This window comes from Anastrepha obliqua, chromosome 3 (genome assembly GCF_027943255.1).
Source record: "Anastrepha obliqua isolate idAnaObli1 chromosome 3, idAnaObli1_1.0, whole genome shotgun sequence".
NCBI lineage: Eukaryota > Metazoa > Arthropoda > Insecta > Diptera > Tephritidae > Anastrepha > Anastrepha obliqua.
In genome coordinates this window covers 49,811,108-49,930,715 of record NC_072894.1, presented here as the reverse complement: position 1 = coordinate 49,930,715, position 119,608 = coordinate 49,811,108, and the positions used below count along the sequence as shown (strand labels likewise).

The 119,608-nt window shown below is 35.9% G+C and overlaps 9 protein-coding genes and 1 long non-coding RNA gene across 17 annotated transcripts; 6 read left to right on the top strand and 4 right to left on the bottom strand.

Annotated features, from left to right (window-relative positions):
* The first annotated feature begins 4,167 nt into the window (after positions 1–4,167).
* Positions 4,168–7,417, top strand: LOC129242454 (BTB/POZ domain-containing protein 10-like). 2 transcript variants are annotated; one of them, XM_054879099.1, is made up of 5 exons: positions 4,168–4,746; positions 4,822–5,318; positions 6,424–6,618; positions 6,693–7,010; positions 7,083–7,417. In XM_054879099.1, the coding sequence occupies exons 1-5, from the start codon at positions 4,577–4,579 to the stop codon at positions 7,280–7,282; spliced, it is 1,380 nt and encodes a 459-aa protein (XP_054735074.1). In that variant the 5' UTR covers positions 4,168–4,576; the 3' UTR covers positions 7,283–7,417. The 2 variants fall into 2 exon arrangements, with proteins under 2 accessions (XP_054735074.1, XP_054735072.1); XM_054879097.1 differs by having other exon boundaries at positions 4,170–4,746; positions 6,421–6,618.
* Positions 7,418–7,470: 53 nt separating this feature from the next.
* LOC129241206 (glycerol kinase-like) lies at positions 7,471–13,411 on the bottom strand. Of its 4 annotated transcripts, none has more exons than XM_054877425.1 (6): positions 13,323–13,411; positions 12,671–12,888; positions 12,512–12,613; positions 8,094–8,986; positions 7,793–8,030; positions 7,471–7,735 (listed from the first exon to the last, which is right to left on the bottom strand). In XM_054877425.1, the coding sequence occupies exons 2-6, from the start codon at positions 12,797–12,799 to the stop codon at positions 7,541–7,543; spliced, it is 1,557 nt and encodes a 518-aa protein (XP_054733400.1). In that variant the 5' UTR covers positions 12,800–12,888; positions 13,323–13,411; the 3' UTR covers positions 7,471–7,540. The 4 variants fall into 4 exon arrangements, with proteins under 4 accessions (XP_054733400.1, XP_054733401.1, XP_054733399.1 ...); XM_054877426.1 differs by lacking the exon at positions 13,323–13,411 and adding an exon at positions 13,077–13,127; XM_054877424.1 differs by lacking the exon at positions 13,323–13,411 and adding an exon at positions 12,991–13,077.
* Positions 10,869–12,455, top strand: LOC129241207 (nitrilase and fragile histidine triad fusion protein NitFhit-like). The gene has a single exon (XM_054877427.1). It carries the CDS (start codon positions 10,924–10,926, stop codon positions 12,334–12,336), a length of 1,413 nt encoding a protein of 470 aa, XP_054733402.1. The 5' UTR covers positions 10,869–10,923; the 3' UTR covers positions 12,337–12,455.
* A 1,160-nt stretch (positions 13,412–14,571) lies between the features above and the next one.
* Positions 14,572–18,709, top strand: LOC129240485 (serine/threonine-protein kinase PRP4 homolog). Its single transcript, XM_054876313.1, has 9 exons — positions 14,572–14,696; positions 14,797–15,219; positions 15,274–16,381; positions 16,437–16,694; positions 16,778–17,010; positions 17,061–17,169; positions 17,233–17,665; positions 17,777–17,880; positions 17,940–18,709. The coding sequence occupies exons 1-9, from the start codon at positions 14,677–14,679 to the stop codon at positions 18,141–18,143; spliced, it is 2,892 nt and encodes a 963-aa protein (XP_054732288.1). The 5' UTR covers positions 14,572–14,676; the 3' UTR covers positions 18,144–18,709.
* Positions 18,710–19,410: 701 nt separating this feature from the next.
* LOC129240487 (uncharacterized) lies at positions 19,411–25,424 on the top strand. 3 transcript variants are annotated; one of them, XM_054876318.1, is made up of 5 exons: positions 19,411–19,504; positions 19,713–19,785; positions 19,856–19,941; positions 24,509–24,850; positions 24,912–25,424. In XM_054876318.1, the coding sequence occupies exons 3-5, from the start codon at positions 19,867–19,869 to the stop codon at positions 25,221–25,223; spliced, it is 729 nt and encodes a 242-aa protein (XP_054732293.1). In that variant the 5' UTR covers positions 19,411–19,504; positions 19,713–19,785; positions 19,856–19,866; the 3' UTR covers positions 25,224–25,424. The 3 variants fall into 3 exon arrangements, with proteins under 3 accessions (XP_054732293.1, XP_054732292.1, XP_054732294.1); XM_054876317.1 differs by having other exon boundaries at positions 19,856–19,956; XM_054876319.1 differs by lacking the exons at positions 19,411–19,504; positions 19,713–19,785; positions 19,856–19,941 and adding an exon at positions 21,430–21,595.
* On the bottom strand, positions 21,998–23,216 carry LOC129240486 (uncharacterized protein C3orf38 homolog). 2 transcript variants are annotated; one of them, XM_054876316.1, is made up of 3 exons: positions 22,993–23,216; positions 22,702–22,911; positions 21,998–22,641 (listed from the first exon to the last, which is right to left on the bottom strand). In XM_054876316.1, the coding sequence occupies exons 1-3, from the start codon at positions 23,120–23,122 to the stop codon at positions 22,097–22,099; spliced, it is 885 nt and encodes a 294-aa protein (XP_054732291.1). In that variant the 5' UTR covers positions 23,123–23,216; the 3' UTR covers positions 21,998–22,096. The 2 variants fall into 2 exon arrangements, with proteins under 2 accessions (XP_054732291.1, XP_054732289.1); XM_054876314.1 differs by having other exon boundaries at positions 21,998–22,911.
* Positions 25,245–25,826, bottom strand: LOC129240488 (U6 snRNA-associated Sm-like protein LSm5). The gene is made up of 3 exons (XM_054876320.1): positions 25,691–25,826; positions 25,429–25,625; positions 25,245–25,364 (listed from the first exon to the last, which is right to left on the bottom strand). The coding sequence occupies exons 1-3, from the start codon at positions 25,737–25,739 to the stop codon at positions 25,335–25,337; spliced, it is 276 nt and encodes a 91-aa protein (XP_054732295.1). The 5' UTR covers positions 25,740–25,826; the 3' UTR covers positions 25,245–25,334.
* A 4,910-nt stretch (positions 25,827–30,736) lies between these two features.
* On the top strand, positions 30,737–49,270 carry LOC129242367 (alpha-protein kinase 1-like). The gene is made up of 3 exons (XM_054878972.1): positions 30,737–30,961; positions 46,741–47,103; positions 47,177–49,270. Exons 1-3 carry the CDS (start codon positions 30,737–30,739, stop codon positions 49,268–49,270), a joined length of 2,682 nt encoding a protein of 893 aa, XP_054734947.1.
* A 15,961-nt stretch (positions 49,271–65,231) lies between these two features.
* LOC129241059 (protein SCAI-like) lies at positions 65,232–113,029 on the top strand. Its single transcript, XM_054877206.1, has 10 exons — positions 65,232–65,933; positions 102,503–102,642; positions 102,710–102,892; positions 106,327–106,557; positions 106,650–106,772; positions 107,633–107,776; positions 108,077–108,390; positions 112,037–112,291; positions 112,356–112,559; positions 112,641–113,029. Exons 2-10 carry the CDS (start codon positions 102,545–102,547, stop codon positions 112,883–112,885), a joined length of 1,797 nt encoding a protein of 598 aa, XP_054733181.1. The 5' UTR covers positions 65,232–65,933; positions 102,503–102,544; the 3' UTR covers positions 112,886–113,029.
* On the bottom strand, positions 106,196–107,878 carry LOC129241060 (uncharacterized). Its single transcript, XR_008582122.1, has 3 exons — positions 107,371–107,878; positions 106,658–106,836; positions 106,196–106,525 (listed from the first exon to the last, which is right to left on the bottom strand). It is a non-coding gene; the product is annotated as an uncharacterized LOC129241060 (long non-coding RNA).
* Positions 113,030–119,608: the final 6,579 nt, after the last annotated feature.

Here is a 119,608-nt window from a genome sequence, read left to right as displayed (position 1 = left end):
ACTAGAAGGATAAAAAGTCTGACCGGCACTGAACATAATGATCCACTGTCACTCTATCTGTCAGATACAAGTGTATGTCGCTTTTTCTAACTAGACAATAGTACACGTTACCGCCAATTTGTATCAAATATACATCCCAGGGGCAGCCAGTTCTACGTAGCGGAATTACTCGGGGTTTTCCCCCGACCAAGAGCTGCCACCAAAGTAAACTAACCCCAATTTAGGGCAATTGATTTTACCACTCGTCTTTCATCACTGGAGAATCTATATGCGATTATATTGCACCAAACACTCCCGGTTTGGGTTGGGATCGAGCCTTACCCCAGTCCCGAAGTTTATCTCTGTTGTGTCCAGTCTGAATAGTTTTAGCTCTAGTCTGATGAATAGTATAACATGGCTACCCATGCTATCCCTATATATGTATGTATACATAATTGACTTTATGCTCTTTATTGGATGTTTGGCCGAGCTCCTCTCTTATTTGTGGTGTACGTCTTAATGTTGTTCTACAAAAGATCTACAAGAACCTACAGTTTTAAGTCGACTTTGAACAACAAATGATGTTTTATGTGAAGTTTTTATGGTAGAAATACACTCAGAGGTCTTCCATTGTCTGCTGAGGGACGACCGCTATTAGAGAAAACATTTTCTTTTAATATGTGTTTCGTTCCCGTGGCTTCGAACTGTCTAAGAATAAGGCTGAAGTTGGTCCACAAATGATAGATCGAGATAGGCGTGAGAGTATTTCTGGATGCGACGTAAAAATGGGAGAAACTAGAAAGAAAACGATGTAGTCCTAAAAATGCCCTCGGTAATAATAAGCAATAAAATGCAAACAGATGCCCTATTATTACGACAGCAAATGAGCTGATTCTATCAAATTCCCTACTATTCTGGGTGTAAGGACATAGTAAAATCAAAGGTAACTTTAAGGCAGATAAGCTAGATTGGACTCCTCGCTCCAAATTAATCAGGGATATGCCAACAAGCAAGGACAACCACTGCACCTAAATTAACCTAGCACCTCATTTCTTGCTTCCGTATGATTTGCGTTCCACCAGCCGGAATTCTAAATATTGTACTTAAAAACAAAATACCTTCATAGACGCAAAAGCAGAAGCACGCGTAGCCCAATAGAAGCTTTGCTACCAAACATATTAAAATGTTCTACACGAAACAAAAACTATTTCATACATAAACGAAAGCGCATATTTCACAAAGTAAAGCTCATTCCTCCCTCATGCACCTGAGCTTTTATCTAACCAATTTTTCTCAACAATTCAAAACAAGACAAAAATTTTCAACATCGCAATATTTCTAATTATTTGCCAGATTGGCAGCTCCGTATATATGTATACAACCATATACATATGTACTCGTATGTGTTTATAAAGAGTTTTCGAATAATAGGTGTTATTTTGGAATGGATTGCGCTATCGAAAGATGATTAACGATTTTTTATGACCGGTGCTGTGTATGCAGAAAGGTACATTCAGCGTTCCGTGCATTTGTAGGCACCCTGCCGGCCATGAATAACTACTTTTCCTAAAAATTCCAATAAAATCATTTTCTCTCTCTAAATACCAATACAAACGCAAACTTTATAGCGTTACCTAATCCTTCTTCTTGATTGGCGCGATAACCGCTTACTCGATTTTGGCTGAGTTTAGCAAAACACACCAGGAAACACCAAGTGAAGACAAATCCTTCTCCACTTGATCTTTTCAACCCCTTCCTCTGCTACCACCAGCTGGTACCACATCGAATACTTTCAAAGGCGGAAAGTTCCTATCCATTCGGACGACATGATCCAACCAACGTGGTTGCTAGATCTTTATTCGCTACACTATGTCTATGTCGTCGTAAAGCTCATCGCCTGCGATACTCGCCAAAAATCTTCCGCACAATCTTTCTCTCAAATATTCCAAGGAACACTTCATCGAATGTTGTCTTCTTCCAAGCTTCTGCGCTATAAAATACGACAGACATGATGAATGCCTTATAAGGTGTTAGTTTTGTTCGTCTGGAGAGGACTTTACTACTCAATTGCCTACTTAGTCTAAAGTGATTGTACGTTGGATTTCAAGGTTGACATTATTATCGGTGTTAATGCAGGCGGCCGTCATAGCCGAATGGGTTGGTGCGTGACTACTATTCGGGATTCACAGAGAGGACGTAGGTACGAATCTCGGTGAAACACCAAAATTAAGAAAAACATTTTTCTAACAGCGGTCGCCCCTCGGCAGGTAATGGCAAACCTCCGAGTGTATTTCTGCCATGATAAAAAGCTCCTCATAAAAATATTGCCGAGCTCGGCCAAACACCCAAAAAGAGTGTACGCGTCAACTATATATGTATATATATACATATATATTAAATATAATCCCGCTTTAATTGGCACTGATTGCATTATCACCCTTCTTGTGGATTAAGCTGAGCACACTTAAATTTCAATGTTGTTGTTGTTGTTGTTGTTGTAGCAGCATAAGCATTCCTCGTGCATATACGAGGAATGCTGCTGAAGTGACAGTCCTTGGCCGGATATAAATCCGGGTCGTTCCGGTTACGTAGAACCGACTGTCAATCGGCAGCCATGCTTTCATCCGATCACATTTTTCACAGGAGCTGGTAAGGTGCTTGTATCAGCTATGTTTAAATAGCTCAGCCCGCAGTCCGTCAGCTCCCACGGGTTTTTTCTTCGTCATAGTCGGAACGACAGTCTCGTCGTCAATAACTCTGTGACATGCGCATTTGTCACTATTTAGCAGGTTTAATTTAATTTAAGTACGCTCTAGATGTCAGTTACCAGGTCCCTTCTTTGTTCTTACAGGAAATCGCCCCGATCGTGGATCCTTTTTAAGCCGTCGAACTTTCTGGTGGAATTTTCGGCGATTTTTTACTTTTGGCCAGTATCTCAAGCACCTCGCACTCACATATTTCGTTTCTTCATTCTGATAATATGTCTCTCTTCCTTTTTCAACTCCCGGTAGCGATCCAACATGGCTCGAGTTGCGCCCGATCGCAGCGTGGTTCTATAGGCAGCATGACTTTCCTTGTCTTACCAATTGTTTTTTCAGGCTCGCCGAAATCTAATTTATTCTTCGGCGACAGTATGTAAAGAACGAAAAACACTGCTGCATTGCTCCTGCATGCCGAATTTGTGGGCAGTACTCCCAGATAGCAGCATTGAGGTACTAGTGGCGAATCTTCTGGTTGTCTATTGCCATTTCCAGATGCATACTCTCTTATCATAATCCTTAGTCCGTTTGAAGGGGTCGTTATCAGATTAAGCAGTATTCATCTGAGGCTCCCAAACTCAGCGCACAACCAGATATTCTGGGTTGCTTCGACATCGCACATTAACTCACTTTCGAACAGATGTTCGGGAACAACGCAGAGGATACTTGAGCGAAACCTGGAAGTTGTGAGCTCCTAAGCGAATGGCAATCAGGGAATTTTCCTACTTGCATAGACTTCTACACATGGAACCAACGTCCACTTACTGTACTAGAGACTAAACTCGTAAACCAAATTTGTTCTTTCATAGCTTTAATATTTTGGATGAAATTAAGACAAAAAGAAGGGCAAAATAGTTTTTCTGAAGCGTGCCAGGAATACCAAATACGTCTAATTGTGATTTTTTCCAGCTTGAAAAACATTGTGCGACGCAGTGAAGCAAATGTCGTGTTGATTCCTCGAATAAGTTGTATTCGTATATTGTTTTGGTGTATCACCAACACAGTTTTTTTTTAAACAAACCGTTTTCATGTCCTGGTTACATCCAGGAATGATAAAGACATAGATTGCATCTTCCGAATTCGCTGTGTCGTAAGAGTCCATGAATAAACAAACAAAAGAAAGGGGAGTTACTTGTGTGTGAAGAAGAATAGGCGAAAGCAATGAAAACAACCAAACACGAGAAACTATACGCACACATACATACTTTCTTGTTACGGTACCTTCAGCATATAACGCAAACTACATTTGAATGCTTCATATTAATTTGTGCGGTTTGCTATTGGCCGCACCTCCTCAGTTCTTTTCACCATGATATATACCATCTATTCTTAAAAGTCCAATTGCACCTCTACATATAAAGTGGTGTATACCATGTAATGACATTTCAGCTAAGGGGATTAGAACTAAAATCATGGTGAACTACTACGTGAAAATTTTTAACGTTTTAGAGTTTGCGTGATTACTTTAGTTAAACTGGTGAAATCTATATAGATTTCAACATTTCTGCCAAATTTGCTCGTGCATTTTTTACTTTAATGGTGTTCAAAACACACCTGAAACGAACAAAATTAACAAATCTGTTGGTCATCTAAAATAATACACAGGGAAAATTGAAACAAATCACTAGGATTAAGGGACGTGGTTGGGGTGTAGGGTTGAATGGCTCATGTGTTAAATTCGTTAAAAACAAAGGCATTGTTCGAAGAGTTCTCTATAAGTCAAAGAAGTGGGCGCGAAGGCAGCGACGGACGCAGGGACTTTAAACCGAACCACGTCAATTGCAAAAGAGGGTTGGAATTTAAGAAGCCGTTCCAGCTTCGTCCATCCAACGGAAACGATGTCAACAACTTCTCCGAATTCTGGAAATAGTAGTAGTAGCAACAACTCTACAAAACCAACAAAACAAAACCAACTTAACGGTGAGGATTCGTACAGTGACAGCAGTAGTATTGAAGAGAATCTTGAAGCCGAGGAGCGACGTCGAAGAATTTTAAAAAACAGAAATAGGTAAATACAAGTACTAAAAGGTTGTAGGTTTTGTAACATATATCTTTTACTTGTATATTACTACAATTTCTGTAGGAGCAGTTGTTATTTGCAGCGCAACATCGGAGGTAAATCACAGCCGCCTCATCACCTTACTCAGCATAGGGCCAATATGAGTGCAGCTAGTGGTGCTATACCGAAACACGACAAATCAAACACGACAGGCTCTAATGTATCTAATAATAATGCAAACCAAAATGTTGGAGGAGGTATTGTGATGCGCCCGGGAGATCGTATTGCACTATTGGTGGACAATGTGCGGTTTGTTATTGAACAGGCATTAGTTACAGCGCAACCGAACACCATGCTGGGTACAATGTTTAGTTCAGGCTTTCAATTTGTTCATCCCAATGAGCGTGGTGAATACGAAGTAGCTGAAGGAATTTCTCATACTGTTTTCCGCGCAATACTCGAGTATTACAAAACCGGCATAATTCGCTGCCCTCCAACGGTATCTGTTCCCGAACTTAAAGAAGCGTGTGATTATCTCCTTATACCATTCGATGCGACTACGGTTCGGTGCCAGAATTTACGTGAGTTTTTTTGAACAAATCCCTGGTGAACCAGTGCGGGCCGAACTTTATATAATACCCGCGCACATTTTAGTAAAATATAATTAGACTCATATGTAGACAATGAGAGATATAGCTTGTAACATCAGACGAGCGAAGAGAAATTTAATCTTAACATGTAAAAAGTGAACGTGCCCGATCTCAATAGTATTATATTTATATCGCAATCGGTTATTGGCCGATATTGTCCATTTTCAATATCAATCTTTCCTGGTCAAAAAGTAATATGCGTAACAAATTTCATTGAAATATGTGACCTGGTCTACGAAAAGGTACCTTACGTGCGAAAACAAGTTTTCGAGAAAACTGCAGTTAAAGTTTTAACTTCTAAAAACCCTTGTAACTTTTTTAAATATTAATATTTTTCAATCCGGTTTGGCTTATTTTCTTCAGCATAGATCACAGTATCAATAAAATCACAGAACCAGTGAAAAACATTTTTTTTATATATAAATAAATAAGAAAAAGTTAATGCAAATCGCAGAAATCGCTTTAAAAAATAAGTTAGCTTTTGTATTTTCGTAGTTGTACTTTTCTTTTTTTTACTTTTAACAAACTTTTAAACAAATTATGACTTCCTGGTTTTCACCATTTTAAAGAGCCTTCCACAAACTATTCGAATCAACAAAAAAGTGAAAAATGATTTTTTGACACGTAAGGTACCTTTTCATAGACCAGGTCACATAAATTATTTTTTACTAAAGTTACCGTACGCAAGGACGGGCGGACGGACAGCCAGAGTTTAATCGATTCCTCACATCATTCTCAGTATTTTTGAATATTCATATATTTATTTATCTATCTCAAATCCTTTAAGCTGTTACATACAACAGCAAAAGTGGTCACAAGTGTGCGCGGGTATAAAAAATGCAATATATAATATATATTTTTTTTAAGTTTTGAACAGAGATACATGCAGGGAATTATAAAAAAGTCATTTGTCATTTAGTAGCAATTTTCTCTCTCTTCCCTCTTTCTTTTGTTGTTGTTGTTGATTTTTTAATACGTACTCATTCCCCTTCCCCAATGTACGCTTATGTGTTTGTATGCGTATATCTCAAAGGAGGTTTACTACATGAACTCAGCAACGAAGGTGCTCGACAGCAATTTGAAGTTTTCCTTGAGGATCTTATACTGCCCCTAATGGTTGCATCAGCACAACGCGGTGATCGTGAGTGTCACGTTGTAGTTTTATTGGACGATGATGTTGTAGACTGGGATGAAGAATTTCCTCCTCAAATGGGTGAAGAATACTGCCAAAGTATGTGTTTGATTTAAAAAATATGTTTACCTAGAATTAAGTTAATGTTCTAATATGTAAAATAATAATTTTAGCTGTTCATAGTACCGCTATGCATCGATTTTTTAAATACATCGAGAATCGTGACGTAGCTAAACAAGTGATGAAAGATCGCGGCTTAAAGAAAATACGTTGTGGCATTGAAGGTTACCCAACGCACAAAGAAAAGATACGTCGAAGGCCTGGTGGCCGCGCTGAAGTAATTTACAGTTACGTGCAACGCCCGTTTATACACATGTCTTGGGAGAAAGAAGAAGCGAAAAGCCGTCACGTTGATTTTCAATGCGTCAAATCCAAGTCAGTGACAAATTTGGCTGAAGCTAATGCAGATCCGCCCTTGGAACTAGACGCAAGTAATATATATATATATATATGCATATATTTACATATTTTGAAGTACAATATATATAAATAATTTCATCTAGGTGGTAATCCAATACGACCTCCTGAAGTAAATATAAATGCTGAGGTGCGTGCACCGTTTGTGGCTGATGCTGAAGGGGTGGGTGGTGGTGAAGCAATTGGAGCACCTGTTGCAGTTGCAGTTGATGAAGCTGCTGGTGGTGTTATCATGCTGAACGATCTTGAACAAGCCTCTGGTGGTGGCGTTGAAGAATCAATTTGAATGCACAGGTCCTAACACAAAAAACTTAGCATTTGTGAGAATACATTTAAATTTGTAGGCGTTTGTACTATTTTTCCTCCTCCATACAACTAAACACAATTATGATATTAATATACGTTTTCTATTTACATAAAATTCGTATTTATTTATATAATATTTAAAGCATTATATCATTCATATTAAAAAAAACCTACATGTATACATATGTAGGGAGTTTTTTTCATGGTTCGTTTGCAAACAACATTATTATTATATCTTTTAAGATTCCATCAGTGTAGAAGATTCCCAATTCATGCAACGTTCTATAGCCATCTTCCACTTTTTGTAACGTATATTCCTTTCATGATTGCCAATGGCTGGCTTAAAAACGCTCAGTTGACCGGAACTGCCAGCGAGGGGTGCTGCAATGTCAAAACTGGATTCTACTACCATATACGCGGCCAGCGCAGCACCCTGGATTCGAGACAAATGTTTCAGTAAAAGGTGTAATTTAAAATATACCGTATTTACCAATGCTGTTGTCTCCTGCATCTTAGCACGAATTACGTTAATGCCCACCAGGTCGGCTTGTAGCTGTAGGAATAGATTATTTGCGGTCATACCTCCATCAACCATTAATTTCGTCAGTGGAATACCACAGTCTTTGCGCATTGATTCTAAAATATCTCTGACTTGGAAACAGATGGCTTCCAGAGTTGCGCGCACGATATGCTCGCTCGTTGTTTCTTCGCTGAGTCCACAAATTGCCCTAAATTTTAAATTATATATTTATATTTTACTCCTGCTTTATTTTGCAAATTACTATATCTACCCGCGAGCTTCTTGGTTCCAATATGGAGCATAAAGTCCACTGAATGCAGGAACAAAGTAAACATCCAGAGAATTATCAACTTTTCCAGCCATCTCCTCTACTTGACTGACGGAATCAAATAATTCCAAATTGTTTTTCATCCAATTTATAGCTGCACCAGCAATCGCTACACTACCTTCTAAAGCATACATTACAGGTGAACGTGGACCTAATTGATAACCGACTGTTGTAAGTAAGCCGTGTTTAGATTGCACCATTGACGATCCCGTATTGTAGAGCAGAAAACAACCTGTGCCATATGTAGACTTAGCAAGTCCATGATTCAAACATTGCTGTCCTACAAGTGCCGCCTGCTGGTCTCCCAAGCACGAAGTAATTGGAACATTTTTTAAAACTCCCACAACCACATCACCATAATTCTCAGCACTTGACCGAATTTGTGGTAACATAGAGACTGGCAGTCCAAAGAAACGTAGCAGATGTGGGTCCCACCTTAACGTCTCGATATTCATAAGCATAGTTCGAGATGCATTTGTTACATCAGTTAAGTGAACTCCACCATTAGGTCCCCCCGTCAATTTATAGATTAACCATGTATCTATGGTCCCAGCTTGGCAAGTATTTGCCTCCATGGCTTTTTGAACTTCGCCTACATGATCGCGCATCCAACGCATTTTTAATGCTGAGAAATAAGGCGAGATAGGGAGTCCACATAGTGGTTTTAAGTAATTGATATTCCGAGATTTGTTGGGTATTGTCTCGACGAGTTCATCAACAGTACTTGAGGTGCGATTATCCAACCAAATTATAGCATTATGTAACGGTTTACCGGTTTCACGGTCCCATATTATGGTTGATTCCCTTTGGTTTGTTATGCCAATAGCAACAATATCCTTGAATAAAAAGATAATTGAATTTTAAATGACTTGACTTACAACATTTTAGTCTAAGCTTCAATTACCGTAAAAATGTAGTCGTAATTAGAAATAAAAGTACTCAATACTAATAAGGTCAGTTTTCCAATGCCCCGTACATATTGCCTTTAACTGGAAACCTAACCTAACTATAGTTTGAAATTAGTCGGCAGTCGGTTCTACGTTACCGAAACGACCAGGATTTATATCCTGCCAAGGATAGCCACTCCACCAGCAGCATTCCCCGTATGTCAGAATGGGGAATGTTCATGCTGCTACAGCAATGGTTTGAAATTATAATTATATTTTCACAAAGATTTGGTTAGCTTATCTCAGATTAGTTTCAAGGCAAATCTCTTCAAGTTGGTGGCATTCGAGTAACAACCTTTTTTAAATTAGAACTGTCAAGGGAAGAATAGAATCAATGACAAATAGATAAAATTAGTTTGTCGCGCATACACAACACAACTTCCGTCATTCCGTTTTACTGGCATTTCTAATTAAAGACAAGTGGAAGAAGAAGAAATTAACTACTCTAATCCAAGGTGGATTTATTTAATAATTTATTATAATAAATCCACCTTGCTCTAATCCAAATTAACTATTCTAAATTCGCCTTGCTCTAATCACACCACCTTTTATAGATACTATGTTCGATAACAAACACCGATTGTAAATGCACTGAAATTCTACATCAGTTTTGTTTACAACAGGGATTTCCACATCGTACTCATTTAAGTTGTATTCCCTAGCTCGGTAAACTTTTCTAAGTGTGAACAACCTTTTGCTCTTCTATCTCGTTAAAACGATACTAGGGGTACTCACACTAATTTCGTTACCTCGGGAGTTTGTTTGTAGGTAAGGGGTATTTCCAAAGACGCGCTTAGATTTTGTTTCAAAATAAATCATGTACAAACATATAATACGTTCACATATGCATTAATCACCTATAAATTCACCAAACTAATCTACCCGTGCATATATGGCAGATTATCTGCAAAATTGACAATCAGCTGTCAAGACTGCTTTGAGAGGTTTTTCTTCATGGAAATTATTTTGATGGAATATTTCGGTGTTTTTGGTTTCTTTAATTATTATTAACGATATGACGAAAATACAAGGAGAAGGAATAACTAATTTAATTGTCTGCTAATAATAAACAGTAGGAGGAAAGCGTATGCGATGTTTACTGAGGTTGCAAAAAATTGTGGCAGCAATGCGCATGGGATATTCTATATTTCATTTTATAATAAGTAATAAGAGGACAAAACTTTCATGGACACACACTTTTTTCTGTAAAATGAATCTATAGTTAATAATATTTAACAAAAATTTTAACGCGCTTTTTAATTAGGGATTTTGAGTTAAGGGCGAAAAAATAGATCATCTACTTATATGTGAACGTATTATTATTTCGGTTCTTAAAAATTGCATGTGCAAAATGGCCATGATCATGGCTACTGGTAAAATCCTCAAAACAGTCACGAATTGTTTAGACCGTCGACATATCGATGTTGAAAGTTGTTAAGTAACACTTTGCGCTACAGCAACAATATTCTCAACAGAACGTCTCCCAGTCCTCTTTTTATCCTCGGCAGAACCATTTTCTTAAATTTTATTCCCCAATCTTTCAATTGCCGTCAAAGTAGCACGAATTTTGCTACATATTATTCTTAAAGATCGCCCATTTTCATAATAAGTTTCATTAATTTGTTCTATGGTGTAAAACAACTCTCTATTCGATAAATTTCAATGACAACATAAAAAGGTACCGTCTAATATTAGCGAAATAAATCGATTTAACAACCCTGACGAGGTGAATATTTTCGCAAAAAACTGACATTTCATAACAAATTACAAAAGGTGAAAACTGATAAAAAACTAAAGGACGTACGTGAGAAGCAGTGGCCCAATCTATGTCTTGCCATCGACAATTGTTTGAATTTATGGTTGGAAAAGTAACCAAACACCATTTTCTTTGGAACAACCTTTCGATAAGAATGTCTTCAAATCAATCATCCAAGGTTATCGCTATTGGGCAGATGTGTGCCACAAATAACAAAGCGGACAATATGCGGCAAGTTGAAGAATTATTTGCAAAAGCAAAAATGCAGTGTGCAACATTCTTATTCTTGCCGGAATGCTGCGACTTTGTCGGTGAGCATCGTAAGCAAACACTGGAGTTGTCAGAACCTTTGGACGGTGCTACTATGAATAAATATAAAGAGTTGGCTAAAACTCATAGAATGTGGTTATCCTTGGGTGGTATACATGAATCCATACTCGATGAAAATAAATGTAAAACGGAAAAAATATACAACACGCATGTGTTGCTTAACGATATTGGTGAGGTGGTAAGCTTCTATCGCAAACTGCATCTCTTTGATGTTGAAACAGAAGAAATGCGTTTTCGGGAATCTGATGTAGTTAATCCAGGCACGCATATGGTCCCCCCTGTAAACACACCCATCGGCTTGTTGGGAATGCAAATATGTTACGATTTACGGTTTGGTGAGGCTAGTTCTATTTTACGAAAGTCTGGAGCGCAAGTACTTACTTATCCCTCAGCATTCGCGTACTCAACAGGCAAAGCACATTGGGAAATTCTTTTACGCGCACGAGCTATTGAAAATCAATGTTATGTCATCGCTGCCGCTCAAATTGGTGCACACAACTCTAAACGCACTAGTTGGGGCCACGGTTTAATAGTAGATCCTTGGGGCAAAGTGCTGGCCAATTGCGAAAATGAAAACTTGGCTGTAGCAACGGCGGAAATTGATCTGAACAAAAACGCTTCTGTTCGAAGAAATATGCCAGTACTTCACCATAAGCGCAATGATGTGTACTCATTAACAGCCTTTGGCATGGGAATTATAGATATTACTCAGGATTGGAAATTTGCCAACAATACCATACGAAAAGAAACCATTTTCTACGAAACAGAACACTGCTTCGCATTTACTAATTTGCGTTGTGTAGTGAAGGGTCATGTTTTGGTTTCCACAAAGCGAGAGATGAAACGCCTAGACAATTTGTTGTGCCACGAAATGTGTGATCTGTTTTGTACGGTTTGTAAAATACAGCGTATGCTAGAAGATTTCTATGGAACAACCTCAGCAACAGTAACAGTTCAAGATGGACCGGATGCCGGTCAAACAGTGCCGCATGTGCATTTCCACATAATGCCTCGACGACCAGGTGATTTCAGTGAAAATGATCATATTTATACACGTATGGATGATCGATGCTTGGACCAACCAGACCGTTCGATAGAGGATCGTATAGCAGAGGCTCAGAAGTACCGTGATTTTATTAAAAGACAATATTGATGTATATTAGGAATTGAAGTTATGTACTACAAGTGTGCTGTAGATATTTTTGCAATTGATTTGTTGTATATATGTATATGGTTTTAAATATAATGTTGGAATTTTGAATAGATTATAAATTGTTTAGATAAATATTATTTCAATAGTAAAGCTATTCGTGCTCTTAAAAATTTACCTTAACCGATCCACCTAACTTTTCCAGTTTGTTTACTGCTTCTTCAATACACTTCACAACCACATCATATATGACCATAGGATCTTGTTCCACCCAGCCTTCCTAAAAACGAGAAATAAAAGTGTAACTAGCGCTAAGACGATAATTGCTAATTCCAACCTGTGGATAAATAGATGGCACATCAATTTGATGGTAACATACGACATTGTTTGTACCAGCTCGAAAAATCATGAAACGGGCAGACGTAGTGCCCTCATCAATTGCTCCGACTAATTTTCCAAAAGACATCCTTGCTCTAATTTATATTCTTACTGGCGGAATGTTATATACACAAGAATTATTATATTACGTATAGCGCGGTTTTTCACACCCTTGACCTTTGATATGCCATATAATTGTTGCGAGATATGAGAAGTATAGAAGTCAAATTGAGTGCATGAAATAAAAATAAACCAGTGTTGTTATAATTTGAATATTACGTTTGTATATACTTTTATGAACTCGACTCCCTATATCAAAATATTTCTTATGAATTTTCGTATTCACTACTGTTATCGTTGTTTACATTTTTCTGGGACGAAAATAAAAACTGTTGGTTGCATTTTAATCATTGTACAAATAGATAACTTAAAACACACTCAGCTGGTGGTCAAAAAATGCTCTCAGCTGAGATCAACTGATTCCAAAACGGTCTTTTATATAACATGGTTGCAAAAAGAGTTTAAAAAAATCTACAAAATTTCGTACAAATTTAAATATTTCCCGATAGAAAAGCATTATTATTATTATTTATAGGAGATATATACAATACCTATAACCCTAACTTAATTAGCGTTATTATAGCTAAGAAATATATTAAATATATTTGTCATTGTAAAATTTTCAAGTCACAGATATTATTTTGTATTTTTTTTTGCGATTTGTGTTGTTTTTAATGTTCCCATAAATAATCGAATTTGGCATAGCATGGCCATTACGCTCTAGCAAAAAGATCAAGCACTCACACTATTACACATCTAGGTGTCTGTCAAACTCTCACCTGGTGCTTGTCAAAAAAATAGTAGGAAAAAAAAGTGTTTTTTCTAGCATTTTCGTACCTTTTGATGCATGGTATAAAGAATTCAGAAAGCGTGGCCAATATCAGACAGTTCATTGACACTCAAGGATTTCGCGTGAATCAATTGATTTGCTAACGTAAAAGGGGATGTGGCGGCGGTTTGTTTACGACCAAGGATGATATATTACCAGGTTTGCTATTTAGCTATGATGAAAACGAAAACTGTGAGAGTAACTTTGGTTGTCACGTTACTTGGGAGTTTCAGTCGAATTCTAAACGATGATGATAAAATACAAGACTGTGCCTTCCGAATTCGCTGTGTTGTTGTTGTTGTTGTAGCAGCATAAACATTCCCCATACTTACATACGGGGAATGCTGCTGAAGTGACAGTCCTTGGCCGGATATAAATCCGGATCGTTTCGGTAACGTAGAACCGACTGTCGTGGAAGTGTCGCTGTGTCGTTAGAGTCCATGAATATACAAACAAAAGGAAGGGGAATTACTTGTTTGTGACGAGGAAGGGTAGGCGGAAGCAATGAAAACCACCAAACACAAGATGTTATACACACGCATACACACAGCTTCTTGCGCCGGCGTCTTCTGCATAGAAACGCAAAAAAACTGCATTTGGAGGCATTATATTAATTTATGCTTTAATTTCGCCATTCACTGAATTTTCACAAACATGTAATTTCTCCTGCTTTTGTTTGGCTTTCTCGTTTGTTTTGTATTGGCAAGAAATTGCGAAAAGTAAAGCCACTATTTTGGGAACACGCCACCATCTGTACTCAATTCGCTTTGGGCATGACGATACAGCGAACTCTGAAGATGCAACCATGTATTCTATCATCATTGCCACCTATGTAATGTGCCGTGGTCAGAACTTTTATTAATAATTATACACAACCCTGTATTTTTGTAGAGTCTACCACAGCTAAGTTTATTACGAACAAATGTTAAATTTTATTGGCTGATTTAGATTTAACTGCATTAATTTATAAAAGAAATTTTATAATACCCAAGAAAATTTTGGTATAAATTAATTATTCTGACAAAGTTCGACTGGCTAGCTAAATTTCGTGTGCCTGCATAAAATAAATACCAAAAATGTCTAGCGATGAAAATAGGTGAGTAGCTTCAGAACAATATGAATGAGGTTATGAGAGTCATTTTTAATATTCTTATGTGTATGCCTATGTGTTGAAAATTTTGATAATTTATCCGTAGCTATGACTCCAACGAGTCCACGGAGGAAAAACGTTTTAAACATTCTCTAAGCTCACATAAAAAGGCCAAAAAACAAAAGACACATAAAAAATCAACCAAAAGTGAGAAATCTCATAGGAAGCATAAAAAGTCGAAGAAACGTCACCATAAGCATAGTGAATCCTCAGTTTCGGAAGATACTGGTGATAAACGGCGCAGTGGGGCTCTAAATGAAAAGTTTACAGAAATAATGCATTTGCATGTCAGTAAAGATGCCACTACATTGATCTCTGGCAACCAGACCTCAAATGGAGGTAGATTCACTATAACAAAATCCAATGTTCAAACAGATCCTTGTAGCTTGGTGGAGGAGATTACTAAAACTATAAAAAATAATATTTTGCCTACTATGGAAGTTGCATCATCGGGCAGCGAAAGTGAAGTGTAAGTAGAAGTGTTGTTAAAGTTTTAAATTTGTTGCATTTTCCTTATTTGTAGCCCTATTGATGTCGCTAGCCCAGATGTTGCTATCATAGAGGATGAGCTCAACCTCGAGGAATTGATGAAACAAAAGGCTTTACTTCAGGCCCGATTAGGAGCTTATTTATCAGAATCTGATGGTGAAGATAGCGCTTATAAAGTACCAATTGTAAACCGCAGTCTTCATAACGAAACGGCAAACACAACTGAATTTGACAACAGAGCTGAAATCACCCACTCAGCTAAAAAGCGGTCGTTATCATCTTCTTCGTCAACCAGTAAAAATATTAGTAAACTAAGTAAAAAACATATATCAAATGAACCCGATGTTATATTATTGGATGATTCCAGCGGTGGGCACCGAACACCTGAATTTAAGCGCAAATTTTCGCGCACTTCTTTTGGTGTAGTACAAGAAGAGCGTCTACCGTCGCCACAGAAGAAGTCAACTGCTGAACATTACCACCACCATCATCGCCATCAACAACAGGATGCACACTACTCACGCAGACAAAGTTCGCGAGACAGACACACAAATCTTAAGCGTAGCTCCAGCCGTAGTCGGTCGCAACGTCGAGAGTCAGAGACCAACACTCATCGACGTCGAGACGATAGTCACAGCTGTGGCCGTCAGCGGCGGGGCTTGCATGATCAAAACAGAAACAAAGAAGACCTTCGCCTGGAAATAAATCGTGATAAGCAACGGGAGCGAGAAAATAGTCGCGATCGTGACCGACGCGCTCGAGAGGATCGAATAAGGCAACAGGAACGCAGTGGTGGAGGCTCCTTCGGCAACTCTCGAGGACGGGAGCGTGAACGTGAACGTGACCGTGATCGTCGAATGAGATCTCATAGCCGAAGTAAAGTCGAGTCGGATCGGCGTCGGATAGAACGAGAACGTCAGCGTACTGGAAAAAACGATCGAGATGGTTGGCGAGGTGAGGAGCGTGGTCGTGATAGGGAAAAGGATCGTTATCGTGATTCGCTAAGTGAGGGGCAAAAAGCTGAAGTGAAAGATTCAAGCAGCGAGGATGAGGGTAATTTGGATATTGATATCAATGAGGACGAAGACGAAGAAGAAAAAATTATTGAAATGCGACGAAAACAGCGTGAGGAGTTATTGAAAGTATATATATTGTGAAATGATTGAATTATTTTAAATAACTTAATTATAATTGTAGAAACTAGGAGGGAAAGACGAATCCTCTCCTCCAAGTAATTCTTCACATCATCGAAGAGAACGAAACGCCTCCCCAGTTGAAGAGAACACTCAATACACCGCCAATTCACCAAATAAACCTTCAAAACAACCGCCAGATGAGATTAAGCGCGAGGATTTCAATGACGTAGACGATGATAGAAAAACTAAAAGTAGTGCTAAGGAAAAGCGACCCGAATGGGATATGTTTGCTGATCAAGATGTAGACTCGAATTTTGATGTGAGTCGCTTGCTCGTAACTGTCAATGCTCTTGCAATACAAAATCTATTGAAAACTTTTCAAATATACTTTATTTTTTACAGTCTCCTAATGCTATTGTGTTGAATAAAACCCAAAATGAAAACCCGGCATTGACAGACAACTGGGATGATGCTGAGGGCTATTATCGTGTCCGTATTGGGGAAATACTAGACAACCGTTACGTTGTGAGCGGTTATACTGGACAGGGTGTTTTCAGTAACGTAGTGAGAGCTCGTGATCAAGCACGTGGAAATGCAAATGTGGCAGTGAAAATTATCCGTAATAACGAAATAATGTAAGACAAATATATATATATAGGTTCGTTATATATCTTTAAATTTTAAGGCATAAAACGGGTCTGCGTGAATTGGAGATTCTTAAAAAGTTAAACGATGCCGATCCAGAAGATAGATTCCACTGCTTACGGCTGTTCCGGCATTTTTTCCATAAACAGGTATGATTACAATAAAGTGAAAATAAATAAATTTTTGAATACTGATTTATTATTTAAATTTAGCATCTTTGCATGGTGTTTGAACCATTATCGATGAACCTTCGCGAAGTTCTTAAGAAATATGGCAAAAATGTTGGTTTACATATCAAAGCAGTGCGTAGCTATACCCAGCAACTGTTTCTGGCCCTTAAGCTACTTAAAAAAACAGGAATACTTCATGCGGATATTAAGCCCGATAACATTCTTGTCAATGAAAATAATTTGTGTCTAAAACTTTGTGATTTCGGTTCGGCATCAACAATCAATGACAACGAGATAACGCCATATTTAATATCGCGTTTTTATCGGGCACCGGAAATAATATTGGGTATTACTTATGATTACGGAATTGACATGTGGTCTGCTGGGTGTACAATCTATGAACTATATACCGGCAAAATACTCTTCAGTGGAAAGAGTAACAACCAGATGTTGAAATTTTTCATGGACTTAAAAGGTAAAGTCAAAAGTTTTCTTTGAAATTGCTCAAAATATTGAATATCAAGCAACAATTTGTGTTCTTAGTCGATATTTCGAAAATTTCTTACATTTTTTTTTTCGTTTGCAGGAAAAATACCAAATCGTATCATTCGCAAAGGTCAATTCAAGGACCAACACTTTGATCAGAGCTGCAGCTTCCTTTATCATGAAATAGATAAAATTACAGAGAGGGTAAATATTTCATCGCTATATGAGTTGCATGCTAAAAATTTCAAACGGTTTTTGTTTAGGAGAAGATCGTGGTTATGCCTGTCGTAAAACCCACACGGAATCTGCAGCAGGAACTTATTGCTGATCAGAATTTACCAGATGACCAGCATCGTAAAGTAACCCAACTCAAGGATCTGTTGGATAATATCTTTGCACTTGATCCATCGAAAAGAATTTCTTTGAATCAAGCACTCACACATCCTTTTATTCAGGAAAAGATGTAAGCGACGACTTAAGGAATGTGTCTCCGCAATTTATAATGAAATGAAAATGAATAATGGACGCCTCGACACCAGGCATACACACAATGTAATTCTTTCCTAAAATGCTGCTAGTATTGTATTATCTGTTACATTCTGACAGTGTATAGTGTTTATAAATGAAGCATTATACAATTATTTATACGCGATAAAAACATTTTTTCATAGATGTATCTTTTACGAGTATTTTGAGTACCAGTGTGGGCATCGGGAAAATAGTAGAAATGCAACAGAGATATTTGAACTGAACACATTTTTATTTGAACTTTAAGTTTTACCTTTACAAATCTCGACTGGTTTGAAAAATTAATATAAATTATATTTGCCAAAGTACAAAACCAATAGTCCAATCCTAGGTTGAAGCGTATATGCGCGGGGAAACTTAAAATATTTGTTACTTCGTCTAGCACTTAAAATTGGAATGTAACGTAATTGAATCCAGTAATTTATTGATTGTGTTTCAAAATCACGATTACATCAAAATCAAGAAGTTGTATCATATTAAACGAACTTAGTTAATATGCAAAATATTGAAGTATCTTTTCATTTGACATTTCAATTAGTTATACGTATACATATTGTACATAGCTTTAGTGGGTTATGTGATCTATTTTAGGTTCCTTACCTAAATTTAATACGGGTATTTAATTTTGCTCAATGAGTATATAGTAAAGCAAACAGTTTGCTTTTAACACATGTGTATGGGTCCTTTCCTTATACATGCAGATATATATGAATCAATTTTTTTCCTAATTTGATAGACATATATATGTATGCATATTTTGAAGCTTTTGAAAAAATTGTGTGTTGGGTGGGGAAGGGGCGGGAGTTTGGGGGGAGAAATATATAAGATGAGGAAATCTGTGCAATGAAATTCTATATGGTGCATTTGTCTAAAGGCATTATATAAATAGTATAAACAATCGACATCGGGATACATTCGAAATTCGTCTTAAACATGGAAAATTCCGTTTTTAGTAACTAAATTTAACTTATATTTTAAATTAATTTGATATTTAGAAAAGTTTCCGGATTTTTAAGATTAAAACATTTGTAGATTATTTGAAAGCAATTAACTGGATTAAATCCGGTTTCGAAAAGTACCTTTTCAGACTTTTTTTAAAACATTATTTTTTCCAAACGAAAAAAAGTACAACCAAAAAATGTATATTCCTCCCCCCTGCATGTTCTTATGCCAATACATTTCTATATTATTTGATTTTATTTCAGAATGTCGCTGTGCACCAAATAGAGCGCAGACGTGCTGATGCCTACCTCCATCTGCGTCGAACGTGAGAACATCATGTTTTTTGTTTATAGCTCTGGTAATAATAATTTGGGATTTAAGTGAATTATTTAGTACAAATCTCCATTTCGGAACGGCGTGAGAATCGATTTGCTGTAACGGATAGCGACGCAAATCATTTTCTACGCCATGTGCTTCCAATGGAACAATTCACGAAATTATGAACTTAAAAAATTAAGGCTAAATTTTTATCTAAAGTGTATATTGTTTTTCTTTTAAATTTTCAGGGGGCTGTTGCACAGCGACGCTAAGTACAATACAAAAAATTAAATCTGTAAAATTTGTAATTATTTGATGGCAGTAAGTGAATAATTTTTAGCTGCAAGCGCTTTTATACAGTAATACAAAACATTTGTTTGAATTTTTTAAGGTAAACCGAGGATGCGCTGCGATGACAAAGAAACAATCGTTCGTACACTTGGTCAAATCATCGCGTCGAAGTGGGAAAAGACCAAGGTTAATCCTCTATTGGTAAAGTACTTAATTTAAGTTAAGTTTTGTTGGCCGAAAAAAGTGACAATGGAGAAGTTTTCATTAAAATACTTATTAAGTATTAATTAACCAATAACCAAGGGGAAATCGTTAGACATTTAAATGTAAATCAATCAAACGTAAATCGTTTATGGGATACAGATAAGAATTTTCAGTCCAAACGTACTTCTATTTGGTTGCAATAGATTTCATTAAGCCCGCATTATTCATTCAATTGTAGTTACGTAGCTTTCGAATTTGCAAAATTACATATTTTCTACACCATTAATGCACTCGCATATTGCAAATGTGGCCACCATAGCCAAATGGATTTGTGCGTGACTACCATTCGGGAGTGCGCATGTTCGACACACCGGGCACGAAACTCCAATTGATAGAAAAATAATTTTCTAATAGCGGTCGCTCCTCGGTAGACAATGAATTTCTGCCATAAAAAATCATTTGCCGTTTGGAGAGGGCATAAAACTAGGTGCCTCCATTTGTGAAAAAATGCCTGTTAGCGTGTTGTGAGACAGGGGTGTAACTCGCGCTGCACTCGCACAATTTCGTTCTGGATATTGTAGTATACTCATAAACCCACTGATCCAAACCTCTATCCCTCTGGTTCCACCCTGTCGAAACAGCCTATTCTTGGGCTTACCGATGGATGAGATAGATGATGACGACCGCTGACTTCATTGCGCTTATCAGGAAGAAATTTTTGCATTTGTATTTTTTCTTACTAATAAAAGGCTGATAGTCTGTCTAATGGAAGCGTATCCGGCAGAATTCAATTCCATTTTTCAGTTTTGTAAGATATTTAGCAAGCGTACGTTGTATTTATAAAAGAATTGAGTTCCGCATATGAAAATCGATTTGAAGCAGTGTTCCTATGTGCACATCCTAAAGCTCCAAAAATTGCACATGCATTTGCAGCAAAATAGTTGTAGAATTCGAAGCTGTTCATAAATGAATGGGTGCAATGATATTCCGAAGTTAAAAGCGTTGACGACTTCCACGAACGATGCCCAAAAAAATACTTCTCCCAAGCAAGATTAGAAGGTCATGTATTTCTTTGTTACAAAGCCAAACTTATCGTTGTGTAAAATGAAACAGTTGTAAGGAAAAGTTGCTGATAGCTACAAAATGAAAAAATACTTGCATGAGCTAAAACAAATTCAGAACGGAATTGGGCAAACATAATATTTACGATTGAATCTTCCTTTTATGTGAATAGTTGCATATGTCGGTCCTGGTGCACTGCTGATAATCGTCAACTTCAACGAACTGTTACACATCCAGTTAAGGTTCACGTTTGGGGCTGCTTTTCCGAAAAAGAATGTGGCCGTTGCAAGTTTTAATGAATAAAATTTACTAAAGCGCATTATTACTATCAGCTGCGAAGATATTTAGAATTTTACAAGAAAGTATAGATTCCAAGCATCGAAGTCGAAAGTGTATCGAGTGGAAACACCAACAAGGGACTAAAATGTTGAATTTGCCTTCATAGACGCCTAATGCCAACCCTATTGAAAATATTTGCAAAAACTCAAAGGAAAACAAATGTGGATGGTCAAAGGGTTAGCAAGGCAAATTTGGAACCGATTACCTTCACAACTTGTGCAGAAATTAACAAAATGTATGACCCGAAGATGTGAAGCCTTTATAGCTAATGGTGGTAACCATGCATTTTATTGAATATGTTGCGTATAACAAATATGTTAATCTCATACAATGCAGTTTGCTAGAGCATATAGTTATGGCGGTCATGCATCTATTAGAAATCCTGTATTACTCTTAAAATAAAAATTCTGGTACGTACACTAAACAGGGCTAGTTTACTGGGAAGACAACCCTTGGTCGGGAAAACCCGAGTCATTCCGGTAACGTAGAACCGGCTGCTCTTTCTAGTCAAATAGATAGAGGTAGTTTTGTCAGAACTTCATTATACATTGATCACTTTTTTTCCGTCGACAACTCTACGTATTTTCCCGTTAGTTTTTCATCAATATAATCTTTTTGAAAATTAAATAAATACAACTTGAAGAAGAAATAATAATAATTTATTACATATGGTACTAAGAACAAATAAAATAATGCCCATATTACTCAGCATGGACATTTGGTATATCTACTACGGCTACGTAATTTCTCCTTCCGGTATCGGTAAGCCAAGTGATTCTACAAGAGTTTCACTGTCACACAAACTGGGCATCATTGCTGCTGCCTGACTACGTAATACACACTGCATTGTTTTCACCTTCCAGTTGTTTTCGGAAAATGGGTCTCGTAGGAGGCCAAATGTACACTCAAATACGCCAACGCAATTCTGCTCCGTATGAAGGGTACCACATGCCAATACCAACACTAGCCCGTGCACATTCATTCGTCCTTGAACGCCAGCATGAGTGAGGTTCGGATTGAAATAGAAGCCAAATTGCTCTTTCGATCGTAAAATATTCACTATCACTTCATTTGCACCGGCACACTCATAATCGTTGATTTGATCTGTGGCAGCGATTCTCAATTGCAGTTGAGAATCTGACCAAAAATCCTCAACTTTTAAGCCTTCTTTATTAAGATTGTTGAAAAACCATTCAGTAAATTTTCGTGCCAATAAATGGATGGGATACCGAGGTTCATTGTCGTTCGCTTCGTTTGAGCCAGATATACTATCGCTGATGGCTGTGTTGAACGTATTTTCATTTACTTTATGTAAAAATTGTTTGCTAGTGGTGGTATTACTGTCATTAAGTAATGCGAAATCATTGTTAGACTCGGATTTGGAATTCCAATATTCTAAAATTTTGCTAATTAAAGCGCCCTTGGTAAAATCTGCATTCACTTGAATTTTCCGCTGATGTAAGTATTTAAATATCATTTCCCGAGTTATAAGCCGCTTATTTAACAAAGTAAGTGTATCGCCAACCTGTACATACACGTAGTCCAGTGCTTCTGCAAGTAATATAAGATATAAGAAAAGAAGTTTATTAATCTGCGCTACCTGTATAAGATTGGACCTATACAAGCATTTACCATGCGTTGTCGCCACATCGCAAATGTTCTTTGTCACACTTCTGGCCACTTGTAATAATACCGGTACATTTTGCTCTTCCTTTACCAAAAAATCAACAATACCAAGTTTCTCACGATCAGTGATTGGCATGTTTTCTTAAAATTAGTATAAAACGATTTCCGTGAAAGATTTGTAAATTGTTTACATGCCTACTAAAATTGATCAGCTGACTATTTGCTGTGTTTCATACGTAGTAGGTGTGCTCGCGATGCAAATAATTGGTACAAATCTTCACAAATTTTGTCAAATCGCATTCGTGCTGTTTGAAAAACTACAAGGAAGAGAAAATTCGGAGAGCAAACTGACGATTAATTTTGAAGGAAGTTGCAATGCTGGACAAATTAGTCTGTTTGAATAAATCGCCAGAGAAAAAAATCCAGTAGTAGTAGCAAGAGAAAAATATAAAAAAAAGAGTACGCGAACGCCAAATTCCCAAATGCTTGCAACAGCTGATTTGCGTTAACAGCTGATTTGCGTCTTATTATCAATTTCACAAAGCTATAATTTTTTGCCGGCACTTTATCTGAATGGTTAATTTTTAATGTACAAACCTTAATATTCCAGTATTCACTACTGAATTCCTTGTATTTTAATTGGTGCTTTGAAATCACCTTGTCCCTTTGTTTGATGTGTTTAAATTGCAACTGATGTTTATCAGCTGTTTTCTTGCTTGAGAATTCTCGACAACTCCCTTCAAATCAATTGCCATTTATTTTTACATTTACTTCCATTTTTTGTAATAAGTAAATATTTTGCTACATACGTAAACAAAAATCAGCTCAACAGCTCTCACTGTCACGATGTAGAGAAGACAGAAGGTGGCGCCTTCCGAAAACCGGTACATTATTATTTTGGTAAATTTGGCAAATGAGTGATGCCAGTACAGGAAATAAACAAACAAAAGTACATTAAAGTACGCAATATATACGCGTGCAGCTAAGAAGACGCAATTTTGTATTCAATCACCCTTGCTTTTTGCCACTTATTGGCCTGATATGAGTGCAACAATAGTAAAAAAATGACTGATAATTTCACATCATACTATTTGTATAGATATATATTCAGATTTAAGGAGCTATAAAACTAAGGAAACTCATTTACCTTGCTTTTTATGACTATATCGTGGGTTATCACAAACAACTTTATGTTTCTCATGAATCTTTTATTGATTTTCCACTACACTATAGAGAATAATTTAACACTGCATATAATGCATCAATTTTTTATAATGTCTTCCCTTTATATGAGAATAATTATAAATACACATTTTTAACGTCTCTGCAAATACGATTACATAAATAATACATCACCTTAGGTTTTGTGCTAATCGGTAACTTTTCACTCAAACAAGTATCTGTACATCACTAGTGTAGCATTTTTAGATGACAATTGCTGGTGTCAATTTAATTGAACAAGCTTCAATCCAGCTTTGGATTGGGGTAATAATTGTGCAATAAATTTAAATTTTTTCCATAGTTTGTTGGAGTAAATATGGGCCTCATTGACAAAAAGGAGGAGCGCGCTTTTATTATCGATTGCCTTAAAGTATACAAGTCTCTGCCGGCACTGTGGGACTCGAAGTCGCCAGAATACCGCAAAAAAGAAAAAAAGAATGAAGCTTATGAAATTTTAGTTGGTAAATTTCGTGAGAAATATGCAAATGTTGATCGCAAAGATGTAACAAAGAAAATAAATACGTTGAGAACAAATTTCCGCAAAGAGCTAAAGCGTCTGTCACAAGAAGGGCGGAAGGACTCCAATTTGTGGTATTTTGATCAAATGAAATTTTTACAAGATCATATGACTACAAAGAAGGAGGTAAGCTACGAATGTAATGTGCCTAATTAACAAACCTAACATGCATACATTTCATTACAAGAATTTTCAAATCCTGGATGATCATAATGAACGAATAAACATAGAAATTATTGATGAGAGCTCGTCCACCACAACTGAGGATAACATTAACATAAAGCGGGATGAGTTCGTCTCTTTACCAGACGCTGCAAACATGACCAGTACGAAGCCATTCGGGGAATATGAACTTAAATTGGCTGAAACATGGGCTATGGAATTACAAAAAATGACACCCGAGCAACAAATTTACGCAAAGAAAGCCATAAACGATATAATTTATGAAGGTCAATTAGGGAACTTACATCGAGATAGTGTGCACATTTATGCACAATAAGAAATAAGATACACAAATGTATATACTTAGTGATTAAATTTAAATTTATTATATTTTTGCCTGCTCTCAGTAAATCCTAAGGGAAGAGTTGATTCATTTATTTCAAACCTCTCACTCCGGTATATCGCCGCCAGGGACTAACTGTAAGACAAAACATATTTTCTTAAATGATTATAAATAATACACATATGCTGCCGCTAATCACCATTGTTATATTATTGCCATTGAGAAGTATTTGATCGAGTTTGGTTATACGACGACCTTCCGGCGTATTTTCATATTCCGTTACATCATTTAATAACATATTCACGAAATCGTCAAACCCCAACAAGGTACCAACCATCTCTTTATCATTCTTCATGATAATGTGTATGCGAGAGCCTATGCATTTGTCCACCAATTCTGCGCGTGCAAAAAACGTTAATGTAGTTGACAAATATTCCTTTTACATACTATGGTATACATACCGAGTGGTAACAATGTGGATACATTCGAAGGCGGAGGCACTGCAGTCATTTCCTATTTTAAAATAGTTGCTTTAAGGGATTTCGTTAAATGATTGAAAATAATGCAAAATGATCAACAAAATGTGGAGTTTGTTTTCAGCTGTGCCGGTTATACAGGGTTGAACCACGGCGAATTGAGTACTGAAGGTGACGGCTTCTCAAAACAGTTACTCATTGCAAGATCCATTTTCTACAATGCAGTTACTTTATTTTTGGCGATTTTCTACATCCTTGGGGTTGAAGTAAAGCAAACCCATACAAAGTAATTTCGCTATAGCAGTTGATTTGTGTTTTTTTTCTTGCGATTCGGTGTTTGAATGCTAATTTACTCTTCTTTCTTGTTACCTTAATTGATTTTTTCTACATTCTCATAGATATTTTGACAATCAAACCACCAAATTGCAGAAAAAGAATACATGTATTGTTCCGTTACTAAAGCCATCTTCTATGAATTCGCCTTAGTAGCAAGCAGCTTATAGTGATGCCATCAAATGGAGAAAAAAATACTTTAAAAAGATACGCATTTTGCTATTTTTTACCTATTACATCAACTGAGATTTAATTTTTTTTTTTATGCAGTTTCAAATGATTTTTCGATGAGTCAAAATGAATACAATTGATATTGTAGTTTGATTAATTTAAATCTCACAAATCACAATTTACCAATTCATTCACTGAATTTTCATAAACATGTAATTTCTCCTCCTTTGGTTTGTTTTGTATTGCGAAGTGAGCTGACGTCAGACTTGTCAAAATCGCGAAAATAAATTAACTGTTTTTAATGATACTACCTTAGATATTTAAATCGCCTTGGGTGTTAGCAGTATACCGTCTGGTTTGTTTTTTTCTTTTACCATGTACATTCGGATTCCAGAACAAAATTAAATAACGAAAAACCGTTCCATTCGCGTTATCGTTAAATGGATTTCGGCTGTTCAATGCAGTTCGTCCTTTTCTTTTCTATTTTCTTCTCCAATGGTTACGGTTTAGTCAATATGTGAAAATTGTAGTTTAACCATCTAACAGGCAAAGTTAAGATCCTAAAGGAAAAAACCCAGCAATTTTTTTAGTGTCAGAGGACCGGGTTTGACCTTTGTATGCTTGCTTGGTGGCCGTCGTAACCGAATGGGTGATTACCATTCGGAATTCATAGAGAGAACGTTGGTTCGAATCTCGGTGAAACCAAAATTAATACAAACATTTTTCTAACAGCGGTCGCCCCTCGGCAGGCAATGGCAAACCTCCGAGTGTATTTATGCCATGAAAAAGCTCCTCATAAAAATATCTGCCGTTCGGAGTCGGCTTGAAACTGTAGGTGCCTCCATTTGTGGAACAACATCAAGACGTAGACCACAAATAGGAGGAGGAGCTCGGCCAAACACCCAAAAAGGGTGTACGCGCCAATATATATATATATATATATATATATATGCTTGCTTGGTTGGCTGAAGTGGTGATTCAACATTTTGTTGCCATATCCTCGCTATCTACAAGTTATTCGAGTTATTCCTTCACGACTATATCCAGTCTGTGGGATTGACAAACCTTATAAGGTTGTTAACGTCTATACCAGCCAGCTATTAGAGGTTTTCCAGAAGCGGTTTGCCAAGAGTTAACATCCTCGCCTTACATAGGGCGGGGCATTCGCAGAAAAAGTGGAAGAAAGTTTCTTTTTTTCTCCGTTTAATTACAACTATGACAGTTATATTGTAAGAGATATACATTTTGCCTGCTTGCTCCCCTAAAGACCAGAAGCCGTGAATCTGTAGGCAACCCTTAGTTTCATATTTATTAATGTTTGTTTGTTTACATATCGTTTTTGCAGGTATTAGATATATGCAGGTTTGTAGGTATTCATTGAACCCAGTGGTGTGAATACAGATTCTGCAGTAATGTTATTCATGGCAGGTCCCCCTCTTGCCAGTTTGTCTGCTTTTTTGTCAATGTTCCGATGTCCTGGGACCCAGATTAAGGTAACGTTATGGTTTTCGCTCCTGTCACCATTAGGACGATGTAATCAGTCCTCCTTAAAGTGTACTGCAATGTCAAAATTTCTTTTCGACGTAGTGTGTTGGAAAACTCGCTTGAATTTTTCAAGCTAGCTTCGAGATCTTATATGTAAAGAAAATTGTTTCGTTTTAGTGAAAAATACATATGACACTAACTCCTGTATATTTACCAGAAGAAGGGACGTCAGATAAGCCAGCAATTTAAAGAGACGGTTTAAATCAGCGGTTGGAATAAATGACTCAGACCTTTAATTCATTTCTCGCAGACATGCTGATATATTCTTTTCGTCACCTGGAGAGATTTCTTCTGGCTTATAATTCGGGTCGTCCAATGCTTCATCACTAAAATCTTCATCATCTTCTTCTAACACGACTGATTCCATTCACTACAGTAATTATTCTTCACTATTTCTACACTCAATTGCTTCAAAATTAAAAGAAATTAACCATCAGTAAAATGTAGTACCACACAAAAGTAGTTTTAACTTGCAACGACTCCAGTCGAAGTTAACGTATATGTTTCTAAAACTCCAATTAACTTAAATGAAATGAATGAAAAGTCCGCATCACAATAAACACTTTAAACACTAATAATTCTCACCTTTAAAAACTTAAAAAATCACTCGCTATTAAGAGTTCTTTTTGGGCTTTCACGTTGACTTTTTATACTCTACTGGTAGTAAAAACAAAACGAAACTTCGAGGTACACTTCTGCCGAAATAAATGTTGATATAAATTCTAACGGTTCTTCGAAAATAAAGTCGAGTATGTAAAAGTAGGCTCAGGGCGGACTTGCCTGCTTGATGTGCAATGATAATATTCCTTAGGAAGCTATATATTGTTTTCTGCAGGGCAGGATTTCGATTTCGATTAGATTCGATCGTTACCTTCAAAGAACTTGGTGAGCATGGATGAGGGATATTGACAATGTAGCAGGATGTGGCGAATACAGAATGCGTAAGTACTTCTAGGATGATTGGTAGCTTCTAAAAAGTGTTCATTTGCTAGCAGAGTTTGATCGAACCGGAGGCGTATGGACTGATCATTTGATTTTTTTAATGTAGCTAGTTACGAGGGTAGCCTTTTATATGAAAACATAGGAAAATATTTCATTATAATTTTTTTAATGCATTATTTTTTTATTTTTGAAATCTTCTTGAAAGTCAATACACTTCTGCTTTCGTTTGAACCAACTTTCAAAGCTCTTTCGTTCACACTTTTTATGTTTGTCTCGAAAAAAAGCTATGTAATCCGTTTCTCTAGCGAAAAACGTTGACCTCACATTTTATTTTTGTTGTTCAGGATCAAAAAGAAATCATTCGGTGCCAAATCAAGGCCATAAGGCGGATAATCCACTAATTCGATCTTTTGAGTACAAAAAAAACTCCCTTGTGGGAGTCAATACGTGAGAACTCTCATTGTTTAGTGCAGGATGATGGTTTGTCTTCGGCGGTTTGTTTTCTTTAACTCTCCATAAACTTCTGACTAAAAAATGGTTATGTACTAGTTATAATTGACTTTTTTAAGTTTCTCTAGAGGTACAGTGGCGATATGAACAGATTTTCCGAAAAAAAGGCGACTATTTGCTTTGAGTTGTTTCTTCCCCGAACAACTTTTGTTGGATTAAGCTCGTCTTGGAACACCCATACTTTTGATAGCTGTTTTGTTTCCGACTCATGCATCGGTCCAAGATTCGTCACCTGTTACGATGCCATAGATGTACCTTCAACCATCGTAATAAATCATCGCACGAAATTTCCATTTTTCAGCAAGTTGAATTTTCCAAATCACTGAAAACAGAACAAATAAAGCTCATAAGTGAAAACGTTGTATATAGTGTATGCTCAAAACTATCAAACTTTTCGAAAAAAATATCGAATCATAGAATTATCAATAGCTAATTTAGCTTATCGATAGCTTCGGTATGCCCATATCTGGCGTTTGTATAAACGCCTGCGCATAGGCTACAGCTTTCCGATTGCAACATGTGCGCCATAAAGTCAGTTGTTCTAAATATATTTATAAGTATGCATACTTACATATACGTAATCATTTATGTGGATATGCACGTAAGTATGTACAACCGCTCCAGATGAGAGAACTTCCGCTTATGGCTTGAAAGCATTGAGTGAGACATTGACGGTATGGAAATGTTGCGATAATATTAACAAAAACAAAAGGACGTTAAATGTAAAGGTGGTTGGTTTAAACAAAACACAATATGACACATACATATATACTTATTTTCAAATGAACATAAATGTGAGCTTAACTACAAACATTATGTGTTATATGTATCTATATACTTATGTATATTTACAAGCATAATTGTAGGTGGTATTTGGGTATGCCAATACCTACAAATGTATTTTGCCTTTTTTGTGGCTACGTATATGACAGTATCGCCTATGACTTTGGCCTGCGCAGAACAACGAACGGAAAATACGAAAGTTGCAATAAGTTCATATGTACACATTATCAAACAGGAAAGAGTTGATTAAAAATATAAGTAAAATATTTTTAAAGGGGAAACCGGGAAATATTATCATTCTCATGTTGAATAAAAAACCCTGTGAAGCGTGAAAAATGTTAAAATCCGTCGTTGTTAATGTAATTTTCGCTTGTGCATGCATATAGGAATATATATATGTGTACGTGTACATCCATTAGTTTTTATATAATAATCATATAATTTTAATGAAGTGAATTGCTTAACAAAAGTGAAGAAAAAAAATTAATTTCCAGTAATTATACAAAAAGCGAAACAGCAAAAGAAATTTTTATCATACAAAACCAAATAGAAATCAATAGAATACACGGATTGTCTATCATAGAATATACATATTCAGCTACGTTAATATGCCGACTGCATTTGCGATCTTTGCCACAGTCAAATACTCATATGGAGAGTGCATAATTATGAAGATTAAATAGAGAAATATTGGACAAATTGCAATTAAACAATTTTTAAAACTCAATTACTATACTTCAATTCACAATGGCCGCGGTCAGCGCCAATCCCATCAGCACAAGTTGCCAAAGCATCGTTTCGGCTAGCGGCCCGAGTGCAGGTAGTTTGGGTACGGTTGTCATTGGCGGCGCAACACCGGGCCAACGCTCGACAACACACTATGTCAATGGCACTGGAAGTTTGGGCCGTCTCAAGTACCATCACAAACATAAGAGTCTGGATGCAAGCGATGAGGAGCTCGATTATTCTCAGGTAATATTATTTGGTAATTGACATTTACAATATGCGATTATATTTTGCACAAGCACAATAATTATGTATGTCGTAGATGAATAAATAGACTCGTACATACATATTAATAATGTGCATAAACGGCGGAGAGTTGGTGCATGGTTACTTTTCGGTTGATACCGGATTTAATGTTCACTGTGGATGTGAAAAATCAAACGATGGACATTTCTTTTCCAATAGGACTATACTTCAGCAAGTAATGGCGAACTGCTGTGAATAGGGTTCTCTTAAAATCACCGGCCGTTTGAAGCCGGCTTAAAACTGGAATGTTCCTCCAAACATCTAACTCGGGATAAATGTGGCAATTGTACTTATGTACACTACATTAAAGTACTCTGCAGATAAAAGTTCCCACTCCACAAAAGACAGAATAAGTATATTTTGAACAGATTTCAATTCTTACACTATTTTCTGCGTCTTTTTTTTGCTGGCAATCATTTTTTATGAACATTAGTAGTAGTACTCTTTGCCGATCTTGTTATTTTGTTACGAAATTTGAAATTAATTTTAACGTTGAGGAATGAAAAATATTTGAGTTATATTGAGAAAATTAAAATTTATTAATACTAGAGAAATAGCAGGACGAGTAGAATGCAGCCAAGTTATTGTTGTGCCAGAATGAAATGAAATTTATACAGTGTGCCACTTAAGTCACCGTACTCTTGTTATATTTGCACAAATCACCCTATAACTTGGCCAAATTTTTGTTAAATTTATAAAACTGTGATGTAGGCTAATAAAACAATATGTTTTCTTCTAAGCTACAAAAGAAAAACAATTACTTTTAATTTTAGTCTTATATTATTGGAGCGAATGTAAACATACTCACATATTTGCGTCAACAAAAGTCTACACTTATTTTTTTGTGCTGTCCGGCGCCAGCGTTCTTCTTAGAAATAACGGGGTGTGCAGTAATGAGTCAATTCATAATAGTTGGCGTGTTTTGCTTGAGCTGGACAAAATATTCGGTTTTTATAGACAAAATGCCTCGAAAAGAGTTACCACTTGATGATCGTGGAAAGATCCTGCATCTCCACACAAATGAGCAAAAATCTTATGCAGAGATAGCTAAGATTATGGGTAGTAGCAAATCCACTATTCAGACTGTCATTGGGCCCCCTGCACTTTCCGATCGTGACAGGCGCACAATAAAGCCTCTGGTGGACAAGGATCCGTCGCAACATTGACAAGGAGATGCACCCGGAAACAGTTAGTAGAACGATAAAAACATATAACTTTAGGTCCTACACTCCTCGCAAGAAGCCGCACGTAAATTTAATTAATTGGAGAAAGCGTATGTGGACAAACCAATTGACTTCTGTCGGAAGGTCATCTTCTCAGATGAGTCGAAGTACAATATTTTTGGCTCAGACGAGCGTCTCCGCGTATGGAGGAGACTAGGAGAAGCCCGAAATCCAAAGAATACCATAAAAACCGTAAAACACGGCGGCGGAGGTATTATGGTTTGGGGCTGCATGGCTGCAGCAGGAGTCGGAAATTTGGAATATATTGACGGAGTGATGGATTGATATTTAAAAAAAAAAAAATATGAAGCGCCGAGAGATTGGAAATATGTTCCGATTTCTATTTTCAGCAAGACAACGACCCTAAACATAAATCAATGAACACCAGGCTGTACCTCGCGTACAACACTCCACGCCTTTTTTAGACGCCACCACAGAGCCCGGATATCAATCCGATTTAATGCGTGTGGAATATGCTGGAAAAAAATAAGGAGGCACCACATAAGCAATAAAAACCTCCTGCGAGAGGCATTGTACCAAGAGTGGTCCGCAATGAATCCCAATTACATTGAAAAACTGGTGATGTCAATGCCAAATCGCCTCAGAGAGGTGATTAAGATAAAGGGTTATCCCACTAAATACTAAGTTATATTAGTTTGTAAGAGTACGTGGACTTTTGTTGATGCATATATTGAAGTTCCTTTTGTTTTTTAATTAATAATATTACATTAAGTTTGAAAGCTTACTATTTTTATTTCATGATTTAAAAGAAAATATATTGTTTTGTAAGCCTGAATCAAAGTTTTTTAAATTTAATAAAAATTTGGCCAAGTTACAGACTGATTTGTGCAAATATAACAAGGGTACGGTGATTTAAGCGACACACTGTAAAAACTTATGCCCACGATCTCGCTTTTTGTCTTCAGCAGAGCTGAGCTCCAAGATGAAGGAGCGGTGGTACGGGGTCGATAATAGTGCTTTTACGGTACGCAGGCTTACCAGAACGAAAGCTTAGAAAAAAGTCAATTCTAGTTTTTCGGACTCAGTGACCGATTTTGTAATCATAATTTAAATTGCACTGCTAAGCTTACTAATGAATGGTGGAACAATGCTTCTTGCGTGACAACCATTCGGTAGGTGCCGAATTTAACAATTTTTTTTATTCCTAATAACTTCCAATTATGGAGAACTAACCGACATTGAAACCTTTCAGCATCGCAAATGTAGGAAGAATTTATTTATTTTATTTATTTATTTATTCAATTAATAGTCTACAAAATACAGTATTTCTTAGAGACTATGAAAAAAGATTAATGCTAAATAAATTAATCAAAGTGAAATTAAACTTACAATTCACTAGTTTCAATGGTAATGAGTGAAAGAAAAAGAGGAGGATTATAAGATAATACTAATAATTTAGTTCAACAATTCATTTAGTACCAATTTGAAGTGGTCCTTTGTTGAAGAAATCCAGGCTAGTATGATTTGAAAGCGCATTAAATTCTCTCAGAGTTCGGAACATTGGAACTATAATTAGTTCTTACCATCCCTAACCAGAAAAAAATGATTCCGTAAACTTCGAGGAATATTAAAAGTAATGGAGAGAATAGTCCTTCTAATATTTAGTGATTTTGGATTAATGGGCAAGCACCGACTTTTATAAGATGGAATTGGATAAGTGAAATTTAAATTAATCGCAGTGTATGGAGAAGATGTGTTGACAATACGCCAGTGCCAGAACTGGGTTGCAAAATTGTGATCCGCAATTTTGATGACGAAGATGCACCACGTTCTGGAAGGCCGGTTTTAGCTGATAAAGACGTGATAAAGGCGCTAGTTTATGCAAACCGGTGAATAACAACATGTGAGATTGGTGAGAGGTTAAATTTATCGAATTCAACTGTTTATGCCCACCTGAAAGGCCTGGGATAACCTCGAGGCTCGATATATCCACAAAAAATTACTTTCCGAATAACCCAATAGTAGTACTTTCGAACACTTCCCAATGCCGCCAACATAAGCCGTAATAATGCAAATACTTTTCGCCCCAAACTTTCTTTCAATATCCACTGCGGAAATAATTTTGTATATTTTGAAATGTTATTCAAGCGACGATGATGTCGATGATCGCGAGCTATTATTCCAACAGTACCCATCTTCTGAATTTTCTGAGAAGAATTAGGGTTCCGCGAATTTTGCAGATACTAATATAATAATTTAAGCGCCTTTGTCTCAACTAATCCTTATCTACCTCGCTTTTAGTCAGTTTTAAGTCTTTTAGCCTGTTTGGAGTCCCTTACGAAATCACGAAATCCTGTAAATTTAAAGGCTAATATTTATTTAAGATTAATTATAAATACATATTTATTTATTTTACGCTAAAGTAGTTCTGAGACTATCTTTCCACAAATTCATTAAATGCTTTAAAAAATTTTATACCTTCATGTAAAATTTTTTATTGCTACAAGCCAGTGTACAAGTGTTACGCTTTATTAGAGCAATTCACAGCAGAATGGCAATACCAAAACCTTTCACGGCTGTGTATCGATGTTATTAAGTCATAAAGCAGAAATCACATTTTCCATCAAAAGTATTTGTACGAGTATTTGCCCAAGATGAAAAGGAATATTTTATATATGTATGTGACTAAATAATATTAGTTATGCAAGGGTTTAACAAAGGGGTAACACAGCTTTAAACTAAGAATATAGGTACATATGTTGTATGAGCCACCGTCATTATACATAAATTTCATATAAATATAGTATACATATGTAACATATTTGTAATTTGCAAGATTTTTTCTGCGCTGATGCTCCAACCAACATTAGAAAGGCCTTGCAGGAAAGGGCATCATAACTATTGACATTTGTTTGAATTGGGAATAAGAGCCAGCTGCACTCGGCCATACAATCAATCGATAAAATGTATTTCACATACTATATTGAACTATGGGTGGTCTCACGCTGCAGCTGTTTTCAATAATTTAGTCAAATTTCGATAATTATTTATTGCATAGAGTATTTTCATAGAACCTGAAAACAAATTGATGTTATAGAATAATTGGAGGAGATTTTGGAAAAAAAATTGTATCTTGGTTAATATTATATTTTAGAACTTTTTAAAGAAAACCTATTTGATCATGGATCGACAGATGTGGTGTTCGATTGTAACGATTTATTCAAAATCATTTTGGAAGTAGAGGTGAAGGACAGCAAACAAAGCAATTTTGTCTAGGAGTGTATGAGTATCACCGCTAAATATAATTTGGTTAGAAAAGTTTCTATGCATTTTTTCACGAGTTAAATCCGATTTTGATGATAGAACAAGTTTTTTCTAACAGCGGTCGCCCCGGCAGGCAATGACAAACCTCGGAGTGCATTTCTGCAATGAAAAAGCTCCTCATAAAAAACCATTTGCCGTTCGGAGTCGGCTTAAAACTGTAAGTATCTCAATTTGTGGAGCAACATCTAAAAGCACACAAAAGATAGGAGGAGGAACTCGGCCAAACACTTATTTCTAAGGTAATATTGTATATTTTGTTGAGTCGAAAGTCTTTTTAGGATTAATAATGAATCATCGAAAGATATTTAAATGAATGTTTGAATTGGGATGCATAATGACGTATTGCAAATAGAGGGACTTACAGTTTTATGCCCCTTCCGAACCATAGAAAGCTTTCATGGCAATGATTTTGAAAAGGGTTCCTTTACCTTGTTGGGCACATAGTTGCATAGTTGGGCACAGTGCATTAAGTTTTAAGTGCACTGAACATTTCATTTACTGGTATTCGAAATTGAAATTTGGAACGCATTACCATTAAAGGTGTAGTGAAAGCCACTTACAGCTAGACAAAATTGGTTATATTGGTTTTGGTTACCAAATACCCACGGCACGTAATTTGCTATGTAATTCCCGAATTACCTTGTTTCCACGGCGCATTCATAATTCACTTTGACAACTCTTATTTTTGTTCTTGTTCTTTGTTTATTATTATCATTAATTAGAGAAAGAAAGATTTTATTTTATTTTTTAGCGAAGATTGTGTTGATTTATTCCCTCCATTTTCCAGTAATAAGGAAAGTGCCAGCAAATGGGAACAGGATGGCGGAAGGCACTTATATAAAGAAACGAGTTGCGTGGCTGCAGGAAAAATAGCCACAAACTTTTAAAAATGATGCAGTAGTTGCAGAGCCTAGGATTTGTGACCTCGGTGGTACAGGCAAATACGAAAATGCACAACTTGAGTGCATGGTAACTCTGAGGCCAATTTACTTCCATTATGGGGGCGTCCATAAATTACGTGAGGTGTTTTTTTTTTTATTTTCTGACCCTCCCTCCCCCCTGGTGAGATGTCGTGAGATTTTATTCAACCCCCTCCCCCATCCCCCAATCTCACGTGAGATTTTTCAAAATGTGGGTTTCTTATGTAAACGCGTTGCATTGTTATTGTAAAAAGAAAAAAAATGCTTCGTGCTTTTATTTACGACTAGTTACGACTAGCAATCAATATTGCTGAGAATTATAAGTGTAATAAAAATTTAACAATCGTAACTACTGCGATTAAAAAAAGAATATCTACTCTAATTCAGTCCATGGAGAATCATGTGCGGCCATAAGATTTTAAGTAAAATCATCTGCTCCTTCAACTTCGTTCTGATCTAGCCACTCTAAGGCGTTGACGCTTGCGCACAGTAACTCATTAGCTCGTCTTGTGACAATCCGTGAGTGTCACACTTTGTGGAACATACGCGCTTGCTTAGCTGGTGCAATGTGAGCTGCTCGCCTGTGCTCTGCAGCTCTTGTGATAGATGCGAAGTAAATACCGCGTGTACTGCAGCATCTTTTCTCTAAATCATCACGTATACTTGGGCAATAGAGATCATAAGGCGTGCTGATGGAGGCATTCAGCGGTTGAATCGGTAGGCGTATTAGAAATGGAGCAAATGACTTTGCGTCATGCTCTTTAAAGTTCGGAATTGTCAAACGTCCATCAACCTGAGTGAGGAGGAGGCAGAAAACGGCCGTGAAGAATCATATGCAGATCCGGGTGTCGCTGCCACTCAGCTCGTACTCTCTTGTTCATCGAGTCGCGCGTTCGGCTGATAGTGGCGCGAAAACAAACGACGGGCTACACTGTACAGTAAATTCAGATTAAATTGAGCTATTTGGTATAAAACAAATATGGTGGTTTGACAGTAGTAATGTATAACGTTGAAGTATGAATGAAATTATTTTCTTTCGAACGAATTAGTGAATGATCTTAATCATACTACGATTACGCTTAAGATTAAATCTTAAGCATGTACAATCTGGATAATGGACCAAAATAGTATAATTTTTTTTGTTTCAATCAGAAAAAAAATGCGTGATATTTGCCGAGACCCCCCTCTCTCCAACGTAAGATTAGATGAGATTTGACTCGACCCCCTTCCCCCTTAAACATCTCACGTAATTTATGGACGCCCCCTATTTTGTTTTGTTACTTTGAGTGCTATTAAAATTTAACTTTTTCTGGTTATCTTCAACGTTTGTTAGTTTTGTCTTGTTTTACCCTTTGGTTCTGGTTTGATAGCAATAATAATATTGTAGATCAATAATAATTGATAGGCTTTCATAATTGTCCGATAAAGTATAGAACGACTTGTAAGGTAATTAAGACTGATTTACTTACAAATGCACCAATTCGTTTTAAAAATTTTGTATGGTGAATTACGTAATTCGAAGGGTAGTTGAGACGTGAATTAGGAATTAGAGAGTGAATTAGGTGCCACGGAAACATCGCATAATAAAATTTGGATTGCCAAAACTTACAAAACTCGTTATGGAATGTCGTATTTTTTCCTGACAGGGAAGCAAGGAAGCATGTTAATACGTAAGCATGTTAATACGTGTATGTACATACATTGGCGAATTGGCTGAAAAGTGATAAAGGGATTATGAGCGTTAAAGTGTGGGGGCATGTGTGGTCAAGTGTATTAGCACAAATCAATCAAGTGTTAACAAATTGTGCACGGGACACGTACTAGTACAATTTCTGACGATTGATACTTGAGCGCGAGACATGTACTAGTACGGCATAATATTATATTTCAATATAAAATAAAGTTTAGGTAAAAAATTAAATAATTTTCGATTTATTGAGATTTAACTGAATAACTAAATTTGCGAGCAAAATCCCTGCGCCTGGCACGATTCTCTGTTTATATACCTATGTATGTAAGTAATAATAGTATTTGTGTACGTTTGTTTTGATTCATATTAAAACAAGCATACGAGTGTAATATAACTAATATAATAATAATTAGATGTGACATCAGTGTTCAAGTTCGCCTAACTCTAATCGTGACAGCCCGCAGATTTAAAATGAGAAAGTATATACCTACAGTAAAACTCAATGCTTGCACACCTCGTTACTTGCAACACAAATTTTATTTTTCATTGTGTACTCAGTACTTGCGACATTAGAAGATTTTTAGCTCGATACTTCACTTACGGTACTTGGCTCAGGGAAGTACCGCCGATGTTACTCTACCAGAGTGACATTTTTTGGATTGAATCAGGTCAATGAATTTAGAGGAAGCACCGTTTAATTCCTTTGCTGACGGAATGACAGTTTTGCGTTAACTTTTGCATGGTGTGGTCTCATAATGGCAAAGGGAAAATTAACGCTGCTTCCAACAAAAGAAAAAGCAGACATTCTAAACAAATTATGCCGGAATTTCAGCTAAGAAGTTTCACGTACATAGAGCAACAAAATAACACGTATTACACAAAATGAATAGTCCAAAAATTTTTTTTTTCTTTTGTCGGGACAACTAGCAAGTGCAGCACTCAGACATTAATTAAGGAAATTGTACTACACTTGGATTCTCTTTTAATTTTCTTTAAATCTACCTGATCTCCGAAGAAATCTGAGTAGATCTTGTGGTACCAAGGAGCCCAGGTGGTCGCTTCTTAACACGTCAGTGCCAAAGACCGCAAACCTGATTCGAGCGAAGGCAGGCAGACGCACAGGAAGTGACCCGCCAACTCATCCTTCTCTTCACAAACTGGGCAAAGTGCACTGTCTGAGATGCCTACCTTTCCCATGTGCTTCGCCCATAGAAAGTGGTCCGTCATCAGTCCAACCAGCTGTCTGCACTCCCTTATGCTTAATGACAGGAGGATTTGCGACAGTCGATCGGACATGACAGGTAACATCAGTTTAGTCCATCTGCAGCTTCTCTCTGCCTTCCCAGCTCGCTTGTGGGTCGTAGTAACCCATTTGCTAACCGTGGCTTTGATGGCTGCAGAGGGGAGTGGCAAAACGGGCTCTGGGCCACAGAAGTTGGCCTCAGAGCCCATCCTAGCTAAGGAGTCAGAGGTCTCATTACCCACGATACCCACGTGTCCCGGGACCCATGTTAGCATCAGGCTATTATGTCTACCGACATATTTCAGCCTGGATTTACAGGACTCGACTACTCCTGATGTGGTTGGGGGGCTGTCTAAGGCCATGAGCGCAGCTTGGCTGTCGCTGCAGATACATATACATCTGCCTCTCCATCTGTTTTCCAGAACAAAGTTCAACGCTTCTTGAACAGCAAACACCTCCGCATTCCAATACCAAAGTGCTTAGTCTATAAAGTAGTTTGTTACACGATCTGAAGCCGATCCAGCTAAAAGGAAGACGCTTAAGATTTCTGAGTTTCCAAAAATAAAAAAGGCATGTTCAAATGGTTTACCGATCAAAGGGCCAACAACTTACCAATTACAAGTGATGTGCTAAAAGAGAAGGGCAAGTTAGTAGATGCCAAAATTCAGGAAACCCACTGTGGGCTTTCGGCAGGCAATTTCCTAATGCATTTCTGCCGGAAATTGAAGACATGAACTTGAACGATGTTTAATTTCAGTACGATGGCGCGTCATGCCACACAGCCTATGCCACAATAAATATTTTGCCCGCCAAATTCGGTAGTCGGCTATCTCGAAGCTGTGATTAATCACGTTAGATTTTTGAGGTGCCTTGAAGGGCCGATGTTATGCAAGAAAATCCATTAAGAATTCAGTCGGTTAAGGCGAATATTGAAAAAGCCATGCTTGAATTGGACCCAGAAATCGTAACTAAGGTCTTGGAAAAATGGGTTAACTGAATGCGCTATTGTGAAGCCAGCCGAGGCAGTCACATGATTACAGCCGTGATCCGTAAATAATGAGAATGTTTTCTCTTTCAAATAAGCCAGTAATATACCGAAAAAATGAATATTTGTAAATTTGTTTAACTAAAAAAACATTGTATTAACTATTCTGTATATACTACTATGTTTTTACAGCCACTTTATGTATGCTACATACATACAAGTACATATATATGTAAGTATTTAAGTGTTCACTTCGTATTGTACTCGGGGGCTTGTTCACCTTTGTGCGTTTTTAACATTTTCCACATTTCATATTCGTATATTATTTACTCGTAGAATGTGTCACAATGTAGCGTGAAATACAATAATTTGCCGGCCGCCACCACTGCAACGGTGTACTCGTAATTACTAAAAGACCGCACCTCAACATTTCTACAATACAAACTATTTTTTATGTGATCAAAATACAATACATTTAATCTACACCCTCTATTAAGCACAAATGTACTATACATAAAAAGAATTTATGGTTCCCTTTTGTGAGAACATTTTAATTATTTCGTTATTTGTCATTATATTTTGAGTAGGGCCGGAAAATGAGTTCAATCAAAGAGTTGCGATTGATGTTTGTGTTAAACTTAGTAAATTTTGTATCGAAACGCAGCTGTAAGCAAATTTAAAAAGTGAAAATGAAAAACAAGAACGGAGGGTTGACAACGCAATAAAAGTACAATAACAAAGTACAGTTTTTATCCAAGCCTGATAATTTTTAATTTAAATGGCCATAACTTTAGTTATACTTTATTTGCGGCAAAAGATTGATTTAGTTGGTAACATCGATAAAAATAGCTCTTTGTAGATACATGAAACTAAATTTTTGATCAACATTAAAAAATTAACTTCGTTTCACTCCTTTATTTTTAAATTCATGGGTGTATTAAGATGAAATCTTTTATTGCTCAACAATACTAGCACTAGATACATTTTAGGTCGATGGTTTTAAATAATTAAATAAAAGTATAGCAGTTTGTTTTTGATGGCGCCATCTTTTTAATGAGCTAGTGCGTTGGAAATTACATTCCTAGCTGACTTCCAGTGAAAGTTTGGTGATATTCGGTTCAGTGGAAGCGAAGTTGTTGCGTCTAAAGTGTCAGTATGTTTGTGTCATCGGTACAAAAATGAGTTTCGAACAAAGAACTAATATCAAATTTTGTTTTAAAATCGGTTAAACGTTTACCGAAGCATTTGAATTGATGAAAAACGTTTATGGCGATGATTGTCTATCTCGTGCCAGAGTTCATGAGTGACTTACACGTTTCAGAGATTGTTGTGAGGACATAAATGACAATGAACATACGGGCCGCCCAAAATCAGTAATCACCGAAAACTCCATGGAAATTGTTTGTAAATTTACCAATACTGAAACCGAAATCATCGTTGAAATTCACGAAATCGGAGTGGAATATCTCCAAAACATCGATTTATCGCATTTTAACTGATCATTTGGGCTTACGAAAGGTTTGTGTACGTTTCATTGTGCCCATTTACACACGGAGACATCTGGAAGGGAAACATTTTGTTCATGGGCGAAGGACGGTCGGGGAAGAGGGAAGGGATTTTGTCTCCCGTACTCGGCGACACGCTTTGCTCTTCTTATTCGTATTTCTTATCTTAAAGCAATTTTTAACAGTTGCTTCATTCGTTTTCTTCTTTTGTGGAAGAAAGTTTTAAGTTATGTGTTGGTTTTCAATCAAACGGAAGATAACAACGATGACAAACATCTGAACGCTGCTTGGGAAATGCACGATTATTTTTGCTAGTAAAGTAGGTATAATTTAAAATAGTTATGGGACATGTTTATGTTGATTTCTAATTTTTCCCTGCATTTCTAGATACTCAAGTTAATTTTAAGTGAATTATTTACATATGAAATATTTTTAATTTAATTTTTTTTATTCAAGTATAAGAATTTATAAATATATTTCAATAAAAAAAACAACAAATTATTTATTATTTAACCAGTTTGCATTTTTCATTCATATATTTAAGAAACTGTTGTCGAACGCTCACTGCTTTACATGTAAGCGCGTGCTAGAATACATCCGAACCAGACGATGCTAAAGTATTAAATGTCAAAATGTTGCCGAAAACCTTTTTGCCCGTGTGTACGCGAATGAAACATCAAAAGAGAATTTCCAGTGTCTCCCTTCCAGATGTCTCCTCGTGTCAATCGGGACATTCCGCACAAGTTAACTGAGGATCAAAAATTGCTCAGAATTCAACATTCGAAAGACCTCATTAAAGAGACGAGAAAAGACTTGCTTTACAATATTGTAACTGGTGATAAAACGTGGTGCTTCCAACATGAATCTGAAACTAACTGGAAACTGGAAAACTCAAAAATCAAGTCGATGCTCATTTGTTTTTACGATTACAAGGGAATTTTCCACAAGGAGTTTGTGTCAACGGGCCAAACCGTCAAGCGCGTGACTACTCTCAAACTAAATACATACTTTTTTCGACCGAAATCTTCAAAATCTTGGTGTTTACGATTGGTGTTTACTGCGCAGCTGCGGCCAACATTTGAAAGGGATTATTTTTAAAAATACCATAAATGTCATGAATGGTTCTACACAAAAATAATAAAGAGTGTTCAATCAATTTGAATTTTCGTTGTTTTATTTCAATTTAAAATCCGATACCTCTAAATTGATCACCCTTTAGATATAAGAAAGTTTTGATTGCGTATGTGACCTGTGTTGTTTCACAAAAATGTCTTTCTAGCAACACTGTGTTGACATTTCTTTCACTTACTACAAAAAATAGAGAAAGGAGGTGCATATTTGTAAACAAGGACTTTACATTAAAATATAGGAGATGCACAAGTGAAAGGGTGTGTGAGAAAGATCTTTCCTATACACATATACAATCTTTATAAGAGAAAAATGCATGTGGAGGTTTTTCCGTGACATTTACGACTTTCTTATATGCAGTAAGTACTGTACGAATACATAATCAAAAACTCGCATAAAAGGTAAGGGCCAGTAGTCATAGTCCATACATTTTAGTAAAAACTAAATCACTGCTAAATTTTACATGCCGACACACAAGCAGGTATCTATTGTTCTTCTCTGAATAGCTTATACGATAGTACGGAACTAACAGTGAATTCCCTTTTCAATAGTGTTTAAGTTATAGTATCTTCTTATATGTATAAGTATGGGAAAGCAAATTATTGTTTTGCTTGCGTTTCTGAGCTATCGAAATATTCGGTACTATTCCGGATAGATATATGCATCTACTCTCGACATGAGTACAGAAATGGTTTGCAATTGGCAAATTCGAAATTAGAAATTTGTTTAACTATGTATTTAGTTCAGATTTTCCCTATAGGGAATATGTAAACTAGCATGTGTGAGTACCCGCTCTTGTTTGTAAGGATGTACTAACAAACATAGATCACAAGGGATTGCTTGAAAAAGTTGTCATTAACTAACGAGAATTTTATGCGCTTAGAAATGATGAGCAATGCCTTTGGGTGCAGCAGCAACTACAAAGACATTTCAATGCGTGTATGAGCAAATGCAGACTAAGGGTAGCAGCAAAACGAAATGAGTGAAAAAGGAAGTGAATGCAACAATTTTTATTATAATATAGCTGTTTATTTATTATACTTTTTTATGAGCTTGTAACATGAAAGCGCTCAAAAATATGTTTTCTTATATCTACTTATAGTTGGGAGTGTATAGGTTAAAAAGGACCAAATACCCCATTTATTTTTAACTGAGATGCTTTTAAACCTTTTTCGGGGTATTATATCAGAAGTTATGACATTAATTTTTTTTGCCCATCGAAATAGCGTCCCCATAGAGAAAATAGAGAACATAAGTTCTTAGTCAGGAATATGGGAACCAATAGAAAGGTGGTGCCTGGCTAATACCTGCAGGGTCTCCAAAGCGCTCTTGCCAAAACTGAATCTTAGACAAAATGTTTACTTGGACTCAACAGATCAATTACCAACGTCCTCATAGCTGTTATAACGGGCACCCTAGCCAGTAGAATGGGTGTACCTCGCAATGACTTCTGCAGGAGCTGTAGAAATGAAGAAGAAATTGAGTCGGTACAACATCTCCTCTGTGAATGCCCTGCACTTCAAAGAAGCCGTGCCAAATATATGTGTGATTATATGACATAGATATATACATGCATAGATTTCGATACACATCAAATCATTGACCGATTTCGCTTATTTTCATTACCAAACTACCTTGGGCAAGGTATCATATACGAGGTTTGTTAAAGAAATAAGGTGAATTTTCAAATTTCGTGGGGAATGTACATTCGACTTTCTATTATTATGTTTTTTTTTTAATTGATACACTCGACTCGAATATATGTGAACGGTTTTGTTTATGAGAGGCATAAATAAGACAAGGGTTTTGCGTGTTCGGCGACTTTTGGCTCTCCTGAACTCAGTCAGTGGCATGATTGGGCTTTAGTTTCGATGTCATAATCATATACTCATGATTCGTCACCAGTTATGACCCTTTTAAGCAAATCTGGATCATCGTTGACATCATTAAACAATTCCTGAGCGATGCTCAAGCGTCGTTGATTTTGGTAAAAGTGCAGCAATTTAGCAATGAGCTGCCACACGCTTCATGAACAACATTTTCGATTGCATGGCATGAGCCAACCTATATGCTGACATCATCAACTTTCTCAACATTTTCATCGGATGTTGATGTACTGGGGTGTCCAGAACGAGCGTTATTATTCAGACCAGATAAAACCCTGTCAACTCTTTATACCTAAATTTCGTTTGCATTATTTACTGAAGGACTATCCTCTATGTAGTTCATGTGAATAATCCAAAACAATTGAAACTTTGAAAGGTAGTACAAAGAGCGAAATATTGTCCCAATTATGCCTATGTTAAGTATAATCAAAATTTTCACCAAACTAATGGAATCTGTAAGAGTGTACGCAGGAAACTTTTCAAAAATATTATTCATCATTCATAAATTGTATTCTCTATACTACATATCTAAGTATAGTCTGTGTAATAGAAGCATGACCGCCATAACTATTTCACGAAATCTAAAAACTGCATTATACAGGCTTATAATATTTATTAAACGCAATATATTCAATAAAATATATATAACCTAACATGGCTTCACATCTTCGAGTCATACATTTTGTTAATTTCTGCGTAACTCGTGGAGATAATCGGCGACAAATCAGCCAAATTTGCCTTGCTAACTGTTTGACCCTCCATATTTGATTTTCTTTGAGTTTTTACTTAACGTAAATTCAACGTTTTAATCCAAATTTGGTGCTTCCAAGCTGTACACCTTCGGATTCGATGCTTTTCGTTGTCTTCTTCTAAAATCCAAGGTTGACTAGTTCTTCCAAATATTTTGTTAAATTTTATTAATCAAAATTGCATTCAAATTGGCGGTAAACACAAAGAAACGGCCAAAATCTTTTTAGGAAAAGCAGTCTTAAACATGAACCTTAACTGTTAAGTATCCAGTTAGGGTTCATGTTTGGGACTGCTTTTTCTTAAAAGATTTCGTTAAGGTTGTCGATTATCAGTAGCACACCAGGATGGACGTATGCAACTATTGGAAGAATCATCTTCGAATATTAAGTTTGCACTATTCCGATCTGAGTTTGCCTTAGCCCATGCAAGACTTTTTCAATGTGTGGGAGTTGCGGAATATGCTCCGGAATTTGAGGTCTTCCGTACGTAAAGTCCTCACGAATGATGTCTTTGGATACATTAACACCACTGTTTTTAGGGGTTGCGTATTTGTGGATTGATACGCCTACTTAGAGGAGAGGAATTTTTTTTGGGCCTCGTCCGGGAAAGTCGTCAACGATTTAATTTTCGGAACCTATTGCACCCGTGTATTTAGGAACTTTTTTGACTTCTTCAAAATTTTGATGCAGATACCCGTGCCATTTTTGGACCTTAAGAGTGTGTACATAGCAACACTGCTTCCAATCGTTTTTCATATGCGGAACTGATTTTGCAAAAAAAACGTGCGATTTCTAAATTTTTCACAAAACTAACAAATTGCATAACACGTTTTACAAAAGGATACACCTACTTAGCAGCATTTAAATTTAGAACGGAAAATTAATTAATGGATTGGATAATGAATTTTTCCAATCACGCTTCTATTAGACAGACTGCATGCCAATAAAAAGACATTGAATAAAAAATATGTGTTTTATTTAATTAAAAAATAACATAAGGTAGAACATGAATACCATTAGCTGGAACCCATTCACCCTTGACCGAACTCAAAATGTTGCACAGTGCTATGGGTAATCTTAATATTAATATTATACCTTTTTTCAGTTGTCCCAGTCTACACATATCATTGGACGAGTCAGGTCGGAACGTTTCCTCGCTTCGAAGCCCGATGAAGATCGTCGTAGGCGTACTATCATAATTGAAAAGAAGGACGACTCGTACGGTTTCACACTGCAGAGTTATGGTATACACTATAAAAAAGATCAGGAAGTTGAGATGATCACCTACGTCGATTACGTGGAATATGATGGGCCGGCATATAAAGCAGGCATGCGTGAAGGCGATGTTATACTCTCCATTAATGGCACTGACATGGAAAAAGCTGATCATAAGACAATTGTGGATTTTATAAAAAGCTCTGATACGCGCATGCGTATGGTGGTACTTTTTGAAGATTGTGTGCGAAAGGTATGCTAATTGTATTTGCCAGAATGAATTTTTATATTAATTTTGCTTGTAACCGCTCTTTTGCTACTCATAGGTCGACCTTCATATGCGCTACATACATTTGCAAAACCTTCTACATAGCAAAATGAATGAATTGGAACGTATTTGCCTTCGTGAACGCGAACTACTTGAGGGCAAATGGAAGACACATAGTTTGCCCGCACGCAAAAAAGCCACCACATCACCCACGGACGCTGAAAGCGGCATTTCACCTACAGATGGAGAAACGCAAAATTTGCCATACTATCGACCGGCACTTTCCACCGAAGATGTTCCTAGCATGGCCAGGCTTCAGTCGCAACAAGCTATTATACCGCCGCCTGCACAATTTATGCTTACCTACCATTATTTAGATCCGACTTATCGCTATGTAATGAAGCCATCTATTTCCAATAGCAGCGGGGAGTATATTGTTGGCTCTACGAGTGGCCCTGACGGCATACAACGTAGCCCAAGTGAGCAACATTTTATTTTGCGGCACACAGAATCGTTTGATAAGGCAACGGGTATGGCGAATCTTTCTCATCGAAGTGGTTTAAGCCAGCAAAGGAACGGTGCTGGATCTCAAGCACCTATACCCCCACCAAGAACTTGCGAAAAGCACAAACAACCAAACAAACAGCACTCAGTGGATCAGCAACAGTATCAACAACAGCAACAACAACAACAGCCATATCAATTAAAATCAACAAGTACCACACAGAAGCCACACAAGTCTGGCAAACATTGCTATGGGCATTCCTGCAATCCTTGCATTGGCCATTTTAAATGGAAGTCGGCAGAAAAGGCAGCCGCTACAGCGAGCGCTGCAGTGAGCGGTGCGGGTGGCGCTGGTGTCGCCAGTGGTAATGGTAATAATGGCAATTTTGACAATGTCAGCTTAGATGCATACGACTTGGCTAGTCCTTGCTGTGACGCACATTGTGTGCCAACGCGCCGCCGAACACGTCACAAAGAACACACGCACAAGCATAAACATCGTGATCGTGAACGTGATTCAAAAGATCGTCAGCAGAGGCCCAAATCACAGACATCGCACACCTCTCCCAGTACCACGAGGCATCATATGCATCATCATCACCATCACACAACACAAGATATGTTGCAACAGCAGCAGCAGCAGCAGCAGCAACAGCAACAGCAACAGCAACAGCAGCTGCCACATCATCATCACCATCATTTACCGCCACAACAGCAGCAGCAGCAGCAGCAACAAACTCACGGTGCTTGTGATTCACATAATGGCAGTATACGTTCGCGTTATTTCGATTTGACAACAGGTCTAATGAGCCATTGTAGCTTACACTCGTGCACCTCTAGTGAGTTTCCGCCAGCTGATTCTACTTCTTACACTACATCGCTTAGTACGGACACTTTGTATTGGGATCCAAACAGCGAGCACACTGCATCTCGCCAGCATTCCACCAAATCCCGACAGTCTTATCAACCACAAACGCAACAACATGCACAACAATCACAAAGGCCGCAACATCAACAGCATTCACATCATCAACAACAGCCGGCAGCGCATGTGCACGGCGTCTATCAGCAACGATATCATATAACCGCTACACAGGTTCAACCTTCACAGATTTATCCACAAGCAAGTTACGTGCAAAAACCGAAATCCTGGGATAATCTAACAACGAAAGCAGTGAGCGGTTATGGTTTTGGGTATGGCTACTTGGATACGGTAACTGTGAAACCGACAATGAAATTGCAAATCGCGCAACAACGCCATTCCATACCACGCAAGAATCCTTACGGCCGATATTCAACTTACACTGATGTAGAAAATTATGCGCCACCACCTTCACAGTTTGTTGAAGAACTGATTACTACCACAACAACAACGAAAATTATGGCTAAATCAACGGAGGAGTTGATTGCAGCTCCTGTACAACAGACACCATGCGATTGTATGACGAAACAGCAGCAACAGGCGCTCAAGGCAGCCCAATATCAATTGAATCAGGCAGCAAAGGTATCGCATCACAATAGTTGTCAAATGGGATACTATTCACATCTGCCGCGACCAACTCAAGATGCAGGCACTTCGACTGTGCAGACTACGACAACTGGTGCTTCCGGAGATGTTGCGACAGTATCCGAAGTGACAAGATTGTAGGCAACGCTCGTTTAGGCCAATAAACTAGGAAAGCGGCAATTGGTCTAAATGATAATGGAAAATGTTGGTGACAAATAGCCAAGAGAGAATACAAAAATGAAATGGTATACTGGTTATGCAAGTATGTGTAAACATACAAATATACAGGTCATTAACGCACACACCCTTTGTTAGAAGTGTCGTCATGCTTCTATTCCAATTTGTTGTACGAGTGAGTTAACGTTGCGCTATAAATGAAGTGTTCCACAATTTTCCCACTCGACCGAACGGTAAGAAGTTTTGTGGCGCGATCAACAGTAGATATTTTAACAAAAATCATATGATGTTGCACGTCCCCAGTGAACATCGAAAAATAGTGTATCAAATAGAAGTCATGCACGTAACAACACCGCTATTGGCTCCAGGCTTTTTAAAACCGCTTTCAGCGAAGAACTATTCGCCAAATTTTAAAATTGCGAACTCAAGGATTCTTTAGCATTATTATTTGCATCATGAAATATACATGCCTCCCATTTGTAGAACAACACCAAGACGCACGCCACAAAATAGGAGGAGGAGCTCGGCCAAACACCCAAAAAAAGGGTGGACTACATACATATATGTATATATATATATACGCCTTACAAAACTATGGAAAGCACAATAAAAAACAGAAACCTTTGATGGACGACTAGATTAAAAAAATATCGCCGAAGCCAACCTTAAGGTCTACTCAAAAAACAATCTGATATGTCGGTAAATTGCTGTATCCACTAATTAGGTGAATCTGGAGATTTTCATCAAACTTCCGACTCCGACGAAGAGAGAGGCAACTGCATAGAAAAGAAAAAGTAGCTGTAATTATCAATTACTCTTTCACTGCTTACTTCCGTACGGAGGATCATTCATTTTAGTTCTGTTCTGTCCACAAGCAACCAATCACAACCTGCTCACATGACAGCTTACATAAAACACACCGATCCTAAAAATAATGTTGTTTAGATAGAGAACATGAGGATACATACATATACATATACAGAATAGGTATATGGTTCTATGGGAAAAATAGCCTTGCCACGTTTTGATCGCATTTGCTACTAAATAGCGAACTTTTTACAAAGCTCTTCATAGTGATTCATAGAAATTGCTTTGATGGCATTGATAATCTGATGGAAAGCATGCAAGTTGCAACGGGTTAAAAATGGTCACGGAACTATTTTAAGAGACTTCAAATTTTAATCTGGAAATAGCTATCAACGAACGCTTACAAACCATGCCTCGGGGGAATCTTTAAATTGCCTTCGTATTTTGCAACAATTGATTTAAAGAGCCAATATATGGTAAAACAAATTTGATCTGATGACAAGCAGAAATAGAACTTTGGAGCAATCGACTAAGCAAAACATGGCAGGAAGAGAACCCCGTTCTAGCAAGCAGCAATATCGGAATGAGTATCGTCAAGTGAGCTACTATAATCACCATAATCAGGACAGTTATAGGCATGCCACGGGAATTAGAAGTATTGGACATACTACCAAGATGCATTTAGAGATGTGAAAATGCATTGGAAAATTGTATTACAAAGTATCACTCTAACTCTGTTTGATAATAAACAAGGTCAGAGAGGTCGAAAAAAATACCCTGGTTCACTACCGATTAGTAATTTATTAAAAAGCCTAGGGTTAGAGAGCGGGATTCTTTTGAAAAAGTTTTTAAGGAGACTAGAAGTAGGCATCTATTATTATTATTTTGTGGTTACTCCACATATTTAATTGGGCTTATATTTAATTAAAAAAATTCGTCTTACCTCAATTAACGTCCATGAGTTGTAGCTAGCAGGAAAGAGTGAGACATGCGGAGAATAGAATAATAACGGATGATTGTTAAGCGTCCCAGTTTAGGTTATGTAGAAGGTGCACATACTCGTATAAATCTTCAGAAATTATTCGATGTGCAGTTGATTAAAAAAAAATTGTAAAGAAATATGAAAAAATAAATTTTATAAGTAGCCATCTTTATATGTATAAATCGGCTTTCTATACATATAAAGACTTTGAAAATAGTGGACAGGTATTGAGAAACAAGTTTTTATGTCTACAGAAATTATATATGCATAGAGAAATAATCATTTATTGGAAATAGATATTGGTAGAAAGTAGTGGTGGAAAACTATCGTATTGACTATCAATATTTGCCGTCAGTATTCACACCCTCCATCGATATATCGATACTATCGACCAAATTTAAATCAACATATTAAGGTTTTTATGGCTTTATATTAATTTTTTTTATGCTTTGGCGATGTACATATGTATGTATTTACAAAACAGTATTTTTTTGTGAAAAATCAGCTTGTCGACTGTTGTTACCTCACGTTTGGGACGCCTATCATTGATAATTAACCGGGTCTTGCTGAATATCCTCTTTCTTCGACAGATGAAACTGGCACGCTAAGGTGTCAATTTCCTTGTAGAATATGGTAATGGTTCAAACAGCAAATCATTGTTATGCTATAAGAGAGCAGATATTTAATAATCTGTTTTGAAAATTTGCCTTCATTATGTTAGCCTCCAAAACATTAATGGATCAGAATTATATTTGTAGTTGAGCTGCTGCAAATATTGTTTTTTTTTGTGTCAATTGCCGTCAATGTTAGTGTTCTAATATTTTAGTTGGTTACTCGTTGCCATAGAAACCTAATACTATAAAGGACTGGACTCAGGACTAACTGATTATGTTTCTGTACTTTTGTTATTTGCTAGCTTCAAAAAAGCAGATATTAACATTTCGGATTCCAACGCCTTCGATGCTTGTTCAGCATTTTCTTCAATTTAAAGCCTTTTTTTGAAGTATGGGTACAATAGGTATTGTACGTATCCAGGGCAGAGTTCGTTCTTCACAGAGAAAAAATCGTTTTACTACTGGTTTTAAAATATTGTATTGATATCCTTAGAAAGCTGTTGAAGCTGTAATGTAGTCCACGTATGAGTGGGATTATAAGAGATGAATCCACTTTCTTTGAACTAGAAAATTGTTGTTATTTGAAAATCAAATCAAATGTAAATCGCAGCGCATCCGATAGCTAGGATACGTTTGCAGAATGCCAGATGAAAGAATATATACCTCGCAAAGTTTTGAATGCACGCATGTGTGACGAAAAGCGAAGATGGCGCCCGAGAAAAAAATGGCAAGATGCCGTTGAGGACGGTCTAAGAACCATAGAAGCGCCGAACTACCGTAGTATGGCTATGGACAGAGATGCGTTGCGAAAAATTGGGTAGGAAGCTAATACGATTAATAATTCAAACAAACATTGCATAGCAACTATTCCACCTGGTTGAAACTTCTTGAATATCTTTTAAAGGTTTGTCAATGGATTGCTTTGCGAAAAGTTCTGCATTTGAAGTGGTGCTTGATTTAAAAAATCTTACAATATCTTAAACTTTTTTTAAAACTAAGAAAACTTTTTGTATTTTTAAACAATCTTGCACAACTAAGTTAACTGATTGTGCAGCACTTGGCAGATGCCGCTTTTTCAGAAGATGACAAGCCTTAAGCATTAAAGGTGCATTAGCTGTGACAATACAAATGACTTTTTCGCTCAAACCCCCTATCTACGAATATTTCAAACAGTGATGCCTCAATATTTTCAGCAGAATGGTTTGTTTGGTCAAGCCGGACTTTGGTTGACAAGATTTTGCATTTTACACTAAATTCGCTGTCAATAAAATGACAAATAGCAGACATATAGAACTCCATAGCCTGCGAGCTCCATAAATCGAAACTAACTGCAACGTATTCCACTGATTTAAGTTTATTTTTTAATTCTAATTTTGTGTTTCATCGATTAAATGTTTCATTCGATGAAATGCTTTTAAAAGTTGTTTTAGATGGAAGATGATATCAAGGATCTAAAACATCAATTAAACGAGTGAAACCTCTATCATTCACTATACTGAATGGTTGCAGCCGTTTGCTCACTCGTAATAGAACCTGCTGCGGCTTGCCTTTTTTCTTTTGAAGGCATACAAACTAAGCACCCCTGCAAGTAATCTCATTAATTCCTAGTATTTCCACTCGATTTGAAAGTATTCTTGCAGAATGAACAAATTTCTATGGATTTATTTTCCTAAGCCTTTGTAAAGTAATTCCAAACAGTGGATATTTTATTTTGTTTTTTGTTTGGTGGAGAATCACATTTTAATCTTACGAAGGAAAAAAACGCGCTCAATTGTTGCAGTCTACTCAAGTTAATCTGTCTTCGCACATATATACCCGTTATCTTTCCAAATTAAGTGTTTAAATCAACCTCTTTAGGCTGTGTTCATACGGGCCAACTTTTTATTGATGTCTGATAGTTATTTACATAGGTGGTTCCGATAGTATCGATAGTCCTAAGTCATAGAAAGTATTTTTTAAAACAACAAGCCATTGATATATCGATAGCATCATCGATATTTTTCCACCTCTATTAGGAAGTGCCAATCAGTTTTAACGCTTAATCTATATATGTTGCATACATGCTTATATATACAAGTACATACGCAGGCACATATAAATATATATATTTTTATTATCTAGAAGATCTGTGTGGCGTGAAACGTATTGAAACTATATATTAGGATGGGTAAAAAAAAAATGGCCAAAAAATGAGACACCTGTTTAATAATTTTTTGTATTTTACTATATAACAAAAATGCACTTTTCCGTAAATTTGGTATTAAATGCTTGCAGATCGATATTATTTCATCTCTTCTCTTAGTTTCTCACCAAAATAAGATGAAACAACAAGATAAATATTCTTGTTTCTTCAATTTTTTTATTTTGGGAGTTTTCACGTCCGATTTATTTTTTTTTAATGAGTAGTAGAGTATCTTTTTTTGATTTTTCTAACCATCCTACTATATAAGTATGCATTGCACGCACACATGACTATTAAGCTTTTATTCATCCATTATATACATCGATATGCAGAAACGAAACATTATACGAGCCAAGCTTTGAGTATTTTTTAAACATTTTAGTAGAGGAAAGAAGACTCAAAAGTGTAATTAACGCAATAAAGGAGTGGTGTGAGTTTATATTAAGTGCAAGCGTGGCATATTTGAATAGTGTAAAACAGTACTAATTAATAAAAAAAACGAATAACCCAACAAAAAACAATTTCAAATTAATAGTTCCAATGCAACAACTAAGAAGTTCAAACAGCCAAATTAAGAATAAATTTGCCATGTAAAAGTGTTCTGTTTGCGAGTATGTAGTGAAGGGACGAAAATTTTATATATATTTTTTTTAGTGTCATTAAAGTAAACTTGCATTTGCAATATTTTATATATATTGCTCACAATTAACCAAAGAAATAAATAAGTTTTAATGGAACTTCCTTTATTACTGTTAATATTAAATGAAGAAAATTATGTGACACTCAAATGCAATCCATACGAATTTAATTACTAAAACATGGTATAAACTAAAATGCGTACAGTATTGTGCAAGACATAGGTAACTTTTTCTCCTAAGCTGGCAACTTTTTCTAAAATATAAGATACTCATAGTGATAAGATACTTATAAATGTCAGCGCAACACATTTGAGTAATTTCTTCCCCTATTCTTGCATATAAATAAAGTTCAGTACTTTTGAAATGGTTAAAGCGAGAGTCACTATAGAATACAACCTTAGTCTTAATTATAATATGTAGTATCTTACACTACCTGTTGTATTTATACAAACACATTTTTTCTATAGATGTAATATTTCTATTACATAAAAATCTAATATTTTTTCAAAATAACAAGAGATAAGAGAGAGTAGAAGAGACAAAATAAAAAAATGTATGTGTATGGCTGACGTGGAAGTTTACATCTGAACTTGACTTTAGAAGTAAGCAAAGTTTTAGCCCTTTTTGCACATTCCTAAAAGGGTTTATCTTGTAACATCGACAGAGTTGTCAAAGTCAAGATAGTCGCCAGAATCGCATCTAGTTATTTGCCTATATACAATATAATAGGCCTCTTCTTTTCACCAAGCTTTAGCAAGTCGCTAATAGATGAAGCTACTAGTACAAATGAACATATCTTGGCAACGCGGGAATAGAACGGTCTTAAATTACATGTGTGTGAACGATCAGCATATGACCACCATGGGAATCATTGAGGACCTAATGGGCATGTCGTGCTTGGAGGAGGCGGATAGCACTGAGCACTTTCTCTGTGACTGTCCTGCCTTTGCTAAAGCACGGCTATGAGTTTTGGGTTCCGATGTCGTGAGAATGAGTAATATTCGTTCTCTAAAACTGGAGGATATTTACAGATTTGCCAAAGAATCTGGAAAATTCTCACAGGACTAACTATCTCTATCTCTGTCTCTATTCTTTCCTATCTCTTTCTCTGATACTTTTCTCCTTCCCTCCTTGCCTATCTACCCTCTTTCCAGAATTTTAAATACGATGGGCTTTTTAGCCTGAGTGTTTTAGGAGCTACCAAATCTCCTGCTGCTCCTTGGCTCGCCCTTTTCAAATTTCAATTTCGCGACAGTGCTTAAACCAGTCTAACGAGGTATGACCATACTCGCTAGCGGCGAAGCTTGCTCGATAACTTTGTTATTGCTTTCGCATGCAAATTTTTCGTTAAGTTAATCGAGCTTAAAGATAGTGAGCGGGAAAATTACGCGAAAGGAACTCGATTATATTAAATCTCAGTGCATGAATACATAACGGACAATATGCGGTTAGGATACTCACCACCAACGAGAGGCACGACTTTTTTAGTTTTAGAAGTTTGTTCGATCCGTACATGAACAGAAGCATATCTCTCAAAAGTTCTTAAAAATTCTCAACTGTTTCTACAATAAAATTACTAGGATTTGATCGATTTTCCATGGATTTAATGTTGATGAAGGGTAAATCAGTAAGGTAACAGTAGTAGAGTAAGAACATTATATTTTGTTGGTGCCTGAATTCCCCAGAAAGCAATAAAGTAAAGCATAAGCAAAATTTAGCAATTTAGAAAACGCATAAAATTAAGAAAGTCAAATCAGCTGCTTCAGTACTGCTATGCACCTTATTGGTGTGCCTATTTTGATTCTATGACGACTGAGGTGGTAAGCGATGAATAGTCGAGACATTAATGTGGGCAGAATTCCTACATAAATATTATGTGTGTATCAATACGGATAATAGCAAAAAATATCACCCGAAAAAATATTGTAGTTTTTCTAAAGTTCTAAAAGTTTTTCAAAATGAATAATAAACTCGACTATTAACGATATTTCCATGATTTTCTATCAAAATAGAAGTACTATTTTATTTGGTCTAAAACTCTAGCTTTGCTAACCTTAAAAATAGTAAAAAGTTGTATGCGCTATGCACAATACTGGGCGCAGTGAGTTTATTAATTATTTACCTAGACATTAATTAATAAATTATTTCGTGTGTTTTTCATAGAAGACTGAATTGCATACCAAATTTTAGGTAACTACACAAATTTCTTTAAGTAGTTAGTAACAACAATTTTCTTATTACTACAATTAAAAGGAAAATATAAGTACTTAATTTTATTTAAATAAAGCATTGTGATATAAATCAGCACATACTTAAATATTACTTTTATATCCTTATAAGCATTCTATGATTACGTGAGTTAAGTTTCACAATATATAATATTACGCACATATGTACGGGTATATGTATGTGTAAATGCGTGTATCGTCACATCAGTGTAATCAGTAATTTCGCATTTATTAGTTAAAAAATAATTTTAAGCACGTAAAAATGCCACATATGTTTTTCAAAGAGTACACAACTAAACCAAATATATACATACATACATACATATATAGCACCTATACATATATTTAACCATACCCTTTTTTATAAAACTGGCGCCAAAGGTGTGAAATATAAATACGGATACATGTTTAATATGAAATAATTACAATCAATAAAATTGTGTTAAATAAAATAAAAGTAGTAAACATTTTTTATCAACTTTTTGGATTATTTTTTTAAATATATTTTTGTCATACATAGGTCGTGAAGGGGTACTAAATGTTAATAATATGTAATTTCATCTACTGTATGAATCCATCTATTGGAGGAGCATCTTACGCAAACTGGGTAATATTTTACTCATATTTATTTATATTTTATTCATATTTTGAGCGGTCAACTTTACGTAAGGTTGAGATGTTACAAAGAAATGCGTTCTATAGAGCTGACCCTAAAGCTGTCAGAAAAATAAAATTGTTAATTAATTTACACCTTTCAAGTAAGGAAAGGATATATGTATGTATGTTCCTTCTTGCAGGTAGGTAGGTAGGTGAAATGGTTGAAGTGATAGACTGGCTCTCCTCAAGTAGCATTAAAGCGCCGTTTTGGTACCATTATGAGACCTCCAATAGACAGATATCATCAGCCAGCCAGAGCTGTTGATATAATGGATTGATGGGATTTAGGTTGGCGCACTGCCCCAGGCTGTCGAAGAAAGGAGCACCCAGTGACCTTAATCGTCTAGTTGTCCAACCCAGACATTTAGAGAGAAAGTGCTCAACAGTCTCCTTCTCTGAAAGGTCTCCATAGCTTCTGCAATAGGGGTTAAATGGTAACCTCCATTGCATTTTGCATGCCTGCAGGATCGCAAAGACTTCTGCTTGAAAACACTAGCAGTATTCGGCAGTTTAAAGGAGATAGATAAATTTGGGCTGATTTAGAGAAAACCCCTGCTCCGACTCCCGATTCCATATTGGAACCATCTGTGAAGCCAGAGGTGCAAGCTTCGGTGCAGACTTTCCCCTTGATCCATATTTTTTCATGTACCGTGGGTATATTTCAAATACATACTTGTACATGTATACTTTCACCAAATATTCTAGCCCAACTACCGTTTGCCCAAAAACCGTTTTCCACGCATGACCTTTTTAACAATTCGAGCCATCAGATTTCCTAACAGACCCCAGTTTTGCAGTTGGGTCCCTTTTCAGGATCCTAACTAATTTCGCCGTGTCACTCAGAGATTCAATACCGCTGCAGAATTCCCTAAATGAGGCTCTTTTCGATTCCCGAATAAGTCTCTTGTAGTTCTTCTGAACATCAGGGTATCGCTCCCAGTCCTCTGCAAGGTTAGTCTTGAGGGCCCGGTTTAGAAGTTTTCTCGACTCACGCCTCAACATCTGGAGCTCTCGATTCCACCGAAGAACGGGAGTCCGGCTAGGGAGAGGTCGAATTGGACAGGCTGACTCAAAACATTCGGTTAGAGCAGCGTTGAGTTTCTCAACAGCCGCCTCAATGGCCTGTTCTTTTCGAAGTCTTGGTGGCGTAACGTCAAGGTCCCGCAACGCCTCCCTAAACGTCTGTTTTTCTTGGGTTTCTAGAGGGAAATGGCATTTGTGCCTCCTTGCCACACTGAAAATCAATGTACCTGTGGTCCGAGCACGAATCTTCGGCAAGGACTCTCCAGTTCTTGATTGACCACCCAAGTTTTGAGTTTGATAGGGTTAGATCAATCACCTCCTGCCTTCTAGCCGTTACAAACGTTGGCTGTGAGCCCTTGTTATGTATATCTAGGCAGGAGGACGCGATAAATTCGAATAAATTCGATTATCGGTTACATCATTATCTAGTTTGGTTTATAACAATTTTATGAGGGATCTGTAGAGATGATGAGAAAATCTTCGAAGATTGCTACTGGGACGCCCTGATTAGGCTCCCCAAGATCTAAATATGTACTTAGGCTATTTTGGCTGGCTTCAGAAGCCATAACAACCTGTATCCATCTATAGGTTGTAAGATTCTCCTATTCCAGCACAGCCACCCAGTAGAACCTCAAAACTGCTCCTTGTTTAGATAAACAATATCGAGACTACCCTGCCTTTCAAGTAATTTGCACTTGTAATTACCTGGAATATCGGATTAAGGGGTTATATACCTTGTGTTTTTCAAAAAAATCAAAATAAATTTTATTTCTTTATCGTAAAGTACAATCCCTTGAGAACATTTTCCAAAAATTTCATAGAGATCTGAGCAATAGATCGAAAGTTACAGCGTTTTAAATTGTGCGTCGTCACGTCCTCAGCGTACGGCCTCATGCGCCGCTTGAAACTTTAAACGCGATTATCTCAAAAACGTGTTTTTCCAAAAATGCTTTTGCGGTGGACGCGATTGCAAAAAAAGTATTCATCCGATTTTTATAATTTTTTTTTTAAATTGTTCGTAATTGATGTCGCCTCTTAGTGAACGATCAACTTTTTATGTATAAATTTTTATTTTGCAGATATGAATTTTTTAATGCCAATTTTAGGACTGTAGAAGTGGAGTTTTTTAAAAACATGTTCCTATTTTCACAAAAATCAAAATATTTAATATATTGATCGTTCACTAAGAAGATATAACCCTATACTAATGAAATCTTTTCGATTTTTTGATTTCAGTTGACTTGGTGGACTTGAATCGCGTCCACCGCAAGCCTCTTCCAAAAAAAGGGTCTTGGGGGAAAACGCCATAACTCCGCCATTTTTAAATATTTTTACACAAACAAAGCCTTTTTTTTTTCTCTAAACATTATAATATCCAATAATAAAAACTTTTATACAATAAAATTATTGCTACATATCTTTAAAAAAAACCCAACTTTCGCTAATTTCACCGGACCACAAGGTATATAACCCCTTAAGTCTCAAGCCGCTTAACTAACCGCACATGGGGTTTTTTTTTTGTAAGGAGACTGAAACTAAAATGTCAGAAACATTATTAAATGTGCCGTCACACAATTGGTATGTGGGGAAATTTTATTGACATAATTTCATAGTTTCATAACAGGTTCCACACCTGTGGACGTATGGAGACTTTACTTCATCGATAGTATCCACTCCTCCCACTATGTTTAAAAGCGGTTGTGGAGGAAATGAAACATCGGGGAATGCCCTATACTTACAAACTATTGCTTTGTCATCTGTTTGATGCTCTGGTGGGTGTTTGTCTCAAGCTACTAGCAAACGTGATTATTAAGCTTAAAAAACAAAAGAAATATATCATATCGAAATTAAGACATAGCTGAATTAAGTACTAACGTATCAAAGAAATACATATGTTGAGAAGAACTTCAGTAAAAGTAATTTACAAAATTAAATTAAATATTATTATACTTATTACTTAATTAATACTTATTATATTGTAATATTTATTATTTAAATATAATAATAATATTGAATACTAAAAACTGCTGCGAAATTTGCTGCATTAGCCGCACTAGTAACCGCCAGGCTACTTAACCTTATCAAAGGAAGTTTTACTGGTGAAAGGTCATTTGACTGTTCCCTTCATTACGGCTGCGTTTGACTGAAAAAATTAACATTGGTCGAGAATTAAGCGCTTTGTACTCTGTCCAGAGTGAACCATTTCCCTGGTTAAAGAAGAATCGGCTCGAAGGTGCGGATTGGTCCATTTTGCCTGAGATAAATGGATACTTTTTGCAATTTCTGATTCGGAAATTCTTGACTTTTGCTCAAATATCCTTCCTAGTCTGGTCTAGAAAGGTTAATTTTGACATCCTACAAGTAATTTTTTAGGGTCGTTGCTCCTTTAGTAAGAGCAAGGACTAAAAAGATCAATTTGCTGAATACTCTCACTATGATGACGATTGTGATGAGACGTTCTTACAAGAATGTGAACACTGTGATTTGACAGAGAGTTCGACCTCTAAATACAGGGTGGGCTATACAGCGTTTTTTTGAACCACCTATTTTTTTGAGAATGGTAACACAAATGACATGTCAAATGTGTTTATAATTTATTTAATGGTTTGACATCTGCGAAATGGGACGCTATACGCTTGAACAAAATTGGGAAATATTGAAAACCTATTTCCAAATTGGTGAGTCTTCTTCATCTTCCGCGGTTACAGTAAATGGCGAGCGTTACCGTGACATGCTCAACGAGTTTTTGTTTCCAAAAATTGAAGAGGATGATATGGACGACATTTGGTTTCAACAGGACGGTGCAACTTGTCACATTGCCAAAGTTACACTCGAACTTTTGGCTACCGTTTTTGAAAACCAAATAATCCGCCGAAATTCCGATATCAATTGGCCGCCTCGGAGCTGTGATTTAAGCCCGTTAGACTATTTTTTGTGGGGAACCGTTAAGGACAAATGCTATGCGAACCATCCAGAGACGATTGATGCTTTAAAACAAAAAATCGAAGTTGCCATTCATGAAATTGGAGCCCAAACAATCTAAAATGTGCTTAAAAATTGGGTTGATCGTGGCAATGACTGTACGTTGTCCACGCATCACTACGAATCGACAACACCAAATGACGTAAACATTTTTATACATTCATATTTTCACCCAATGAAGGTTATAGGCATGTTTTTATGATGGAACTCCCTTCCCACAGCCCCCAGGCCGCGCCACCACTCTCTTTTGCCACTAATAATCGAATAATTGCTTAAATTTAATCGAAAACATCTTAGTTTTTACTATTTCCCACTATTTATAGCACACTCTAGGCTTCATAATCCGCATAAGCTGTTCAACTATGACCCAAATGCAAAGTTCAAAAACGGTTTGATATAGAAAATTAATAAAAATAATTTAGCTTGATATTTTTCTGATTGGTTGTTTTGATTTTATTCAACGAGACATAGCAACGGTCCGGGTATTGATTGAAATTATTTTGTAGGAAATTATTGTTTGTAATTTTTTTATATATGTAAATACATATCGTAATATCCCTCAAAACTACTCCTACGCGAGCGGGGCTGCGGGTTAAAGCTAGTCTAAACATAAATTATAGTTTTAAACGTTTACGCCTTTTAATAAGCATTAGGAAAGTAATATCTTGTTCGTAACTCTGTCACAATTTTTACTGCACAAGTCCCAATGCGAATGTATTTGTACAAGTATTTAGGGCCAACTTTTCAGTACTAGTTGAACTGTGTTGAAATTTGGTTTTTTTAATTTATTTTAATAGGAAAGCATAGTTAAATTAGCACTGAGAACTGGCCCTTAATATAACTTTATACATATCAAATTGTTACATTTTACCGCTGAATCAGTTATCGTTAAGCGCTGAAATGGCAAACACAAAAACCATACATTAATTTCAACTGAATTATAACAGACGAAAGCGCTCATATTTAAGGGTCGTTCCCATACAGCTTTAGATTGCAATTGGGTTCGCTTCAGCTTAATTTCAACAGGGTGGGGGCGAACACATATGTACATTTATATGAAGCTGTTCGCATGGACAATGCTGATGCTAATGCAATGCAGATGATTGTGTAACTCTCCACTTTTAATATTTCATTATGTTATTAGTTTTATTCATTTTGTTTAATACAACGTCGATGTTATGCACATAGTTGGCCCCTAAAGCGTTAAATAATTAATAAAGATATTTTCTTTAAGTAGAGCAATGAGATTGAGTATTTTTATGTAAATATATCCTTGGTTGTGATAAACATCTCATTGAATCGCCACAAGTGCTGCCAGGGCATTAAGGAACCGCAATTTTCGGAACCGGATGAACGCCATATAACAAGAAAAATAAATAGAACAGTTCGCAGGGCCTTGAAACGTACCGGGTATAGCTCGCGAATGGCTCCAAGGAAACCACTCATCAGCAAAGTTAATAAAAATAAGAGGATAGAGTTCGTAAAACAATATAAAAATAAGCCACTTGATTTCTGGGGCAACGTTATTTTTAGCGACGAGAGTAAGTTCAACATTTTTCAATCGGATGGAAGGATTCGAGTCTGGAGAAAACCCGATACCGAATTCGAAAAAAGAAATACATTGAGTATGTACAGTGAAACATTGTGGAGTAGGTGTGGGGATACGTGTCAACGGCAGGCGTGGGTAGTATTGTATTTATTGAGGCTATTACGGATAAATGTGACTAAAAAATTAGTTAACTGTATGCCAAATATACTTCATGAATGACTTAAACAGGCAAAAAGAAATGCCTACTAAATATTAAAATTTCATTAAACTTAATATTTTATTTGGTAAAATCTGAAAAAGAGGGAACCTCAATTTTGCTCTTAAACGCACTATCGTTTCTAGATTTTTGCATACGGAGATCCGTCAAATAAAGTTTGGTAAAATCTAGTAAAATCTGATAAGTTCGGATTCATATGGTATAAAAGGCATATATTCACTTATTTTAAAAACAATTTCAATTCAAAATCTGTAAAATAATTTCATTTGGTTCACCCTGCCGTTATTGTAAATCAGTGAGTTGCGGTTATGTGAGTACATATTTTATTTTCCAAAATGCTTAAGGCTCGTCTTTACGCAATTTTGGTGTCGCCTTGGCATTCGCTGCGCTTTGACAGCTGAATACTTGTTTTTTTATGGAGACGCTCACATAGCCAGAGTCAATTAAATAGATAGATAATATTTTCGTTTCATTTTAATTATGTCGTTGAGCTATGTTAATGCAATTAAGCCACTGAAAAAAATATAAAATCTTATTGAGGAGGAGGAGCATGTAAAGCTGATTCTTTCGGACTACCCGTTCGTAGAGTTATGGAAACAACCGTCTAAAGGCAAATTTAATGAAAGATATCTCATGAGAAAGTGGAGGTGATTTTTAAATTTTAATAGATTCTTGCTTTGGTAATATTATTTTATTATTTATTATTATTATTATTATATCTTTTCTTCCACTATGTCTCTTCGTTGACTTCTAAGCAAATTTGACAAAGTAGCTGTCGCATCCTGAATTTGACAGTTCGTAGGAAAGCGATCACAAGTATACGATATCTTTACTTGATATCAAATACTTTTGCGGGGAATGGCGTAGTTAAGGCGTTAGCATTGACTTGCTTTACTGGCTCTGCTTTAATTTGAAAGCGTTTATGACCAATTGTAGCTAACGAAGTGACGCATTAAAATGTAGTGAGGAAAACTGAAAAAGCGCTGTCAAATATAACTTTGCGTTATTTGACAATTTAAAGAGAGAGATTTGAAGAGCGTGAGACAATGCTGCCATTTACCAAGTAGTGTATGAACTTTACATTTCTATTCTGTTTTGACAGTTGTAAAAGCAAAACCAACAAAGCAAGCGTGTATTGAGCTACCACCTTTATTTGCTCTCCTATTCGAAGAGACATCACTTAACTTATTACAACAAATACATAAAGGATGAAAATAACAATGTAACACTGTGAGCACATTCGCTAAGAATCACCCACACAAAGTACTTGGAAATCACCCTAATCCAAAGCATTGAGGCAATAGACTCTGCATGCCTTTGCGAGCAACTGAGAATATTGTACTCACAGCGCATGCACGCAATTGTAGGTCGTTGTGGCGTGTGCGTGTAAAAAATCAATAAACCACCCTTCGTTAAAAATGTAAATCCGAAAAAGTTCAATATCGAAACAATACGTAGACGTAAGTGAGCACAATTTTAAATAGGAAAAAATCGTAAAATTATTGCTAGTAAACTAGTTTTAAATTAATGAAAACTAAATAATCGTGTAGTGTAAACGTGTAGTCATTGAAAACGATAGAAATTTCATTCAAAATAATGATGAAAAGTTGATAAATTGTTGAGCAAAAAAATTTTTACTCCAAGTAGCTAGTCAGTAAAATAGTGAGCTACCCAAAAAGCGAACACCGAACGAAAGAACACCGCAGAACCGGCGAATCCGCACATACGAACATATGTCAGGAGTTGGACGGCAGCAGTACAAGCAAAGGCAGAGACAGAAAAGGCACACATTTCGCGTCCGAGTTCGAGGACGAGTCCGACTGCCAGGCGCAGCATCTAGATACTGGACAGAGGAACGCGTGTACAGTGGCTGCAGGCGCAAGGGGAGCCTTAGTAAATCGACCAACTGTAAGCGCTATTCAACATTGCTAATGGAGCTACAACTACCGCGAATGCAGTTTTTGTGTTGATTTTCTTTAAGGCCGTGGAGGGTTTCCAGTTTTCAGTAAAATCCCGCAAACTCGCATATTTATGTACGTATGTGTGTATAATATGTACGTTTATCAGCCGGAAGCAAGTAAATGCTGAATTTTATTAAATGACGCAGAGTGTGGTCCCATTAATGGAATAGAGCCAACAACAGGCCAGACTAACAGCATTTTTCATTAGCAAAAGCTAAAACGAGTGGGTGTTAAGTATCATTAACTACACATATATAAACGTACCAGGGTACATATGAGACCAGTGACCAATGCGAAAAACGCCTAAAAACACACTGCAGATTTGTAAAGCGAACATGTGACTGAGTGCCGTACACGGCAAGAAATTACTTCAAACAAAGAAGGGGCAAACAAGCGCGGCAAAGTACTAATACATATGTACGTATGTACATATGAAATAGCGAAGTCACGTTGAATCAAAGCAAGCAAACCTTTAAAGGAGCACTAAAACGAGCGAAAAGGACGAAAGAAGCACAGAAGTGCAGAAAACGAATTCGATTCAAAAGAGAAAAATAAGAAAGCAGTAGCGGCAACAAAAGCCAACAAAGAAAAGCTAGTTAATAGTAAAGTCAGAGTGAGCTCGCGCGGATAGTTGTTGTGGATGTTGGAGTAGTGGAATAGTGGGAGTAGCAGCAAATGTTTTTGCGCTAGCAACACACAGTGCGGCGGACAACAACGGCGGCGACGACGTGGACAATGGCAAAAAGCAAAAGCACGAGAAAACAATGAGCTGCGGTTTCACAAAAAGGTACAAACGAGTGTTGCACTGCTTCCGTATTTATTGTGCTACGCGCAGGACTTGCAGGCGCTAGTAGTGAAATGACGACTGTGGGTTAGGTTAATAGTCGAATTGTGTGGCTGTGGTCAAAGAAGCGCCAAAAACGATGCATCATTATTTTATTTATTAGTGTTTTGAAATGATTAAATTAGATCAAAAGTGAAACTTTTAAATGCATGTAATCAAAGTGCCACGAAGTATGTGCAAATTATTTGTATTTCCTTTTTACTAGCAATGTTCATTGCAATTTTTCGGGTTAACCATGCATTGTATGTGTTTGGGTGTTCTTGTTTGTGTTGTGTTTGAAGATTCGTTGAATGAAGTTTTGTGTATAGTCTGTGAAAAATTGCTCCCATTACAAAAGCACATTTCCACTACGATGGGTCCACGAGCCCGAATCGTAAACGCAGTCAATGTTCTACTTATACTGTAGTAGATTGTCCACTACAATCTATGTTGATGCAAAATGTAGATGCGGGAATGAAAATTCGCATACTTGTAGTTGTAGTGTACACTAGGAGAGTTGTGTGCGTAGCAAAGGAGGCCCTTGAGTGGCATGGCATATGTAAATTTTGGCTGTCAAATCTTGCCAACAGTTTTTAAAAATGCAAATCGAATTAAACTAGGTCGATAATGGTAAGTAATGTATGGATATTTACATGTATATGTACCTATATATATGTATGTGCATATATAAAATGCCGTAATAGTGAATGAAGGTAAAAGTTTGAATGTGTATATATGTGTATGAAATCTGCATGTGAATATAAAATGACTAAGCAAATAAAGATTAAAAAAAACTTAAATGAAGAAAATATAAAAAAAACTGATTATCGAGCAAATATATGCAAGGAAATACAGTGTGGCAATAAAAAGAAGTAAACAGATAAAATTTAATAAAATAATGAAGATTTCATGGAAAATATCTGGAATATAAAACGTATTCTAATTTATTGGAAATATTAATGAAAAAATAATTTAACTTAAAAGAGTACTGAAAAAATGTACGCGAACGATAAACTATAAAAACGCAAATATTTAATATTGAAAATTTGTAAAAACCAACTACTTTATAATTTCAATACCAAAAAAAAAAACAAAAATAAAAAATATTAAAAAGAATATATATATAATATAAATTAAAAGAAAATATTAATATATTAAGCGAGAATTATAAAATAAACCTGATTAAAAGACATGAATTAATAATGAGACAAATATTTACCAACATTTTCTTAAACTAAAATATAATTAACCTATTGAAGCCCCACAAACAGTATTTATTTTGAAACTAAAAAAATAAAATAAATAAATAACGCTGTGCAACACTAAAAAGGTAAGCGCAATGAGAGTAAATTCATAAATGACCGAAATAAGTGGAATACCAAGAATAAAAATTAAGGAATGAAATTTCTCTAAGTTGTATTAAACTCCAGTGCTAAAATCACATACTTCATGGACCACAATTATTATTGAGAAAAAATATTAGTTGTTTTCAAGGAATAATTTTATTGTTTTATTTTAAGGTTTTTCATATTGGAAAGTCTGTTTAAACTCGACAAAAATAATTAAATATTTTTTAAATAAATTTTGTCGCAAATAAAGCGCGGCAAAACTATGCCATTATGAAGCCAACGTTTTTTCGTGCCACCACAGCATCGTATTAGATTCTACTTAGTATTGTTATGCAGCCGACAGTGTCATATTGGCTTAAGATATTTCGCATAAGTGACTTTTAACTCAGAAATGAGTCACGCAGTCGCCCAGCATCACAGGCCAATAATAATAAATTAAATTTCATTTGTGTATATAGTCCATATCATTGTGGAATAAGCGAACAATATTAACTCATTTAGTTCAAATCCTCTATTCCTTGCCAATCTGATATTTATCAGATACATTCTTTAAAATATATTAACTCTCTTATGATTTATTAACCAAAAATATCATTTATAGAAAAAAGAGGAAGAAAAGTTCTATAAGGAGGAGTACTCATGAGATTGCATAATATACTTATATTTAACAAAAATATTCTGCGCAAAATTTTGCAATTTGTCGTGCCGAATAATCTATTTGAGAGTTGAATGAATAAAATTGTAGCTATCACAATTTGTACTCTCGAAGTACTCATTATGTAGGCAAATCTAAAAACTAAATATAAATGCGTATGAATTTCCTTTCGAAATATATACATACATGTGCTTAAATATATATGTATATATTATGCATATATACAAAGAGTACTGCTCATAGTGAACACATGCATATCCTCTCAATTTACATGCCCAAAAGTCCGTCATCTCAAACAAAAAAGTAACGCCTTGGCATCCTAAAAGTAGGCCATTACACTCGTATTTCCGCATACATAATTTAAGGCATATATTCGTACAACTATGCAATTAATATGATATTTATATAAATACATAAGTGTTTGCGTGGAAGTGTGAAAGCTTATTTACTCATTTATGCTTGCATCGTTTTTTATGTACAATCATACAAAATTTGACAATCATATAGTATTCTCTGAGGAAACGAAATATATTTGCACAATGTATGTATGTATGCATGTATATAAAATTTCTCCCAACTACCTAAATAAAGTGTGCAACATACTTAACGATCTGTTATGCTCAAAGATTTACATCATTAAAAGTGATTTTGAAATATTCTGCACAAAATACATAAATTGTAAAATTTCACAATTTTAATTATGTTTACTCTGTGATTTCCACTTATTTATATCGTTCGCGTTTTGCTTCAATTGAGTTCAGGTAAGATCGTTGTGGGCTATTTCGTCATGCAGGCTGCCTCGCCAGGATCCTCTTGGTCTACCCCTGCGTCTATACCTTGTGGTTTCCACTGCAAAGCTATCATTGGTGTGTCTTGGGCTAGTTTTCTGAGGGTATGTCTGATCCACGCCCACTTCTTCTTACTAATTGAAAAAAATGAGACTGTTTACTTAATTCAAAAGAACGTAAAATTCTCCTAAATAATTCAAATAATCTAGAACCCGTCATGGTCTAAAATTCTATCAATAACAGTGTTTATTAGGCTAGTTTTTTTCGTTTTATCTTTGTCTCAGTCCCTCTCTCTCTATGCTGTTCTTAAAATTTAAATTTAACTTCATCTTTGTTCTTATGTTCCATAGCTTTGCTTTTATTTTTGTAAATGCCTTTATTCTTTTCATCATCTAATATTCACATATTTTTTTATGAGGAGCTTTTTCATGGCAGAAATACTAGGAAATACACTTTTTCTTTCTTTTTTGGTGCTTCATGCACGGAGATTCGAACTTACGCACTTCCGAAGGTAGCCACACACCAACCATTCATATACGGCGGCATGTTCACCTTTCGCTTTATCCTTGCATTGATCCGAATCTAAATTTTATTCTCAAAGCGCTGCTTAAAACGTTTCTATAATTCAGTATCAATAATAAAGCATACATTTAGGGGGCATAGCTACATGCCCTGGCATTTGTGTTACTATCATTTGTGAATTGGGTCTTTCGTGAATTGGTTTGTGAATTGGGTTTTATATTAAACTAATTTGAAATTTGATTATTTCCTTCTTTTTCTCATCAAAATATCTTTCGAATGGTGTACAATTCTTTATAGCTTAGAGCTATTGTATGGCAGTAAAAGGGATGTAAAAAACATGTTTCCCTATTTACGTATATAATATATGTATAGGTATTTTTAAAATTACCCGATTTCAAGAGACTCGTCTCCCGATCACGACGGGCGGGCAAATGTATGTAATTTTGAAACTAAATACAATGTCTTATTAATGTTTACCAATAATTGTTTAATACGAATATATTATGCAATAACTGACACGTAATGCCATCGAAAGGCGTTTTAACTGGAAACTTCGGGTGCTCTAAAGACGTATGGGAATGTGCTGCAATTAATTTTCGCATAAATTAATTAGCGAAAACGAGCTGACATGTGCTGAATTTCAGTGTTCCGTTTCCGTTTTCGAACATTAATCCTTTGCGTACATTTGACGTATCAGAACGTCATACATTTATTTGGCGAAATCAGCATATGACGGCCTGACACATCATTGAAATGGAGGCAATATTTTTTGTATCATTTTGTTTGTTTATTTTATTTGTTATATTATTATATCTGCAATCATTTTGACTCTTGTTTATTGAAGAGTAATTTGTATCAGTTGCAACAGAACAAATAATTTCAGTACTGTTGTGAACTTTATTTGTTTGAACCTTAATGTCAGAAATAGAAAATATATTTTATTAAAGTGATATTGACAGTTTTGAAGAAAGTAATGATTTTGATCAATGTGATGAGGAGCTTTTTAGTAATCCTTTAATTATTTTGAAAAATATCAAAATTATTAATAATTTGCTTTTTGTTATGAATTGGGTTTATTTGTTTTAATTTTTTTTTTGCAATATTAATTGCCTCAATTTACCTAAATACAGTCTGTGTCATAAAATGTATATATTTAAAACTTTGTTTACATGAAAGTATGTACAAAACTACCAGTCGCAATTACTCAATAACCGTACCTAGGTGTAGTCTTCATCGTTGTCGAGTATAACCTGGCATCTTCTTCATGCTTTGAACCAGCTTTTTTGCGTAGCTCATCGACAAACAGGACTAAATTTTGCGAACTGGAAAGGCCAGTCCAATACTGCGACGCCATTTGCTTGTTTTGTTGTTTGTCAATGTGCTTTTCTGAAAACAGTGGTTTTGCTGATGTGAAACGTAGGATATGTTCGCCTCCTTCAGTCGACGTCCGATGGTGTTGATACTTACATCTATTCCCTTTTTAGCAAGTACTGATCGTGGGTCTGCATAAAAAGTTGGATGATCACTTTATTCTGCTTTTTTGCCGTCACTCGCTCAAGCTGCGCTCGGAAAAGTCATCAACATTTTTGTGCACTTTTTCGTTTATTATAAGTCTAAAACATAATTATTGTTTTTACAGACCACTTAGATCTCATATGAGCTTAAATTACGAATATATTACTATAATTATTAAATAAATTAGAAAAAAGAGTTTAGAAATTTATAAAATTCGTTCTTTGAAACCGAAAAGTCAAGCGGAATAGAAATCGACATCTCATTGAATTTTCTTAAAGCGCGGGCAATAGGAGCTTTACGCGCATAATTCGTGTTAAGAAATTTAAGATGAAATGGATAAGTATGCACAGTCCACTTCTTCTTTAATTACAAGGAGCCCTTGGGTGTGACTATTATGCAGTAAAAAGCAGAACGCAATATATCGGGAAATTAGTAAATAATTGGAGAAAACACTAGAAACGTAATCGCCCTTATATTTCTCGCTGCTATTTGAAAACTGGCATTAGTTTTAACGGTCGTAGCATCGATTTCTTCTTCGAAATATGCATCCATGGTATCATCACCAATATGAAATCGGTAAATATATATATATATGCATACTGTGAAAAGCACAGCATACTCTAATGATTTTACAAATTTCTTTGGGGTAAGGTTAGGTTATGATGGTAGTCGGTCCGTACGACCAACTCACTTGGACCTTACAGGTCCGTTGTGATACCACTGTGTGACACGGGAAACTTATTTACTATATTTGTCCTCATGAAACCATTTTGAGGCTCTTCTGAAGCGCAGGATTGATCTAATCCCCACGCCAGACAGTTCTGTAAGGGACAACATGCTCTGAGTGGATAACCTGCACTTGCTAGGGTGGACAATTGCAAAAGAAGTGCTCAACTGTTTCTTCCTCTTCCTCATCTACACAATATTCGTGGGAGAAAACTCCAAGTCTCAAGGAATGCCTGTCAAATAGCCAATGACCGGTTATACCAGGCACGTCCTTCGAGGTATCCTCTCTTGAGAGACTAAGCAATTCCTTTGTCTTTTCCTTCCTTTTTTGTTTATTTGCGGCCATACTACCCTAGCTGTTACGCATGTGGCTTCATACATCAGTGCCCTATTGACCTCTTGGATAATCTTAACCCAATGACACTTCTATTACTGCGCAGTTGCAGATTAGTACCTTTCTTGGTTAGCTCATCGGCTTTACAGTTTCCTTCAATATCTCTGTACCCCGGAACCCAAATAAGGCGTATTTCTATACGTAGCCACTTCTTTTAAAGCAAGAACTTCTGCTTGGTAGACGCTGTAGTAGTCTGGTAGTCGAACGGATATTTCCAATACTAATTCCTTTAAAAATACTCCATAGCCAATTTTATCGTCTAGCTTGGAAGATCATCTGTATAAAAGTGTAATTCCCCCCTTCTCCATAGCCTTGGTTTCTGCCACTCTCTTTTTTACGGTATGCTCGTCTTGAACACTCTGTCGAAGGTGGGACTTGAAATACAATAGAATAGTATATTTCTGATTTGTGACTATTCAGAGTGTGTAAAATAGAAGCGTGGCTAAGCCACCGGTCTTTTAAGTCTAAGCGCCGAGGCGGCGGCCACGTGCTTCCCTACGGGATTTATTGCAGACAAATTTATTAGCACTTCAAGCGCTTTGTTTGGGGTAGACCTTAAAGCACCATATACATACAAATGCGTAAAAGGTCTGTTCTTTCGACCTTACTCATGCTTTTACGTAACTCGCCTTTTGAGCAGATGACCACTATACAAATATTCCATATATTAAGATTAGCAACTACAGAAGTATACACTGTCGATGTAGCCAATCACTTCAGGTATCACAAGCTTGTTAGAGAAATGTAAATTCGACTGGCGATCTTCATATTGCATCCTTCCAAACTTGATACACTTTGGACACTGCGTTCGCTCTAAAATATTTAACATCGCCGTCCTATCAAGTGTAATATGTGAATCTTTTACGATGGTTAGTGGGTACCCTCGTTCCGTAAGAAATCGTAAAGTGACTGCTAATTTCAGCTACATTACGGACGACGGGTATTAAAGGTATAATACCAATAACCAATAATTGGCGCAAGGGGTGTATTGTTGAGTATTTGGCCGAGCTCGTCTTCCTATTTGTGGTGTGCGAATTGATGTTTTTCACAAATGGAGGGACCTACAGTTTTATGCTGTTTCCGAACGGCAAATGGTTTTTATAGCAGCTTTTTATGGCAGAAATACACTCACAGGGACCGCGATTAGAAGAAACTTTTTCCATCAATTGGTGTTCCCGCACGGTGTTTCGCATTTTTAAATTGTAGCTACGCACAAACAGCGGCCGCCGAAATATACTACAGGCTTTTGATTAATAATGAATTTATGAATGGCTAAGACTTGTTTTTGAGTTTTTTTCGAAACCGGGAAAAAATCAAAGACAACAAATGAAAGCTCACTTTTGTTATATATATCCCCAAATATTGTATACCACTTGCAGTAAGTTTTATAAGCGTGGAAACCTTCAGTGCCATTAGCTAAATTGCGTGACTTCTTGTCTTTTATTGATTTAAGTGCTAGCTATTACATACTAACAACGCCACGAATCTGCAAAAATGCTTGCGACACACAGTGTTCAGAAAATGGGCAAAAATGCAAAAATCGAAAGTCTTAGAACTAGAACTTTTTGGTATCATTTGAAAGCCAAAACTCCAATTAATAGAAATTGCTTGCCTATATTGTGATAAAACAGACTTTAAGCCTTTTACATCTCCTCAAATCAGAAGTAATTTGTACACACTATTTCACTCCCACGCTTGGCATATAAAAGTAGTTGGTAAAAGATTTGTTAATGTAAATAGGGGGAGGAGCTCGGCCAAACACCCAAAAGGTAAAAATATAAGTACATTTTTTTTTCTTAACAAGATGTACTTTTATAAAAATAATTATGATGAACCCAAAAATATATGGCTCATGAGAAAAATTAAAAACAATTTTTTTTAAATATTAAGTAAATGTTCGAAGATGCTAAACCCCGAAATTGGGAAAATTTAGAGATATAAAAAAACTTTCTAACATTTTTTTTATGGTTTACGGCAATGTCAACCCTCTATTACTAGGGAAAAGTAAACTTTTCTCCGCCTTTTTCCGCCTAGCGAAAATATTAATATACATTTTGAAAAAGTGTCTACATGCCCTTTTGCGTATTTGTTTTAGATTATCTATTTATAATTTATATTTATATTTGTAATATGTGAAAGCATTTTTTGTAAATGCCCTCAGACCTGCATTGTTTGTGAGATATTGAATTAAAGAGCTTGACCAGTTGTGTGCATTTATTTATTTTTGGAAGTTAGAACACAATTTAGTGGTACAGGGTAATTTGGAAGTTGATGAAATTGAAAACCGAGACCATGAAAGATTTCTCTTCACTCCGTAACGGTTAGATGGATTTAGATGATTTTTGGCTCACTTTTAACTCTGAGTAAAATTTTTTAATATATTTTTGATTTTAAAGAGGGAAAGTGTTAGGAAAGTGTAATTTAACTTAACTTTACTTGAAAACAGGTACTTGAAATATACTTATATAATTCATGTATTACAATATGGGTTCCAAACTGAAGAGTTTTATAAAGATTTTCGTTGAAATATGTTTTTGGAATAGATCACCACCTATTTTGAAAGTCTAATTTGAATAAATTATACTCAAATTATGTGAATTATGGCGGCCGCCATACCCAAATAGGTAGTGCGTGACTACGATTGGGAGTGCGTAGGTTTGAAGCTCGTTGCATGAAGTAGAAAAGTGATAGGTAGAGTTTTTTTTAATAGCGATCGCCCCTAAACAAGACAATGGCAAACCTCCGAGTGTATTTCTGCTATTAAAAAGCTCCTCATGAAAAACCATTTGGCGTTCGGGGTCGGCTTAAAACTGTAGGTCCCTCCATTTATGGAACAACATCAAGACGCACGTCACAATAAGAAGCAGGAGCTCGGCCAAATACCTAGCAGAAGGGTATTCGTAAATTATTTATTTATTTTATTTTTTATGTAACTTGTCTGGTTAAATCTTTAATTTACAATTTTTCTGTTGCTAGCAGTCCTCTCTTGTGGGAAATAAATAAAAATCGATGAGTTCTTGGTTACCAAAACCAGATACTTTTACCTCAGAAATTATATTTGATACAATATGTCTAGTTGTGTGCATAAACTTTTATTACAGGGATGTGATGAATGTAATTAAGTTATTTGATTTATCAATAAGTAATATTTTGTGAGCTATTTATTTATTTATTTTAGTAACTATTTGTTTTAAACTGTTTTGGCAGATTTATTATCTGAATAAGCTTTAGAAAGTTCATACAAAAGATTTAAAATATTGGTTTTATAATACTCAAATTAACTCGATGCATACCAATAAAGATTTAATGACTCATTTGCTTTTATCGTCAGATCCACTAGCTTTATCTCGAAGGAACTTAAAACGAGAAAACAAATTTTCAAGTGGTTCTGATTTAAGTTTTAACGGGACAGATACCTGTAAACGGCCATATATTCCCTGATTTCTATTAAAATTATTTAAAATGAAGAAGTCAATATATTTTTTTCAAAATTGGCATACTGTTTATTTATATGATACATTAAAATAATATAAAATTTGTTTTTTTATTTTAATCATTTAAAATGGCCGATGTACACTCAATTCTTCCAGGAAGGTCGCAGCGGGGCTTCTCAATCGGCGGACATTGTAGCATCGGCGTTAGTGACCTGAATACAAAAAAACCAAACATAGTTTTGTTTATTAATGCCATAATTTCTATATGAATTAAACAAAAATGAAAAAAAATTCGCGGAATAAAACGCTAAAAAAAAAATAATTTTGGGGCGAATTTTCCTACTATTTTTGCTTCGAAAAAATTATTCTTTCGAAAAATTTTCGAATTTTAAATTCACATAGAAAGTAATATCCTAAAAAAAAAGATGTATGCAAAATTTCAGGGAGATCGCTCAATAACTTTTCGAGTTATTGTGTACGCCAATTCGAAAAATATAGTTTTGAAAAAAATGCGTCTAAAGTCGGCAACGTAACTATACCTCTCCCAGCGCTTGAACGCAAAGAATAGAGTCGTCACGATTGACAATCTATAGTATAAGAAATACTTAAATTTACATTCTAAAAATTTTTTGACATATTCTTAAAGGATTATATTAGCATTTTATGAAAACAAACAAATTTTTTTTCGAAATTTTACAGGTATCTGTCCTCTTAAGCAATACATTGTTGAAAATGACGAAACAGATAATAGCATGGAACTCTTTCCATCAACGATAAGTTCCTCCTCTGAGGATTTTAGTTCAGAAACTGGTACATAATACAAAACGAATATATCATCAATTTAAACCTTCGTTTTATTTTTGTTTAAATTATGAAAATTTTAAATTTCAGTATACTAGTATGTGGAGATATTTCAGGTAATAATACGATCCAAATACATGAAGAAATCCGGCTTATTTAAGTTATGTACCTTAAAAAGTGGGCCGCGTATATGAATAAAGCTTGACTTCGCCCTTCCTGCTGTACTTCTGTTGCTTCACTTTTTTCTGATCAACTGGTAAAAATGTCAATTGCTGAACTGTACATTTTTTATATGCTTCACATTTTCCCTGCAGTGTACCGAAATGAAGTGTATATAAAATTATAGAGGTAAATGCACAGTTCTAAGGTTGATTGCGTGCTAATAAAGTAATTTTTATTGCCATGCAATGCTCTCTTTGCTCGATTAATATATATTTTTTTCTAAATTATTTAAATATCTAATCAATAAGTCTTTGAGTTCATTACAAATGGTATATAAAATTAATAAAAAATTAGAAAAGTATTTTGTACGTAATAACCAATACATTTCGTACACATAAATATCTATCCATTTATATATATTTATAGATTTTGTTATATGCAATGTAAAGGGTTTTCCAATAACAAGGGTTCCGGATGAATGAATTGCGTTATCGAGAGATGATTAACGATTTTTTATGGCCGGAATTCGATGGTATTGGTCTGAACAACGTTTATTTTCAACAAGACGTGCTACACAAGCAACGAAACCATTGATCTTTTACAGGGAAAGTTTCCGGGACCTGTTATCTCGAAAAAGTGATCACTTCTGACTTTTTTCTTTGGGGCCACGTGAAAGAGAAGGTCTAGGCCAACAGCCCAGCGTCAATTCAAGACCTCAAAGATGGAATTCGTAATGCTATTGAGGACATAGGGCAGCCGCTTTGCAATTCAGTTATGGAAAATTTCATGAAAAGGATATTGTCTTGTAAGCGTGGTCGTGGTGGTCATTTGCTTGATGTTGTTTTCCACTATTAACGGCAAACCTTTCTCTTTATAATGAAATAAAGATCCGATCATTTATGTATATTAAAAAATAGCATTTTTCTTTGAATATCAAAATAACACCTCTTATTAGAAAATCTTATATGTACATTTGTATATTATATATGTACATATAATAATGCTTACACTAAATCTTCTACTTATTTACTGGCAGTAACATTTGCATACCACTTTTTTCTTGAATAGTTTGAAACTTTGTTGTATATACCACCTCGATCCCCCTTCAAACTACTCCCCATCAACTGCAACGCACTTATGCAAACGTTTGATCCAGCTCTCAAAACTCTATTTTCGGTATAGCAATCAGAGCCGTCCTCAATTTTTCCATTACTTCTTTTCGGCTGTTTAAACGCGTTCCACATGGTGGTTTTTTGACTCGACTAAACAGAAAAAAAATCGCAAGGCGTCATATCAAGCGAACTCAATGGCTGTAGATGATACTCGCTTCGTTCTTGGCCCAAAATTCACGGATAATGGTGGCACTGTGCGACGATGCGTTATCAGGGTGCAAAATCCACGAGTTGTTTACCCGCAAGCCTTTCGTTTTTCGCGAATTGTTTCACGTAAGCATCTTATAACGCCCAAATAATAGTCATCATGTTGTCCTAACTGTCTGAGCTTCTGGCGAAATTTCTTTTTTGACTGAAAACGACGTGAGTTCTTTGGTCTTAATTCATTTGGAGCTTTTCACTCACTCGTATCCAGTAATGATGCGTTTGATGAATGTTGGGTCGGATTTCACCTTGGAAATCTTGTCTTTAGCGATCCCTTTTTTATATGAAATTCAGATCTTTTGAGACAAACTTTGCAGCAAACCCAAAACATTAACTACAACGTCTTGCTAGCCAGATTTATTGCTGTCTTCATCAGTTTTCGATGGCCTGTCACTAACTTCGTCATAATAGATGATCTCACGATCTCTTCCAAAGCGTTAATGTCACCCGTAAACGGCTGCTTTCTTTAGAGTATCATTACAGAAAAAGCGCTAAAGCTGTCGCCCCATCCAACCCATTATTAACGCGAAATTTAATAAAATTTAGTTGTTGCAAATTTAAGCCCCCTTTTAAAACCGTAAAAAATCGAAAATACGTGCAGAGGTAGATTTACTCAAGACGGTGTAACTTTTACAAATGTCAAGCACGAGCGATACAATTTTGTTAAGAATGTTAATCACAGATGTAGCAACCTAACAAAAACACAGAACTCAAATCAGTTAGCTTAGAGCGACACTTGGGGGTTGTTCCGGGAACTTTTCGATCAAAGTGGTATATATGTATTAATTATAATTTAATTATAAATATAATTTGTATTAATTATAATTTGTATTAATTGAATATATTTTTATTATAAGTTGGTCCTTCATACGCAGAGCATTTCCATTAACCATTCATTCATTCATTCCATTACCATTTGCTCAATGTGCAAAAAAGTTTAATATATTTAAATGTTTAAAATTAACCTAATTTTAGGTCGACACACAAGTACATATAATATTTTCATACGAGTAAACACAAGTATGTAAGCATGTATGCATCCACTTTCGCATATACATACTTTATAAGCTTATAAATCTGCATACACACACTTGTGTGAGCATCGAGTTCCGTTGTGTATTCTAGAAAACGCACTCAAATGCCAAATGACCTGAATTATTATTTTTGGAAGCAATTAGAGCGTTCCCAAAGACGTTTCATAAAAACGAGTGTACCTATGTTGAAAAAAAAAAAAAATAATAATAATAAAAAAGAGAATATGCAACCATAAGATACTTCTTTTTAAAAATTCAAAAAATTTAGCAAAAATAAATCTTTCGGCATTTGGTTGATATATTCGAAAGAAAAGATACTCCCATTATTTATGGAATACGATTACTATAATGCGGCTACCTCGAGTGCCCTTGCAGTAGCATATTCTGTTAACCCAGTTTTCAAAAGAACTTAGGGACGGTATCTGGGTATACTCGTATCTCACGAATGGCTTAGATAATATTTGCCTTAAGAGCTTGAAGCTTTAATGAATTGTTCGCATAACATGGGCGATTCACGGCCCCTCACACGGTCCGCCGCGATGAAAATGCGGTTCATCAGAAAACATGGTCTTTCGATCAAAATCATGGTCCATCAGGAGCTGCTCAAAGGTCGTGTGCTTTGCTGAGTTAATTAGACCTTGTAAGCAAATACTGTGAGGCTTCTGGGTAAAGTTCGCATCAGGCTGCTGCGTGTAATGTTGATTAGTTGAAATCGATGTTGAGACGATGTTCCGGGCTTGAGTCACATATTCTCGCTTATGGCAGCCATATTCTCATAAGTGCGAACCGTACAATGAAGGGGTCTGTGATGATGCTCCACTAATATGACAGTCTCAAAAACTTTTTGCATAAACTTGTGAACAGTAGGCCAAAGTTTCTTTGCAAAAAACTCACTGCTTGGGCTACACAACATTGATTTTGAAAATATGTAGGTTTGTAATGTTTCCCAACGTTGTTTAAGCATAAAGCTACTGAAACTTTAAAACTCATAGAGCAGAGTTTATAAGATGACAGATAAGGCATGAAGATGACTCACGCCGGGAGCACAGCTCCATGTAAAAAATTAAAGCCATCTTCACTAGGTTTCTGAATGTAAAATTATTTGTCTATCGTTCCTTCCGAGCTCCGTGAAATAACAAGTGGGAAAATACTTAAATTGTGTAAGAGAAAAACTTACGTTCTTCACCGAAACAATATGGTATGTAGGTTCCTTCCTGATTCCTCATTGCCTACTGAGAGGTTTCCAGTGAAATATGGCATCCTAGTATTATACTATCTATCTATTTTGGCGAATATTTGCACTGTGTGAGTCCTATTTGCGTACTAAAATGAGGTTTACGGTAAATGAAGCACGACTTGGGTCCATTGAAGCTGTGTTAGAGGAAGCGGCATATGTCATGAACGAGGTCAATTATGGCGACTTCCTGCACTGTTTCGAAAAATGGAATACCATATTCGCATAGAACGTTGATGGTGTAGAGAAGAGACAGTGAGCAGAGAAGTGGCGAATAGAAGAGGACTATTATCTTTTCTATTATTATCTGCACATCAAATCAGCGTCACCAGTGTTATTTCATAGCCACACCTCGTACAATAAGAGAAATATGCCTCGTCCCTTTATAATAGAGATTATTTTGCTGTATGAGGATAATAAAAACATAACGAAAAAGTCAGCAAATATGCTTGGTTGATCAATTTCCTACAGATCGTGCATTCATATATTTATCTGAATTAAAAATGGATGTGTATAAAACTAAAATTACACACATAGATATTTTTCACTGATTCCGAAGTGCATCGGTATACGAGTGAATACATATGTATATGTGTGCATTTGCGTGATGACTGGTTTTAGTTTTCATAAGCCTGTAGACGTATGCGTGTCATATGCAACTGCAAAACAACAAAAACAACATTTATTCGCTGCCAACGCAAATATGCCGAGAAAACTCATAAAATCTTAAATATTTGCTATTTACATAAACCGTCCAACTAGCCGGGCAGCCAATTGAATGGCAGACGCAGACAATGAGTTACGCAGCGATATGTGCATACATACATATGTACAGACAGACCGACGAACGCTGGATAAATAGTATCATGGATAGACAGCAGACAGTAATGGCAGTTTGTACAACTCCATGTTGCTGCAGTTTAGGCTTAAAATATACATTCAGCAGCAAGCAGCTAGAAAGATGTATGTACATAGTGATCGCAGCGACAGCAACAGCAAACCAACAACGCATACTATAAATAAATACATATATAAATATACACACACATACATATATATAACAATATGCATTTTTTCGACTGATGGTCTATAAACATCCTGCGCTTCTGGAGATTTAGGGATTTTCTGTACTCTGTTCAAGGATTCCGCAGAAGAAAGGAGTGTGCGTGGGGGCCACTTATGTATGTGCTTACATAAAGCGCATGCTGAAAAATGAACCTTCACGCAACCCAATGCCCAGATGTGCCTGTATACTCGTACACACACTTATATCATAGAATAATTCAGCATAAAATAACTTGGATCGGACTCTGCATGAGAAAACCTTTAGCGGGGCATAAATAAGAGTCTAAAAACGAAATCTCATCTATCTACTGAAGTCAGCATAAGACTCTGTAAGCAGATATTGTTGTTAAAAGCAGATTAATTGTTTACTTTTGGAAAGGGTAGATCTATAACTATTGCTGCCAAGAGATATAATTAGTGAGAAATGTGATATACCAAGAGTACTTCTAATAGGTTCACATATACATAACTACATACATAAATTAATTTCTTTTTCGAGCTTAACTCCCAATTCGTAATAAAAAAGCAAGAATACCCATACAAACCTTCTCTCTCGTAATCCGAGATTTTAAAATAATTTCAGATTATAAATGTACTTTTTGCTGTACAACCCTGTGTTTTCGATAATTATTATACAATAACAAATAAATATAAAGAGAAAAGTAAAAGTTAAACTAAGTTAACTGGAAGATTAGATATTATTAATTTGTTAGATAGATATTATGAACTATACATTCATATTACAGAAAAAAACATGTGTCCATAGACACTTTGACCTCTTATTCTTCTTCTTCTTAATTGGCGCAATAACCGCTTTCGTGATTTTGGACAAGTTTAACAAAGCGCGCTAGGCGTTTCTTTCTCGTGCTAACCGGCCCCAGTTGGATACACTAAGTGAGGCCAAATCCTTCTCCACCTGATCTTTACAACGCAGAGGAGGCGCTCCTCATCTTCTGCTACCACCAGCTGGTACTGCATCGAATACTTTCAGAGCCGGAGTGTTTGTATTCATTCGGATGACATGACCCAGCCAACGTAGCCACTGGATCTTTATTCGCTGCGCTATGTCTATGTCGTCATAAAGCTCATACAGCTCATCGTATCATCGCCGGCGATATTCGCCGTTGCCAACCTGCAAAGGTCCAAAAATCTTACGCAGAATTTTTTTCTGAAACTCTCCAAGCGTCACTTCATCGGATGTTGTCAACGTAAACGCTTCTGCGCCATACGTTAGGAGCCTTAAGACCCATTCGCTTTGCCTCTTTATCCAGTTCGGAAAAGGCGGAACTAACACCGCGGCTGTTAAGGCCGATGATCAATATCAGCTGTCTCTTACTAGTAGTAAATTACGCAATAAAGTTAACTTCTACATCTCTTTGCGGTTTCATCACATAATTAATAATAATTAAACGAACCAAAGCAATAAAATATTCCATCAAACTAATTTCTATGGAGAAAAACTCTTCAGTCTTGACAGCTGATTGCCCATTTTCCAGTTAATCTGAGACATGTGAATGGGTAGATACAATTTTCTGGATTAATTGCTAATCACTGCATATGTGAACATACTTTTAGCTGTAAATTATGGAATTGGTATAGGTCTGTTGTACTGGTTTTCTACCCTTGTTTTTGGTTTTATAGGTACTGTAGGCAAAAGTCTAGCAATCGAAATGTTCGTGCGTTATATGCGCAAGGACTTGAAATAACAGTATTATAGCTTTTACAATGAACTAAGCAAGAAGCATCGAAAGACTAGGATGCAATAGTGTCATTTAAACATCATGCTATCGAAATGAAATACTTGACGATGGCACCATTTGTTGCGTAACTCGAATAAAGAAAGGTTTATTTTGGTTTCATATGTATTCCCATTTGAGAAGAAACAAAACTTCTAATAAAACCAAATATCAAATAAACCAAAAATAGCATAAAAGAAATATCTACCTCACAGTTCGTAATGGGATAGTGTATTCAGCGGCAGCTGCGAAAAAATGCTGCATAGTTTAAGGCGCGTTCACAAGTTTGAAGTACGATATCACGAACGTGTTCATGAGCTGCAAGTGCGAATGTGATTTTTTCATACTGCTGGAATATTTTTTGTGCGTTTTTTCGCTTTTTATACAAATACAAACAGCTAAGGTGGATTTTCCAGTCAGCACGTACCTACTTTGTGCCACATCCTATGTGTATATGCATGCATGTGTATTTGCACCACGGTGGCATGCTTTATGCGTAGGCCTAGAGCATGATACTCTAAGTTGTCTGGATTTGTCGACGCAATAGCATGTGAACATGTCCACACATGAACAAGCAAAGATGAATGGTAGAAAGCATATGCATACATATGTGTATGTAAGTGAATGTAAATACGTATGTATGTGTGCGGTGTGGGTGGAAAATGTGTAGGTTAATGAATAGGCATGATTTCCCAGTGAATAGTAAATTCGTCACCATACTAGTGGTGTATTACTGAGTACCCAAACGTTTAAAACGTACTTATGGGTAGGTTGGGTGAAATTATAGCTAGCGTTTTCATCCATTTTCAAAACATATCCGCCGTAATATCACCGCTTAGGCCAGTTACTGACATACCGCTTTTCTAAAAGTCGAACAAGCTTGTGCAATAAAGTGCAAATAATGCCATTCCATGAATTCAGTTTACCCGTTCTATAGGAAGCCGTGCCAAATAGGCAGTAGTGACCTGTGACAATTCCGGTCGCATGATGTCGAAGGGTGTGCTTTAAAAAAGAGCGTGTTAAATCTTCCATTTTCAAATCTAGATCTGTCACATATAATATGAGGCACTGTTATTGCATGGAAAAGTTTTTTAATTTTTTTCTACTAATACTATAAATAGCTTTGACATTTCTACAAATAATGATTACCTGCGATTTCGATAGTGAAATCTAGTTCCAAAACCAAGAAAGAGGAACTCTCTTATATTTTTTAAGATCTTTTCAGAAATGATAGCTAAATCAGTTGCTTTCGTTTTCAAATTTAACAATCGTAATGACAATAATTGTAGACCCATTATCAAACAGAGCCCACTGACAAACTTTATAATCAAAAATAAATTATCTGAACATATTCGGAGTTCAATTTCAGGGGAACAACAACGAGTTTTTCCAGGTAAGTCAACAGAAACCGCACTAATTCTTTTTCAATTCCTTAAGGCGTTCGATATGGTTGATCATATGATTCGTTCGGGTTAAATGTGTAGACTAGGTGCTTACTAGGTTGTTCAATAACTTTCCCAAAAAACTGATGCTAACACCTTCTTGGCCGATTTCAGAACATGAGCCGAAGAACCAGGTTCACACCACTTTTTAGCCTCCATTTTTGATTTAGGATCATAGTGATAGATATGGTGAGGAATCGACGCACAAGAGCCACTTTATCCTTTTGAAAACTCTCTAAATGTTGCTGAGAAAGTCGAATTCGAATGTGCTTTTGCTCCATTCCGAATGCTGTTGCCCAATGAAATGCATAGGGCTCCCACTAAATCTCGTTCAGTCACTCGAAGATCATCCAATATGATATTCTGTATTTTTTAGGATTTCTGGTGTTGTTGCTGGTTTTGGACCGCCTTCACGTGGATCGTCTTCAAGGCTTCTACGACCACGTATACATTCAGCAACCCATCTTTCTACTGTACCAATTGATGGCGAAAAGTCCTTGTAAGCATTCATTCATAAATTTCCTTTGCTTTTAAACCTCCCAAAAATAAAAATTCAATCACTGCAGGATACTTGATTTTTTCCTTTGTAGAAAATATTGTTTCAAATCGATTCGAAATGGCTTGTAAACAAAGAATGAATAGACAGAATAAAATGATACTTCCCATACGTTGATACGAAAAAAAATTTTGGCTAGTAGCAACGTCCTTATCTTACCGAGCCGCAAAACTTATTGAACAACCTAGTAATGTCGACGACGTCAATCTATTCTAAAAAGTTCTGGTTATGGCAGATTGCATCGATCTTCAATCCGATCTCATCGTATTTGAGAGCTGGTATGCTAACAACCGTTTATACGTTAATATTAAAATGTTATGTTGTTACTTATTTCAAGAAAGCAGTAGGTGAGTAATTTGAGCTCATATTAGCTCTACGGCATCTATGAAAACAGTAATTATGTTTTACACTTGTAATAAACGAAATAATTGTGTTCATAGCCTGGAGGTAAACGAATTAGGAGTTGTTTTCGTCCAAAAACTTAACTTTTTTAAAGTATGTTGATTATGGTGTTTCTAAGTCACTATGCTTGGACTCATACGAAGTACTTAGAAAGAAATTTACAATCCTTAAAAATTGCTTTGTTAAAGTTGCACTGGCATGATCATCTTCTTGCTTATATCGACAGAAGGAAATCGCTTACAGTTCTGAAAGAGATCTCTTGCATAAGCGATTGTTTTTCCTAACTTTTCTCAAGGCTCATTACTCTTACAATGAGACAATAGCGAGATGCCTGCGCATAAGTAATACCTATTCTAATGCTATTGAGTTCAATGCTAACTTATAGAGGTTTAAATTATGCTTCTTTCCTTTATTTAATTAGATTTGTCATTTAGTCTGTAAGAACAGGTTTTAGTTTTCACAAGCCTCTAGGCGTATGCATGTCATATGTAACTACAATGAAAACAACATTTATTCGATGCCAACGCAAATATGCTGAGAAAACTCACATGGGCATGCGTCCGTACGTCATGCGTGGTGTATTTAGTGGACAGCTAAATGTACTTGAACGAAATGCCTTTTAAACGATGGATAAATTAATCTTGCTCGATTGTACGGAAGTGAATAAAGCATCATTCGGTGGACTAATGTATTCTTTTCGGACCTTGCAGATGTTCTCTAATGAGCAGCCTCAGTTTGAACCTTGCCAGTGCTGTGCACATGCATAGTATGTGGACCAAGGGTTCTTTTTTACAGTCCACATTTCCTATGTTATTTGTACCTTGTACGATCCATTTTGGAAACGTACACTCTTTTAGGATATACATAGTTGATAAAGGTAATGAACCTACTGGCCTACGATTTATTTTTGGTTTTTGCAACCTTGCGTTCGTTTCCACGCCTAGGCCTCTAATTGGCAGATATGCAGTTGGAGCGATTGCTTAATTATTTGTAGGGGGATGGGTATTTCCACTGTGATTATGTCGAGCAGATAAGCGTTTTCATCGGCTTTATGCTACTGTGTTCAACAGCATAATAAATTAGTATCTGTAGTGTGCCTAATGGTCACCACTTCGACCAAAAAGATCTTTTGCGTCCTACTACATGTTTTAGAAGTAGTTAGTCCTATTGACTGGCCCTACTACCATTAAATGTATTACATCAGGTAGTCTTTAACCTAACATAAAGGAGAAACAGGGAACATTGTTTCTGTTGGGAATTGGCTGAACGCTAAATCCATTTAGTAAATTTTTCGCTTGCGGACAAATTTCAGCATATCTGCAACAGGAGCATTCTTGATTTCCTTCCGATGCATTTTATCTCTACATACATAATAGGTGAAGATTTTAGGCATACCCTATATACTCTTTGAAATTTGTAATGATATTTGATTTAGTACAATGCGAGCGAAAAGCATTTATAGACGCCTGACTGCTGACTGCTTTGCTGGGTGGCTTGCTTCTAGTCCAAAAGAATCTTACATGTATATATATTTTCTCCCCCTAGCTCCTAGGTGGAGCATAGGGCCTCAAAAATCTTACATACATTGAATAAAATTAATAAATGAAAGAAATCAATATAGTCGTATATGTAGAACTTATTGCAAATTTACGCCTATTTGGAGCGGACAAGCCTTATTTCATAATGAGTTGGTTCTGCGCTAGTCATGAAGTAGTTCGATTTATTGCAGGGTATGACAGTGAAAATTTTAAAACTGTGAGCCTAAACATTTAACTACCAGTCTGCCGAACTGTCTACCTTCTGATGCATTATTTAACACACAAATATAGGCGTATATTCACATTGTTTGCTACTTTGGTTATTGTTGTTGTTGCGCTTATAGTACCCCATCAAGTATTCACTGCTAAAGTTCTTGTTGCTTTTGCAATGCTTTTTGATAGCTATATTTATGTATTTGTAAGCATTGTATTGTGATTGCATTTTTTTTATTCTCTTCTTGTTGCTATGTACTGAGGTGTGTTATATTTGTATTTCTCCATTTCCGGTTCTCAGACAACGGAAATCAAAGTAATAATTGTAAAAAGTTTTAACTACTTCAACAGTGCGTGCTGTTATGTTTGGGCGTATGAGAAAAAAAGCAAGTAGTTTTATCTTGATAATTATTAAAATTAATATTTTCTATAACAACAAATAAATAAAGTAACTATTAAAAAATTATAAAAAAGCAGTGGTTGCGCTAGAATTTGTCCTAATTGTTTTTTTAACTGCCCAGTCCTATTGTATTTTTGATTAAAAAGGAGCAACGTGCGGCTGATACAAATTCAGCGATGAACCCAGCCATTCTCTCTCGACTTTACCAGTGAGGTTAATACATAAATGCCGGCTTACATTATCTAAAAATCTAATCAAAGAAGTCAACACGTCGTTCAATCATATGGTGTTTTATATTCATTTACCGGCAGAAAGTCGAAATGTCCGAGAAATGATATTTTTGTCACTTAAGAGCAGGTTTTGTTTGTTTTCATCTTACAAACTAAAAAATAAAAAAAATTTGGCACTAAAAAATTTTAAATATATTCGACAGCCATAAGATGCAGCGAATTTTACAGATGCTCCCGTATTAAATGGGAGTGGTGCATAAGTTTACCCAAATCTAAATAAACTCTTAATCTATTTAAATACTACTTCAATATTAAGCCGCTTAAATCAAAACTGCTATCTCGTGGGCAAAAATTAAAGATTTATAAAGCCTTAATTCGCCTTGCGTGCTCACCTGCGGATGTGAGCTTTAAACGCTGAAAGTTGCTGATATTAAGCAGCTATTGTAGTTTGAAAGAAAAATACTGAGAAAAAATGTTGGACCCGTAAGGCAGCAAAATAGTTTTTTCGAAATCATAAATTGGAATTAATAATTAATAACGAAACCGTGAAACAGTTTATTAAACCCCAGATGATAATATACCTCGGGCACGTTATGCAAAGGCCCAAGAAAAAGATGGCTCGAATATGTGGAAGCAGACTTTAAGAAGCTAAACCTGGGGCGTTGAAAGGATATGATTTTGAATAGGGAGAGATGGCATGTGGTTGTGTATGAATCAATGGTTCATCAAGAACTGTGATGCTAAGAAGAAGAAGGAAAAATAAGAGGAAGAAGAAGAAAAAGAAGAGAAATCTACTCAAATTTTGCCAAATCAAAAGTCTCAAAAACCATAATTTAATTTGAAATTATTTTCAGAATTTAAAAATTTTTCCTCAATCAATGTTATAACAAATCTTAAACTTATTTACCGATACAATTTTCCTTCACTTCATCATAGTTCGAAATATATGTACACACTTGGTATACCCGTTTCCATTAAATCATTTTACTTAATATCGCATTTGACAACACCAATTTAATTTTAACTTATATTAAGGGTCGATACTTATGCTCACAACGGACCCATTTAGTGGCCTAAGTGGCATCGCTGTCTCTATGTGAATCTCTTAACAGTGTATCAAATATATTTTGCGGAAGGTGTTTAGTAGAACAACTGCAACTCATTTGTAAAAAGTACTTTTTGGGTGCTTAGCCGAGCTCCACTTCCTATTTGTGGCGTCCGTTTTGATGTTTATGAAGGGACCTACAGTTTGAAGCCGACTCCGAACGGCAGATAGCTTTTATGAGGAGCTTTTTCATGCCAGAAATACACTCGGAGGCTTACCATTGCCTGCCGAGCGGCGATCGCTATTAGGAAAAACTGTTTCTATCATTTTGCTGTTTCATACACGGAGATTCTTTTATGATTATCACATTTAATACCGAAGATGCAATGTTTACAACGTAGAACTATTTAATTGTCTTGTAATCAAAATTCAAATATTTACATATGTATGTATGTATATTTTAATAATTATGAGGAGGCAGTTGTACACTCGGAGGTTTGCATTTGCCTGCTAAGGAGCAACCGCTCTTAGGAAAAATTGTTTTATCATTTGGTGTTTCATGACCTAAGCTTCGAGTTGGGGCACTACCGCATGGTAGTCACGCATCGACCCATTCAGCTATGGTGGCCGGGTCGAAGTGTCGATCGATGAGTTGTAACATTTAAATTGTGTGGAATAAACTCTGCATACCATTTCCGGTAGCACCGCGTGCAAGTTAATTTACAATTATCAACACAAATTCGGTTCAATTGGAATATTTTGGTGCTAAATTCATAAAAAACTCTGGTAAAAAAAATAGTATCATTAAAATTGTTAATATTATTATTATTACTAAACAATATAATAATATATTGATTTGTGATACCCTTGGGATTATCGTTGAAGCATTTTCAAATCTAAATGAAACAGCTTAATTTGGGTATCACATCGAAGGTTATTTCGATAGCTTTAATTCGGAGATATTATTGAGTAGGTCTGGAGGTTAATTTTTAATATAATATACGTATGTATATAAAGCGTTTTCCAATAAGAGGTGTTATTTTAATATTCAAAGAAAAATGCTATTTTTTAATATAAATGATCATTATAAAAAGGAAGGTATGCCGTTAATAGTGGAGAATAACATCAGGCAAATTACCCCAACGACCACGCTTACAAAACAATATCCTTTTCATGTAATTTTCCATAACCGAATTGCAAAGTGGCTGCCCTATGCCCTCGATAGCCTCACGAATTCCATCTTTGAGGTCTTGAATCGACCCTGGGCTGTTGGTGTAGACCTTCGCTTTCACGTGGCCCCAAAGAAAAAAGTCACAAGGCGTTAAATCACAAGATCTCGGTGGCCAATTGTGATCACCTTTTCGAGAGATAACACGGTCCGGAAACTTTTCCCGTAAAAGATCAATGGTTTCGTTGCTTGTGTGGCACGTAGCGCCGTCTTGTTGAAAATAAACTTTGCTCAGATCAATACCATCCAATTCACGGCCATAAAAAATCGTTAATCATCTCTCGATAGCGCAATCCTATTCAAAATAACAGCTGTTATTGGAAAACCCTTAATAAGTACACATAACTTTTATGTAAGTTCCAATTAAGATAAAGTCCAATAAAAATATATATGCGTAAATATCTATGTAGGTTACGAATCAAATGTAAAAATATAAATCATAAGGCTTTGTTTGGGTAGGTGCTAGCACTGGGAATATTCGTCTAAGGCTACTGCTTACTTTTTAATTTAATGTATGTGTGAAAGGTATGTAAGAAAGGTATATATTTTATAAAATTTTAATGCAATACATTTTAAAGTGTGTTATTTTGTTTAGTTAGTTCATTTAGCTCAATATTTCAAAAGTTTAAATATAATATTATAATTGACCTAATACTACATATGTATATAAATATAGTTGCAAAAGGCAAACAAATTTAAAAAGTTTGAAAATATGAAATTATTTTTTAAATCAAACTGTCTAAAAGAAAATTATTTCCGTACTCGAATTATGATACTTTATTTAATTTTTAAATAATTCAAGGGGTTATATACAGTTAGAAGGCAAAAAAAGCGAATTTTCCAGACTTTTTTCTGAGAAAACTTTTAAATTTATTGATCTAAAACGTTGTACACATATTATGTTATCTTTTAACTGTATTTTAAAACTTAGTATTAGAAAAAATATTTATTTGGAATGGAGCCAAAGCTGATCTCCGGGAGCTCCTCTCAAAAAAGACATTGTGCGGTGACCACTATGTCTCTGAACTGAAAAACCAAACGGATTTCGTTAAAGTAATGTTAAATCTAGTAATTATTCGGAGCAATAATCCAAAATTTTTTTTTTACAAAATGGCCGTTTCTTTCAAAAAAAAATTTTTTTTTGAAGAAAATTTCTGTTTGTTCCTTAAACTGTTTATAAAAAAAAATCTTCGATTAGTTACTAAAAAATATTTAAGAAGCTCGTGTTCAAATTTGAGACGAATCGGCTTAGTCGTTTTCGAGTAATGTTGGTCAGCGACTTTGAAAGCACCATTTTGAGAATATCGCGTTTAAAGTTTGAAAAGCACTTTACATAGGATAAAAACGCCTTTTTAAATTGTGCGTGTAACTTGGAAAATATTCAACGGAACGATATTAAATTTTCTGTGTGTATTCTTAAATATATAATATGTATTTACGTTAAGAAAATAAAATTAAAAAAAATTGATTTTTTGAGAATTCTAACTGTATATAACCGCTTAAGCAAACTTTTTAACTATAATTGTCATGAAAATTTCCGTTTTGTAAGGTATATAAATATAAACTTTGCAGTTAATCTTTAAATTGAATTAGACTTGAAAAAACCATTTCTGGCATTCAATTTCGACCTACTTTGCTTTACAAAAATCAATGTGCCACACATTATATACACACTTGTCTTCATAGGCCATCCATTATTTTGGTATTGTATTTTCTAAGCTCCTGCAGTAGCCGCACCACACACATTTATTTATATTGTTTGTATTTGTAATTAGGTACTTACATACACAAGTATTAGGGTACTTCTTATTTGACCTCAACTTTTCTTTTTAATTTCTGTCATATATTTGTTTCTATTCTAAGACATTAAAAGATGTTCAGTAATTTCTTTTTCGAATTTTTAAAATAAGCTACCAGCAAATGAAAATTTTATATAAGAAGAATGTAACATGAACGAAGCAATCATTACAAGAGAAGACAAGTAATTAATGTATTAAGGCATTTTGCTTGTAATTATCCGGCAAAGCGAAACTCACTTGCACTCTTTATCAGTACTTTGCCAATGTGCGACAGAACAGAGCTGTCTGGGGCTTACCAAGGAATAAGAACTAACCCCTCCGCCAGAAGACGATCAATGGCATTATTTATTACTACAACTGTTGGGAAATATATATTATATTGCAATATATATATACATAATTGAAGCTTACGTTATTTATCCGACCACATTTTACTATTTATGTATGCGTCTTGATATTTTTTTATAAATGGAGGGCCGTGCAGTTTTAAGTCGACTTCGAAGCAGAAATACACTAGGAGGTTTGCCATTGCCTGCCTACGGCCGACCGTTATTAGAAAAACTTTTTATTCATTTGGGTGTTTATCGGAGATTCCTATCTGCGTGCTCCGAATGGTAGTCACGCACCAACCCACGCAGCTACGGCTGCCGTTCGTTGGGAAATATAATAGAAAGAAATATTTTCGTGTAATTTTTGACAAGCTTTTCTAAATTATGAGAACCGCGTATATATTATGCCTTACAAGTTTAAACAATTATTGCAAATTAAGAAATAAAAAATCTGTTTTCTATATATTCTATATTTTAATAAAAATTTCATCGAGTTTAAGAAAAGATCGCTGGAAACAATAATAGAAACAAAATATTTTGCCACAAAAGTCAGTGTTTTTGAAAAAAATGCTTACATATGGTGAATTAATTATTATTATTAATTATTTCTCAATTATTATGACTTCCGTACTTCTATGATGCATTGAATTTACTAAATTTGTACATTTATCTGAAATAGGGGCCCAAGACTTTTGAATTTCTTCTTTATTTATGGCTTTGAAAAGTCATTGGGTTTAAGTCAGGAGACTACGACGGCCAATCTAAAACATTCACTTTTTCTTTTTTAAACCACTCCCTTGCTAATTTTTTATAAATGCTGGGGATCGTTATCCTGCTTAAACTCCCATCAACATATCCAATATTCTCACATAGTCCACCACCGCACACATTTTATCTTTTATCCAAAATATTGGACTTTTTCTCGGAAGAGCACCCCTATGCCATTATTGATTTATCAGCGGGCTTTACTGTTTTTTTCGTATGTCTGGTATCAAATGCTGTACTTGTGATACGTCGCACATATTGTTTTCCGTCAGATTTAAACATATTTATTTTTGTTGAATCCGTCCATAGCATATTTATCTAGTTTCGACGGAAGACGTGTTTTCTGGCAAATTGAGACCTTTTCGTACAATGCTTAGCGCGGCTCATTGCTTATTTACTTATTTTTATATTGTACCTTAAATTTAGTTAATTAATTTTATCTTTAAGGGAGGCTAAGTAAAATTTATAACGTTCCAAATGTGTTACTATCACCAAATAGCTACCGTTTCCATTTTTTTTTTCAAGCCCAAAACTCGTTTGTTTTTTTAAGTATGTCCAAAATAAGATTGAGGCAAAATAGAAGATTAAATATAACACAAAACGAGAAACCGCTGATCACATATTGTAAACAATCTTACCAAAAACAATTTGCATATACCTAAGTGACACAGTAAATTCGAAAAACTTAAATGTATTGTTTCTATTAAATTTTCCAAGAGTGTAATTCCAGTGTTTTGCATTCGGCAATTTATAGAAAATCATAATATTATTTTCACAAACTATGAAACGTGGGAGCGACCACTAAAACTCAATTTAATAAAATAAAATAAAAAATTATGTGTTCGTCATTTAGGCGATAGCACCGAATGGGGAGTTGCCGCGTACTACTTTTTGAATGTTGAAAAATAAGATGCACCCTAATATGGATGCATATTTGCGTTGCCTTCGTTTATTGTATTTATGTGTACACAAATAATAAAAGTTCTTCCCAGCAATCTCAAGAGGGAGAACATACATACATACATACATATGGCAAATTAAACAAAAGCTTTCTAATAATAGCCTCTAAGGATTGTGTTTAACAGTTATTATCTCACTCATCGTTTATAACAAACTATGCTCCACGTTAGTAATCCATAAGAATGTTGTCTTCTCCACTTACGTACATAACTTCAGTACGCTATTAATTTATGAAAATAAAAATATTTAATATCAATTTAAATAACATTTGTAGAATACATTTTCAGAATTTTTTTCTTGGTGCTAATTCTTCTGTAATACAGGGAAACGGGGGAAAATCTACATCTCCTCACTGGCACTCCTTCAAAATTTATAAAGCGCAGGGTTGCATTTTGGTGTACGTCGCAAACGGCCGGAAATGTGAGCAAACAACTCTGGGATTTTGCATGATGATAACGCGCCATCGCACCGATCCCAAATTGTGCTGGATTATTTGACCAAACACAAGTAAATACCATGGTGCAAGCACCGTATTCACCGGATATGGCCCCGAGCGACTTCTTTTTGTTTCCCAAATTGAAGTTACCACTTCGTGGAAGGAGATTTCAATCGATCTCCTTTGATCAAAGAAAATGCTACGAAGGAGCCGAAGGTCATCCCTTCGTTGGCCTACCGGTCTGTTCCTTCCGACGGGCTCTGTTTTGTTTTATTTAAACATTCCCAGTACTTTCTGATCATAGGGTATATATTACTGATCATGCTTTGTAGAGATTTTGTGATCGATACATATAAATACATATGTATATTTATAATTGGCGCTCATACCCTTTCTGGGTGTTTGACCGAGCTCCTCCTCCTATTTGTGCTATGCGTCTTGATGTTGTTTCATAAAGGGAGGGATCTACAGTTTCAAGCCGACTCCGATCGGCAGATATTTTTATGAGGAGCTTTTGCATGGCAGAAACATACTTGGAGGTTTGCCATTGCCAGCCGAGGGGCGACCGCTATTAAAAAAAACTTTTTCTTCATTTTGGTCCTTCACCAAGATTCGAACCTACGTTCTCTATGAATTCCGAATAGTACTCAAGCACCAACCCATTCGGATACGGCGGCCGAAATAAAAATATCTAATATAAATATGCTTGGTTATCACGCTGACGCGTAAATTTTGTGCGCAAAAGCCTAACACTGCCAAAATTTCCACAATACATAAAATTACTAAGCATTATATGTATAATATATAAAAACTATAGTAGCAAACATAAAAACTAATTCTTTAAAGAATGCCGTTTGGGACAATTTTTTGCAAATAACTTATAGTTTTTTAATTTTGTTTTTCCTCCGTTTTTCAATCCGAATACAATTGAAAGTGCCATTCGTCGTATGGACCTCTGCTTTTGGCACCCATGTCGTATACGTACTTTTTGTTAAAACAGAAGCCAAGAGCACAGCAGAGCATTCACGCGCACACAAATGAACTCGAATGCATTGTATGCACATAGACACATATTTACAAGTCTTAACCCATTTTCACATTTTCGTAATTTGTTTGTGTATATAGGTGCGCGTATATTTTTTTGCATTATTTAGTTGGCTACTAATATTTTCTCGCATCATTGCATATGACGCGCGTGACGCGTTGCGCGCACTTGAGTCAATATTTAAGCACGCGCATACTCACGAAAACCATATGGAATGCATTTTCTTGCATTTGTGTATAACTGTGTGCACATTTGTGCCCCATTGCAGTTGTTTTTTATTACATCTTTCTGCCTACTCTTACGTTTTATGTTTATGCACATATTGTATGTATGCAAGTAAAAATGGAAGTGAATAGTGGCCTCATAGTACTAAAATACAGCGTAAAACGTTGAGGACAGTAATGAGCCACATATGGATATATGTGCAAATGGAGCATTTCACAGGAAGCGAGCGTCAAAAAAATTATTTTAAAAATATTGTTTTACTTATACAATTCTACATGGATTAATTATTCTCTGCTAAAAAAAATTGTATTCACTTACTAAAATAAATTGTACGTGTAATAATCGCGTCGAAATATTTTTTTTGCCTAAATTAACAAGCGGCCGCCGTAGCCGAATGGGTTAGTGCGTGAGTACCATTCGGAATTCAGGGAGAGAAGGTAGGTTCGAATCTTGGTGAAACACCAAAATTAAGAAAAACATTTTTCTAATAGCGGTCGCCCCTCGGAAGGCACGGCAAACCTCCGAGTGTATTTCTGCCATGAAAAAGCTCCTCTTAAAAAATATCTGCCGTTCGGAGTCGGCTTGAAACTGTAGGTCCCTCTATTTGTGGAACAACATCAAGACGCACACCACAAATAGGAGGAGGAGATCGGCCAAACACCCAAAAAGGGTGTACGCTCCAATTATATATATATATATTCATATATTCATATAAATACGTATAATCTCGAGTCGGGGCCCCTCTGAGAACTCCGGGCCCGGGGGAAAAAGTACCCGATCTCGATGAAGAAAAGGTGGGATACACAGACATGCCTACGCATTTTTTGTTTTTTGTAGCACATCGAATAATTGACTCGCCCTCATAGTCTGATTTCAACATAATATTCTTAAGTGCCACACAGACATTCAAATAAATATATACGAGGTTTGTTAAAAAAAATAAGGTGAACTTTCAAATTTCGCGGGTTACGTGCATTCGACTTTCGATGATTTTTTTTATGTTTGTACACTAGTCTCGAAGATATTCAGTATAGCATATTTACTTTGTTTTCGAGAGGCATAAATAAGACAATTGTGCGTGTTCGGCGACCCTTGACTCTTCTGGACTCTACAACTGGCATGATTGGGCTTTAGTTTCGATGCCATAACCATATATCCATGATTCGTCCCTATTTATGACCCTTTTAAGCAGATCTGGATCATCGTTGACATCATTCAACAATTCCTGAGCGATGCTCATGTGATGTTGTTTTCGGTTAAAATTCAGCAATTTTGGTACGAACTTCGCTGCCACACGCTTTATGCCCAAAATTTCCGAAAATATTGTATGGCATAAGCCAACTGATATGCCGACATCGATTCTCCGTAACAATTTTCTTCACTTTCTCAACATTTTCATCGGTTGTTGATGTGCTGGGGCATCCAAAGCGAGCGTCGTCAGTCACATCTTCTCGATCTTCTGTGAAAAGCTTGTACTACGTGTAAACATTTTTTTGACTGAGAGTAGTCTCATCGTATGCTACTTTTAACATTTCAAGAGTTTTTAAGCACTCAATTCCATTTTCTACACAAAATTTGATGCAACTTCCTTGATCAATTTTTTTCGATAGCAGAAAATCGCCGGACATGCAAAACATTTGTCTTATTTATGCCTCTCACAAACAAACTAAACATGCTATATTGCTAATACTCTGAGCATACATTCCGTCAAAAAAATATTGGGAATTGTTCATTTAAAAAGCGTGCGTTACACACGTTACTGAACACGTTGCTGGAATGTTGGTGCAACTGTCCTCTATAGTGTCACAGAGCTTGAGCGTGATCTGTCAATTAGCTTGTTTTTGGCATTTAATTATATCGGTCAACCGCAGGTGTGCTCTGCGATTTTCACTATGGATACAAATATCGAACAAAGAATTTGTCTTAAATTCTGTGTTGTGAAAGGGATTTCGTGTGTCGAGTCGTAGAAAATATTGTAGAAAGCCTATGGCGGGTTTGCTTTATCAAAAACATGGGTCCATGAGTGGTATAAGGCTTTTGCAGAGAGCCGAGAAGTCTTGGAAGATTTGCCCCGATCTGGTAGCCCATCAACGACTTCAACGGATGAAAACGTCGACAAAGTCAAAGACTTAAATGATGGTTTTCCAGCACCCATCATTTAAGTTTAAGGGAGGTAGCTCGTGACCTTAGCGTGTCTCATGAATCAATGCGCAACATTTTACACCATCAATTGGGCATGATACGTGTGGCTGCTTGACTCGTTCCAAGAGAGTTGAATTTCTTTAAAAAAATCATCGGAAGAAGATGGCTGAAGATATCATATTGTGAACACTTTTTTCACCAAAAACTCGACAAATATCATCGAACAACCATCGTCTTCACCAGATTTAACCCCCTGTGACTTTTTCTTTTTCGCAAAACTTAAATTGCCACTCCGCTTTGAGTCAATACAGACCATTAAGGAGATTTCACTGAAGGATCTGAAGAAGTTCTCTTCAAATGCATTTAAAAGGTGCTTTGATGACTGGACTAATCGTTAGCATATGTGTATTGCTTCGAATGGAGCCTATTTTGAAGGCAACAAAATAAATTTTGATCATTAAACAATTATTTTACATTTTATTGAATAATTCCCGGTACTTTTTTGACAAAATGTATTTATATAATGGGCGCATACATATTTTGCTAAATATTTGAGCTTAATACTTCGCCTGGAAAAATGATGGCCCTACAGTTTTATATCGCATCGGAATGAGGAGAGTTTTCATGGTGAAACATACCAGCTGAGGATGGGCTACTGCAGTACCAGGCAAGATCTTAAAAGCATTTAAGAATTAAGATACTTGACCATGCGAAAATGTCAACCAAAGCAAAGAAGATGAAAATAAAAATTGGACTTTAAAGTCGAGTTATTTTTACTTTTTTTCTCTGTCGTATGGACTAAATTATGTGATTTGTAATATTGCAATTATGCACTTAAATTGATATTACGACAAAAATGAGTTACCGCATTTAGGAAAAAGTGCTCGAATTACGGTCATATTTTGTATTGCTTTTTGTAATATTATAATGTCACGTCCGTAATACAAAAATACTGTTTATTGATGCTACTTATAAATATGTTAAATAATATTAATAGCCGCAGATGTGTTAAAATGAAAATCTAAATCAAGTAACCTGAGAATTTTATATGCAAAATTTTGTTTCAATTCGACTTACTAAAATTTGACAAGCTTTTGAAGAGTGTCACGTCCGATATTTTAAGTCCTATTAGTCTTGCAAATGGATTCAAATGACAATAAATTTAAGTTATATTTTCAGGTGACAAAAGAGTTAACGAAAAGACGATACGGTGGAATAATTGAAAAAAGACAAGGAAAAGCTAAACAAATACAAAGAAAAAGATTTCATTGCTATACTTTTTCTCCGATAGTCAAGCCACGATTAAGGCTCTGACGACGCCATGGTGTAGATCAAAATTAGTAAACTCCTGTAAAGAGGAGATCAAATCACTTGGGTGTGCAAGTAACATTTCTCTGATCTGGGTTCCAGGACATAGGAACATAGAGGAATGAAATTGCCGGTCATCGGCATCCCATTGACAGTTGTTAAAGGGGAACTGCACAAATTATTTCTCAGGAAAGCGCAGAAAAGATGGAGCTCCATTTCTTCATGTGCTATTTCGAAAACCCTTTGGCCACAATACGATATACGAAGAACTCAGAAAGTTCTTTGGACTCCTCGCCATTCAATTTCCAAACTCGTAGCTGTGTTTACCGGTCACTGGACGATCGGCACACACGCGGGAAAACTAGGGTTACCGTTTAACCCCCATTGCAGAAGCTGTGGGGACCTTTCAGAGAAGGAGACCGTTGAGCATTTTCTCTGTAAATGTCCGGGTTTGGCAGCTAGAAGGCTAAGGTCACTGGGAGCTCTTTTCTTTGGCAGCCTGGGGCAGTGCGCCAACCTAAATCCAATCAATCTTCTCCATTATATCAACAGCTCTGGTTGGCTGTAGATATCTGCCTGTTGGAGGTCTCGTAATGGTATCAAAACGGCGCTTTGGTGCTATTTGAGGAGCGCTAGGTGCACTTCATCCATTTCACCTGTAATGGACCATTTTTTATATCCTTGTTTACTCCGCTCGGAAGCATAGGACCTTGGCAAGAGTCTTCTCTCATACACGGCTCTGGGCTGTTGTTTTTGTGTTGCCCCATGTGATGTCTGTAGCTGCTAGTTCGCGCAACATCGACCTTCGCCAAGTGATCTTTGGCCGACCGCGGCCTCTGCTCCCTTGCGAGGAGCTTAAAAACATTACACGAGTTTTGCCCCGTTTTACATATACCCTGAAACCACTTCCGTCTTTATCACCTCCTTTTCACCGAATTTTCCGGCACTGGGGTTTCATGCATATCAATTTTTTATCAGCCAAAAGAGTCCATAAATACTACACTATCGTGAATTGTTTATATGCTACGTCCGTTTCCAAACGATTTATTTAAGAAAGGAATCCATAATTTTTGCGCAAAGTTTTAGCTTCTGGGCGATGCTATGTGTACGACTACTAATATGCCGGCTAACTTCGATTATTTTTGTGGCTTTATGGACATTTTCAACATTTTCTTTAACATAAAAAATTACTGCTCGAAATCGACGAAACCAAAATTGCATGTAATTGGCTGTTACAGTATCGGCACTATAAACACCATTCAAAATTTCAGCGGTCTGGCTTGCATTTTCCCCCTATCAAAGAAAAACTCTAAAATGTACCGAATTTTCTCTTTCTTGACTTCCATTGCTAACACCCTGTAGCCTACAACTGAATAGAACAAACAAAATACAGCAAAATAATTGTTTTAATGCGAAATGTCACTTTGATGTTGATTCATTGTTGGCAACAAACCGCAGCTTAAATACTACCAGGACATCGATCCAAAACGTAAAGCTCATATGGTCAGAATGTGGTTTCTTTTTAATTGCAGTAAAGTATTGGATACACTAGCCTAAAGCCAGAATATTAATCCATTTGAAAATTTGAATTAAAGAGAAAGTTGCACTCGAGCAGAGTTTAATCTGCGGGTAATGGCACAAGATACCCCAGGACAATAATGTTTAAAAATTGATTAATTTTATGAGAAGCAGACTGCAAGGTTTTATAGACGCTCGGCATAGTCATACGAAGTACTGATTTATAAATCATTTTTGAAACATATAACTTAAAGCTATTAACTGTAAACGTAAAATACTTTCACGACAGCTATGTTTGAAGTGAATATTGTTTTTGCCTTTTATTTTTGTATTAATTTTAAGCCGAATAAGAGTTCCTTCTACTGCTGGCTTAAGACTTATTTACATTATTTTTTTCGAAAAAGTTTTGCGCATAATGTTTGAAGCTGTTTAATGGTCGATCTGGGCGATGCTACGATTACTAACATGCCGACCAGTTTCGAATATTCCTGTAATTTTATCGACATTTTCTTTAATATCAAAAATGCCTCAACGGAAACCATAAAACTGTAAAATGTACCTAATTTTCTCTTTGTTGACTTCCATTGCTAACACCCTGTAGCTTACAACTGAATGAAACAAAAAAAAAAAACAAAAAAAAAACAGGAAAAGAATTTTCTTAATGTGAAATTTCACCTTGTCAACGAGCATAAACTTTAAATTGTTTGATACTTATTTATCGATCACTACTGACTTACCGAGAAAATAATAGATTGCTCTTTCCACGAACTAATATTAGCCAAATAAAAACAAAGATCGAAAGAATATCATAAGATACCACATATTTTCTTAAGCAAAATGTCTGAATTTCGCTAGATTGGTAGATGTTAAAACACTTCCTATACAAAGTGTATCTAATTTTGTAGCATTGTGCCACAAGTTTGCTACCCGCTTTGCGTGAAATTGCTCCCCTGTTAAGTTGCTAAATATGAATGTGTGACTGTCGTTTGTAGTGTGCACATTTTTATAGACTACGAAAATATTTACAATTACCCTACAGTTATCGGTGCATCTAGCAGAAAAATCATTGAGTTCTTGTACTAAGTTACCCCAAAAGCCAATGCTCACCCCCCTTGTGCACGTCAAGTGTGCCACTTAGATTCCGTACGATACTGTATTACCGGCTCTGCCAGTCTATCCTCTCCTCCGCTCTTACCTACAATGCATACATCACCGCCAATCATCGTGTGTACACTTGTGTACAAGTATGTAATTGAATCCCTCGGTACGTAGCTTGTCATTGAATGAAGATTTTCATATTTTCGATTTTTTTTGTAATCCTATATTTCGTTGTCTTTCAAGTGCAATCAGATATGTAGTTACATATAGTATAGAGTATATAGTCGGTAGTCGCATATGCAACTATTTGTATGCACATACATAGACACACTCTTGTGAATAAGTGTGTATGCGGTGACATAAGTACGAAAAGATGTACTATACAACAGCTGCTGCTACTGATGATGATGATGATAGCAGACTACGTAGTGTTGGTGCCGCCAAGTTTGGCGTCGATGATGCCTTCAGTGGCGATTATTGAATCAAAAGATGATTCAGTTTGTTTATCTGCACCTCTGGCGTCTACCCTGTTTGCTCACTCCCCTCCACCGCTTTCATCCGCATATTAACCCTGCTTTGCATTGAATGATTTAATTGGCAACGGCTGTAGGCGAATATTAGATACATTCAAGTGCTTAATCGTTTTTTCTATGTGAGTGCCACTCATAGATACCCGTTGCGGCTGGCACACCCCTTCAACGCGCACCACTTTGGTAAGTGTGCCACAGACGCCGCTACAATCATATTTCTTTCCCATTCAGTATGCCAGTATTTCATAGTTCAGTAGGCAAATGTGAAAGAGCGCAATGAGATTTTGATTTTGTTCGGTAGCTATGAGTGGACAAAACAATTAGAAAGTTGTTGTAAAAACAAAGGAAAAAACACAAAATTGAATTAAAAAGCTTCAGCGCTCAAATAATTTTTATTCGTATGGTGGAATACTGTTGGTTTGCCATGTTTTAGCTGTATGTATGATATTTTTCCAATCACCAAAATCGTTTCAATTAATCTTTAAACAGTTTATTCGTACTCGTTGACTTCTGCATTTGACTCTTCATTTCAGCTCCTTGGTAAAATACACATAGCACATTACAATTGAAACGGTATGGTGAAAATGGAATCCACAGAAGAACAGGATCGAAAGTTAGTATTGGAGTTTTGCCATTTGCTCGAGAAATCTAAGCAACTGTTCAATGGCCTCAGGTGAGTCAAATGATTGCTTAATTTAATTTTATAAAACTTTTACTAAATTTTATATTTTATTCTGTAGAGACTTGCCACAATATGGACACAGACAGTGGCAGGCGTATTTCGGGCGTACATTTGATGTGTATACAAAATTGTGGAAATTCCAACAACAGCATCGTATGGTATTGGACTCGAAATACGGTTTGAAGCGGTGGCAAATCGGTGAAATTGCAAGCAAAATTGGACAGCTTTATTATCATTACTAGTAAGTGCATAAATGTAAGCTCATGAAAATAGGTAAGTGTAGGCGAGTATAGTAGGATTGTAACTTTGCATGTAGGTATGCACGTAAAGTAATTAAGTGACCATTTTTGAAAACGGAGAGTCTTGGCAATTTTAAATTAATGAATTGCTAAAAACCTTTAGAAAAATACCGGTACAATTCGACAAATGATACAATCAAAAAACTATTACTTACTTAGTTTAGAGACTTCATGCATTTCTGTTTTTAAATGGAGGGATCTATAACGGTGGATGATTTTTATTAAGGTGCTTTGCCCATACATAAATACAATCGGGGGTGTGCGATTGAATGCCGAAATTTTCACGTACACAGTTGGTATCGAACCAGGGATCGACCGATTGTTATTTATGTACAAATATTCTCATCTCCAGCGGCTGTTAACTATAAAATTTTAGGTGCGAACTAATAAAAAGACGGCTCCTTTTGTTATGCCCCTAAATCAAATTCATTTTGTCTACTCTAACGCTTCCGCTCCCTAAATTCTGCTTTACAATATTCTATTCTCTTGGGTAAAAATTCTGGAAAAAAGCAGCGTAATCTGAAATCCCAAGCAAGATAATTGAAAATAAATAACTCCAGCAAGAAGGGGCAGTTGAAATAACCCATGACTATGTCCCGGCCGCCGTAGCCTGGTTGGGGTTGGTGCGTGTCTATCATTCGGAATTCACATAGAGAACGTAGGTTCGAGTCTCGGTGAAACACCAAAGGCGGTCACCCCTCGGCAGGCAATGGCGAACCTCCGAGTGTATTTCTGGCATGAAAAAGCTCCGCATAAAAAATATCTGCTGTTCGGAGTCGGCTTGAAACTGTAGGTCCCTCCATTTTTGGAACAACATCAAGACCCAAGAGATTGATAATCAGCTACACCAACAATAACCACGTAATGATGGATGGCAAAGAAGTAGAGTTCGCATATAGCTTCTGCTATCTATGCTGCACTATAGCAGCGGCCGCCGGGGAAGAGGAAGACGTTAACAATAGATTGAGCAAATCAAGGGCTATTTCCGGGTGCTTATAGAAAATTTAGGCAAACTCGTAAATGTCCAGAAACACCAAACTCCGGATATTCAACGACTGTGTCAAGTCGACGCTGGAAGTGAAACGTGACTTGTTTCGAAAACGATCACTCGGAAATTTCAATGCTTCACCCCCAAATGCTTGGGGATAATCTGTAAAATATTCTGGCCCAACATAATAAGTATCGTAGAACTGTGGACAAACGAATGAGGTACCCATCTTACGCCATCTAACAAACAGGAAATGGTGTTGTATAGGCCACGCTCTGAGAAAATCGTCCTACAGTATTACAAGAATGGTCCTAGATAAGAATTTTCAGGGAAGCAGAAGCCGTGACCGACTAAATAACACCTACAAAAGATCCAACCTGCATGATTTATCCTCCATAAACAAAGAGTAACTGCGTACGTTAAAAGAGCTTTGTATAAGTCCCATGCTCCTCAAAGCAATAATCAGAAAAAAGCACAACCGATGAAATTCTTCTACACATTTGTAATGTCAGGAATGCCAGCAAAAGGTATGCTAAAATTCTAGCGAAGGAAGTGTATGGCACATCTGGTAAACCGTTGACGCAAGTGCACAATATTTGGTTTATAGATTGATCAGAGATCATATCGATAGATCATAGGCTCACCGGCACCCACGCCACTGTTTACAGTTATGTTGTCGAGGTTATAAGAGACTTCGTATATCTAGGAATGAGCATAATACCGATAACAATGTCAGCCTTGAAATCCAACAAAGAATCTCTCTTGCCAACACGTCCCACTTTGGACTAAGTAGGCAATTGAGTAGTAAAGAGGACTTTACTCGATGAACAAAACTAACACTCTACAAGGCTCTCATCATGTCCATCCTAGTGTATGGCGTAGAAGCTTGGAAGATGATAATATCCGTGAAGCGTCTCTTGGAGTGTTAGAGAGAAAGATTCTGCGGAAGCTTGTTGGACCTTTGCACTTTGGCGACGGCGAATATCGCAGGCATGGAACGATGAGCTGGATGAGCTTTACGACGACATAGACATAGCGGAGTGAAAAGGGCCAAACGCTCCGGGTCTGAAAGTATTCGATGCGGTACCAGCTGATGGTAGGAGAGGAAGAGGAAAGCCTGTTCTGCGTTCAAAAGTTCGGTGTTTCCAACTGGCGCCGGTTAGCACGAGAAAGAAACGACTGGCGCGCTTTGTTAAATTCGGCCGAAATCGCGTAAGCGGTTATCGCGCCAATAAAGAATAAGAACAAGATCATACATTACAAGTACATTACCTATCCACATGATATCATAAATTATTTTTGGGGAAAAGGCGGAATCACGCCCCCGTTTGAGAGGAAGTCGCTATTCATCATATTCTCCCATTTATTTGACGCAATGTACCTATTCTATTTTGCATTTATGTCCCTTGGGCGAGGGTAAAGCCAATGTTGTAAAAGGGAGCAGTGCTACGCCTCATTCGAGAAAGTTACCAAATGTACAATATTTGGTATATATATATATCTTATATATGTATGTATGTGTGTGGACATATTTTATTTATGTGACCTTTTCAAAGTAACTGTTACATATTGGTCACGGTAAAGTTCAAATTGACCCAGAAACCAATTGTATTTCGCATAATTTTGCATCAATTTCAAAAGTGCTTCGATGGATTGAACTCAACTACAAACATCATCATCATTGGCTGTAAAAAACAATGGCGTCCGAGCAATCAACAATGTGGCTTTAGGAAAAGTTGTAGGAGAGTGTTCGACCTACAAATCAGTTGACAGCGAAATGAATTCAGATTGTTAACTATCCGATTGAGGTCCTCAATTCATTCGTGGTAATGCGTCTTAATGGTAAATCAAGAGGAGAAGTTGTTCAGATTTCAAGAATATCTAGCATTTCAAATGATATGCAATTTAATTTCAAACGCTTGCAGTTCCCGCTCGTTTTGCTTTCTGAATGTCGATAAATAAAGCACGGCGAAAGTTTGTGGATTATATCTCAAAAATCATTGTTCGTATGTGGCATGTTCTCGTGTGGAAACTCGAAAACTTTATTAATTTTTACACAAGATGGAAAGATAAAAAATAGTGTGTACCTAAACGCACTGAAATGAAGTAACTTATTTTACAAATAGGTTTTTTATATTGGCGCAGCCAGGCACGTTAATAATACATAAAATATAAAAAATCAAATAACAATTTGATCACATCCTTTTTTTGGTTATTATTTCAATGAAGAGCCCGAAATCTGTTTATCACCAGGACCACCTTCCCGTAACTGGTTACAAAAAGTTTGATTCCCATGAGTTTAGGCATTACTTCACCTATTTTTATATTCTTGCTTCTTTGTGAATAACTGTTTAATGTGTCCTATTCTTTGGATTATTTCGTTTACAGTTTAAGAACCAGCGAAACGAACTACCTGAATGAAGCTTATCAATTTTATGCAGCTATTAGGGGTAGAGCATATTATTCGCGTGCGATCAAAGAGGATCGGCCCGATTTAATGGTGAAGAAGTTGCGGTATTATGCGCGATTTATTGTTGTTTGTTTGCTGTTGAAGAAAATGAAGCTGGTTCGTGAGTTAGTGACGGAGCTAGAAAACCAAATACAGGAATACACAGCAACGTAATTAAATATGTCACAACAAAAAACATATTTTTAAGTTTATAAATTAGCAGAAAAATCAATTTAAATTAAATTTACTTTTACTATTGCAGTTACGAACCAGAAGATCATTTAGAATGGTCACTAGTTTTAGAAGAGATAAAAGGTTTTATAAAAGCTGAAGCTGCCGTGGCTGTTCTTCATGCGGATTCCAATCCCATCATACTTTCACACAGGTGAGACAAAATGCAAAATTGTACACGGACGCCGTGAAAACGCCGTCACCGTCGCCCGTGCTTTCTGTGGGAGGAAATAGAGTTTAATTAAACCTAAAAAAACTAATTTACTAACTAATTAAAAAAGAAATACTAAGTGTTGAATTGTACATATTTTTTTTTGGGAGGTACTCTGGTTACTAATTTAATTTGGACGTTATTTGATTTGGATAAGTTTCTTTAAAAATTAGTTAAGTTAATATGTTAAATTATGGTTATTAATAATATTTTTAGTTTGAATTACTACGATATTTATATATAGGTTATTGTGCTTATCACAGAAGACTTGAAACATCCGAAACAATCATATAACAACATCAAGGTCATCAGTGCATTCATTATTTTCATCAACTTTCGCATTCATGAGCGAAATCGCTAATCAATAATTCAGCATAGTTCATTAATTCATTGAAAAACTATTAACGATTCATGAAATTTTTCCTTTGACATAAATTTTACATTTTAAATTTTTTCCATATTCAAAGCGATTTTTTGTTTTCGTTGTGTTGCTGATGACACTGTTGTTGTTATTATTATTGTTAATTTATCTCCATCTCACCGATCAACGCGTCACTTGCACACACATGTCAGTCAGTTGATCAGTCAAGCCACCACCTCTATATCACACTCCAGCAATCCCTTCACCACTATATTCATATTCACTGCGTGCCGCACATTGCAGTACGTTCACCACATCCTCCACACTCACCATCACCCCATCACACACCATTTATAGCATCACATTCTCAATTCTTCTGTGAAAGCACGGGCCCACACTGTCGTCTCTTTAGAATAGCTTGACTTCACCAACTGATATTCAGTGGTTCCGGTTCTAGGTTGTCGCCGCTAACGACGCCACCGTGTGAACGATCGCCCCACATGACGTTGAGCCTGCAGGAGATACTCATTGTAGGTTCGGCGTGCGAACAGGCGAAGTTCTCCGAGTTAACAATGGACATGTTTAGGTAAATTGAAATTTATTTTATCGTCTCCTTATGTCAGAAGCAGGAATGTGAAAAAATTTTGCAATTTTGAGTTAATGGGTTGCCTTGATTAGCCTTGGCTTATACCAGCGTACTCAAGAGGTCACAAGTAAATTTTTAATAAACGTTTATACTTAATTTCTGAATATGTTCAGTGTGACACATAAGTTTCTGGCATAAGGCGGAAGATATGTATAGAAAATTGAAAAATTTTATTGAAAAATGTATGCATACGAGTACTACGGAGTATATTTATTAATTTATTGTTTTTTTTGGTTGTAGAATGTTACAAACACTCGAAAGGGAGCCAACGGAATCAACGCATCCGATGAGCATTACACATGGCATGCACGGGCACGATGCCAGCCCGGCTGCCAGCCGCATACCACCATATGGTGTTCCAGGTTCTAAGGGTTACTTAGAAAATGGCCGTCATTATCGAGACAATCCTCACAAATATTTACTATACAAGCCTTCTATTAGTCAACTTCTGGTGTTCTTAGCTAGCGGATTTAAAGAATTGCCTCCAGGAGGCGCATTACTCTTATATATGTCAGCTGACGGTTGTTTCTCGACTACAAAGCATCCAGAGGATTGTAAGTATCTGTATTTAGTTTCACAAAAAGCGAATATATGCATTATTTCTAAGAAATTTTTTATATTATCTGACGCGTATAAATTCCAGCTTATAACTCGGGTGGTGTTAGCAAGATGCGAGTTAATTATCTCATCAAACATTCATACCACCTTGATCAAAAAATTCCCGGTAGAACCACCAGTTGACGCTTTAAGTTAACTGATTTGAGTTCTGGTTTTTTGTTAGGTTGTCACATCTGCGGTTAACATTCCTACCGAAATTTCATCATCATTGCTTGACATTTGCAAAAGTTACGGTGTCTTTAGGGAATCCACCTCTGCATGTGTTGCGATTTTTTACAGTTTTGAAAATGGACTTGAATTTGAAACAGAATTTCCGTTAAAAATAGATTAAATGGCGCGAAGATCTTAGAAATGTTGGAAAACCGTTCCGGCAATGATACTCTAAAGAAACTAGCCGCTTATGAGTGGTATGAACCTCTTCAGAAGAGATCGTGAGTCCATCGAGGACGACGAATGTAGTGGCAGACCGTGGATATCGAAAAACAATGAAAACATCAATAAAGTGATGAAGAGAAGAAAATTTGTTCAATAACCGCGAATTGACCATCAGGGAGCTGACAGAGGACTTGAGCATTGCTTATGGATCGGTTTAAGACACTGTAGTTAACGATTTGGGCTTACGCCGTGATGCCACATAGTTGGCCTCAAAGGACCTGAATTCCATGCAAAAAAGATATCCCGTTGTTATCGCCGATACATGGATTCCAAGGCTGAATCCGGCCCAATATTCATTAAACGCGCTGGCGGATAGAGTTAGTTTCGTGATGTGGAAGTTAATCAACAGTGGCGGGAAACGCGATTTAAAATTTTTATCTCATAATGTTATTGATGAATACATTCAGAAAATTCGTTGACTACTGCCTCAGATTAGGCAAAGTGACGAGCATTCGAAGTCTTCTAGAAACACTGTGCGGCTGACAGTGCTATAGGCTGCTAGGAGCGTTCTTATATGGTCCTTAAGGGCTTAGGCTACGATTTATCTGAGTGCTTATAAGGTGGTGAGCGTAACGCTTTTCTGGATCAGGTTTCAGATTTTCTGATTTTCTCAGTACATTTCTAATTTTTTTTAATTAAAACATACAGATTTTTGGTAAATTCGACTTTTTCATGTTTCTTGGGATTTGCACTGGATATTAATGGTAATTTTTAATTTTTAGTTAATTATTAATTTTTTATTATTAAAAAATACACTTTCTCTATTTGACGATGTCTCTAAAATAAATAGCAGATGTAGGCTAAATCTTTTGCGAAAATGCTTTTAACACTAGAAATTTTCAGTAGTCTATTCTCGACGCAATTGTTTTCATTACCTCTATTTTTGATGATATAACCTTTCTGTGTGGCAGGCTAAATACCTACTCTGTCAAATAGATTAACGAAACCAACGCAAGACAAGTCTTGTCGAGGGCCTATGCTCCAAAAAAAAAACCTTTCTGTGAGAAAATTAATTTTATTTACTAATGAATTCCTTTAAGCCAACACTTCTTCAGATGGATATGAAACATCAAAATATGATGATTTTAAAAGAAGATTTGAGCGTAGATTCCGAAGGCAGTTTAGACAAAGAAGGAAATAAATTTAACAGCAATTAAATAAAAGTTATTCCCAAATTTGTTTATCCCAAAGATTGGCGGAGATCGCCATTTAATTCGCCATTTACCAATAGTCAAGGTGCTACACACAACTGCGTTGCTCACCACACGGGATACTCTTCTGTTTGCCAAGTATGCTCGTGTCACGTCTGTTGGTGTAACACAAAATAAAAGGACTTTCAAAAGCGACGTCTAGATTTCAATAGTGAATAATTGCTAGACGGTACCTGTTTTTATGTCATCTTTGACATTGGTGAAGTAGACAGATCTACATATGTGCGATTTCAAACGATAGAGCAGGTTTTAAAAGGTTGGTGAAAAAATTTCAATAACTGGTTCTTTCGAGTATAGAAAAAGGACTGACAAACAAAAAACTGAATGTTCTGTTGAAAATATTGCGGCTCGCGCCCAAAGTGTTGCTGTACAATTTTCAACGTCGATATCTCGGCGTTCTCAACAACTCATGAATCGACTGTGGATTTTAACTGTAGACGTGCTCATGGTGGACACTTGAATGATACCATTTTTCACATGCAATTTTTAAGAGCCATATTTTGAATAAAGATAATAAAACTTGAAAGAATTTATCTCTTGCTTTAATTTAAAACAACAACATCAAGGCGCGTCTTTTGAAAGGCCCTTTATAATTAATATATAATTACTAGGTGCGCAACTAAGTTCCCGCTGTTTGTCAATAGATGCCGCCAGCAGTGTGTGCTAGATTCTAACCTAACCTAAACGCCAAAAACCAGCTTAGACATACTCGTATGGTAAACAAACTGCTTCGACACATTAGTAATTTTGTTTTGGTATCATATACTTTTGGTTTTGTGAAAGTGTCTGATTTTGTGCCGAATAATCGTCATTTGCGGGATGTGTTGATTTTCCTCTTTCATTTGAAAAAAAAAATGGCGCCTGAGAGCTACAAAAAGTGTATGGAGATGCCGCTTTAAGTGAAACAAAGTGCCGAGATTGGTTCCGTCGTGATTTTAATGTTGATGACCGTCCGCGTGAAGGAAGGCCAAAAACCTTTGAAGACGCTGAATTGGAGGCATTGCTCAATGAGGATCCGTGTCCAATGCAAGAAGAGCTTGCTTCAGTATTAGAAGTTACCCGCCAATCCATTTCCAAGCGATTACATGCTTTGGGAATGATTCAGAAATAGAGGACTTGGGTCCTTATGAGTTAAAACCAAAGGATGTTGAACGTCGTTTTTTCGTCTGTGACCAACTGCTCCAGCGCCAAAAAATTAAGGGTTTTCTTCATCGCATCGTGACGGGTGATCAAAAATAATGAATCCATTTCAATCCAAAGAAAAAAACAAGTCATAGGGACTGCCCGGTTATGCTTCTACGTCGTCGCCTCGGCCGAATATTCACGCTGCGAAGGTTATGCTGTGTATTTGGTGCGACCAAGTTGATGTTATTTATTATGAAGTGTTAAAACCAAGCGAAACCATCACTGGGGATCGGTATCGACTTCAATTGCGGTTGAGCCGAACACTGCGCGAGAAGCGGCCGCAATACGCGATGAGGCATGAAAAAGTGATCTAAACCCGTTTAAACCTACCTGGAAACACTGAAATGGGAAATCGTACCCCACCCGTCATATTCTCCAGATATTGCGCCGTCCGATTATCACATGCTCCGATCGATGGCACATGGTCTAGCTGACCAGCAGTTCCATTCATATGAAGACATCAAAAAATAGCTTGATCCGTGGATAGTCTCAAAAGATGAACAGTTTTACCGCGACGGTATACGAGATCTACCAGGAAGATGAGAAAGAGTAATAGCCAGCGATGGGCAATACTTTCAATGATTCACTTGTAACCATTTGTTCAGAATAAAGTTGTATTTTCATCAAAAAAAAAAACAGCGAGAACTTAGTTTCGCACTTAATAATTAAAAGAATATCATCTGAATTTATAATTAAAACAATACAATCTGTTAAGCTATTCAATCAATCACACTTTTAATTATATTTACAGATGGTTATGAATTGGGTGGCATTGCAACGAGCGTTAAGCGTGATGGTGTCGAAGGTGGTGGTATCGCATGCCGAGGGAAATCCTATAAGGAGAATCATTGTTTGTATCCCGGCGATTTGTATCCCTTTACACGAAGACCAATGTTCATTATCATCGATTCTGATAATTCATTTGTTTTTCAACACATTCCCCGGTACTTTGGTCAACCATTAGTCATCTTAATGTCACCACAAGATGTACCGCCCGCATTTCAAGGTAACTACATTTTTTCTCCGTAAATTCATTTATGAATCATTATCTACATTATTCTTCATTACAGCTGATGTTCAACATCATGGATCGCTATTCACCCTGTTCCTGCATTCCCCACTCACGGCGCTCTGCTACATTTGTAATGTCGGTGATGTGCCCATACATCACTGGGAGCGCTGCCAATCACATGTAGATCGTTTCATAACAGAGGCATCAAGACTTGTGACACGTTGTCGCATCGATGAAATCGAACAAGGCATAGGTTTTATAGGTATGACCGAGTAAAGTAATAGCTGTATGTTTATAAAATATTACTAATAATTTTTTTTTTGGTTTTGTTGCCCATTTATAGACTCGTCGTACGTTCAATTCTTCGGTGATGACTTTTTACGTACGCTAATTCTACGTTTCGTCTTCTGTGATGTTGTACTGAGATTGCATCGTGGCTTTCGTGGACGACATATGAGACCACGATGCGAGCCACCGCTGCCATCCAATGAGTTACTGGATCATCCATCATTGTCGCATATAATATTCCAATTAGCGTCGGCGCTCGATGTGCGCGGTCATTTCTCCGATGGACCTGAATGCGACTGATGATTTTTTAGTAATACTTATAAAAATATTTATTATTTAAATTTACTTGTAATACATGAAATAGTAATTAGTAGTACAGCAATAGCAAAGAGATTAAGAGTGGCGGCTGGTGGAAAATTATGTAATTGTAATATTATTAGCAATGGATATAAAATTGAAAGCAAAATGAGTATATTTAATTATTGTGTATTTATTATGATAAAATTACTGTAATTTTCTATACAATATATATATAAATATTAACATTTATTTTCTTCTTTTTATAGGTTCTATAACTACTTTTTTACATAATTACCTACATACTTAGGTACATGCAGACAAATATGAGAAAAAAATTCAAATTTCATAATTGTATTATAATAGAAATGGATTAATTTTTTATTTCTTTTTCGCTATTAATTATAATAAAGTGTAGGTATACTTTAACGGTTATTACAGCTAACAAATTTTACAACTGAGCAAAAGAAAACCGGTAATATTATTACTATAGAATACAGCTAGAAAATAGTGCTGAGCTTCAATTGATGCAAAAAATTACGAAAAGTCTCAAAGAGACATACATAGTATATGCAAACATTTGTATATCGCTGAAAAAAGTTAATATAAAGGTCGAAATATATTTATAATCATATTAAAATAGACAGACAGTCATCAAAAGTAAACGCTTTGACAAAAAGTGTACACAAATTTCTAGTTGCTGTGCTTAAATGACTTAATCAAATTATTATTTCTTACTATATACATATGTACATGCATATGTAAGTACATCCTGTGAAGTATGTTAAGTTGAGACTCTTGATTTTTGAAAAGAGAATTATTATTTTCACAGACTAGTAACAATATTCACACTGGAGCTTTTATTTGGGGACTACTATTAGTGCCCACTAATCGTTGAAGTGACTACTGGTGGGTGATTGAATCTTGGCATGAAAGTTCTTGAACTTTCAGTGTTTATCAAAAGGGGGTAGTATGGTTAATTCGGTGTAAAACAAGCATATTTTTCGAAATTTTTTTTGTCGACACAGTTGATTTATTCAAAATTTTAAAATTACTTCATTATAAAGTCATATTTAAAGAATATTGTGTGAAATTTTCATTGATTTTTATGAAGAAATGAGTTGGTGGCAGCGAATCTTCGCGGACGTCTCATAAAAAAGTTTTATTGCGGTGTCCCTCAGAACTCATTACTGGATCAACTAAAATCAAAAAACCAAATTGATTTCATCAGCTAATAAAGTTTCGCAGGTAACAACGTCGATTTTTTTTTTTTTTAATTTTTTAAAGCGCTTTGAAGTCAAAACACCGATTTTTCATAAAAAAAACTTGAAAACTTTGTTGTTTTAAAATATGACAAAATTTAAAAAAAAAAAAACTCGACGTCATTACCTCGTGAATAAAGTAAAGAAACAAAAAAACCAAATTTGAAAAGAATCGGTGCAGTAGATATGAATCTACAGTGGACACCGACCGTAAAAAAGGCAAGTGTGAGAAAAACGCCTTTAAAGATTAGGTAGCTATTTTCGGCAGCGTGAAATCCGGTTGGAGAGGTAGATACTTAATCCTTTGTGTCTTTGTCAATTTTACTCTAATGCACTTTAAACTTTCACACAATAATCTTAAGATGTTATAGAATAATTAAAAAAAAAAAAAAAAAAAAATGAAAAAAAAATACCATACTACCCCCAAAAGGCATACTAAATATTTGTTACACAAAATTTTGAACTTTTAATAAAAAAATTATATACCAATGGGATAATTATGCCGTGTAATAAATTCATGGCGGCATTTGCTTACTTTATCTCATTAGAAAATAATACGTTGTTGTTAATGTTTTTGTAACAGTTGTGAGCTACAGCGTGTTAGCAATGGTAGTCAACAAAACAAAAATTCGGTAAATTTTACAGTTTTTCTTTGATAAAGGTAAAAATGCAAGCCAGGTCGCTGAAATTTTAAATGGTCTTAATGATACTGATACTGTAACAGTCAATTACGTGTAATTTCGATTTCTTACATTCTGTTCAGGCATTTTTGATGTAAAAGAAAATGTCAATAATGTCGAAAATGACGATAAAATCATAGAAATAATCGAAGTTGACCGAAATGTTAGGAGTTGTAGCATTGCCCAGGAGCTAAAGATCGACCATAAAACAGTTTTGCGCAAAAATATCACGCAAACATAATGGATTTAGTTTTGCTCATAATATATTAGCTTATATATATATATATTAGTATAATTTTCTTTAACTCCGGTTGGAACGTAGAACCGATTCCCGTGGAAACGACAGGAAAATATGGCTTTATTTTTACTTACAGAGCAATAATAACTCGAAAAGGCCGGGTTTACTTGATGTATTATATATATAATTTTTAATATGACGTTTGGAGAACAACCGAACTCCAGGTTTTAAGGCTGAACTGAACCGAACAGAATAGAACTTTAATCAATTTTCGCCGAAGTCGAACCGAACATATTCAAGTGCCCAACTAATAAATAAGCAATGAATTTTTAAAAGCCCAGTATTTTTCTTCATAAAAAGGAAAAAAATGGTATATAATTTTCAATTACATTACTTTAAGCTAATAAGCAAAATGATATGTTTGTAAAAATAATGAAAAAAAAAAATTTACTTGTGTACCATACATGCAGTCATCACTGTTTCCTTGAATCCCAGCGGGGCATAGGACACCATGTAGTAGTTATTTAAGACTCATAGCTGAATAATTTTACGTTGTAATGTAAAAAAAAGCTGACTTGCAGCACTAAACAAATGTTCAAGAACTATAGGCGATAAAAGATAAGCAGATATATATTTGAAAGCACTTTTTCCTACAGAAAATGTGGCTTTTGATACAGGCATTCAAAAATTTCAGAATTTCTAGGCAGCAGATATTCTTAAAATAAGTGGCCAATTTATTTTTGAATGAAAAACAGTTTTTTTAAATATGTATTATTGTTGCAAATCATATTGATATCGCTGAAAACATAAAAATTAAGTAACGTTCGGCCAAAGCCTGTTTTTTTTTTGAGATTTTACCGAAGCCTAACCGAAAGGCAGCTGCACTTTTGTGACCGAACGTGGTTGAGGCTGAAACAAAAGTCCGGTTGTTCTCTAATGACGTTCTCTAAAGCAAACGCTTCACATTACAGTCTATTTGCATTAAGGGGGGAAGCTGGTCTAGAATTTTGAAAAAATCGAAAAATTTTTTTTTGTCTTAAAAGGTGCTTTAGGGTCTTAGAAATAATATACCAAATGAGGGATGCCAGCAAAAATGTCTAAATGCCCAAATTTTTCATTCGACGGCAGTGCCTCGCAGGTATGCCCCGAACGCTATTTACAACTTTAAACGCGTTTTTCTCGAAATCACTTTTTTTAAACTGGCTGAAGACATAACTCGAACAAATCTTTACCGATTCTTACGAAATTTTGACAATACATTCGAAATACCTTTCTCCGGAGACGTACGTAGAATTTTTTATTTATATTACATAGTTTTTTTTTTAATCAACAATTTTATGTCGTTCTTTATAGTGAAAATTGTAACTTTTTGTTCAAACGTGCACAATTTCGCGAAAAAACAAAATATCGAAAAAATCCTACGTACGTCTCTTTCTGTTGTTATATAGAAACTAAAAAAAATTTATTTTTTGATCCAGGACAAAAATTAAGGAGTTTACGTCTTCGGCAATGGACCCACTAAAAAAAAAGGCGCCTTAGGAGAACTGCTGGACAGCGGCCATTTTGAAATTAATTCAGACGAAAAATTTTGTATTTGTACCATGAAAGCTATATTATTAAACCTATTTCACAGATTTTCGATTGATTCCTTTGTTGAGTCAAAATAAATTCATAAAATATGCCCATTTTTTGCGCTCTAGACCAGCTTCCCCCCTTAAGAGCTTAACTGGCATTAAGAGTTCTGTTAAATTTCAGAAAAATTTTCAATACAACATAGGCAACTCAAACTGCTAATTTTTGTTTTTATTTGAGGTTCGTCGACCACTGATGGTTACAGGAGCTGCACATAAGGATTTTTATTTATTTATTTATATGAAACATAATTATATATTATTATAAATAACTACATTACAGTAGTAAGGCAACTAGCCTCTAGGGCTATTAGCCTGGCATTTTTATATAACGAGGCTAATTTGATAGTTTCATTGGTTTTGTTTGTTTTAGAATTTATTTATTCGTTTACTATCTAAAATATATATTTTTGCTGGACATAAGGGGCAACATTTTTGTCTGGAATGTAAAAAATGTAAGAACGTTTTTTTACGAGTTAGATTTACAGGATTTGCAGGGTTTACAGATAAACGTTTCTTTGCGAAAAATAACCGATTTGTTTTCTTTTTTATTGCGAGTCATTTATCGCTTATCCTTTAGTGAGAAGTCTAAGAAGCAAGATTTAGGGTTTACCAATGACAACCAGCTGTATTTTTAAACAAAACTCATCTAGAAACCATTAAACTTTATAAACTACAAAACTATAATAATAAATCAACTCTAAAACGAAATAAATGAATAAAACATAAACATTTTCGGTGGCAACACAAGGGGCCCCTACATATTTGGCCGAGGTGCGTCGTAAGACAGCCACTTTAGCTAACCTAGCCTTGATTGGTTGATTAAAGTGGTGATTGATTCAGAATCCAACCAGCGCTTCCGCACAATTTTGTTGCCACATCCTCGTTAGCAACTTGTTTAACGGTTATTTACAGCATGACTATATCCAGTCTATGCGATTTAAGAAGCTTATTAGGTTGTTGACATCTAACCTAACATAAATATTTTGAAAAATTTCCAGTGAATTTCAAACTTACACAGATTAAGAAGCTTTGATGTTGTTATGTTGTTTTATCAACTTGATTGTGATGATGAATGAGAGCCTAAGTTAAGTACGGAAAACTATTTTATTGTTGAAAACTAAGTTGAACATTGAAAACTATTTTGAACATAAATATAAGTTTTTAAATTGAAAAACTGTTAGTAAAACTCCAAAAATTGTATCACTTTTCAATCTAATATTAAAATTAAGCAACTTTTCTATAATAAATTTTTCACTGAAATATATTAACTTTTTTAATTTATAAGCACAAATATGTATACTAAGAACCTTCTCGAAATTTGATTTTTATTTAATTTCATAATCACAATTTTATTTTTAATTATTTCATTGTCTTATTAGTCCAAAAGACATATGTATGTATATATTAGTATTTTGTGCTGCCAAATTTCATATGTTCATATGTATGGCGAAGTCATTTAACCACAGCAATCCCTGTTGTTGCGTCCCGGTATGAGTATAGAAGCTTTAAATACTAGGATGCCCATAGCATCCAATGCTGATAGTTAAGATGAAGCTTTAAAAGCTGCAATTTATTCAGTTAAGTACGTAAATCTGTTGTTCTCTACCTCTTATTTAACTAGTCTTTCTGCCACCCAAAAGGCAACTGAAATGTCCTTTATGCTCATGACTGGTCAAACAATATACAACAGTTGAACACCGAATTGCTTTTTCCAATAATGTATTTAAATGCAGATACAAATAAAGAGGAAGCAAAAAACCAAAAAAAAAAAACCAAAAAAGAAACGTATGAAGAATAAAAAATACAAGTAAAAGAATCGAGAAAAATATTTAGAAATTTAGCTCACTTTCTATACGCAAATAAAAAATAAGCATTAAATCTAAAATATAATATATAAAGCAAAGAAATATGATGAAGAATTATGAAATCGAGAAAAAAAAGAAAAAAAAAAAAACCAAAACCCCAAACGAGGTAAACTGTATTTTTACTATAAAAACGCGGTAGATTTGTGTGAATGACCGACCACACAGCAAGATTTATGTATAATACTTATATATAATGCTATAGATACGTTGATGAGATGATAAATAACATACATACATAAAAAAATATACTCATTTTATAATATATTTTTGCGGGAAAGATTTTATACGATGCAATGAAACCAAATAAGTAAATTAAAAAAATGAAAATAACTATAAATTTAAATTGCGATACATACACACATACTTATAAATATATCTAAATAATACATTTATACTTATGGATTATGATACATATATACAAAAATAAGTGGAAGAAGCAAATCAATAGCGTTAAATAGGCAAATGAGCAGCAAATTGGAATAGATGAACGAACTTTATATTACAAAAGAGCATATGAAATATAAAAAAATTAAATATAACAAATAATTATAATATGCATTGAAATCCACTATAATATTGCAAAAACAAACAAACGATAGCAAAAATTCGAAAAATTTGCAAAACTATGTACTATATTTCCTACCAAAAATCGAGAACTGTGGGGGAGAATTTATTAGAAAACTGTGTATCTGCATTCATTTAATCACAAACATCTTCCAATGCTTTTTTTTGTAAATGCAAATTTTCCACAATGCGACTGAGGGGAGAATTTCATAAAATATTTAAATTATTCCAAATAGTTTATTTATTAAAATCTTTGCTTTAGAAAAAAAAATTTCGAAAACTTCCTAATTAACTACAAAATTTAGAAGAAATAACTCAAGTCAATGTGAAAATTATTCGCATTCAGAAATCAAAAAAAATAATAATAATACTCACAATTTTATAGATCTTCATTGACATATTTTATTTTTTTTCACAAGATTACAGAGAAAGATCCACCTTCGTTTGCTTAATATTTTTTTCCGATTGGTTGTTAAGAAGCAG

Coding starts and splice junctions, on each gene's coding strand:
- LOC129242454 (XM_054879097.1), top strand. CDS start 4,577: ATGTCAACAACTTCTCCGAATTCTGGAAATAGTAGTAGTAGCAACAAC. Junction 6,619..6,692: donor GGGTGAAGAATACTGCCAAA/GTATGTGTTTGA, acceptor TAATAATTTTAG/CTGTTCATAGTACCGCTATG. Junction 7,011..7,082: donor GCCCTTGGAACTAGACGCAA/GTAATATATATA, acceptor AATTTCATCTAG/GTGGTAATCCAATACGACCT.
- LOC129241206 (XM_054877425.1), bottom strand. CDS start 12,799: ATGTCTTTTGGAAAATTAGTCGGAGCAATTGATGAGGGCACTACGTCT. Junction 12,614..12,670: donor TGCCATCTATTTATCCACAG/GTTGGAATTAGC, acceptor TCTCGTTTTTAG/GAAGGCTGGGTGGAACAAGA. Junction 7,736..7,792: donor TGCAGGAGACAACAGCATTG/GTAAATACGGTA, acceptor TCTCGAATCCAG/GGTGCTGCGCTGGCCGCGTA.
- LOC129241059 (XM_054877206.1), top strand. CDS start 102,545: ATGGTGAAAATGGAATCCACAGAAGAACAGGATCGAAAGTTAGTATTG. Junction 108,391..112,036: donor TACAAAGCATCCAGAGGATT/GTAAGTATCTGT, acceptor TTATATTTACAG/ATGGTTATGAATTGGGTGGC. Junction 112,292..112,355: donor TGTACCGCCCGCATTTCAAG/GTAACTACATTT, acceptor TCTTCATTACAG/CTGATGTTCAACATCATGGA.
- LOC129240486 (XM_054876314.1), bottom strand. CDS start 23,122: ATGCCAATCACTGATCGTGAGAAACTTGGTATTGTTGATTTTTTGGTA. Junction 22,912..22,992: donor CGATGTGGCGACAACGCATG/GTAAATGCTTGT, acceptor TATTACTTGCAG/AAGCACTGGACTACGTGTAT.
- LOC129242367 (XM_054878972.1), top strand. CDS start 30,737: ATGGCCGCGGTCAGCGCCAATCCCATCAGCACAAGTTGCCAAAGCATC. Junction 30,962..46,740: donor AGGAGCTCGATTATTCTCAG/GTAATATTATTT, acceptor ACCTTTTTTCAG/TTGTCCCAGTCTACACATAT. Junction 47,104..47,176: donor TTGAAGATTGTGTGCGAAAG/GTATGCTAATTG, acceptor TGCTACTCATAG/GTCGACCTTCATATGCGCTA.
- LOC129240488 (XM_054876320.1), bottom strand. CDS start 25,739: ATGACTGCAGTGCCTCCGCCTTCGAATGTATCCACATTGTTACCACTC. Junction 25,626..25,690: donor ATCCACATTGTTACCACTCG/GTATGTATACCA, acceptor TTGCACGCGCAG/AATTGGTGGACAAATGCATA. Junction 25,365..25,428: donor ATGGCAATAATATAACAATG/GTGATTAGCGGC, acceptor TTTGTCTTACAG/TTAGTCCCTGGCGGCGATAT.
- LOC129240485 (XM_054876313.1), top strand. CDS start 14,677: ATGTCTAGCGATGAAAATAG. Junction 16,382..16,436: donor AGCGTGAGGAGTTATTGAAA/GTATATATATTG, acceptor TTATAATTGTAG/AAACTAGGAGGGAAAGACGA. Junction 17,011..17,060: donor ATCCGTAATAACGAAATAAT/GTAAGACAAATA, acceptor TTAAATTTTAAG/GCATAAAACGGGTCTGCGTG.
- LOC129240487 (XM_054876317.1), top strand. CDS start 19,867: ATGCGCTGCGATGACAAAGAAACAATCGTTCGTACACTTGGTCAAATC. Junction 19,957..24,508: donor CCAAGGTTAATCCTCTATTG/GTAAAGTACTTA, acceptor TTTTTTCCATAG/TTTGTTGGAGTAAATATGGG. Junction 24,851..24,911: donor ATATGACTACAAAGAAGGAG/GTAAGCTACGAA, acceptor TTTCATTACAAG/AATTTTCAAATCCTGGATGA.
- LOC129241207 (XM_054877427.1), top strand. CDS start 10,924: ATGTCTTGCCATCGACAATTGTTTGAATTTATGGTTGGAAAAGTAACC.